Here is a 142197-nt window from a genome sequence, read left to right as displayed (position 1 = left end):
CTCTTGTTATCACGAAGTTAATTCATGATAGATTTGTTACAGATCAGAGGCTTCAATTACTAAGGAAAGTCAATGAAAATTCAGAAATGCAGAAACTCATCGGAACTATAGCTTCCTTAGTGGGTGAACCGACAAGTGTGATCAGAAACTGGCTATAACCAATATAACTCAAATAATGGATGTTGGGCATCCAATCCACCTAACCCAACCCAACCCTTGAATAAAGTCCAAGTCCAAATAGGACTCCAGGTTCAACTCTTAATACAATTTCGAGTGAATCCCAAACCCACGAATAAACTCAATTCTGACCTAGTTTAATTTTCAAGTCCATTTATGACTCAGTCCAATTCTTAGCTTCAGTCCATGGTAAAACACAAATGTATTAGCTTAACCTAATCCACCACGATGAACCCTACCCTTCTAATTTCATTTGATTCCCAATTTACTTACCAAATGCAAATTGTAACTTTTAATTTCACCTAATCACTATGACAAACTTTTGATAAAATATCATAGATATGGTAAAACATGATACACTTGAGCTCAAACAACTTACCACAGACTCCATTTTAATTGAGTCGGTAAGTAACTCAAATTGAAATTCAGCATATTGTCCAATACCAGCATTTTAAGCAAACAAGTGTCGACATCGTTGTACTGCAACCTGGGCGTCTTGAAAAACTCAAGATGAACGTTAATGTCCGCTGCAGAACCGATAAGGACACATCGTATTCAGTTGTGTGCCAGCTTTGTGAGACAACATCAGTCTTGACCATAACAGGAGAGCTCTATATACTGTCTTAGTTTTCACTAGAAGAGTCAGTACCAGATCTGATTTGTTCTTTATGGTTTGTGTTAACCTCCATATTATATAAATTTAATAGAATAACATATTCATCAATTTTAACCTTTACTTTCATTAAATTTTGAAAAAAGGCTACTTGAAGTTGAAGTTGTAACTACAGAAAATAACAGCTGATAAGGTAATTTCCAAAACCAGAGCAAATGAGGAGAATTAATTGATATGACATATCCATCTTAGCCTGCTCTGATTCTTGACTTGTATCTACTTAACTAATGCCTAGCCTCCAATTAACTTGACTTGTATCCACAAAAGTCAAAAAATCTCCTAATCATCTCTCAAGTAAATAAAATAAATTGAAACATCAGTACCATTGTTTATTGCCCTGGGTCTCTGTAAGACGAGTCTGACGCAACGTTAAGTTAGGAAATATAAAATATCTATAAAAGAACTTGCGTCACTGAGATGAGGATGCTGAGCAGATATTTCTGAGGTGAAAACCATTTAAAGGTGTACCAGGCAGGTTTTTAAGGAAACCCACAATGCACTAAAATTACCAAAACCAAAATCCCACGGGTTGAGCCAATGACTGACAACAAAATAAAATCCTAACTATATTTTACGCTAAGAAAGGTGACCATTTAATGTACACTGTGTGCTGAAGACAATAATAAAAAAGACAGGAGTGCAAAACATCCAAAATGACATTATGAAAATTACAAACGACAAGTTAGTTGTCAAACAAAACAGTCAAGTCATATTTTTAAGTGGGAACCCAGATATTCGCAAACTAAATCCCATAAAATATGTATACCTAAGTTTCCAAAGACGAAAACCAAAAAGAGATTAGAAGTGTTAGTCTTTGAGAACAACACATAGGAATTGTAAATATCCTTTCTGGAGAATGTGATTAAAGTTAAACCATAAAGGACAATGTCATAAAAAGTTGCAGATAGCATAATGCAAGACAGTGCGTAAGTCTGTCTTCACATCCATGATTTAATAGAACAGTATGCACAAACGAATCCAGCATCGAACTTAACGATGTGAATACAGAACTAAAATCATAATGCAAAACTTGACTAAAGCTCAGTCAATTGTTATCTAGGAATGCTTATCTAAATAAGCAGACAGATCGCTGTCTCGACCTTTGCTAACCATAGAACAACATTACAATAACATCAAACATACATAGAATTAAGTAATGCAAGTTTTAACGTTGTAAAGATCAAAGCAATAAGAACCATTTCAGTAAGCATGGTAAGGATAAACTTACGCTGCTTCAAATTCCTTGATTTCAACAAGTTCTTTACCCAACAAATCTGTCCATTTAACATTGGGCTTTCCAACCTGTCCTGAATCCGATACTCTTGGCTTCTTTAGGCAGCTCTTCAGAAAGATCTCAACCTTCACATCCTCTGCACTATTTTGCTCGATCACAACCTTCTCATCAGATGCCTTCTCCTCCAAAGCCATAGAAACTGGAGCCGGGCTCGAGAAAACATTTTGGGCGTCTCCCCACTCCGACTTGGGAGTGCAAGGCGGGTAACAGCGAACCGATGACTCGGAGCAGCAGTCAAGAGGAAAGTGGCAATTGCATGATAAAACCCTCATGTCAGATCACAACCCCTGAAGGCTCATTTTACGACCCAAAAAAGGGGATTTTTCGTGAAGAAACGCCCAAAAATCCCAAGCCTTCAATCAAATCCAAGAACAATTCGTTCAACCGAAGTCTCCGATAACACCCAGAACCAGAATAAAAGGATCGGAGAATCTTGGAACCCAATACAAGCACCAAAAAGGCGGAACCTTTCTTCTAGGAAATGAAATCCCACAACCCACCGCAGTAAGTCCAGGAATCAAGATTGGATTCTGCTGCAATTTTGGGATAGCTTTAAGCCACCCGAAGAGGAAAACTCCCAGGAAACGAAGAATAAAGATATAATAAAAAAAGATGAAAAGATCGAGCACAGGAAAGGAATTCCAGCAACAAACACGGTGCCTTTCAGGACATTCGAGACAGTGAGGCACAAAACCAGTGAGCCACGGTCTGAGAAGATAAACCACAACTGGAAGCTCTTTTATCCACCACTAGGAATAGGGAGAACAGAACACCTAAAAGCCTCCACTCTCACTGGCTATGGCTGATGGTATTCTGTGGTGTTTTGATCTGATAGACATGGCAGTGAAGCCCGTCTCTCCTCTCGTCATGCGTGCTTGGCGGTCATGTCGGGCCGCAGCCATTCCTTGTCCTTTTTACTCTGTTTGCGTTTGTAGGTTTCACTCACTTGCTAAGGTGTATATCTACGTGACATACTTAAAAAGGATAAAGTTGTTTAATAAATGGATATATTTATGGGCGAATTTTCAAAAAAAACTTCATCTTTGATAAATTGTGATTGAATGTTTAAAACTTTAAAAATATTTCACATGGTATTTCTTATTATTTAAAAAGATAAATTTATCCTTTTTTTTATCGAATCTGTTATCGCCTATGCTCTATATTGCCTAAATAGATATTGTCAAACTCATCTCGTCCTTGTCGCTCTTGCATGAGAAAGGAAGAAGAACGACGATGACGACTTTCGTCATTCTCTCTCACGACCCTTGTCAGTAAGAAAATGTCTAACAAGATCATTGTTATCATCCATTATATAGAAACGAAGATGATGACAAGTTTGACGGGACATAGAAAAGGAGAAGCAGGTTCGACATGGGCCAAAGGTAAAATTATTATTTAAAAAAATAATACTCTACGATAATTTTTTAAATTTTTTTACGAGAATTTTTTAAATTTTTTTTTTGAAATGTTACCCTATATTTATTTACTAAAGTTTTCTTATTTCATTTCATTTCAGACCTAAATTGATAAATACACTATCATTCCAACCCACACAAAATTTGACTATATATATTTCTAGATCATAATGTGAATAAATTATGAATGCATATATAATAATATTTGTATAATAATAATAATTTATCGAGAAGATTTTATGTCGATGAGAATAGGAATCATTGGTAACCTAATCTCTAGTAAGAAAAAGATAATCTTAAAATTTATATTATAATAAAAAATAATTATCTTTAACCGAATATATTTTTCTTTAAGAAGTATAACAACGAATAAATATGCATGTAATTAATCCTAAATATATAAAGTATTACCATACTTATTATAGATGATTTCTCATGCACTTAAAAGTGCAGCTATGAAGTAGCATTACAGAGCTTTTTCATCTGATGAACCAAACCTGACATAAGTAGTAATCATACATTTCTCAGTCCATGAGAGGTATAAAGAGATAAGAAAGCTTGGGCACATGTTGAAGTTACCAGACAAATCTACCCCACCAACACCACAAGATGGGGGAGATTCCAGTGAAGAGTGCAAGAATCTTACCTGCAGTCTCTGGGACAGCAGAAACAAGAAACACAGTGAAAACAAGAGAGAGGACAAAAGTATACACTCCAAAGAGACCATCCTGCCTCACACAGTACACATGTGATACACAAGCTTTGATGGTCATACAACATGTGCCTAATGTATCTGAATCCTTTGACTGATGCATCTTTGACTTTTACTCTGATTAATCTGATTTGACAGTTGCAAAATTTCCTCACTGCATCAGAAACATGCATTGGGGATTTATAGGGAGGTGGTGAAGGATAGCTGTGTAGTTCTCAGCAGCTTTATCTCAGCTTATACTAAGCATTTGGAATTTGTTTATATTAATATGAAATGGTAAGAAAGATAATGAGTATTTAAAGACAACTAGTTTTGGGGAATTATGTTCAATGAGACCTCGATAATGATATGCTGCCAAGTAATAGGTGAAGTGATGATGGCTTGAAAACAAAATGTTCCTGATAGGTCACTGTGAACTGCAATAAAGAATGATTAGCACATAATGATAAGGATATATCAAGCCACCTGACCAGAGAAATGAGACCTAAAAGGAAGAGCTTAACTTGTGTTTAAGAGTCAGCAATTTGAGAATTGAGTAAAGAATGCAAACACACATCCATAGTTTTATTTCAGTACCTCCTTTCTGTGGAAGATGAAAGAAAGGAAAAAAGTATATAAATTTGAGATTTATAATCCTATCTTCATCGAGTTTTCTTGCTTCTCAAGCATTAGCATGTGGGTGCACATCTCACACTTAAGAGTTAAAGTATATAAGATAGGATAAAGCACTAGTATTTTTCATTTTAGGATAAAAGGTTTGATAGAGATATGAAAAGGATTGAACATTCCTTTTACCCATAAAAATATATTTGAAGCACCCTAATTGAATGGCTGTTGCCAAACAAATCAGAAAGATCCTGCATCATGATCTGTGTAGCAGTATAGATAAGATCAGTCAGAAGTAAGCCAATCGGTGAGAAGTATCCAAACAATGATAGAAGAAAACCAGCAGTTGGCACATCACTCTCTTCTTAGGTATCACATCGGGTGCCAGCTTCACAAGAAGCTTGGATTAATGTATCTAATTATTGTGGTTTAGATTACATATCTATTCTGAGACTGTTGCAGAGTTGAAATCAGGAATCATAAGGTATAAATATTTTAGATTTAATTAATGGACCAAGAGAATGTTTATGGCAAGACGGAGGAGATTGACAGCTCTGTAAATAATTCAGTAATAAAAGTCAACTACAATGGATGGCCTGTTCAAACAAAAGACTCTCTGCAGAGAGTTCATATTTTATATGCATCATTTCATAGAGTCTTTACCATTTCCAAGTCATCTAAAATCAAGATATTAGATGGATTTCCAATCTATTTCAATCAATACTATAATATCTCAGAAATACACAAGTCTCGAGTGCTTAAATCTGACAGCACACATCAGACACATTCATTAAGATAAAGGTAAACATTTATCCTGCAGGTTGGAACCAACTACTGGAGGGGAGGACAACCATGCTTATACCTGAAGTTTTACCCTCGACAGGGCTCCATAGTAAGTAAGACTAGATCAAATTTGATCTGGAATTTTGTAGCTGATGCTGGATATCTTTTTCTTTTCTTTTCTTTCTTTTCAAAGAGAAATTTTACTTGACACAACAAATTCAAGACAAAATTTTTCCAGGCCACTGCTCACTGGGCTGATTCTGTAACCAAAACATATCAAATTCTCAAAGTCCTAGCAAAATTGGCAGCCTAATAGCTGCTAAATCTCCCTTCAGGTTAAAACTTTGCCATCTTATGCACCCGAAACCATCATATGTCAAAGTCAATGCAACTCGAATAGGATTTTGTGTTGCTTATCCTGGGACGATAGTGCATTATTTATTTTACAGAAAATTTCTTGAGACACTGGAAAATGTTCTTTTTTCTAAGTTCATGTTTTGCTAAAGAATACGTTAGAAATTATTCAGCCTGTATTTTAAGGGCGATTATGTATGCTCTTTGATCCTTACAAGTTGGCTTCCACAGTTGCAGGAGCCAATAGTGACTAAAGCACGAAGATAGCGGCTGTGAGAGCTAATGATCCATCTTTTGAGGATGGAAGAGCTACAAATTGCTCAAAGCATAATAATGACTAGCTTCAGATTTGATGAACACCAGTTTAATTAATCTTTTTTTTTCCAGTGACATTTCCAACTTATTTGGTGTTCAAACGTTTGTTATGTTGTCCAGGCATTCCTAGGATATTGGTGTCTATGACTAAGCAGAGATGATACATTTGTCATCCCTTGAGGATGGAAGACTCTCCCAAGTTGTATAAATATCAAACATTTCGTCTACCGGTTGTTGCAATATGCTCACTGTTGTGGGGATGACAGAGATTGACCTCAAATTCTGTAGTGCATTTGGATCCAGAGTCATTTAAAGAACTGAGGACTCTTTTAAAGGGTGGTAATAATCTTTACCATGGGACCTCCTATTTCAAAGCCATGCAATTCTGAGGAGCAAACTCAAAACTACAATATCCAGTTGTCAGAAAAAGGCATTGGAGAAATGACCGAGAGAAATAACTTTCATCAATGTTACGGTTCCGTTGACATTCAAAATTGTTACCTAAACATAACCAAACCATTAAAAAGAATTATTCTCCAACACAGATGAATAAAACTCTTAGGTGATGACTTCAAGATCGAAAGACAACATCAAAGAGGATTGTTAAGCTCATCGCTTCTTAGAGACACCAACAGTCTTTCCCCTCCTGCCAGTTGTCTTGGTGTGCTGACCACGAACTCGAAGACCCCAGAAGTGACGGAGACCACGGTGGTTCCTGCAAGAGAAAAGCTGATGTTTAAGTAAGTTCGTACAAGGAAGACTCACCATACAAAAGCAAATTATGCACATAAAAAACTAATATTTAAGCACATGATAAAGACACTTGACAATGACACCGTGGTTGCGATATGCATCATTAACACATCAATGTGGTTATGGTATTCTATTTTGGACACCAACAGCACACCTTGTGGTGAACCATGAGCATCAACACACTCATTGAAAAGGTGTGTGTGTGTGTATATATATATATATACATCATTTGTCGTCAAAGTATTGAATTCATATGAAAAAAATGACTGGTTAATGATTGAACATCAGGACTACCAAACCCTAACTCTTAATAAAAAACCACTAGAACTCTAATCATTAATAACAAGTCCAACTAAAACAAGCTTGAATAGCAAATTTGAATAAACACCTTGACATGCCACTTCAAGTATAGCAATTACCATGTAGAACATTTAGCTTATTAGTTCTCAATTTAAAAGGTCTATTTATTGACTGTAGCTCATCAAAATGCAATTACAACCCACGCCTGATCAACACATATCTTTTAGTCTATACTCCAATAACCAATCTATCAATCTCAAAACTGAACTCTATACAAAGAAAGGCATACAATAAATCATAAGGTTTAAATAGTTGATCCATTACAATTTCTAGAAACAACTACCCACTCATACAGACTCTGTTATGAAAAAGAAGAGGCATCGAAATCATACAAAAGGATAGCTGCATAGGTGGTGAAAAAGAATGTCAATTGCATTCCAGGTAATGTGCTTGGGGCACTCCAGGTACAACCTATGGGAAGACAGGTGCACAGGAAATAGCCAGTTTATGCATCAATATGTCCATGCATCATGTTGCATTGCTCAGACCAGACTGCTTATGGCTAATACATGATTGCACCTCTGATATCATTCTACCAAAATAACCAGAGAAAGGATTTTAGATCCTTTGAGACTTTTACTCCCTCCTCTTTCACCAACCAAGGAAGAACCATCCTCATTCCAATAAGATTAAAAGTCTTACTTTTAATTATTTACACCTTCAATACATTTGAGAAACATTCATATAATGTCCAACCTGTATACAGAAAACATGATTCATATTAACTTCCGATTTCTTATGTGTATCACCACCATTTTCTGCTGAAAATGCTCTTTTTCTTGAACTTGCAGTGCTTATTAACAGGTTATCTATAAATCAATAACTACATCACATGACTCTTGGTAAAGACTCTCAAAGCACCCAAATATCAAACTAACGAACAACAATAATAAGGCATTATAAAGCATCGGTATGCAGTAAAGGTAAACTAACAGGAGGTTGATGACAAAAAAGTACTAAATTGAAAATGGGATGTAGCAAAGAATGGCGAAGTCTGAATTTAATTGTACATAAACAAACAGCTGATCATCAAAATAGGATACACGTTCTACAATATGGAATTAGATGCATGCAGAAAAGCAAACACATTTAGATATCCTTTGAAACAACTTTCAAGAAGAAATATAAAATGAACCATGCAGCAAATCTTAAGAGTCAGGAACAGCCAACCTTATCTTCTTCAGTCTCTCAAGGTCATCCCTCAGCTTCATGTCTAAGGCATTTGAAACAACCTGAGAATATCGTCCATCCTTGTAGTCTTTCTTCCTGTTCAAGAACCAATCCGGGATCTTGAACTGGCGCGGATTGGCAACAATTGTCATCAAGTTCTCGAGTTCGGCAGCCGAGATCTCACCAGCCCTGGAAGAAGTTGAACATGTAATAAAGCAACCCAAAAATACAAAAAAACAGCTAACACAAAAATATTTGACCTAGATTTAAGAAAAAAAACGAGGCTCAATTCACAAATATATAGAAACAAAAATATCATATGCATCCAAGAGATTACGGGATAAATAATCTTCCACCAAAACCTATCAACAAATGTAGATACCAATTCTTCAAAACTCAATGCCACTACTATCTAGACATACACAATTACTTCCTCCCCAATCACAGAAGTGTTTTAAAACGAAGAAGCACATATAACCTACAAGAACAGTTCGTGATCAAAAAATTAACTACCAAATTCGAATTTCAGAAAGAAGATCGGATTCAACTAGGAAGAAACGAACAAATGGAGCTTCCATATCAACCCTCCAACAAAGCAGGAAAGATATTTCTGTACATAAACCAATATGTAACATGGATAGATAAAAAAAGAGGAACCTCTTGTTCATGTCGACGTCGGCCTTCTTGCAGACGATGTTGGCGAAGCGGCGGCCGATACCCTTGATAGAGGTGAGGGCGAACATGATCTTCTGCTTCCCATCGACGTTCGTGTTCAGAACACGAAGAATGTGCTGGAAATCCTCGTTCGCGACCAGCGACTGCCGGTCAAAGTCACCGCCAGAAACAAAAGATCTGATCAATCACTTGAGGAATTCACAAGAAGTAGAGAACAGGCAGGGGTCCGAGAAGCACAGCACATACCATGGCGGCGGCTAAGGTTTCGCTGTCCGCCCTTCGTCTGATCTCGCTTCTCTCCCTATGCGGCGGCGATTGGACGAGGAAGAAGGAACCCTAGGAAGCATGTTATTATAGGCTCCGCAGATAAGTTACCGTCTAATCGCACAGTAAAACATCGGTACCCGTTGAATATACCGTCTTTATGATTGGTGCACGCACGTGGGCGACCGGTAAATCACGACGGTAAACAGGCTTTGCTCTGATTTGATCCTCATATGTGATTTAAGATGCGGGACCTTATTGGATCGGATTCGCGTCCGATCGATTTAGGATCCGTATCTGAATACAATGAGCTAATGGATCCAACAAGAGAATCCACATCTAGCAGTATCGGTTCTAATCGGATCTGATCGAAAATAAATATTTGAATGTACCTTTTATTATTCTAAATGGCAACAAATTAACAATATTTTTTTTTTTCCAAATCATGAGAATAAAACCAATGATCAATCACTGATTTTTGAAGCTTTTATTTTACTTTCTTGAACCAATTTATCTTTGTTTTTCTTTTTATTTACCCCTCAAGCATGGACTATTTACCAAGTTTAGAAATCATAATGCATTATGATGGATTAAAATCTCAAACTGAACAACACAGAATATATTTCTCCATCTTCAATCTGAGACAAGTTTCAACTCCAACAACACATTATTCCTCATGCAGACATCAATACAAGGACGGGTATATTGCTCAAAGGACACATGAAATGGAAATGACACTCTCACAGCAACCAGATATTGTCCTCAAGGCTCAAAAACCATGCACTCGGCTTCTTTCTTGATTGATTGGAAGAGCACCGAGGATAGATAACGTTCTCCAAAGCTCGGGAAGACAACCTACACGCACCAGGGAATATACGTGAGCAGAGAGCATATTCTTATGACCAAAATGCTTAGAAAGATAGATATGATAAGCTGAAATGGTTTAGAACATAAAAGCATGAAGACAAAAACCCACTTCATCGATGAGACGTCTCTGAATAGTTCATACTAAGCATCAGTTTGTCGAACGCTCTAAATATGAAAGGGAGACACTTCTGGCACATACAGACTTGTTGAATGGCGCACATATGGTTTTCATCTTTCTCAATGAAGGTTAATTGGAAGGACAAAATTGAAACTATGAACATTTGAAAAAATGTGTAAGAAGTGGAGCATACACAAGTGCTTTCGGAGACCCCGACAAAACTAATCAAAGAGCCCCTGGGCTATGAGTGCGTTTTGACTTGAGAATTTAACCAGAGTAAAATGCTCTTTAACTCTAGAATTTGAATGCTGTGTGCACATTCATCAGTCCCTGTGCTCCCAATAACGGTGATTTAAATGTTCAATGGTTTTCTACATCAACTTACGAAAGGTTTCCAACAGCAAGATATAGCAAAGTCGAGAGTTTAGAGCTAAAGGTGAATTTAACTTACAACAATGAGCTTCCCCTCATTTTCTGGTCTTTGGGCAATCCTAATAGCTGCAGCAGCAGCAGCCCCAGATGAAATTCCAACCTGCAATGGTTCACCAACCGGCAGAAGTCCATTATCAAAACAAAAAAACTGCAACAAAAGAGCATAAAAATGAGAAATTTGTATTCTTTGCCACAAACTCACCAGCAGCCCTTCTTTCAAGGCCAGAAGCTTTGCAGTTTCTATAGCTTCATCACTCGAGACCTAATCAAAAAACCCAAGCAGAGGAAACAAGACGGTGAAAATTTAAAATGGCAGAAAAAAATAAAAAAATATAGTAATGTTCAAGAATCACAGATGCAACCAGGCCAATTAGGGCTAATTGATCATGCTTAGTTGTTCATCAACATGTAATGAGAAACTTCATTAAGCTGGAGTTTAGACAAACATTTTAAAACTTACTTGGACAACTTCATCAATTAGATTGACATCCAGAACACCAGGAATAAAGCCAGCTCCTATTCCTTGAATTTTATGTGGACCTAAGTCATATTTTAGAAGAAAGCAGATATCAGGCGCATGCTACTGATTATGTAAAGCTGCTCCTTCACAAAATGATCCAAAAGTTACACATTCCAATACAACACATTTTCTTAAGTGCATCAGGTGGTGTGATTCTGATTCCTATTAACATGATAGTTATGATAGGTATACACTGTGTCAGATTTAAAGAGGCAACCATAATATGCATACCAGCTAGTAGTGAAAAAGCATGCTCGCAATGAGTTTCCATAGTATATGCTATAATATGCTATTTTCAAATGACAGTTGTTGAATTGATGACAGAAGCATGAACAGTAAAGAGATATCAAATTAAGCATTGCCTGAAGAAGAAGAGCACGATGTGAGAAATGAGAAAAGCTACTATGTGTACTGTGCATTAGTGAAATACCATTTTAATTGAATGAATTTTATCATAATAGAAAAATGAACCAACTATAATTTTGGAATCAAAATATTGAGTGGTTAAGAAACCACATTGAATATTACATGGGACCAAAAATTGAAATCTCTAAATATCAGAGAACAACCACATCCCACATCAATCAAATTTAGTTAGAACAACCAACAATATTGAGTACAGCAAATCTCTAATGCCCAAAAACCAAGGGTCTTCAATTAGGTCAAACCAGGGCAATCCAATTAGAGAATGACAAAATAGAGCAAACCTTGCTGGACATGGAACAACCATCAGCAGATCAAGTCAATCCTGTTGTATCTAGGCCAATCCTATGTGTATTACAATTTTTACGGTCATTTCATTTCACACTTGATGCATGATGCTGTCAAACATGCACTTGTACCACTCATGTTCTGGTTATCATTATTTTACTTATGCTAGAGCTTCACTAATTTCTTTCCTTTAAGTTTCTATTAATTATCCTCTAGTTTTGAGAGACAATTGTCATTCTAGTGACAACTATCAGTTCCATATCTACCCCAGAACAAGGTGACAATGATGAGTTACAGAAGGATCTAGGCTGAAACATTCTTTATTGTTATTTAACAAGTATACATGAAAATTCACAGTAACAATAATATTCTTTATTGTTGGTTAACAAGTATACATGCGAGTTCACAATAACAATGACATTCTTCAAAGTTCTTTGCATGTATTCTTGTTATTTGACTAGTATACATGCAAATCTATAATAAATTAACAAGGATACATGAAAGTTCACTTATGTTCAAGTATTGATGTTACAGAACCAAGAAAGAAAAATTTATAAAGGAAAAAAACAAAACAAGACAAAATGTGATGCCGAACCTGGTTTTCCTCCAGACAATACTGCACTTTCAGATGGTTCAATACCATAGAGCTGAAAAAGAAAAACAACATATACAAATATAAAAATTAGCAGCCCATTAGAGCAGATGGTATTGTTTCTTATGTGTACTTAATCAAAAGCAGCAACATAGGACTGTTGTTGTTGTTGTATTGGTTATAGAACAGACCTTGATCTCAGGATTTTGCTCTTTCAGATACTTTCCTGTTCCAGTAATCGTACCACCAGTTCCAATGCCAGAGACCAGAGCATCAACCTTACCCTCTGTCCCTTTCCATATCTCTGGCCCAGTTGTCTCATAATGAATCTGCAACACAAGTTGAACTAAGAGTCTATCTCTATACAGAAAATTTTCTGGAAAGATTGATCTCCAAAATACCCGTGGGTTAGCCAGATTCTCAAACTGCTGAAGAATATAGGAATTGGGTGTCTTTGCTGCCAATTCTTCTGCCTTATGAACAGCTCCATTCATGCCCAAAATTGGATCGGTGAGCACAAGTTCAGCACCAAAAGCTTTAAGAATAATTCTTCTTTCTAGGCTCATCGAGGCTGGCATTGTGAGAATAAGCCTGTAACCCTTTGCAGCTGCCATGAAGGCCAGGCCTATCCCCGTGTTACCACTAGTAGGTTCAATCAAGACGCTCTGGAAAGTGTAACCATGCAATGAACAGAAGAAAATTGTCAGTCATATTTACTTTTAGCTCGAATTGAAATATGAGAAACATATATAGTTCTAAATTATTCTAACTACAATACCCCAAAATATCACTTGGATCAAATTTCAAACACTCCTCGGCCAATAAAACCTCAGAACAGATGAGATTAGAAGTGGACAAACCTTCCCAGGTTGAATAAGCCCTTTCTCCTCTGCATCAGCAATCATACTATATCCGATTCTGCTCAAGAAAATTAGCCAAACATGGAAAAATCAGAGAAAGGATTATGCATACTAGAGTGAGAACAAAACCACAAATTCCAACAAGAGAAAACTTATGATAGATGGGAAGTCATGTACCTGTCTTTGACGCTGGAACAGGGCTCCATCATCTCCAGTTTAGCAGCGACTCGGGCAACGCAGCCAGTCGTCAGATTGTTGAGATAAACCAGAGGTGTTTTACCAATCAACTGTACATGGCAAGGGAAAATGATAACAATTAAGGACAACCTACATCAAAAGCAGGTAAGAATCTGTGGTCATAAGATAGAATCAAGAAGATCTAAATATTACTTCAGCGACATTCTTCGCAATCGTAGGACAAGCTTCCGCCATTTTTCAGATCAACTGCGGGTAAAATAGAATCTTATTTTTATACCGCAAACGAAAACAGTATAAAGAATCAATCACGTTTAAGACAAAAGCTCGAAATGGAACCCATCAAATCAATAATATAGATACAATATACAGGTTGTACCAAAAGAAAAAAAAATTGGTATTTTTAGTCGCGCTGACAATTGAAAGATTTACTTTGCAATCTAATAACAAGATCGTCTTAAATCAAAGCGAGTTATTGGAGAATCTCGAACTGCTATATCACAACTTGACAGGAAACTTCAATTAGAACACCATAATTAGAAGATCAACCATATACGACCAAACGGACACGGAAATTACAACTCAATTTATCGAGATTAGCCGATACAACTAAGAAAAGATCAAGAACAACCCCGCTCCAGTCGCCAAGGAACCGAGCGTGGAGCTCAGGTACGCAGAAATGAAACGGAGCCGCAAGGGACGGCAATTTCAAGTCACGAGTCGCGACCTTTCGAAACCCCTAGGGCCAGAAACACTTACGAAGCATACAAACACCCATCCTTGCTCTGCCGGTCTCACCTAAAGGCGGGTCTGAGAGCCGCGATGTGGGACCCACAGGGCCATGTGGGGTAAGTAAAGTGGTCGGCGTAACAGGAAACCTGGAGCCGTCTCAAATAGCGGACTAACCGTCGAAGATTACGTTTCGTGCAATGAATGGCTGCCACTTCGGGACCCATTCACCACGAGGGTTGATGCCCGGGCGATCACCGTGGAGGACGGTATAGACCATCCCTTCTTTTCGTAGTTGCACGCCCGGTGCGAGACGGAGCGCGTGCAGCAGTCGGTGGGGAGGAGGTGAATAGAGACGTCCGGTCCATAATTGGCATTAAATTGTGGTACGAAGCTGTCGAGCGAATCCCATCGCTGACATCTGATGCGTCCATGTCCAAACTCATTTCGGGGCCGATTGATGTTGCCTCAACCTTCGTTATGCTTGATTGATCGTGTAGTTTTGTAAGCATGCAGAAATCGTCGATTGATTCTATACGCCGTGTCAAAGATAACATTTCCAATTGGTTACGCTTCCAAGGGAAGTGCTGTGGACGGAGCCAGCATTCTGTGAGTCCCGTTACCTCTCGTTTCTTATCTTTTTTATCTTATTATCTTCTATACTTCGAGTCCCGTTATCTCTATTTTTAGGGACGACTACTGGCAATTGAGCCACCAACGATCGTATATGTGATATATGTGATGGAGGATACTTTAGATAACATTTAATTGACAGTCACCTTATATCACATGTAACATCGCTCGAGTCAAAATAGTGCACACATCTAAAAACGGTGTGAAATGACATCGATTTTAGAACGACTGCATTCTAAAGCGACGTAGGTCGACTTAGAAGCGATGTTCTCCGACTCTGAAACGACGTATTGTAAATCCACATTGTTCGAAATCAAGTGATGCTTGCCAGTGAGGATATAATCCCGCAAGGCATGGGATCGGAAGGATGGCTTTGGAATAAACAAATTATTCGTCAAAAATTTCGATGGACGCCAGCAAGCATAGGGGGGGCGACTCCCTACGAAATGTATAAAAAATCACTCATGGGTAGATACCGAGGACAGGATTCACTATCCACAAAAACCGACTTAAGCTTCGGAGGGGTCAAGCCAGAACTCCTCTCTCCAGTGTCGACCTGTTGTGTAGGGACTCAGGACCAGAAGCCCCTCGTGGATTCGTCGGAGAACACCTTAGGAAACGGTGACCATGACTCTTCGTTCCTTCGCCATGAAACCTTCCTTCTGAGTAACCACATGGATGATCTTACGTGATTGGAACCAAACTAAGCTATGCCCCTTGCCGAGCCATGACATAAATAATCACAATATTTTCGGTGCTAGAAGGAGGGTCTTGATGTCGCAAAAGCATCCGCCAATGAACGACCTCATAAAGCACCCTTCCGAGGAGGTGCCCGCTGCCCATTCTATCTTCTGCCTCGGAGGCCAATCATTTGCTCCTCCGTATATAAATGGGAACACCTTCACCCAGACCTCCGTGCGTTATTAGCGTTTATTTAATGACCCCAAATTCCCACCTCCCAGGATCGGCACGAGATATATGGTGGTCCTCGCAGAGGCATTCCTTAGCCTCACTCATCAGGTGTAAGCATTGGTGGGAATTATGCAAACCATCGCACCCCATAAACATCAGCTCATTTAAGAAGTGGCTCTTCCCTGTCATCATCACCTATATCATAGCCAACCTTTGCTCTCTCGAAACGCGACACCCGACATACCATTTCTACATTTTTCGAAGTAGATACACTATTGTTTGACTTAGCAGAGGATTCATTACGAGCTCAACTATGGAGGATAAATCAACGCTTGGACAAGGTCTATAAAAGAAGTGTACAAAACCAAGGAGGATCACGGGCCCGAAAAGGGCCTACCATGACAAATCTCTAACACCTGAACACCGTGGATCTAACCGAAAAGCAAAGACCTCAATTGCCCACAATACAAAAGATGTACCCCGAGCCCCCCATGAGGAACCCGGGACATGCTTTTGTGGGGGGAGAGAATGATAGGGAATATTCTAATACTACCCACATGACAATGATCGACAGTTATTGATAAACTGTAAAGAGCATCACATGCACAGTAGAAAATAAAGATAAAAATTAATTTTTTAAAATAATCTTATCTAATCACCGTACGAAGATTGGGAGCGTAAAACTCGAAAGCGATGAAACTGCATAACTGCATAAAGTGGTTGAGATGTTCTCACATAAGGGAGATTGTATATCCCATAATATGCATATCTCGGTCCATGGACGAAGAAGCTCTCGCAAACTTCGCTCTAGCGGTGATCCACATAGCAGATGCAACAATGAGGCAGCTCTTCGTGCAGTATATTTTTTCCTTACGTATGCGCACCATCACACCGCAACAACCAATTTCCTCACGTATGCGCACCACCACACCGCAACAACCAAGGAGGGATCGGTCCCTCTTGCTGTCCTCTCACACCAGAGAAGGGGAAGGGAGGAGATGAATGAAATGGTGATAGCAGGGGTCTAGCCTATAGTCCTCTAAACCCCAACTCTTATACATAAAGAGTCATCTTTACTTACCCTAATGGATCTTGTCTTAATGGGTACTGGATCTTCATCATGCTAGTCATATGAAAAAAATAATATCCCCACACAAGCAGTTATGAGACTAGTTGCCTCTATTATATAGATGGGTATATAATATACCGGTCTGTTCGATTATATCGATGTCCATTTCGAATAACTTATGATTGAGAATATTTAGTTATCTTTATTTAAATACGATTTGGTCTCATTTATCAGATCTCATCATGATCCAATTCTTATTGTATAAATTAAAGGACATCACAAGATATATTCATCACATAATAAAAAATAAGAAAATATCATAATAATAATAACCGAAAGATATCGTGCAACAAATTATATATGTCATCACTCATATGTTTGACTTATAAGATACTTATAACTAACAACAGTCACCTAAGAGTTGGTGTGATATCTTGAAGTTGACGTGGTGCCTCAAAGCCAACGTGGCGCTTTGGAGTCGATAGCCTCACTTCAATACCAAAGAGGTGCATGCGCATGTATGAACTTGAAGGGACGCAACGTCCTCGTGGCAACATACAACTGTGCCCACGCCACTCAAGGTCATACAAGACGATGTCGCACGTCATGAAATAGTGCAAGTTGACTCGCATTGTCCGGAGAATATGTTCTGGTCGCTTGGAGTATCGACAGCCATTAACGACTTGAGTACGATCGACTCCCTATGATAAGTATAATATCGACCCCCCTAGTCAATGTTAGGGGATCAGGCCTCGGACACTCAAAACACCCTTAGACCCATCTAATTCTAATTTTAGCTTTAGAGGGGTCGAGTCGGGAATCCCATTGTAGTCATCGGTTAGTGTGTGGGAATCCCATGCGGAAGTGGCTCCCCAGCTCTACCTTGGGTCAATCCAAAAGGCGCCAATCTCGACCCGATCTCCTTGCTCTCACCTCAAGCATCCACGCAGACGATCTTATGCTTTCGAGATTGAACCGAACTGACTTCCCAGACATAATGTAAAATTATATAACAGATGTAAATATTAAATGATTTATGACTAAAATGAATATATTTAGATGGATATTTGGGAGTTACTAAGGAAACATAAAAGAATATATGAATAATTAATTACTTGTAAATCTAACAGAAATATAATTAAGAAAAATAATTCATAATAATATGAACATATGCTAACCAGACATATATATCATATTTAGAAATATGAAACAAAATTAGAATGGTAAAAGGCAATGAACAACTTAAAAAATATAAATTATAAATAAAAATGTAAATACCTTTAGATAATTTATTTGAAATTCAATGATGACGATAGATTAACATTACCGATTCCTCCAAATAGTAGGGATATTATGACTTATCGCTTTTGTCATAAAAACATCCTATTCCATCGAATATCTATTAATAAAAACTCACTTTAAGAAACCATGATTTTAATTCAAATATAAATTATATCAGAAGTTTAACATATTAATAATGATCATATTAATTAAAGGCACAAGGTAGGGCCTAACTGATAGAGATTAATTACAAAGGCGTTTAAAGATGTATAAGATCCTAGCAATTATGGAGGATATATGTGGAGAAAGGCTCAATTTGACCTTTCTAATTTATAATATTTCTTGTAATATCTCTTGTATAATAATAATAATAATAATAATAATAATAATACCCCAACCCCAATTCTACCAATTGTATACTTGAAGCCGATGGCAAATGATTAATGTACAAAGGAGATAATAATTTAATATTCGATTTTAACTTTTGTTTGAGGTTTGTAGAGTTGTCCAAAATCCGAATAATATTCTCTGAACATTCCAAATATATGTTTGGATGTTTATGATGACTTTTCCGTGTGGGTTAAACGATGATTTGATTTTATATGCACTTCACCGAATAATTCACAAGAAAAATAGGAAAGATACACATCATCTATCAAATCTCACTATCTCGGGAAGACAAAAACACCAGCATTACGCGTCCTATGTTAATCTTTATCTACCGACATTAAATATATTATGCAGATAAGAAATTAAATATATATTTTTGATATTTTAATTTGAATTAACTAATAATAATCATAGTTATAATTAGTTAACCCATTTTCGGGTGAATGTTAGCTGGAGATAAGCCCTTATTATTTTAATAACATAAGCACTTATTATTTTGGAGATAACATAAAAAAAACTTAAGAACCGAAAAAAAAAAAATCATAATATGTCTCTCTACCATAGACAAGTGATACATATTAACCACATAAGTTAAACTATATATATTGTAATAAATTATAAAATTAAAATATAAAAAAAACGTAAATGTGTATATGTTAAATTGGGTAACCCAATGAAAGTAAATTTAGGTCTAAAATTAATTTGATCATTTTTTTTTTGTTATTGGAGCTCAATATGTTTCTTCTCTTTCTATACATGTATAATATCAAATTCTAGTTAGTCGAATCCTAATCGAATGCTTCAATCGTCTACATAATTGATAAACAAAGTTTTAAATCTCAAATTAATTTCAACTCGATTTGTTTGCGAACAATATAATTCAAATATGAATCATAATTTATTGGCTATTTTTGTGGCCATAGGAAATCAGGGTTTATGGATACCGACAATAAATTAAGTACTGATTCAAATGACAAAAATTCATTGTATTATTTCATAAATAATTTCAACTATCCAAATTTGAGTTCCAAAGTTAGTTGTCAATCCAAATTACAAAGACAATTTGACTTTATCCTGTTTATAAATCTTGGTGTAAATCGAGAACCACCAATAAACTTGATCTTAAATCAAATTGATTGAATGAGTGCAAGTGATAGTTTATAGAGGAGAGAGAATATCTGATGTCGATATAAAAAATATTTTATTTACGAAGCATAGATACCTTAAATCATGAATAATATATATATATATATATTATAATTTATGCTTCTATTGATAGGTTAATTATAATTTAATATGTATGAAACTCGGACAGTACATACAAATTTTATATTGAATGAATGTTAAATTAAATACTGCCCGAAGTTTAAAATTTATATTTAATCATGGCAAATACTTATTTTGATTTAACGAACTTACAGATCGGAGCAAAATGGAGTTCGAACCACTAATTTTTCTGTGTATAGGCTTGTTGAAGGGTACAATGGCCTCGTCTTGCACGAACTGTATCGATCAATATTTATTGATCCAGATATAGACTTATACCCATACCTTCATTTTCAAATGTTCGATATTTATTTATCCATCTGTAAACTTAAATGTATACCAACCATTTTCAAGTTGTCAAGCTTATCATCCGATCCATCTATTATTATTATTATTATTATTATTATTATTATTATTATTATTATTATTATTATTTATCGACTTTCGTTATTTTTTTCTTAATTTTTTTAACGATTAATAGATAATCATATTTTTATTTTTAAATAAACTTGAGAAATGAAAGGTTTAAGATTTAAAATATCTTACCTCGTGTTCATGATAAAATCGATTAAAAAATAAATAAAAGAAAACATTACGACTTATCATTATTGAGCGAATATAAATTTCAAAGAGATATGATGGATGACAAAAGTTTCTGAGCTGGGTTAAATATGGAAACTTCATCTTCATTAAAAGAATAAGATGTTATTTATTAGGTCCCTTTGATTCTGATGGTAAGAAAATTATTATGATGGATGGTAAAGAAAGAGGAGAGAAAATAACTTGTGTAATTACAAGACATTTTAACTGGAGATATATCGGGACATGCATGCAATTATGACAATATTTTGTGAGTCATTTTGATTTAGAAAATATTTGAGTCATTTTGTTGTTTTTCTACGTGCACATATGCTAAATAGTATGGTGCACATTTTATTACAAACTCTTTATAACAAAAAAGATTTATGTATTCAAAATAACCTTAGATGTCCATTTTGAATAAATAAAAGTAATTTCATAAGAAACCCATGCTTTATATATAAATATACACATATGTATTCTCTTTGCTTTTTTGCAATTAAAACACAACGTGGAGAGAGATATGGGTGAAGTAAAAGAGTCGAAAGGAAAATAGAATAAAAAATACAAATGTATTTATTTATTTGCATTCCTCAAATTCAATTATAATGATGAAAATTAGGTCATTTAGGCTTGTGATGAGTATTAAAGGAAGGAGAATATATGCAAAGATATCCAACCTCGAATAGACTAAATTACCCCTAAGACGATCAGCTAAAGTTCATGGTGGCAGATACATACATTTAAGGATATCCGACCTCACATAGACTAAATTACCCCTGAGGCGATCGGCGATGACGGCCTCTCTCACCGACTTTTGGCCGAGGGTAATTTAGTTATTCAGCACAGGCATTAACAAATTATTTCCTCGGTTCGGTCCGGCGCTCTCATCCATTCGCTCTTTCCTTTTTCCTTCCTCTTCTCCCGTGCCCTCCAGTCGTCGAGACCGAGAACGCGATCGCGAGTTCTCGAGACGAGGGCGAGCCAGAGAGAAGAGGATGAGGTATGGGAGTTCCGGCCTTCTACCGATGGCTCGCCGATCGCTACCCGCTCTCGATCTCGGACGTGATCGAGCAGGAGCCCGCCGAGGGCATGGGCGGCACCCCCCTTCCCTTGGATCTCACCGAGCCTAACCCTAACGGCTTCGAATTCGACAATCTCTACTTGGACATGAACGGCATCATCCACCCCTGCTTCCACCCCGATGGAAGGGTGAGCATGCTCCTCTTCTGTTGGGTCATTTGCTTCTTGCCCTATATTTTTGCTTTCGCGTGAGGAATATATATGCAGATTTGATGATGCCATCGACGTAGATAAAGGATATCCGTGATTGTCTGTATGAAACATTTTGGTAGGTAGCTTTTAGATCTTGGGTAGATGAGGTAAAACAACAAATTTCTAGGTTACGAGTTATTTGAATCAGGAACGCATCCATAAATCTATATACTGCGGCGTGCTTAGAACGAATCAAGTTGATTTAATGTTTGTGCTCGGGCCGTGGTAGGTGGTTTTGTGATAGCACACGAAGTGAATACTAAGTCAACCGGCTATTTTGTGGTCTTTAATTATGTGTTTTTGCATGTTTGTTATGGTTCAGGTCCAAATGATTGCTCATCATGCCCACCTATGATAAGCTTAAAACCATTGTTTTCATTAGCATATGAACTTTCAAGAAATAGCACTGAAGATTTGGAATAGCAAGTTTCTTGATATTGTCTGAAGGCCTTTGATATAAGGTACCACAAATATGAGAAGGTTAATTGGATGTTTAGCATGTTGCACGAACCAGTTAGATGGTGATACAAAGAATTCAAGGTTCTTGTGACACATGGGCCAATAGTTCCTTTAAAAGAATGAGTCCTTAATTGAAATTTACAGAAATAAAATTTTCTCTCGGGGAATCTTCACAAAGGTTGACCAAAATGCAATGCTGTTGACTGGAAAATTTGCTGTGGTCAAGAAAGGAAAGCTTGACTAGTTAAATGAGTGACAATAGCCTACTTCTTTGGTGTCATGCATGGATTTAATTGCCTTAGCAATTCGATCTGGCACAAGCTGAATGCAAGTCAGAAAGAAGTGCTAGTACAATAATTAGTTGGTGAGGGAAGGAAATTTCTGTTCAAAGTATCGGTATGACAAAACTTTCCTCTACTGGAGGTAGTGATTTGGGATCAATATGCTAACCCATTGTCTAGGTGCTTAATTGAGATACTCACTAATTGGGAGTCAAGGAAGGATACTATTTTTTGCATAAAGTTTGAGTGGCCTACTACTGATAACTTGGGAATTAGCAATTTGGTCCATGTTGTTCGTGTCAGTGAAAGTTCCTAGACAGTGGGTTATTTGAATTACGACTGAACAACATGCCTAAAGTATCAATTATCATAATTAATATAGGAATTGCTTATGACTTGGAATCCTTCTCTTTAGGCAATCATTCTCCCTGTCTGAATGCTGTTTCCTATTTCAAGTATGATGCAGCCTTAATGTTTAGTACAAAACTTAAGACCTTGGGAAATGCAGCACTAGTTCATATTCTTCAGCTATCAATGCTATCATGTCCTTCCTTGTTGGCTGCTTGGTTCAATGTGTTTCTCCATAGAATCTGCAGCTGTTGCATCATCATCACTAGTTTCTTCAGGTGCCTTGTAAGGTATAGAAATGGGTTAAACAACAGTAATTACAGTAGTGGATTTGCATTTAAACTTACTTTACTTTTCATATCAAAAAGCAGTTATAACAATGATTAAGTAATTGCACAGACAGGTTTTTGCTACAAGTACAAGCAATATAAGTTATGAACATAGTCTAATAATTCATTCCACTATTCTATAGAAACCTAAAAATTGCTGATTATATGTATGTAAATTTTCACCTGGTGAAGCAGTGTACTGTTAAAATGAAAAAGCTTGCGTAAAGTCATGTATTATATTCTTCAAAACAAAGAGCTGAATATATCATTTGGTTATGAAAGCTACTGCCTTACATATTGTGAAATTGAGAACATCATATACCGTCTAATCAATTATTGCCTCATTGAGTGATTAACGTTCTTTGTACGTGCAGCCTTTGCCTGCTACTTATGATGATGTTTTCAAGTCCATCTTTGACTATATAGATCATCTCTTTGGACTCGTACGTCCCCGAAAGCTGTTGTATATGGCAATAGGTGAGCGACATAGATTCTTATGTGTTGTCTACATGGTTGGCTGTCTTTGCAGCATAATTTATCTGGATTATATACTTTTCTGAATTTCTTCAGATGGTGTCGCTCCAAGGGCTAAGATGAATCAGCAACGTTCCCGACGTTTTAGAGCTGCAAAAGATGCAGCTGAGGCAGTAAGTAGAATCTTATTGTTGTTGGCAAGAATTACTGTGGCTCTCTTTAACATGAAAATACCAACTCGGTGCATTCCCCAGGCGGCTGAAGAGGAAAGATTGAGAGAAGAGTTTGAGTCTGAAGGAAGAAAATTGTTTTCTACGGAGAAGCCTGAGACAGCAGATTCAAATGTTATAACTCCGGGGACTGAGTTCATGGCTGTCCTCTCCGTTGCACTCCAGTATTATGTGCATTTGAGATTGAATTGCACGCCTGGATGGCAGTCAATTAAGGTGTTAACCTGCTTGTATCAAGTACTTGATGCATGATTTAGGGTCATATAGTTTCCCTTGCTCAGCGATGTAATCATTGCTGGTTTTATTTCGTCAATCACTTGATTTCAGGAAACTATTCTGTAATTGTTTTCATGGAGATGTGCATTGGGTGATTATTTGAAGGTTATATTGTCTGATGCAAATGTGCCTGGAGAGGGTGAACACAAAATTATGTCATACATCCGCTTACAACGCAATCTTCCTGGTTTCAACCCGAACACACGCCATTGTTTATATGGCCTGGTGTGTATAATTGCTGACCTTTTTTGCAGTTTCCCTTTATGTATTTGTTTATCTGTTTTCTTAATATGGCTCTACTATTTTGCAGGATGCAGATCTGATCATGCTTTCTTTGGCAACTCATGAGGTCCATTTTTCGATCTTACGTGAGGTATGCAAAGTTTGTCCTGTGATTCTGACATGGATCAACATTTCATTAGTTAAGTATCTCTAATGACATGCTTTTGTATTCCTAGCCACAATATAGATACGGGATGCCGTTATGACAAGATGGTATGAACTATGAACAAGTTGATGAATGAATTTTTTAAAGAAATAGGATATTTTATAACAAAGATAGAGCAAGAGAAATGCTTTCAGACACATTATGTATGACAAAGTTTCACATATACTTGGGAGTGTTAGATTGTGCAGTTATGGATGATGATCAGTGATGAAAAATGATTGGCATCCATATTTATTCATTGTGAAATAAATTATTTTCTATGACATGATACTTAGAGAATGTAGAGAAGATATAAAATAAATAAGCACATTAATTTTATTAGTAATAATTTGACATCCAATATAACTGTTAGGAAAATAATCGATCTTGTCATATGGCCATCTCATGTAGAATAATTAAAACATCAGCATTCAAGAAAACAATGTATTCTAAAGAAGTACTTGTTAAATTTATCGCAGTCATCTGAGAAGTGTATAATTCTTTTAACAATTATTTCAAAAAGAATTGAATACTTTGAGGAAGTATCTGATGCATGTTAAAGAAGTATATGACAAGTATCTTATCCCGTACTTACCCAATATGAATATATGAAGCAATTTAAAGTATCCATGTTCTGCAGACTTTAAGATATGAATATGCATAGTATGTAAATTTTATGCATGTGTAACAATATAGGTATTTGCTTGTACATGCATTCATATCAGGTACTGCCCGGTACATGCATTTATGTACATGGACAAACATCTTTTATTGCTTCAGTCCACATTTGACTGAGCTATATGTTAACTAGAAGTTTTTGCAACTGACTTTACAGGTGATAACCATGCCAGGGCAACAGGAGAAATGCTTCAGTTGTGGTCAAATTGGACATCTTGCAGCTGACTGTAGAGAAGATAAGAAGTCTGCAGATGGTACACCTATTTACAAAAAGAAATATCAGGTAGCATACTAAACAATGAAATATGTCACGTGACCTGGTTATTCGATTCATCGGTCATAAATTATTGCATGTTATGATCAATATGCCCTCGTACACTAAGTTTTTTATCGTGTCCACAGTTTCTTAACATCTGGGTTTTGCGAGAGTACTTGGAGAATGACCTGGAAATATGTGATGCTCCATTTGCAATCAACTTTGAACGGCTTGTGGATGATTTTGTCTTTTTATGCTTTTTTGTTGGAAATGACTTTCTCCCACATATGCCCACTTTGGAGATTCGCGAGGTTGGTAGCCTACTGAGTCCTCTTCTCCTGTTTGGTCTTTGTTCCTTTTGGATTTTACTTTTTAGATCGTTGCACACATTTCAGATGATCTATCAGAATCTTTATAAAATTAGGAGACCTAGTGTCTATTCATATGCTAAAGATGACTTTGATGCTGCAGGGTGCAATAAATCTTCTTATGTTTGTTTATAAAAGGGAGTTTATAGCGATGGGTGGTTACCTCACAGATTCTGGTGAGGTAATTTCTCTCCAACTGCTGTTCTATTACCTGGATACATGGTTTCTTCAAGTGGTTATTATTCAAAATGTCAAGTATGCTAAATTACACAACTTTAAATATGATGTGCAAGATTTTTCCATTTATGAATTGAATGTTCACTTAGTTAAGAGTTGACTTTTTGCAGAATGCCTGTAAGGTATGTGTTTCGCTTCTGCTCCATTGATGGCAATCCTATATTGCTCATTTGGCTTAGATGGTTGGGTTCCACACTTCCTACTTCAGCATCTATTGCATAGATTTTTTATCCAGAATTAATCAATCCTAGATGAAGTATATAATGAAGGCAACACCTGATTTAACTGTTTTAATTCTTTGTGTCATCCAACAATCTTAATAGAGATGGTGAACACGATATCATCTCCAGTAGTTAGGCTACCAGGAGACATGGATGCAAGATGTGCTATATGGCAAAAAGGCACATCCACCAAAAACGATTCGAATGTTTGATATTCACATGGCATCCCTCAGCAGTTAAGTTTCTAGTACAGTTGGAGGAGGTAAAAATAATAAAAAAATTGTGTACAGCGGGGAAACATCTACCTGAAAATCTAACCATTCAATTTTCTTCATTCATATCTGCTGCCGCTAATGAAGTCTTAGCTTTTGGATGAATTCCCTTGGATTTGAGTCCTTTGCTGATACATGATCGTCAAACATCATACTTACTGCTTGTTCTACAAAATTTCTGTTTTAAATTTATGAAACATAAGCTTAAATAGCATGTTGAAAATTCTCAAGAATTTTTTGCCGTGGTGGAGACCAACTTTATTCTGGTCTTGTTTCCTTCTTTACATTAGACATTGTATTTTCGATTGGTCGCCAGACCTTGATTCGTCATGAGTGGTAACCCTGTTGCAAACAGCAGATCACTATATTTTGGATTATTGATATTGACCCTGTAGCAACAAAGATCCAGATAAGCAAAAACCTTGCAACTTAAGTTTTTAGGATGTCGTATTGGTCTGCGCACCATGAACCATTTGCTGTGCATACAATTCTTATCCTTTATGTACCACTATTGTCTTATTAAGTGCTAGGCTGTATTTTTCTTGTTTCTCTGGAATCTTGATTTGGAGGCATTTATATTCAGTTTAACTTTTGATCTCTCTTCTAGTTTTTGTTCAGTCACTCACATAACATAAAAAGTCTCAATTTTTCTAGTGTTTTTATTGATCTAGTGGCTCTGCTCAGCATGGTTTTTTGCTGGCAGATCAGTTGTACTTGCAGCATCAGCTGAACATATGTCAAAGTTCCAAACATTTTCTTCAGGACAAACAAGGATTTCTGTTATTCAATGTCTACCCACAGCCAGACATCTTATTCCTATAGTTATGAAACATCAGTTGTACCTCAACATATATCTAGGTGAAAGATGTTATTAATGAGAAATTAGGTGCAAGGATGACATGAATTAGTAAATAATATGCCTCAAAAGTGATGAAACTGGAGGTACTTCTCTTCCAACGATATTACCATTATAAAAAATTTAAATTTTACTACTGTACTGCTATTGATTTTTTGTACGTGTATTTTGAAAATTTTACTGCATGGTCCAATGGTCTTGCTCTTAGGACATTGGACGCTGAACCTGAGTTTAAATGTCAGTGGGCCCTAGTTTATTCAGTCTTCTGAATCTTCTTCAGAAGGTTGTCCAAAAACTAATTAGTAATAATATTTTTTATTATATAATTCTTCTTTTAGGGGCTTTGTTGTTGTATTTGAGAAATAAGATGATATTATTAATGTGCAGCAGAAATTTGCACTAACATCTGATACTTCCATGCATCTAGGTTTCATTGGATAGGGTGGAACACTTTATTCAGTCAGTTGCTGTTTATGAAGATCAAATATTTCAAAAGCGGGCTCGCATTCAACAGGTGAAATGTTATGTTTATGCCACCTTGAAAGCACAAATTGCCCATTGCTTGCTATTTACATAACATGTATTTACTCTTTAGCGCATGCATCTATTTGACCATTGCTTTTATTCTTTGAAAGAGGCTCATTTTATGCAGAATTCTTTGTTGATTTTAACACATTTCTACTATTGGATGTTATATTAGTATATAACGGTAACTTAGGACAATCTCAATTATCTAACTATGGTTTTTTTGCACATGGAGAAGATGCATGCTGAATAGAATAAGAAATTTTTATTACCTAACTATAAGAATAAGAGATTTTCTTTGACTGACATTTTTGGAAAGGCTGATTGAATGAAGAATATGATGCTACATAAGTATTCCCAAAGATCAGTTTCGTTTTATATCTGGATAATCAACCATAGATGTTTTTTATTTGTTGAGGCATTGGTATAGAGAGGAGAGGTTTGTATATAGTTTTATTTTACTTAGGGAAAGCTTATAATAAATTATCCATGAATCATTATCATGATCAACCAAAGAATGATATAAATCAGTAAAATAACTAGCTAGGGCCACTTGAATCACTATCAACTTTTGCATATAAATGTTTTATATCTAGATAATCAACCATAGATTTTTTTATTTATTGAGACAATGGTACAGACAGAAGAGAGATTTGCATATAGTTTTATTTTACTCAGGGAAAGCTTATAATAAAGTACCCATGAATCATTATCATGATGAACCAAAGAATGATATGAATCAGTAAAATAATTAGCTAGGGCTTCTTGAATCATTATCTACTTTTGCATATAATTGTTTTATATCTGGATAATTAACCATAGATGTTTTTTATTTATTGACAATGGTACAGAGAGGAGAGATTTGTATATAGTTTTATTTTACTCAGGGGAAAAAGCTTATAATAAAGCATCCATGAATCATTATCTTGATCAACCAAAGAATAATATAAATCAGTAAAATAACTCACTAGGGCCTCTTGAATCATTATCAACTTTTGCATATGAATGGTTATTTTTTTCTAATTTTGTTTTTGGGCCAAAGATTTTAGGGTTGTTTTGCTATTTGGTGTAACATTCTGCAGTTTATAGTTGTATCTCATGTGCACATTAAATTTGTTGAACTGGTCCAATATAGCATCTTGCTGATCATTGCTTGTTTCAAGCTCCAAAATTGAGTTTGATTGGGTTAACTAAGGGTGGAAAGTAGTACGATTATTAGGATTTATTTAGGATATGTTTAAAATTATTTTGTTCAGGAAATAAACAGTACTATTGGTATCTAGGGTTTGTTATTGATTTTTGACTATCAGCTTAAAATGCCTAAATGCAATTAAAGCAAGTATCTAGAAGTGTCGTGTGTTGGGTGTGTATGCTGGATGGTTTTGGGCTTCTGCCTTTTCTTTGGTCTACCAGTTTTTGTCATTAATTTATTGAAAATAAGACCTATGTTATTGTTAAACATGATGTTCTCTAATCAAGTTCTAGAACTGTTGAATGATTAATTGCCCACAGAGTTATACTGTGGTTTATTTTTTTGATTTATGACTTTTAGTCTGTGGCTTCTGGGAGATTACTGGAAATATTAAATAAAAATTCAATAATGCCATTTGTGGTAATTTTAACTAAAATTTGACTGCTTGCAGACTAGACATAATTTTATAATGCTTTGTACTCAACTATACCATTCAATTGACATGATGCAATAACTGTAACTTTCACTTAATATATTATTATCATATTACCTGTTAATTACTTGTCACTGTTGACGTAGCAAATTCTATCTTGAATTAAGAATATTTCTTTTGAATGGTATTATCACATTTTTGTTGATATATGTTAAGTTCTTTTAATTTCAATAAATCTTGTTATTAGTGCTTTCTATTGCAGATAATAACAGAAATTCTGATGATTGATGGCAGGCATATGAGAATAATGAAGAGATAAAGCTTAAAATGCAAAGAGAGGGTTCAGAGGATATTCAATCTGCATACACTGACAAGGTTTGCTTGGTTGTAAATATGGTTATGGCATGAGATATTCATGGACATGTTAGAGACAGTACTTAAGAGTTAAGACCATTACCCATGTATACACACATGTATATCATTCATTGATTTATGTACAAACATATATGGATATGAATACTTTGTGTTAACTGCTCTTTTCATTAGATTTTGGCTTGTCAATTTTGATCAGTTTGGTTCCTTTAATATATCTGAGACTAACGAGACACTGGAATAAGCAACAATATTAGAGTTAGTTTGTAAGTATTTGGGGCTGGCATATTAGCTCTTTATTTTAACTTGGAGTCTTCATCAGTTGACATCTTCTGGTTTGGGGGGCATCTTTGGATGGCTCACTTGGATGCTTTTGGTGTCTAGTAGACAGAAAATAAGTTCATATCTTTGGATGGCTCACTTGGATGCTTTTGGTGTCTAGTAGACAGAAAATAAGTTCATATCTAGATTCCTAAATTTAAAAGCCAAGGGTTAAAATCTAATCATTTTAAATTTAAAAAGTGATAAGCAGCAACCAATTAAGTCTCTAACTGGGTATGGATACATTTTTCTGTAAATAAGGGTCATGCACTGCAGAGGATTGAAAATTTGAAATCATTATAATTTGATGTCTTATTGATCATAATTGTTTTTGTGGCTGTAGTCCTTAGTGAATCATCATATTTCTATTTCTCTCTATATTCTTCTTTCACTGTTTTGCTTTAAAATGCTCTCAACTTTTTCCTTTGATCTTTATTCATGTGTGTGTGTCTCTCTCCCTCTCCCTCTCCCTCTCCCTCTCCCTCTCCCCCTCCCCCTCCCCCCCCTCCCCCCCTCTCTCTCTCTCTCTATATATATATATATTTTCCACTTCATAAACATGACATTCCTGTTATATCTTTTAACAGTATAGATAAACCTTTTTCTCCCTGGCTGTTTATGGTTGAAAACTTCCTTCAGACTACTATTTTTACATCTTTCTCCTTAACAAATACATCGTTTAGAGCTTTACTTTTTCAACTCTATTTGTTGCACAGGAAGACATTGCAAAGGTTGGTTCTTTGCAAGCTGGGTCATGGGTTTGAGGCAAAAAAATATCTTTATTTGCTGGGATAATGCAGCTTTATTTTCATACCAAGCATTGTTGTGCACTATGCTAGTGCTTGTGTTTGTGTGTTATGTGGACTCATGTCCACACCAACAAGCCATGTTGGATACATGTCCATGTGTTTACGAGTTAGATATATACTTGTTAGACTTGGTTATTATACTAGTCCAATGTTAAATGATATATAACATAAATGGATTGTTTATTAATTTTGAACATATTAAAAATGTCTTGGTATTTCACATCCTCACAACATTACAACATATAATTGTTTTTGGAAATTTATTTAGTACTGTGTGTCCACTTGTGTCCATTTTGTCTCCTTGCCAGATTAGACACTTGGATTCTTGTCCATTTTGGATTGTCATGGTGCCAAATTTTCCACCACATCGTTCAAGTTTGATGTATAACTTTTCTGTATGACCATTGTTTCTCTCCTTACGTTATGAACCTTTTCTCAGTTGAAGATCACTGCAATAATCGTAGGAATAATGGGAAAGGTATGGGGAGGGGTACATATTTTGCTAGTATTCAGCAGCACATAGCCTGATGTCCTTGAGTTTTATGGATTAAGAGGAAATAAAAATGGAAGTATTATGAGCAAAAAATGGTGATTAGAAATATGCACCAAAAAGCTCCATTGATGGGTTAACCAGAATAAATTTTTAATAGTGAAATGCATGAAGTGTAGTGGCATTAGGTATTGATATGCTTTGGTTGAAGATTAAAATTTTAATATCGTTAACAAAAAAAGTAAGAGTTATTAGCTAAAGAACACGTAAAAGTAACATGTTTTAAATGGGTTTCAGGAAAGATGATGAATAAGAAAGGTAAATGAGTTTTTTGGTCATATCATATCGAAGCATGGTTTTTAACCCATTCTACTCTTGTAATATGCCACTTAAACATGTTGACTTCATTTCAAGGAGCTCAATTATAATCCTCTGGATGGTTTGCTAAGCAAGCATTTATACCTTTAAGGTAGTAACATTTTATTGCACTTGGAGTTATTTTAATGGATAAATGTGATGTTGCATGCTTGCACCAGTACATGTAAAATAAACTTTTCTCATGTTTAGTTGACTTACTTTTACTGGCCTAAATATGATAGCTTATTCAAATCACTTAAACCATGTTCAATTATTGATGACTAGTAAATTTCAATGGAAATTGTTGCTAAGCTGGATTTTATTTGTGATGTACTGTTTTTCAGGTAAAATTAGGAGAACCTGGATACAAGGAGAGATACTATGCTGAGAAATTTGGAGTCAAAGAACCAAAGTTGATTGACGATGTTAAAAAAGATGTTGTGAGTCACTGGTTTGTACATTATAATTTTCCGTGATTCCATCTGATAATTTTCCATCATTAGTACATACTCTGTACACTGAAATGCCAAGAGGCAAAAGTTCTAAAACAGTTACAAAAGTTCAGGCTCCAAAAGTTGCAAAACAAACTTTGCTGCTGTTTTAGCAAACAGTATTCAGCCAACCATATTTTTTGAAGTCTAAATGAAGATGCAAATTAGAGAAATATAAATGATACACAAGCTGCATAGATAATAAAAAAGGATGTGCTTTGACAGTCGTTCGGTATTTTTTGAAGTATTCAGAATGGCTGCTTTCTAAAATTGTTTGAGGTTGTTATAATGGAAGGAAATATGATGTTTCGATGCTTCAGGCCATTGCTTCAAGGTTTTAATTGGAACATATGTTTGATACCTTCATGGATATCGTTATAAAAGCTGGGAACAATTTTTTATTTTTGTGTCTATTTTGCCTATTTGAAGAGCAACTGAGACAACATCAGTGCAATTTTTTTCTTATCTAATTGGTAGGTTAATGATACGTAGTTCTACATCTCAGGTCCAGAAATATGTTGAAGGCCTTTGCTGGATAATGAGATATTACTACCAAGGTGTCTGCTCTTGGCAGTGGTTGGTATTTGATTTTTGGAACTACTATATGTCTTCTGTACATTCTTTGGCATTATTGTAATGTTCATTTCATAATTTTGTGAGAATTGTGTGGTCATTGGTGTCGGAATTGTCTTAATATTTGGAATCTTGATTCTAGTTATCTTAAACTATATGTCCTGAGTTATAAATTATGAACCCGCTTTATCTTTAATAAATCTTACAGATTTTTCCAGAACGTTTACTTTCTATTGATGTATTTGATTGTAAATAACATCAGAAGAAATTAGCGCAGATAACAGATCACTTACCTTTTTGGCATTGTCTCTTAAGGCAATTGAAGTTGTTTCTGTTTAATAGAAGATACAAATGACCAATAGGGTAAGAGTAACTTTATAGTAATGAATAACACATACATGGTAAAGAAAGGGTACAGTAGCACAGATAAAATATATGCACTCGCCCTCTTCAGCAGTGATTTAAAAAGGGGCTCGGGCGCTCGCCTAGGTGCTCGGGCGAGACGAGGCGAGGCCCGAGCGCCTCGCTAATCTCCTAGGCGGCGCGCTTCAAACAAGCGCCGCCTGGTCGCTCGCCCGAGCCCAGGCGCTTGGTGCTTCGGGCGAGCACCTGGGTTAACCAAGGCGATCGAACCAGGATTTTAGGTCTGGTTCGGTCCTAGTTCGGTCTCTGATGGTTAGTTGGTTCAATCGAACCAAATAAAATCGATATAAGTGAGAACCCATCCCTAACCCTCGCCGCTCCCGATCCCGATCTCGCTGCTCGTCGTTGTCACTGCTCGCAAACGCTTCCGTTGTCGTCGCTCACCGCTATCGTTGCTCGCAAATGCTGCCTCTGTCGCCGCTCGCGCCTCCCGCTGCTCACCACTCCTGCTCCCGCTGCTCGCCACTATTGCTGCTCGCAAACGCTGCCTCTATCGCCGCTCGCGCCTCCCGCTGTCGCTGCTCGCAAACGCTGCTCGCGCCTCCCGCTGCTCGCCACTCTTGCTCCCGATGCCGCTGTCGCTATCGCTGTCGCCGCTCGCGCCTCCCACTGCTCTCCGCCGCTGTCGTCGCTCGCCACTGCCACTTTCTCTTTTCTCAGTCAGTAGGCTCAGCACCCCTTTACACTTCTTTTTAACAGTATACGTATACTGAATACTGTTAATATTATTAAGTTTATTTAAAATAATTAATTTTTAATACTGTTAATAGATTAATAATATATTATTTTGATTTTAATATTATTAATTTTTATTTATTTGAAATTATTGCTAGGTTTCTTAATACTGTTAATTTTATATCTTAGATTTTCTTAATTTAATAGCATATTTTTATTTAAAATTTTAAATAATTATATTTATTAATTATATTATATATTTTTATATTTTAGCGCTTCGTTTCGCTCGAGCGAGCGCCTAGCGCCTCGGGTGTTTTTGGACCTTGGCACCTTTTGGCGCCTAGCGCTTTTTAAATCACTGCTCTTCAGACACTTAGGGTACTTAAGTTGTAGTTGTTCTGGAATCATGCATTGGACGTGGCTTCTTTGATTAGAATTAAAGTGTATTGTTTGTTAATCAGGGTATCGGTTACCTTGCATATCGAAGTACAACTAAGAATACATTAGTGAACGATTATTCCCTAGCTATAGCATCTGTTTTTCACAAGAAAAATAACATCAAACTTTTATCTGACATAGGACTTCATTATCAATCTAATTGCATCTTGGTTACAACTTTACTGCACTCTAAACACATCAAAACTGGTAATTGTTCTCTCAGGTTTTACCCGTATCATTATGCCCCTTTCGCATCTGACATTAAAGGTTTGGCTGATTTGGAGATCACGTTTTTTCTGGGTCAACCATTTAAGCCATTTGATCAACTAATGGGAACACTACCAGCTTCTAGGTCAGTTAAAATCTGACTTTCTATGATATTTGCGTATTCTATTGAAGTGTAATGTCGGACTGCAAGTTATTTTGTCTTTAACACAATGTTTAATTGTAATCTTTCCATGATTTATGTAGCGCAAATGCATTGCCTAAGCATTATGGGGCATTGATGACTGATCCAACATCACCAATAAGTTCCTTCTATCCCAAAGGTAAAACTTTAGCACTTGGACCTTTTGCTTCTTGAATCCTTGTTGTTTTTTGAAAAATTCTATCTTAATAAAAAACACATTTTTTATGCTGTTTTTTAATTATGCAGACCTTGAAATAGACATGAATGGCAAACGCTTCGCATGGCAGGCAAGTCATTTCATCTGATTTGGTAGTTTATGTTATATATCGTCTTTGCTATAGTTCTTTCTAGTGAGTTTATCAGTTTATCTTATAGCAACCTTTTTAATTTAGGGTGTTGCAAAATTACCATTTATTGACGAGAGACGTTTGCTTGCTGAAACCAAGAAACTTGAAGACACTTTAACGGTGTGGAGACTTCCTCCTTATGGTCTTGATTTGTGTGAGCTTTAGCCACAGCATTTCTGTTGGAACACTGACTACTGGTAATACTTTCTCAGGAAGAAGAGAGGTCAAGGAATAAGATAATGTTTGATATAATATATGTTCACCATGGTCATCAATTGGCTGCACAAGTTGCTTTATTATATCGGATGTGCTCCCAGTTACCAGTTCAAGAGCCTTCATATTGTATTCCAATAGAAACGAGCTTTAGGTTTGTATGATATGCTTTCTGCATATAAGACATTGAAAAATTCTGGTCATGATTGCACTTTTAACTTCTATCATACATTCTTTTTTAAAATTATTTTTCAGTGATGGAATGAATGGGTTCCTATGTCTGTCTGAAAGAAATCGCTACAGTACATTAATACCTACTCCCATTAAAGGCCTAAGCAGCATTGGGAACAATAGAGTCCTGTAAGTAATTAAATTAATCTTAGACTGGTTTCGGTTTCATTGAAAGATATTCTCGATGTTCATGAAAACTGTATTTGGCATATTTATCTTTCTACCCTTTATTTTGCAGGAATGCCACATATATTAATCCCCAATACCACAAACACATTCCAGAACCTCCTGATGGCGTGAAAATGCCTATGAAGGTAATATCATACTACTATTGTGTTAATCCTTTTGTTTGTTTGGACTGATCAGCTGATCAACTGATCAGTCTTTTTATGGCTTGGTTTTCATGTACAATTATTCGTATTGGATTGGTTGAGGCATGAAAATGGGCAGTTTAGATGTCACAAGCATTGTTTTATACATTCTGCCTCGACCTGGTAAAATTAAACAATAAAGATAACTGAAGAGTTTAAGTTATTTGCAACGAATGCATATTTGGATAGCAATAAATAACTTGGAGCTCAAAAGCATGAACTTCCATGCTGGCTGGCATGCCTGATACAGACACTACCCACATTGATATACCTCCTTATTGGGGTTATCATGTTAGCCAGCTTAGCAACTGTAATATTAAGCCGTACGTTAGATGCTGCAGTGACCACGTTTTCAGATCTCCATAAAGGTTGTTTGAGTGTTCTGGAAGAATGAAATGACAATTATGATAATTTTGTATCACTGTTGAGGATATAGTTTCGTCAGCATGGAGTTCTGTCAAGCCACTACCAGAATGGAAGTATGCAGTATATATGCTGAAGAATTTTGATGAGATAGTTTGAGCGTGCTTGAAGATTGAGATGACAATCATGATAATTTCGTATCACTATCGAATATATAGTTTTGTCAACATGGAGTACTGTCAAAGTGTCAATCCACCACCAGAATGCAAGTATGCAGTATATATGGCGAAGAAACTTGATGAGATAGGGCTAGGAGGGTTTGGGAAACACAGGAAATGGGATTTGCATGGAGAAACATGGAGAGGAGTCATAAAACACATGGGTTTTAAAAATAGCCAAGTAAAAATGAAGTTTAACAACATCCTTCCGTTCTTATTTACTTATTATATCTTATTACCTTAGAAAGATGTAGGTTTCCTGTACACATTTATTAGTCACTTGCAGTACTGTTCACCAGAATGGTGCACGCCACCTTCTACAGCCAGCAAAAACCAAATTTTTATGCTTGCCATATGGCAAGGGTGCATTTTACTCGGGTTTTATATATGCCATATATGTAGAGCTATCTATTTGTTCAAAATGTTTCTATCAAACATATTTTCTGTTTGGTAGAGCTATCTATTTAGGTAGTAAGATATTTTCTGTTTATCAAACATAATTTATATATGCCATATATGTAGAGCTATCTATTTGGGTAGTGCCACTAGATACTTAAACAAGTCATTTGCAATGGTTATATTTACTTTCTCATTATATTTTCTGGACCAATTAATCTTACCTCTATAATGAGCTTGATTTCTTACCATGAAGTGAAAAATATTGATATGCGATGCCCCACTTTAATACTCATGTTAAACCTGCTTTGACAGATTTTGAGATATCAAGACATCAAACCTTTCCCCATGTTGTGGCACGAAGACAACAATGGACGGCGTCAAAGTAGGGAGAGGTGAATGAACACTTTATAGTTATTTATTCCCTGCATATTGATCATTTTATATATAGCTGTGCTATGAGATGGATTTTGGGCACCAAATAGGGATCAAGGCTTCAGCTTTAGAAAGAATATGGCTTGCTGATGATACAGATAAAAAACCTTCATTAGGAGGCTTAACAAAAACTTGTTATATAATGCTACCAATATAACTTTGTACAGTTGTGATATGGTGATGTGTTGGATCCTAGTTTCAGGCCTCAGGTGTCTGGAGCACTGTCTGGCCATCTCCTTGGAGAAGCAGCTCATCGTCTTGTTAAAAACTCTCTACAAATCAGATCAAACAATAATACTGGCTTGCTTGACACACCATACCGCAACGTTCCAAATTTTGGCAACAAATCCAGGCCAGCTGGACCATTGGGATATGAAAGAGGCTTCTTTGAGGATTCAAATTACCATCAGTATTCTAGCAGTAGTTTTCTGGGTTTCTCCAACTCCAGGCCTAAATTTCATGATGGTGGTCAATTTGGTAGACAAAACATAAGGATGCAGGGGATGTCAAATTCTCAGGGCCAGCATGATAGTATAAGAACAGAAATGTCGCGTCTGACAATGGGAGAGGGCCCAAAGGTGCAACCACACCCTCAGATGCCGAATGCTGGGGGCTCTTCGTATCATCAACAACAGCTGATCCAGAATGCTGGCCCGCCTCCACCATTCCCGCCCATGGACTGGATTGATAAGCAAATGATGAGGGGGTTTGGGGGTGGGTTTGTTAGTCGGCAAGAGCCCATGGAATGGCCAAGTAAACAGCCTCTGGTCAGAGGTAATCATGCTGGTGGATTTGGCAGACATGAGATATCCTCTAGGAGTCCAAACGACAAGCAGCAGCAGGCGAACAAGGTTTACCGGATAAAGCTACAAATGCCACAAGAGCCACCAGATTCAAGCACCCAGCAGTGAACGCCTGATACGTTAGCACCTTCACCTCGTTATGATGTACTAGTGTTGTAACCTATATGTCTCGGGGGTATGCTCCAGTGTTAACCTAGTATATGATAGCATGAACTCTGTCATTTGGCTTTCATTTTGTTGGCTCTGTATCCCCGTTCACGTTGTACGAATGCAAAGTGGTAGGACTTGCGCAATGATCTTGTTTTTTACATCTTCTACTATACTTATCCTTTGCGTTTATTTATCTTTGATATCGAATAAATATTTTAATGTATGATTTTAAATTATTTTGAATGAAACTAAGTGAAATCATTGAAGACATATATACCCGTTTTACGGATGCCGTTAATGGTTTAAAAGCTCTTAGCAAATTCGAAAGTAACTTGTTTCAAATGGAGGATAACTCAATTTTGTCTCTCATTCATTTAGCTTTGTTTTCGGTTCAAGTTGGATGCTTTCTTGGTTTCGGTACGGAATAAATCAGGCGCTGGCTAAATTCACATTTTATGTTTACAGAGCCGTTTGCTCCGAGCGGGTCTTCCCAATAGCACCACCCACCAGTCACTGTGGTCCCCATGCCGCTTGCTGAATGTCCCAACGTGGAAACGCGCCATCGGTCTAGTCCCCGCAATCTGCATGGACATTCTAGCAGTTAAGAAGGCATGGTGCGTGCGGTTAACGAAGTGAAGAGTTCGGGTCCTGCGGTTACCATCATCTCGGTGGAAGCAGCAGCGTGACAGCATATTGCAAAAAGAAAGAGAGAAAAAAAATAAAATAAAAACTGACCTGATAATTGGCTATGTCATGCTCAACATCCGAGCGGACGTCCTCCATAGAATCCCATTCAGCTATTCAGCTGGGTTGGGAAAGGCATCCGTTTGCTTCTCATGATGCCCCTGATAATTGTCGTCATGCCTAGGCTGTCAAAGCCCTCAGCCACATGGATGGATGGATAGGTCAATGTGTACCCGCGACCGAACCAAATGGATTATCCACGTACTCAAACTTGTCAGGAGGATCGATGATATTTGATCGATTGTTCCGTAACTTGGTCTTCTTACAAACCCACCCCAACAAAAGGGATAAAGGGAATAGAGGAACGATATCTTCTGTCCCGTCCAAACCATTGGCAACTACATCCGGAACAGCAGTTCCCACAAAACTATTTGACCGAGCTGTTCTGAATAAAAGAAAAAAAGGAAACCAACTTTGCAAAAAGCAGTCGTTGGTCCTCTATACAACAATTCGAATGACTCATCACCAGTACCCGTCTATCATAAAAGACAAAAAAAGAAAAACAAAGATCAATTTCTATATATATATATATATATATATGTACACAAAAAAAAGTACCACAAAGTAGCTGGTGGATAAAACTTTCCCAGTCAAGAACACTCGGTTATGGCCACAAAATAACAAAGCTATTAGCTATTTTTATGATTCTTGTCCCAATTCTGTACACTTGTGATGCTTCTAGCATTTCTATCCAAAAGGTCTAAAAAAATCTTCTGCAGATTGAATGCTTATCAAAAGTGGCAGTGTCAGAGCAAACACATGAAACTGCTTACCATTCCTATTGATGAGAGAGAGACTTTTCCAGATGGAACCCATGGAAGAACCAGTAACTTCAAATCCTGCAGTATGGGGACAAATGATCTTCCACCTGAATCCACTTTGTGCATTTGCTAGTAACTATCATAAATCCATCTGAAGAAAATTTGATGCGTCAGTCTCTTCCACCTGCTCAACCATATGAAGAATAAGCCCCAGATAAGTTACAAACAGTACATTGAATGTTCAAGTATGTTTTAGTGAAGATACAGAAAGATATTGCATCAGTTTGTAATGATTAGTTCATGCTTCAAACAATCAGTTAGTACTAATTGAACAGAAGCACTAGAAAGCTCGTTGTATTCTCCATCAGGAAAAGATTTTGGTGATAAAACAAATTCGCTTTAGTTTTAACAATATTACTCTTCAATCGATTCGTGTAGACTTAAAAGTTGATGCCAAAAGATTTGTATTGTAACAGTTGACAGTATGACACAACAAATTATTTCATAAATATCAACCTCCAATCTATAAACCCATTATATTTGACAAAACCTTATTTGCAAACCCATTTTGATGAGAGAGATAACTATAACACCTCAACTATACAAACAAAACACTGTAAACGAGGACAGAATTCAAAACCAACTAGCTTTAGTTTTTTCTTTTCTAACTAGCTTTTAGTTTCGGCCAAGCAAGTCAAGATCAATGTGCTGATCTATAAACTGAAACAGCATTAGTCAAGATCAAGTCACAGTCGGTTTCAGTTGAATGATACAGCTTCAAAGTTACAACAAAAATATGGGTCAATTCAACACAGCTTTGGTGATCTCAACAAATAACGACCAGCTCAAGTAAATTCTGTGTTGATATAATAAAAGAAGTGCACACGAGGAGATACATTTTGTTGTCTGCAACAATCATAAAACCAAGCTAGATGTTGCTATTTAATTTTAAGAAAAAGGATGACCAACTACACAATTCTCTCATTAATGTGGGATCTCGGTAAGACAATGCACACAGTCTTGCCAGTGCAAGTGGAGGATATCCCTATGACTCAAATCCTATCCAGCTAGACCACAAAGAAGCATTCCTACTCTGACATCAACAATTTAATATTATTACTTACAAACAAAACCTTGTGTTATTAGAAATAATGTATTGCACATCTCAATGAAATTACCAATTTTGTTAGAGCAATTACCTAAGCCCAAACCTTTGTAAACCAAGAAATAATTTGAACCTCACATTATATCTCAAAATGCCTAGAACACATATTTTCATCGATCATCTAACAACCATTAGCAAGTTCAGAACCAAATTTATGTATAGATAGATTAGAGTAGGTGTAGTGGAAGGGTTGGGCTAAAGGAAGAACAAAAGGATTGAAAGTTGACATTGCTGAGACTGTTTAATGCTGAACATTAAATTGTTTGACCACAAATGACAACTATGATGCAGAAAGAATTAATCATCTATGGTTGGTGGGGTAGTCAATCTATGACAATGAGAGCATAGTGGAATGTGGGAAGTTGTTTGGAAATTGAAAGCAAACTAGATAACAGATTTCCATTAATTGAAAAAAAACGCTTTTATCGACTAGCTAATGATTAAAATGGAATATTTTAGTTTTACTCCCTTCTGGCCAACACAATATAAACAAAGGGGTAAATTGAATTTAAGTTGGGTGACTCAGGGGACAAGATGTCATTTCAAATAATGAACGGTTCAAAATATAAAATTCTCATGATTTTTAAATATTACCCTGCAACATGTGCAGTATCTGGTGTCTCTTATAGTTACATGAATAGGTTACAGGACTATGCAACATCCTTGACCTTGAAATGGAACAATTATTTAAGCTAAAAACTATGTTAGGTTCTATTACGTAGGACAATATCCTCAAATTACAAATGCAATGTCCATACTTACATATGAGCTTTCAGATGACTTCTAGGATCAAGAATCATCGAGTTCCCTTGAATTTCTTGTTTCAAGCTTTTTATCTTAATCTTAAAGACATGATTGTCTTCCATGCACATGATAGTTTTTGTTCATCAAAGACGAAAATAACTACCTAGCACCTCATCAAAATGCCAAAGGACAAGACCAAGAAATGATCATGTAATATTAAAGACTATTAAGAGCAGATGCAGCCATTTCTACACTTTTTAAACTCATCTGTTTTAATAATTTCTGAATGGTCATGAAGAGGCAAAGAAATTCAACCCATATGACATCTAGGACAGACTTGACATTGCAATTACATGATGTAAGATGCTAGCATCAGTATTTATCTGCAGCGTATAAATGTATTCGCACGAACACAGAATTGTATAGCGAAATTACAAAAAGCTCACCAACTAGCAGCAAAAAAGAATGCTACCACAGTAAACGTAAGTTGCAAAACTTAAATGTCAATTCATATTGCAAGAAACAAAGTAATTTTCAAATAAGCATAGAGAAAAGCAATAAGTGAAGCCAGCATACTAACCAAAACGAGATTAGCTTGATTCATTTTGTGCTCCAAACAGTTGCATGTGCATGTCAAAAGAGTTAGCAGTATATGGCTGAACACAATGTTGATCAAAAGTGAGGAAACTATGCTATAGAACACCATATAATTTGTGAATTCAATAAACCACAAACGCACCAAGTTTGGATGACAAGACTCCTTTTGATCGGATATTTATCTCTATAGCATAGCAACTTGATTTAAAGGCCTTCACTAACAAATCCATTCTCCCGCCTGCAGCATCCACTAATAACCTTGTGCATCTTGCCTCAAAAACAACCTTGTGTATCACATCAAATTATTTCCAACAGGAAAGATGGCAACACCAGGTGAACAGATAATCTGTAGGAACTAATCCAGAGAATGCTTATCAGTAGCTACTGAGAAGATTCAGAACCAGTGTCAAACTTTTTTATATCCACAGAAGCATCATGAACAGCACATAAACCATAATCAATAGGCTCGGCAGAAACCTCAAAGGAGGTTGTTAAAACAGGTGGAATACCTTTGATACCTGGATCTAGCATCAGAGAACAAGTCATGTCAGAGTGCTCAATATCACCTTGTATTTTGCAACTTTTAACAACATGAGATAAGTTTGATTCACAAACAGTACCGTTTGTTATGGAAACCCTGTCTAAACTACTGTGTTGTATGGAAAGCCTAGTGCTTTTATCAGAAACAGTAACTGCACAACTTTTGTAAGAAGAACTATTTTCTTTTCCAGCAGCAGCATTGATAGGTCTACTAACAATCTCAAAAGCAAAAGGTTCAGAGTCCTCATCATTTAAAGAGGAATTAGGATCAAGAGCAGCGCCTTTAGCTTCTACTGCATGAATGCTATACATCATTTCTTTACTATCAACATGAATGCTCGGTTCTAAATGATCCAAAAGAGATTTTTCATGATGATTTGTTGCATCATGGGTAGATTCAGGAGATATTTGACCATTGCCCCTGGCTGAATTTGGAGAATGGGCTTTGGTTCTCACATGAGATTCATAATGAAGAGGAGTTGATGTAGACTCCAACGAGCATATTTGAAGTTCTGCAATACTCTCAATACCAGGTTTTGGAGTGACAGTAACAAATTCTGGCAGAGTACAATGATCCTCATATTTATGCTGCAACGAGTTACACTGAGTGGGAAGCATGTTAAGTGAAGAAGCTCCTGACTTTTGAATATCAGAGGCAAAACCTTTTGGAGACACATGCTTAGAAACAGCATTGCTTTCTTGCAGATCAGTGAGAGTATTAGCTTCTGTACTTTTCTCTCCATGATTATCAGACAAAGTTAGCTCTCTAGTTGAAAAATCAATTTGAGATTTATCTTCATCATGTGAATTTGTCAAACCACTCTCAGGAAAATTGTGTGTGTCCCTATCACCACCCATCACAAAAGACTTATATTCTTGAGATTTACATTCTGATCGAGGAGAATCAGAAGAACCAGGTGAAACTTTAAAAGACGACAAGCCAGATCCAGTATCTTGAGTTGCATTTACACAGTGGACAACAGCCTGACCAGAATTATAGAGGTTGGGCTCGACAGATGAAGACTCAGAAGATTCATAGGTTGACTTTGTCTGGTGCTGATGTTTGATGTCATACTCAACCATGTCAACTGCATATTCACAAATAAAAATTTTAAAAAGGAAAAGAAAAAATTATAGATTACCAATAGCATTCATCAGGCTCACCTCCATCAATAGGTGCACATTGTTCAGAAGAGTGCATCATTAGCAGCTGCTTCTGTAATAAACCAGTACCAGGAAAAACCAGCATATTTATGGACCTAACTTCTAGTTCTTGTGAAACCTCAAGAGGCTTGAAGCCAAAGACATTAGTCCAAGTGTCCTTCAATTCAGAAATAGCAGGTATAACCAGCTTTTGGACATTGAGAGAGAAGAGGGCCTGAAGATGAGAACAAATTATTGCAAAAGAAGTAAATAAATAGTTAAAAATGTTGAGAAATAAATAACTTATATAATCAGAGTACTGCAAGCATTATGAATTATAAACACATAGACAGCAACCTCTTCAAAAAAAAAATCCCTCAAATAAATCATTGGCAAAATTATGTTTACCACTGAAAATGACCTTGATATCACTTAGTACCCTGATAAAGTTGTTCCTTTGTGTCCTAGGTGAATAAAGTTTGAATTACGGAAACTGTCTTTCTACTTGTAGAGATTAGGCTGCTCACATTGATATACCCCAATCGCCACAAGCCTGATAGGAAAGAGATTCAGTTGTACAGACAATTCAAGAGAAACTTTTAATTGATTCATAATCTTGTAAAGCATATTATATATCATGTTTATTTCTTTTCCCTCATTTTTCTTGCTATTAATCACTCCTGTCTTGAATCTCTCTTTTGCCCTTAGGTGCATAAAGAGAGTACATTAGCTTTCAATTGAACAACGGTATTTTTACAATGTTGTTTCATGTTTTCTCCATAATCATTGAGATATAAAGCAACAGTAACCAATGGAAACTGACCATATTTCTGATTTACAAGCGTATATATGACATTCAGAAAGTTGCAGGCTGCACAAGAAATTTAGAAATTTGGCTGATGCACTTGCTTTGCCTATAAGACATACTTAATAGCTAAGAATCTGAAAAAATGAAAACTTGTAAGCAATCATTGAATTGACAATGCAACATAAAATGATCCTATGCAGTAGGGAAACTTCGAAGAAACAGTAAATTAGAAAGGACAGAAATGACATGAACAAAAACTAATTTAGTTTCAAGTAAAAAGACTGTTTGACGCATTCTTTGAATGTACTCCTGTGTGTAATGCATTATTGTTCATTGCTTGTATGCAGAGGGATGAATTATGAAGTATACCATATAAAAAAAAAGAACAAGCAATTAAAGTGGCCAACCTCAGATCATAAACATCTAGTGTGTCAATTTAATACAGAAGAACATGACTTGAATGAGAATTTTGATCTAGGTGAAAGATAAAACTAATATTACTTTGCCAACCAACATAGACAACTTTAGAATCTTGAGACTAAAAAATAATCAAAAACATTGACAAACAACTGACTTATCCCAATTAATGAAAATGAAAGTCTAATGATACAGACAACTCAAAATAATTGGTATCATAAGGACCCTTATATGATGCTATGACAAACTAGAGGAGAAATTGTGGTACATGAAAGGTGCACTTCCTAAATGGAATAGGTTCTTGATTCAGAATTCTTCAGCAACAGTTCTCTGCACATCCCAAACGGTTAGGCTCATAAAGGTTCTAACATAAGGATAAAAGAAGACAATTAAGGTTTCAAGTTTTGGTTTGAATCCATAGAGGTTCCTGGGTGGACTGGTATGGATCATGTAGTGACATACTCCGGCTTATCAAAACATGATACATTCTGGCGCAAGAAGATAAGGATAAAGGAGAGGAGGAGAAGAAAGAGAGGAGCAGAATAAGAGAGGAGAGCTTTTGTCTGTCAATCTTTGGTGACAACCATCAAAGATATCCAGATTTAAAAAAAAAAAAATAGTTTCTAATTGAGCCACATGCCCTGGTGTTTTCAAGCTCATTTTGACCACAAAATTGCATGGTTTGGTGCTGGTTTCTGGTTGAATTGGTAAATGTTAAACAGTACATATCAATCTGATCCATTTTTTTAGCCTTGCCTAAGAGAGTCTCTATACTTCTATGGATTTCACATCACCAAGAACTTCATTTATCAACCACATAAAAGCAACAATATCTTGTGTGTGGAATTAATTTTCCAAAAATACAGTACATAAACCTGAAGTACAATCAACTACGATATAGAAGTGGTGATATTTCTGCCATCTGAATTTTTTTCCCAGAATGCCTTATATTACGTTTGCTTAAACTATAAATAATGATTGGTATTTGATATAGTTGAAGTGTATAAGTATCAGAATTCAGAACTAAACAACTCAGAAGACTGTGCTAATAGCTATTGGTGCTTAATATAGTTCAAATATATAAGTATTTAAAATCTGTCTCAAAAAAATGATTGAACAAGACGTATCAAGATGTTCTGTGTGCTAATCATAATGTTCTGACTTTAACAAAAATAATGCTAGAGAATAAAGAAATCAAGAAACATACTGATTCAATTCCATCAAGAAGCCGACGGCACATCCCTTGACGTCTATACATGTTTCTTGTCCCAATGAAAGGCATTTCAGCTAGCCTGGTTCCATGGATTCTGTTTGACACAATCATATCACTATGGCATTCAGAAACAATAATTTAAACAATTAGACCAACAGATTAAGATGCTGAAAGGAAATCGCAACCTGACAAAAGATTCAAGTAACTAAAGAAAACTTAAGTTTTAGATCAAACTTCTTAACCATATTTTAAGAACTCTAGTCCAGTAGGTCTTAGTAGAACATAACAAGGTGCATCACCTAGAACATTAACACCAGTCCAGTGGGGTCAGAAGCAAGTTGTTTTCTAGTCAACCCCAATAGTAAGGTCCAATCTGCAAAACTAACCTGATACAAACTATCAAACATTAACAAGGTGCATCAATTAGGTAGAGTTGGGTCAGAAGCAAGTTGTTTTCTAGTCAACCCCAATAGTAAGATCCAATCTGCAAAACTAATCCGATACAAACTATCAGACAAAACAAGTTACTTGACACAAAATCGGTAATGTTGGATCAAACTGATTGACTCAAGACCAAGTTAGGCCATAGGAAGAAGAAAAATATTAGCAATGAAATTCTAGAGGAAAGAGAAAGAAGGATAGAGGGTGGCCTTGGTAGATCGGTAATGTTGCTCCTTTGTGACATAAGATATCAATGTTAGAGTTTCAAAAAGAGACTCTTACAGAGGTAAGATTGCTTACATTAACCCACCAGACCCCAAATTGGTGGGAGTCTCATGCAATGGGTTTATCCTTTTTTTAGAAAAGAGGAAGAAGGAAGTATTAGTCACGACCCTAATTTCATGGGCCAACAACAGTTGGTACTTAATTGATGCCATCTATGGAGGTGATGGATGTCCAAATATGTAATGGCACTCAACAAGGGAAGCAAGACGGTCGATAGTAAGAGCTAAGGCCAGCCAAGACAGCATTCACAGTAGTCAGTGTTCACGATATGGAAGCAAATAATTGAGAATGGAACTAAAGGTAATCGGATTCAGAATGGAGAAGAATACTGATAAGGTAATCAGGAAACGAGAAGAAAGGGAAAGGGAAAGATTGAGAATGGAAAAGTTGATAGGAGAAAGGGAAAAAGATATTGGGAGAAAAGAAAGATTCAGACATAAAATATAAGTATATAAGTGGTGTTAGGTGTTTCAACATAGTGCCAAGTGAATACTAAGCATGGTTTCTTGTGACCTTCAACTGAAACATGAAATGTCCTTCATACAGTTATGGATGAGATGGACTGAATTTGATTCATAAGACACTTGGAACAAAATAGACCAACTCACATCAGCCTGCAAGTGCGAATGAATCACCGTCATCCCACAAATAACTCTCATTTAGGAACTAGGATTTCAAGTTCTCATAACAAATGCAGAAACAAAGAAAATGTAACTTATTTCAACAGCCCACTTATATAAACGAATGTACTAATCCGAAATACAAAATCTATCCAATTACATCACGGGTCCCAAAGTTAAGTAGTCCTATATAGACATCTTCAAGTTAACAGACAACAAAGATATGTACCTGACAGATGCCACAGAAATAATTTCATCACCTCGCTCCAAAATAAAAGAGTAGAAACCCCTATAGTTCAGCCGATTGAAATTTGATCTATAAAAGCAAAATAAAATAAAGATACCAGGTCAATTTTAGAGAATGGATGGCTTCAAGTCTACAATAAATAAACATGGTAGACACTTACCCACAGTTATATATGACATTATGAATCAGGTTAACGCCACTTCTCTGGTCAACAATTGGAAGAAAACACTCGTCCATAACTGCAAGGGCAACAGCAATCTTTGAGTTGCATTCAACGTTCAGCTGTGACATCAATGGGAATTCGAAGGCATCTTCATCAAAACGCCTTATGACACTCCATGAGAATCCTGCTTCCAGTTCATTCTTGGTCCCGAGAATCTTCTGTAACCATTTGAAAACCTGCAGCAACAATAAGTAGCATAGGTTCATTATAAAGGCTAATAGAGATACAAGCCTGGTATTTAATATTAGATTAGAGAGAATTAAGTGGAATATTCACCAAAGTAATGTATATTCAATGTGATGGGCAATTTGAGTAAAAGCCTTAGCAATGATGCTTCTTTATAGCAAAAAGTGGTCCCAATTCATAATCATGATGTACAAGATTCATTATCTGTTTGCTTCAAGAGAAGTGAGAGTAAATTGCTTGCAATAATCTTGTACGAATGACGAAATAGGGCATAGCATATTGCCATCTGTAGGTGAACGACAATTTAGAACTTTGACTTTTGACAAGTTCAGAACTCTTGATGAGGTTTTCCTTATCTTTCTCGGAGTTCTTAATATCAACATCAACAAAGATCTAGAAATTGAAACCTTATACAAAGCAACCAGTCCTAGAACAAAGATCTAGAGTAATCAAACCTTATATAACACAAATGTTTAAAATAAAACTTTTTAAAGCAACCAGTCATACCTTACTGCAACTTTGGGAACAAAAAGAAATGCGTCGACTCTTGGAAGTTGCAGAAATAGATTCTGTCTCAGGAACACAGTCTTGGTGATCTGCAAAACCAAGATGTGAAGACAAAAAGTTCATCACCCTTTGGACCTTATTAAGGTTGAAACATGAGGTATGTATTCAAGAATAACTGAAAAATACATACATTTTGCCTCACAATGGTGGCAAGAGAGTAATGAAGAAACAGTTTCATCAGTCTCTGGAATAGTGTCAACAGAAATTCTCCCACAGTACCTGCAGCAGCAGTTTGTACAGTGCCAATCTCCAGGAGGAAGCTTCTACAAATGAGCCATATGAAACTTGAGTCAGACAAACAAAAAAAAAAAAACCAAAACACCTAGCTATTACAAAGAGGGCCGGGCTGACAATGAAACAAAAGAGCAAAAGAAGCATGAAGAAGAAATGTCCATGAACATGACGAACAGGAACACATTAGCATGACTTAACACTATTTTGCTGCAAAAAAATACTCTTTTCATGGTTTTACAAAAAGATGTAACAACCACCATATGTTCATCTATAGCCTCCACTAACCAAGTGGAATTGGAAAAATGATGCATAATTAAATGACTAACGAAAAGAAAAAGTCGGACATACATTCTCTAACAATGACCTTTTAGTTTTCCAAAACAAAGACAGATGACTAGAAGTTCCAGAAAACTAAGGCTATTGATTTTGCATACCTCAATGCCCAAGCAACTCAGATGGAATGTTGAAGGACAACCATCACAACAGATCAAGTCACCACCATCACCACAGATACCACAAGTATCATCATTAGGGTCATCACCACTTACATCAACAATGTAGAATCCTTGGCGTTCAGACTCATCCTGTTTTTTCCATGCATCTAGTTGACACTGCAATAGGGAAAGTCCTCCATCCTCCAGATATATGTTTTGCAATGGCTGGAGAAGTTTGCTTCCAGCATGAAGTTCGAACTTTGAAACAGTAAGAATTTTACTACAACAACTACAATAAATGCCATCTCTCGTTATCCAGCCTTCTAATTTTGTCTTTGTTCTTCTCTGGTTCATGTATTTAACTTTTCCATTAATATGCAGGACACCCATATCTATCATCCATGAGAGAACTGTTCTTGTCCAAACATATGGAACGTAATCATTTTCTTCATCTTCTGCCTCCTGGTTACTACCACGAACCAATAAAGCACATCCTCTCTGTTTGTTTCTTCCTTTTCGAAAATGCTTATGTGCTATGGAACCAACAGCAGTTTTAGTGTTTGATGCTAAGGCACAGTTTGACTTCTTTCTGCCTCTAATTTCATCAAGCTTATCCTGAGCATCCTGATCTCTAGGATGCCTAAGGTCAGAAGTTTTCTTTTCCTTCTTTTTGCTCCTCTGAGTTTCTTCAAGCTCTTGGTTCCTTCTCTTGTTGACAACTCTCTTCAGTATATTTAGGGACTCCATTGGTACAACATAGTCATTCCCAGCAGATGTCCTGGAGGACCTTTCAGAAGAATTCTTACGGCGCTCATTACATGATCTGTTTAGTTGTTCCTGGTACACGGCATAAGCCTTTGTAATTGACCAATAACCACCTTGTCCTTCAGGAGGTATGTAAACAGAATCTTCATAGTTTCTGCCTTTCCTTGGCCTCAGATCTATTGTCCAACCAGCATTAAGAAGTATGGCTTTTATCTGATCTCTGAGTTTCTGTTTCTCAGTGTTGCGAGTTACACTTGCTTTACTTAATTCTTGTTTTGCCATAAAAGCAGTTTTCATACTGGTGCCACCCTTTATTTTGAAACCAGCCCTTCCCCTTGGCATATCTGATCTTTTTTTTTCTCTTTTTGGAGAATCAGTTTGTGGTTTTTTATATGTGCTTTCCTCAGCAATATCAACTTTTGCCTTTTTCGATTCATGTTTATTCAAAGTAGCTCCTGAACTTGATTTTTCATGAACTCTTCTATCCGGAGAAAGGGATGATTTCTTCAATGTACTACGAGTAGCAATCCTGGGAGAGATGAAAGTGTTTGATTTTCCCTCGACTTTGCTCTTAGAATGGAGATTGCCAAACCCATCTACCTTTTTATTACTTGGTAAGACCCTCAAGACACCACCTTTCCCCTGCACCCTCAGAACACCGTCTTTACACAGAGAAATGCTAGTGTCTGCTCTTTTTTTGGAAGCAAAACTGCTGCTACCATCTTTCATCTGAAGTGCTTGATCACCTGAAGATTCTATGGACTTGACTTTTTCATCTTCCTTCTTGTGAATACTGTGTGAGTTTGACTGTATGTGATTCTCCACCCCATACCTCTCTCTACTTGCGGGGACTAGGGGTTTGATATCAAAGTCCACCTTCATCTCCTTTTTGTCATCACCATGTGAAGAATAGGTTTTTGATTTATTTCCACCATTTGGAGTTTTTGGAATTCGTCCTAGCTCCGAAAAATCCCTTTTTGGTCTTTTTGCAGAGCCCTCCACATCAGCAGGCTCCCTACTTCTCTTACTCTCCAAGACCGGCTCAATAACTTCGTTCTTGTCAGCAACTACGAACTCTTCACTTGGCTTCACGACATCTAACCTCAAAACCTTCTTTTTCTTCCTCTCCACCTCAACCTTCTCCTTCTCGTTCTCCTTCTCCTTCATCCCTTCCACGCCATTGTCCTCGCCGATGCTCAAGCTGTCTCCATTCTGGGCCGTCTCGCAATCTACCTCCTGAAGAGAAACCAAGCAATCGTCCGAATCCGTATCACTCAAAATCAGCCGCCTCCTCTTCTCCTTTTTTGATTCACGGACCTCCTTCGACGCAGACACCCCGTCTACTTCCCCCTTCATCGGAACGCCCCTCTTCTTCTCCACGGAAGACATCAGAACGAAACCCTAGTCGCTGCACCAATAGAAGTCACTCCCAATCCAGCGAAAGAACCCAAACCAATCGCGCCAGGAAATCCACGCGACGAACAAAAGATCCCGAGTGACCATCCATCACGCAGGATCTAGCAACAAAACCAACGCGGTTCGGATCAGAAACAAAGTACCAGAAACAGAACAAATGATTGCAAACAAAAGGGAAACAATGGATCAAGGAAGCGAATGCGGCACACCTCGTACCAGCGATGCAGACTTTGGAGAATTGGAGCTGGTGGCGGTGGGAATCGAGGGGGCGGCGAGCGGATCCGAGGGCGATCGATTAGGGTTGGGGATGCGTGATCGAACCCGAGACGAACAAGGAAGGGAGGGAGGCGATGGGGGTCGCGAGGGGAGTTTGGCTGTTTTGGGATCGTTTTAAACAAGCATTTTTCCCCTTTTTCTTTTATTTTTCCAGCTCACGTAAATGAAATATGACAAAATAATAAAAACAATAAAAAAAAAAACAAATTATTATTATTCCTCTCCGTTTCTACTTTCCCTCCAACTCCTTGCGGCATTGCGACTCCGAATAGCGGATTTAGATTCGAATAATTTTATTATTTTGTTTTTTAACCCGTACGGACACCTACTTAGTATTGGGTCTAAGTGAGACCGCTTGCGGGACCCATAGACGGAGCGTTCGATGTGTGGACGCCAAGGCGGGCAGATCAGAAGGTTACAAAAGAGACGAGTGGCATCTCTCAATGAGATTATATTATGTTACTTTAACTATTAGGATAATTATGTTTTCTCCCCCATATTTGCACCTGGTTTCTAGTTGGATGGAATAATGGCCCACATGGGACCCACAACAAAGCAATTATAGTGTCGATGACAAGTCGGGCAGATCAAAAGGGTAAAATGAAAACGAGTCGCACATCTAAACGGAATGAGAATAAGTTGGTTTGATTAGGTGATATAAGAGCGACGGCAAGTTAATTCTCGTTTACCCACACACATACCTGCCTTCTAATTGGATTTCTCTGAACCCCACCCGAAAATAAAAAAATCCAATCAGTGGAGAGAAGTTGGATTGTGGCCAACAACGCGGGTAGCGGAGCTGGTAACGACAAACGGGTAACACCTATTAATGGAATGGGATTGGGTTGGGCTAATCATCGGACGTCAACGGCTAGGTTTGATTAATGTAGGTTCATTTCTTTCGTAATTCAAGCCCAATATGGCTTGATGATCCAATCGCATAAACAAATCTTGCTTTAACAATGAATTAGGTTGATTGATGATCATATAGAAAATAATTTAAAATGATCAAAATAGTAGTAACTTTAGCTAGGTAAGACATACTAAACTATATATGTAAACACTTATTTTCAATTATGAGGAGTTTTTCTTCCAAAATTATAACTCATTTAAAACCAAATTTATGTGATTTTACTTATAAGGGATATATTTATATTGGCTCGAATGACGCTGGTACCTTCTTGCGAAGCTAAATCTTGTAACAATTAATGTAAGGCTCAAATAATATATTATTTATTTACTCATCTTTTTATGTCAATCATGCAAGATTAATAAGGATTTATAAGGATGAAATCTTTGATTTTATAAAGATTTGATCGACTTATTACTATTAATATAAGCTAATTAAATTGATTAACCATTGAAAATTTTTATGGAGGGCATGACAAAATTTGGACTCACCATTATGTCATAGAGTAATATAATCAAAGTGTTAGATATATGATTATAACCCTTTGTTGATCTTCTTTTTTATTGTTTATTGGTATCTATAGTACTAAAGTCTCATTTTGTTGTTGGTAATATTTTTGTTTTGTAAGGGGCACGTAAGAGTGATGTCATGCATAAGAGAAAATTATTGAAATAGTCCTACTATATGTCACTAGTTGATTTTCCACTGATGATTCATCAGATAAGACTTCAATTAGATATCCAAGGATAGGTTATCGATCCATCTTGTTATTAATATCACACGACCACTTATGTGGGATGACTTAATATATAATAAATTATATTCTATTTGTTATATGATCATTCATAATCATTTAGATCTTAGTGAAGACCATCTATACATTTTGTAGTGTGTAAATGTTTCTTTGTAGGATCTTGACTTTTGTTTTCACTACTCATCTTTTAGTTACAAGTCTCTATGGGACTAGACGTAGGTTAACCCTTTTATGAATAGATATTTTACGAGAATCACATAACATAGATAAAATTATTTAAGTCTATGACAATTAATAGTATAGTAGGACAAACACGTTAATGAACCATAGGCATGCAACAAAGTAAACCTAGCAACTTACATGCATAATTACTGAGGAAAAATGGATGCCAAAGGGAATCACCTATAAGAGGGGACATAGGCATTCAAATGATCTTTTCGTGCCTAATAAATGTAAGTGGTAGTATTATAGTTCTATCGTTTGACTAGGCTATAATGACTTAACTAAAGCTCCATTAATATAACCAAAGAATTAATAATTTTTGATAAGTCATCCTTTTACCGTATTATCTATTTTTATGATATATCATCCGATCTTTCAATGTATTATCTTATATTTATCAAATCCTTCAATATGATATTTGATCATTCTTTGTAATGTTTGATACTTTAGCACAACTTCAAATAGTATGACACAATATTTGATCTTCCAATTATCCACATCCTTGGATTGAATTTCACTCGTATCACTTGACTTATCATAGAGTTAATTCCTCAAATTTATTAATTAATTTCATCATCCAAAATATGAGATTCAACGAGTAGATAAAATCATATAAATGTATGATAATTGCATTAGGGTTCATATTTTATTTTAAGAGTACAGATACAACAAATTAAGTAGATCAGTTATCGATTAAATTAGATCATGACATATTATGTTATAAGTAGACATCTTAACTAAGATTCTTGCATAAAAAAATCTAAATTATTTATTATGTAACATAATCCATATAACATGTATCAATATATTATCACGATGCTCTACTAAATCGTAAGTAATTATTTAATTAATTATAGATACGTGTTAAATATTATATTTTATAATAGGTAGGATTTAATTTTAGGAAAAAATATTTACAAAATAAGCTACCATAACGTTTATCATTTAATCACTTACTACCTTTGTGTAAAAGATTAGCATTATTGTTCATAATTTTGGTCAGCAAACCTATTATTTCATTAATTGAAGGAGTAGTGTATGCCAACATTTATTTAGCATCCATTTCCCATGTTATGATTTATAAGGGTAAGATTTATCACATCTCAAGGTTACTTTTGTAAGCAAATTAATGATTTGAATCATGAGTAAACAACATCATCAATTGATCTAACTGTTATATTTGCTTTTCTGGTGGTTCTTACCCCTCGTCCTAACTTGTGCTTTATTGGGTAAGAGAGCGGTGCCCACCTGGGAGCCACAATTCCCTCCATTGGCAAGGAAGGTAGTTTCGAGCTGGCCGCCGCTACGTCCTATCCTTTAGCGCTTTGTATAGGAAAATAAAAGAAAAACCTTATCATTTACCTGCCTACAGCGTTACCCCGTTCTCCACTGGAGCTCCCAGAGGTTTCTGTGGACCCCGCTGTGGGTATACGTTTGTGGGTGGAAGAAGTACGAGCTTTCCCCGTCTTTAATTTTTTGGGAAGAGGTATTTGGATCCTTCGAGGGAACGACTTCCATAGGAGGACGAAACGGCTTTCCGTGCAAATGCCGTCTTCTACAATATCTTACCCCAAACGCACCTTCTTTCCATTTTTCTATGGGACCCACCACGAGTGGGACAAATGGAAATCAATTAATGCGGGTATAATACAGGGCTGTCGCTAGGCGGGTACGAGTTGTCGTTTGGATGGGTTTCCCAGCACGATAAGATGATACCCCCCTGCCGTTTCTTGCGACTGCTTGCGATCGTCTACCCACCGCCCGGCCCGATCGTCTTGTCCCCCGGATCTCCCGCGCGGTACCTCCTTCCATCCACCGATCGACCGATCGATTGATCCGAAAGATCCTCCTCTTGTTCGTTGAGCGATCGTGTGTGATTCTTGTTCTTGATCTTGATCGATGAGCTTTCGATCGTTTCCTTTTTCGTCTTCCTCTTCATTGTTTATGATCTGTGACACGGCAATGCCGGTTTGTGTCTTGAATCGCAGGACCAAGAGGGATCCATGGCGAAGAGTTACTTCAAGTTGGAGCATCCCCTCGGTTCGTGTACCCCCTTCCTTCCTCTTCATTTCCTGCTACAATAAAAGTAAATTTGGTGCTTAGATTAGGGTTTGTGCGGCCGAGTTGGACTCGTTGTTGTTGTAGCGTTTCTTCCACCCTTTCTTGTTTCATAAGAAAGGGTTTGGGATTTCTGGGTGGTTGTTCTTTTCTTTCGGTGTCCTTTGATCCTGTTCTTGACATATTCTAGGTTGCGGTAGTCCATGGTGAACAGAGATTGGTATTTACTTTTGCGGAGAATGCATTGCAATGCTAGATGATAATATCGGAGATATTTAGAGGATCCTGATCTGTTTATTTTTGTTTCCATGTAGCTAATCATCTTAGTTACTATATGACTTTGAAATTTGCTGTCACAAATTAAGTTTGTCCTTTTTCTTATATGTTTTATACAAATATTCATTATAAAACAAATGTATTACGAGAAATGAATTGCACAAGTTTATTATGTGGGTTTCATCGTGTTACTGGCTACCTGCTTTAGGATGTAGGGGAAATGTAGTTGATTTGTGTTTTAATATTAATACTTAACAGCCTAATTAAATTCCACTCGTAGGTAACGCATAGTGACATATATTTTCTCTCTTTTGAGGTTGAGGTTATTGAGCAATGAATTTGTTGCTATGCTTTCTTATGTTAATGATATAAGAATTATTGCCTTTTATTCAATTAGTCCAGCATTCTTTTTCTTTCAGAAGCTTCCATGCCATTCATGATCACAAATAACATTGTTCATCAATCATGTTGATTGGTTAATGTGTTAACATTTATTGTGCAAGATATAATCATTTATAGGGATACTTGTTCGATTGTGATATTGCTTGAAATGGAAACTCGTGATCCTGTCTGAGAGAAAATTGACCTCTTGAATGTAATGTTTAGTTTATTCATTGAATATTTTAACAAGCTTCTGATTTTGGAAAAATGTTTGAATATTATTGAGTCTGTTTTCCTCTTTTTTTGGCTTCTACAGGGTTTTAGTGGTTTCAGTCAGTACCTCACCTATAATATTTACCTCTGTATTTTCCTTTTTTTGTTGGAATGTACTAGTTAGTTTCTCATGATGAACTTCTGACTCTTTTATTCTATTTTTTCAATGGCAAATATTATTTAGATTCTTACTTTTGGTAACTTGGAAGGCATGAGAAGACATTAGCGTTACATGCTTCACATGATTAGGCTTGTTTGATGTTGTAACTGTTGTACAAGCATAATTTTAAAATGGTGTGGCATGCATTTGCATTTAAAAGAGTTGAGGAAATGCATTTTGATATGAGTTTAACTAACTATTTCTTTCTATTAAACCACACGTATTTTTTAACAGCAAATATGCTTTTGGTGTAATGCTTTAAATTTGATTGTGATAGCTTTCAATTTTTCTTCAATTCATTATCCGCTGAAGCATTTGTTCTGCACTACAGAAAGGAGGCAAGCAGAGGCTGCTCGTATCAGGGAGAAGTATCCTGATAGGATTCCTGTAAGTAACTGGTTGATTATACATGAAGTAGTAGGTCTCTGTTATATTTTGTCTAATTTTTCATCTGACGCAGGTAATTGTGGAGAAGGCTGAAAGAAGTGACATTCCAGATATTGACAAGAAGAAGTTAGTTTTTTTTCTTAAAATGTTATTTTTATTTGTTGAGCTATGTGTTATCTATGACTAAGATATGTTTTATCGATATAAATAATGCATAATGTTGCATTAAATGATTGTTATTTGGACTATACTTTTATTATTTTTCATTAATCATTAACACGTGGATTATTATCTTCCCCTTGCATTGTGCTTGTGGAACACGAGCAGGTCTTTCTATTATTTCCTATTCATGTAATTTCTTTTGCCACATCTGCAACATATAGACATTGCATTAGTGCGTTGTAGGAGCCTACATCTAATTTGTTTCTTTTAGTTGTTCAGAATTTTCTCTTTACTTTTTATCTTGTTGTCCTCTCCATGTGGTTTGAAATCTGTGTCAAGTGTATTTCATTATGAATTTATTTTTTAGTATTACATGGATAATGCACCTATATTTAACATGATGACATGAACTTACGGTGGACTAATTGTTATGATTAGCACCACCATTAGAAAGTGAAGAGACTAAACCACAGGTGGGTCTTTTATTCAGCTGTCTTCAAATAAGATTTAGGCTATTAAAGGTCTGAAACCTCTCATCAGTTCATTCATTGTTGAGGGATTAAATCCAAAGCCCTTGTCCGCTGGCTTGTCATCTTTGTATAATATTTGCTTAAACATAAAACAGTGGTTGAATGGTTAAATTTCTCTGGTCACTTTTCATTGACAAAAATGTATTTTACCTTCTTAAATAATTATGTTTACGAGTTTTTAATAATTTTTCCTCAATTATTTAGTCTATACTTGTGAAGTCTAGAAGTAATTCATAGATAAAGTAGTGATTGACAGAAACTAGGATTTAGCTTTACATCTATAAAATGGAGTAATTCTTTCATCGTATATTTGAAAGCAGAAAACTTCAGTTGGGCTTTTGCTTGATGATCACTCCAGTAGTTTTAGAGGTCTTCATAGGTGTACCTCTTGTTCCAAGTGGATGTGTTTCTCGGCAACAATTATGGACAAAGGCCATGTGCACTGTTTGCTTGGTAGCTTTAAATAATAACGTAATAATGCTTGAATCTTGGTCATATTTGGTCTATCACCATCAAACAATAGCATACATTGAAGTGCCTTGTCCACTTAGTGGTATGATGCTGTTCAGGTTGTGCTATGATATTGTCATTTCAACTCTGGTAAAAAAAAAAAAAACTGGATGCAGGTACCTGGTTCCTGCTGATCTGACAGTAGGACAATTTGTTTATGTGGTCCGCAAGAGGATTAAGCTCAGCGCCGAGAAGGCCATCTTCATCTTTGTGAAAAATTCTCTGCCACCCACAGGTCAGCTACATTGTTGAATTAGTTGCTGTTCCATTATATGTAGTCTGACGATATTTGTCTTGCAGCTGCTATGATGTCTGCAATCTACGAGGAGAACAAGGATGAGGATGGTTTTCTCTACATGACTTACAGCGGGGAGAACACATTTGGATCTGTTTAAGCAAAACATCCGAACCATAATTCTGTAAATAAGACCTGATAACCTGCACATTCTCCTCGCTCTCTCATGAAGCTTCACGGTACTGTTCATGCACCATTTCCATCATCATGAGTCTGGTCCAGTGTGTTTGAACTTGTGACGCTTACAGCACTGTCTAATGCCCCTAAACATTGGAAATAATAAATCTTAGAAGTCCTATATATTAATTATATGTTTTACATGTTTCCCACCTGTGCTTTGGGTATATATATTCACATGGATTGAGCAGCTTCCTTTTTTTTTAACCTTAGGGCCTCCTTAAATAGCTCCTGCGAGATAAGCACGCAGATGGCTGGTTAGTTTTAGCAATGAGAGCAGATGTTGCCTTTGTTCTTCAGATCGAGTATGAAACCTTTTTTCTTGGTTGCTGACTCATTTAGATGGGAATGTATGATTATTGGGTCAAACTGCATAGACGGCAACAGACCTTAGGATTAAAAATTTTCTTGAAGACAACATTGCTCTGCACGTAGTTTGTATATTATTATTATTATTATTGTCATTAATCTGTCATAATTACCAATAAGATATGCGTGTGCACATTTTGATTTTACAAAAATTAGGATGGAACACAACAATCTAGCTTTATTTTTTTTTTTAAACTATGATACCCGACTCTTAACACTTTTCTGTATTTTAATCCCCGCCAAGTCACATTTGCTAGATCGGAATTGTTTTCGTTTCGGTGATGGCTTTACGTAATTGATCACAACATGTGATAAGACATTTCGACTTATAGCAGAGTTTTACGGTACTCTGACAAAATGCAAAGCTATCGTATCCCGTTGCAATATTTTAAGCGTTCAGACGTGTTGACTACCCCTACCAATTCCTTGTATGCTGATTTTTCTTGAACCTTAAAGGGTAAATAGTTTAGTGTTATATGCTAACGGGTTCCACCGAAAATATTTATTATAGAAAAAGAAAAAAGACAATGCACAGCCAGAGAGAACTACATGGATTTCTGTTTAAAACAACAATCAAAAGAGTTACAAGATTAACGTGCACAAAAAAACGCCAATCCTTGATGGCAGGTAAAAGCAGCAGTGCATTGCTGAAAAGCATTGATCCTTGCAATAAAAAGTCAGACCAACCTCATTAGGTAGGTAGGTTTCATGCATCGGAGATCATGGTAAAGGGGAAATTGCACATACTTGGAATACATGACCGCATCAAAGAGCGGGGAACTAAAAGTCGATTACCATAGCATGGGATTGAAAAATGGGATTCTTGGCCTATAAAGGGATGTTACAACTGACTGCATCGCACGAGACACCTCACAAAGTTCATGGTATATTTGGACGATACCAAATATCTCCTCGCCATCCATGTCTACCATTACCAAGTGAACAAAGTTGCCGTCTTAAAAATACTCCCAAGGCAGGAAAGCCTATCCAGGCACTAGGAACAATAACGATCAAAAGGACGTATCACCATGAAGCTTTTAATTAAGCTTCGGCTGTGCAATTAATTGAACTAAGTTCTGTTAATCATCGACGACAATCACCCTTTCAGGTGATTTATCTTTGCTTGTTCCGGACGTTCCAATGCCGTTTTCTCGTTTGATGAAGCGATCTTGCACTCTGGCTCCTGTTGTGATGTGAGAACCGCTTCTGACGACTCCCTATTTATGTAACATTTGGTATCCGCTGCATTTACATTTGATCCTTCAGTAGCTGAAGGTTGACCTCGCTCTGCAAGAATTTGATGTACATCCTCGTGGATGATTTCTAGCTGATGGAGTCTCTTCTTTAACCTAGAGATAGCTGATGCATCATCCAAATGCGCCTGCATTGTGTCAACAGCATTTTCTTCTACTACCATGCACATCTGTCATAAAAAAAGGAACAATATAAGTTGGAAGAAGAAATATACATTGGCAAAATCTTAATAATTTCACATTATTTTACTTCATTATAGAGGCGCCCCAATTCGGTACGCCCATCTTTGTTGTCACAGGCAAGTTCTTCTGGACCTGCAATTCACAATATAGTCCATCATTCATGTATTGCAAAGCAAAAACAACAAGTAAACATATAGAGTAGCTAAGTTGTGAGAAAAGGCCCCTCGAGACTTCCAAATATCCATTTGATCTTTTGTCAAGACTCGTGACAGGTAACCAGGTAAAAAGCAAGGTTGAATGCACCTTAAAATCATGGCGGCATGCCCTCATGCTGCTAACCATTTCATTGTGAGAAAGCACAAGTAACATGTTGTCATGTACTTAGCTGGGATTGCTTAGGCTTGCGACACCCAAGCCTCCACAAGGGTCAGCCTATACCTTAACCTCGTGCGGTCCACAAGGGACCTGCACAGAGAAGAAAAGGTTAAAAGGGCAAATGTGCGGGTAATATGGCGCCATTGCACGAAAAGGGCAAGATAACCACAATCACAACTTTTATTAGGCACAAAAGGCTCTTGAAAATGAGCTGAACAGCCATAAACAAAGGGAATTTCGAAGGCAGGTGGACCAATGTTCATCTAGCACTTACGTCGATCGAAAAGCAGACACACTAAAGGCGTTGCACCACACCTCGGACATATAGCCAAGGCCTCATCCAACTCAGTGCCACCCAGGGTTCCAGGGTGTTGAGACACCTTACATTTCACACCGCAAGGCCGTCAGCCAGAAATCAGTCCATGGCACATGAGAATGGGGCTGTTTTAGCTATTTTCCCTTCCGCATGATGCCACACAACCAAAAACATTTCCGAGTTTTACAAGACAAAAATATAAGAAAAAATAAACTTCTGACAAAGCAAAATAGGATTGACAAAAGTACTTTCTGCCCCATACAATCTGCCTACAAAAAAACACTCGAAAAACAATAGGAAACAAGAACTGAAAAATGTTATGAACATGCGTTGAACACCTTGACTGCATTGTTCCATTCTCCCCCACTTATTTTTTCGACGCCCTCGTTGAAGCCTTATTGTACGCTGCAAATTTGATCATCCTTATCTGCAATGTGCTTCTTAGCTTCTATAGTTGAGTCATCAACTTCAATCTGCCCACTTTGCTGCAACTCGCTACTAAGCTAGTTCAGTCGGGGAAGTTGGCTGAGTTGGAAGACTTCTCGCTGAATCCTTCAGATATGTTAGCTGGTAAGAGGAACTGTCATACTTGGGTTCAAGCCCCTTTGAGGTGTCACCCTGCAAAAGCTTGATTGTTGCTGGTTGGAACTTCACCAATGCCATATCACAAATCTTGAAGTCTATGGCCTTCTCCGGCGAAGTTTACTCACATTACCAGATCCTTCACCGTCTCCTCCGAGTAGGTCCGTGATATCTGCCATTTTTTAGGCAACTCGATGAGGGGATAGTATGCGGACATACTAACTTCGACATAACCGATCACCTAAAGGTGGGGAGTCCATGGTTGCTAAGTTATGAGCACTTTAAAGGAACTTCCAATTGATGCAGAGCCCCAATGCATAGGTGAAAATTGGGTTACTCTGATTGGATTCACCCAAATTCCTGAGTTGTACTCCTTACTCCGAGTTGGTAACTTGATTTTGCCCACTCTTTGTCATAGCACTTCTAGAGTACCAGAAGTGTTGCTCGAACCTGAGCTGTGTTTCGTCCTTGTAAAGCGCTTATCTAATAGCTTTGGCTATGCCTTTCGGATCATCCATGCCTCATTTACGATTGGAATTGTGCCTCCCCTCTAGAGAACAAGTTTGGCTAAGAAGACACACCACTATGGTACCATGCCCCATCCTTCGATATTCATGGCCTTTAGTCTGACGCTTTCTCGACCAAGTTCTTCTTGGTAACTAAGTCGCTCCTAGACTCGAGGACATCCTAATACCTTGCCTCTATTGATCAATTGGTTCCACACATCTTGTGACTTAAGAAGCCCCTTCTGATCTTTGACTAATCAAACTTGAGTTGTACTCCTTGTTCCGAGTTGGTAACTTGATTTTGCCCACTCTTTGTTATAGCACTTCTAGAGTATTGGAAGTGTTGCTCGAACCTGAGCTGTGTTTCGTCCTTGTAGAGCGCTTATCTAATAGCTTTGGCTACGCCTTTCGGATCATTCATGCCCCATTTACGATTGGAATTGTGACTCACCTCTAGAGAACAAGTTTGGCTCAGAAGACACACCACCATGATACCATGCCCCATCCTCTGATATTCATGGCCTTTAGTCTGACGCTTTCTTGACCAAGTTCTTCTTGGTAACTAAGTCACTCCTAGACTCGAGGACATCCTAATACCTTGCCTCTATTGATCAATTGGTTCCGCACATCTTGTGACTTAAGAAGCCCCTTCTGATCTTTGACTAATCAAACTGCAACTTTTCAGTGTGGTCACCACCAACCACTTGTTGTAGGGTCCCTACCAAAGCTGATTCTTTAGCTATTTGCTTGGCATTGACGATCGCTCGCTCGATGTCACCCCTCGAATGCACTGGAGCATTCCATTGTCCAAAACCTTGTTTGAGAGGCCCCGAAGATTCTACAACTCAAGAAATGATGCCTAATGTGGATGGTCGATTGGAACTTCAACTTCTTCACTGAATTCGAATAGTCATACCACCTTGCATCCTCATAGAAAGGGCTTTGGCAACTAATTTGTTAACACACCAACATATTCTTCAAGTGTATCCACCTAGCCAAACTCTTGCCCCGTTGAGGCCTTCTGACTCCAACTATATCGTTGTAGGATAATTAGGTCATTCCGCTTTGATTCCTTCACTTGCATAGCTAAGAGTATATGTCCTTCGAAACTCATTTCGAAATTGCCACCATGCATAGAGTCACTATCCATCAGAAAGAGAATTGTTGGATGCAAAAACTCCATCCCAAGAATGACTTCAAAATCATCAAAGGGAAGCACATGAAGTTGGTACTCTCGCTTCAATCTCCAATTAGGATGTCGACTACCTTCATCAATTTGAAAATAGGCTCGACCTCTAACTGCCTTCGTGCAGCTCAGACTCTTCGCTAGCTTTAATCCGAGTTGCTTTGCCTCTCAATTTACTATGAAGTTGTGTGTGTATCCTATGTCCAATACATGAGTTACCTTGTTCAGTTTGATGTCCAAGAACATCAATAGGTTTCCATGAACCATTGTCTATTTCGATGTTGCCTTCGATTGCTCCCCCAATTGACCTCGTAATGCATTCAACAAATGCAAAGCTCCAATGTGAGATTGTGTCCCAATGGAAGATTGTTATGGCGATCCTTTGTCATTGCTTGGCTCCAACAAACTTGAAGAGTCGATCTTCTTCTTTGGCCTCCCCTCGGGCAAATTCCCCAAAAAAAACTTCACCTTGTAATGTGTTCAACATACGCACATCTCCCATACGAGGTCTTGGCGACGAGTTGTCGCTACTTATATGCGACTTGCACGAACAGGAAGATTTTGCCTTCTTCTTCCCTTCTCCGATTGGAAAGAAGTTGTAAGGGCATTTAGCGCCTCTTTTCATTACGAGCATTCCATCGTTGGATGTTGTCCACCGCATAAAAGACATTTGTTGGACTTCGAGACATTCCTTCTAGATCCATATCCCATCGAAGAACCTTTCTTCTTCGAGTCCTTCCATCTGGAAGCTTCCAGAGATCCCTACACTAACGAGTACTTCTTTTTCTCATCTTTATAGAGAAATATGTGTCCATCCGCCTCAACGATGGCCCTTGTTAGCTCGCGAACATTCTAACAATGCAACTTCTACTAAGCCTACGGTATCAGATCGTCAAAGAAGCAGAAACATTTATCTTTCTCCAACATCTCTTGGATGTCTAGCATTAGTGCAAAAAAATGCTTCACATAATCTTGAATTGTCAAAGTCTAGCGAAGTTGCTGCAACTTCAACCGCGTGACGAACTCTATGTTCTCTCGCATAAACTAAGTTTGCAATTCGCTCTTCAAGGCTTCCCTAGTGTCAGATGTCAGAGCGACTTTATTGCATTTCTTCTCAACATGTTCGTTACCACAGTTTTGTATCACCAATGAGATACACCTTAGAATCTTCTTATTCAGGTTGGGTCAGCTTTGAAGCATTGGTCCATATCGAAGAGAAAATTTTCTAACTCCTGAGCATCTCATAGTTCTACGGTTTGAGAGCCTTCATTCTCGATAAGAGATGGCCATGAGACATTCCTTCGCTTTTATGCATCACTTGCATGAGTTTCAATATATGAGCCATTAATTCCATTGCTCTTGTAAGTATTACACGGACTTTCTTGCATCATCCGCCAATCTTTCAACTCGGATCTCTACTTGATACAATCAGGATTCCAACCGTTCTTGCACAGACTCTGCTACCTCAAAGTGCTCCATGCTTCCTTAGAACTCTGCCAACTTTCGATTGACAATGACAAACTGTAGCTCCAACTTGACCAATCTTTCTTTAGTGCATCTTTGCCACTCAGCCTACCCTTCAATTTGTGCCTCTTCTATGTAAGAGAACTTTTGCTTTGTGAGAGCATCATTACAAATGTTATGCTCCTCTTGAGCAGCTTTACTAGTTTCCGCACGATTTCTCATCTGTTCTCTAAAACGGTCACGCATTGTTGTTGCCCTCTTGTATTGAGATACTAGTTTTGCCACACTTCCCTGCCATGGCAATTTGATTTTGCTCGACCTGGTCTAACACCATTGCCATGTTTTTAGTTAGGATTGCCTAAGATGTGCAGCACCCAAGCGATATTCATCCGCAAGAGTCAGACTAGACCTTAACCTCGTGCAATCCATAAAAGGACATGCATAGAGAAAAAAAGGTTAAAAAGACGAACGTGCAATAATATGATGTCATTGTGCATGAAAGTACAAGACAACCTGGATCACAAGCAACCAACTTTTATTAGGCATAAAAAGGCTCTCAAAAACGGGTTGAATGGTATTACAGTTCCTCTTACCAGGAACTGAACATTGGGCCTGGATCTTCAAAAGCTTCCAAATGGAAGGGCTTGAAGGAAAAAGGTGCTCCGACGAGACATGGATCCAGAGGGTACATCCTGAAGTCTGACAGATGTATTTTGTGCGGTGGAAAGAATCCGATGTTGGAATAACCACAACAAAAGGAGACACTTAATGCCCTCACGACTTCTTTCGAGTTAGAGACGGGCAAAGTGAAGCCAAAATCTTCCAGCTTGAGCAAGTCGCGTTCAAGTAGTGACAAATCATCGTCAAGGCCTCACATGGGAGCTATGTATTTATTGAATGCATTGTAAGTTAATATTCAAGAGAAAACTGAGTAGAGGCCAAAGAAGATCAACTCTTTAAGCTTGAGTTTGTTAGAGTCAAGTAGTGATGAAGAATCGCCACAACGAACTTGAACTTGCATTGGGGTGGTGCAATTGTTGAATGCACTGCGAGGTCAAGTGGGGGCGCAGCCTAAGGCAATGCCGAAAGAGGCAAAGGCATATGACAATCTACTGATGTTCGTGGACATTAAGTTAAACGGGAAGGCAACTCATGCATTAGTGGACACAAATGCCACACAATTTTATAACAGACCGAGAAGCAAAGTGACTTAGATTGAAGCTGGCAAAAAGTTCGAGCCGAATGAAAATAGTCATTTTTAAGGCGGAGCCTATTTCAGGATTGGCGAAGGGAGTCAACATTCAAATTAGAGATTGGAACAGGAGCACCAACTACATGGCACTTCCCTTGGACGATTTCCAAGTCGTTCTTGGGGTGGAGTTTATGTAGGAGGTGAAAGCAGTACCTATGCCATTCTTAAACTCTTTTTTTGATGGATGGTGACTCTCCATGCCTGGTGGCACTTTCAAAGAGAGCTTTGAAAGACATTCTCAGCTATGCAAGTGGCGAAGGAATCGAAACAGAAAGACTTGACTCATCCCATAACAGTGTCGCTGGAGTCAAAAGGCCTCAATACGGAGCAAGGGTCCGTTGAGATGTGCGCACTTGAAGAATATACCGGTGTGCCAACATCTAAGTTGCCTAAGCCCTTTCCACGAATGTGCAAGGTGGAATGGCAATTCGAACTCAGTGAGGGGGTCAAAAATTCCGTCAACCATCCACATTGGGCACCATTTCCAAAGTGGGAGAATCTCCAAGACCTCTCAAACAAGTTATTGGACGACAAACTGATCCAGAGCTTATCTTCCCTCATGGGTAACCTAGTGCTTTCGAGGGGCAAGACCGAGCAAGAGATCGTCAATGTCAAGCAAACGACCGAAGAATCGCAGTTGGTAGGGACCATGCAATAGTCTTATTGGCAAAAGATCAGAAGAGAAATGAGTCCTAAGTCACAAGGTGTGCAAAAGCAACTAATCAATAGAAGGCATTGCAATGATCTCGAGTCCAAAAGGGACTCGACTACCCAAGGAGAATATGGTCAAGAAAGCATCGGACTAAAGGCCATGAACGTCATTAGATGAGGCATGGTACTGCAATGGGGGGTCTTTTGAGCACTCACCAAACTTATGCTCAAGGAGGAAGAGCACAATTCCGACTACAAATATGGTGTGGACAATCCCAAAGGCATGGCCAAAGTTATCGCAAAAGCGCTCTACAAGAGTGAAACTTGGCTCAGGTTCGAGCAACACTTCCAGTGCTATAGAAGTGCAATGGCGAAGAGTGGGCGAAGTCAAGTAACCAACTTAGAGAAGGGAGTACAACCCATTGGGTAAATCCATTCCAAGTAACCCAATTCTCCTCACCTATGCAGTGGACCTCGGCATTAGTTGGAAGTCCCTTTAAACGAAAGTTCTATGACATGGCACTAGCAAAGCTCCAACTAGCAACAGTTAAAATTTTGCAAGGTGACACCTCCAAGGGACTTGAACGCAAACACGAATGCTCTTCTCTTAACCAACAAATCTGAAAAACTCGACGAGATGTGTTCCAACTCAGCCAACTTTCCTAGCTGAACCAGCTCAGTGGCGAGTTGCAACAAAGTGGATGGATGGAAGTTGATGACTCAAAAAAAGCTGAGAGACAAGTTGCAGTAGAGGATGAACAATCTTCAGCGTACAAGCAGGGTTCAACGAGGGCGTTGAAGGAATAAGTGGGGGAGAATGTCATGGAGCAAAGCAAACAAGGTGTTCGACGCACGAAGGAGCTCATGGTGTTATCAGTTTTTTTTGTTATCAGCCTCATTTTTGTTTGTTATCAATTTTTTTTTGTTTTGTGTTTTCGACATGTAAAACCCAGAAACATTTATGGTTGTGCAGCGCCGCACGAAGGAGAAAATGGCGCAAAAAAACACTGTTTCATGTGCCACGGGCTGATTTCTGGCTGACAGCCTAGTGGTGCGAAACGTTAGTCGTCTTAGCACCTTAGAACCCCCTAGGTGATACCGAGGCAAATGTGGCTTTGGGTATATGTCTTAGGGGGTGATACAACATCTTTGGTATGCCCACTTTATGTTTAACAAAAGTGCTCGGTGAACATTGGGCCTGCATTTACCTTTAAAACCCATTTTGTGTTCGCTTGTTCAACGCATTTTCTAGACCCTTTTCGTGCGCGACAAAGTTAAATTACCCACACATTCATCTTTCTGACCTTTTCTTTGTTGTGTAGGTCCTTTGTGGACTGCACGAGATTAGGGTCATCCTTTGTGGATGAGTATCGTTTGGGTGTCGCATGCCTTAGGCAAATCCTAGCTAAGGATGTGACAGTATACAACTATGTAAAGATGTAATGACTTCTTCAAATCACTTAGTTGAAGGAAAATACATCCTGAACACAAAATTGCATCTTATGAAATATAAATCACACATATTAACGTACATGTATATTTAAGGACTAATTTGTTTTTATAAAATACCATATTGTGATGAATATGTAGTAGTGTTAGTGGGCCTAAGTAACTTTATTAGAAAAGGTAGTGACTGTGTACATCTTGTTTTCACATTCTTTTTCCTATAACATGTTAGGTCTCTTAGAACATTGATTTTTATGTTCCAGATCACAAATGATCAGCCATGAGATCTTGCTTGCAGGTCTACTCTCCTCTAAGTATTTTTTTGTTTAGATGTAAACAAGCAAATGAAAACAAACAAATAATTAATTAAATATAAAAAAAAAAAGAACAACAATACAAGCAACAAAACTCCCAACTATATGAGGAAAGCTAAGTAAAAGCAGTTTCAGAAAACAGAGAGAATCAATAATATACTTACATATATGCTCCAACTGAGGCATTTGTCGCAACAATTCATCAACATCCAATAGCTCTGAATTATTCACTTCTGAAACCTTTGGATCAACTTGTGGATCTTGAGTTGCCTGCTCACTTGCATATTTTTTCTAATTGCAAAAGGATACGACACAAATGACTATCAGAAGTAAATATAGTAGCACCTAGAAACTATGCAGACTTACTCAGCATCAAGCAAAAAAAAATTATACATGATGTATGCATATGCTCCTTTAGGATTATAACTCAGAAGAGTTTGTCCTGGTTGTGCATATTAGTCAACTGCTAGAGTAAGATGTCAAGGAGAAAAAAGGTGCAATTGAACTTTTTCCACTTTTCTAGAGATTAATGATGTGATGGTACAATCTCCAACTGTAATATAGAGAAATTGGTGTAACATCAAAGAAAAGAACTACAGAAAGAACTCAAACTAAACAACTAACATTGAGTAAGCCAGACTTGTATGAACTCGGAAAGGCATAAATTACACAGTTCTGGTCCACATCATTTGCAAATGAACTCGAGATCCAAACCAAAGATAGTAACTTACTTGAGAACCAGCCAAGCATATATGATATCAAATAAAACATATTAGCTTAAGATTTAAGTTGCATAATGCGGTCAAGAAACTAATACAGTACAATAACTGCTTGGATGCCCAATAAACTTCTATAGGATGCACTATGTAACCATTTCCAAAAATTTATGTCTTCTCCAATTCATTTGGACATTCTAGCAGTATCTTATGTCAGCCATTACCATCAAAGCTACATGAATCTGACTGCAGATTTGCAAATCCTTGCTCAAAACATTGATCTAATTGGTCATCTGCACATTCTTGTGGAATGCAAAATTCTATTTTGAACCATTAAAGCATTGATCGTGTAACTGTTTCTAGTAAAAGGTTTGATTTACAGTATTAAAGAAGTCTAGCCGAAAAATGAAATTTAACAAGCCGCAAATAGAATAGAGAGGGACATCTGTGATTCTACAAGTGATAGAATTTGCAAGAATATACATCCATGGCATACACAGAATAATCAGAGAGGAGACATGAATTAGGGGGGAGTGTCTTAGGGAGTAGAATGACTATAGGTTTGTGCACTTTTCAATCTGATGCACCAATATCTAAGTACAAGTAAGGTGGCATTAACTTCATCATACACTAAGAAATCACAAACAAAATTTTCAATAAATTGAGAAAGAAAGGAAAACAATCTGGCAGAAAAAAGTGGAGCATCAGCAACTACAAAAGTATATCCACAGGAACAAGAACATTGCAAATTAATATGTTAAAGCAAACACAAATTAGCTTAATCTCATAGTTGAATAAATTGAAATGATACCTTATAGCATTCCAATTCCAGGGCTTTCTCCAAAAGAAAATATCTTTTCCTTATAGACTCAACCAGCCTTCTCTGTAATTCTCTTGACTGATATGAGTTGTATCCTGCTTTTGCAGCTTCTGTGCTTCCCTATAGAAGAGTAGCGAACAAAATATAAAAATTTCCAGTACAACTTTTTTCTTCAACTTTTAAATGTATAAATTTACGAACATTGGCATTGTGAGCAGTATTTGCAGGTTGTGCTGAATTGGCACTCTCATCTGTTTGCACACTTCCTGAAAATGATCTGGTAGGAAGGTTTAACTCCCTACGAACAATATCAATGATCCCTGCTTCTTCATCTTCTATAATATACTGCCATCTTGCATACCCATGCCTAGCACACAGAATGTAGTTCTATGTCATAAGATATAGAATAGTATAAGAGAAGCACAATTTACCTGATTTACAGAAGAGATGGTCTAAACAGGGGCAGACAGCCTATTAGTGCAATCAGGCAGGCATAAACCATGAAGATCAATGAAATCAATTGAAACCAGCTAATTTTAGGTATTGGATTAGTGAAATTGGTTGTACATGAATGAACACCAAAAAACAATTTCAAAGGATAAAAAGGTACCAGGTTGAAGCTATCAATGTAAATACAGGTAGCCTAGAGACACAAAAAACCAAGATTGATAAACTAATCATGGTATCCTTATATTTTTGGCATCTAGGATTGAGCCAAATATGCTCGTGTCAGGCCATGGCGAGGCCGTGAGCATACTTTAATTAGTTTCAGTAATGTCTATGGCCAAAGTTTTGAGTTATACAAAAATGCAAGTTAGGTGAAAACAACAGGTAGATAAACAAAATACATGCCATAGCTGAGTAGAAGTAATTTGCTTAGAGAAGCCGATTGTGGTTGTATCTGGAAGTTCCAAGTACATGTCTATGCACAAATATATTGGCTTGAGAAAACAAAAACATAGTCAATAAAATATTCGACACTGGACATATTATGAGGGATGTATAAAGAAATAAAGGAACAATAAACACCATCAGTCAAGTTACCATATTTTTAATGTTTTTCATATGTGTTCCCATGCATGGTACAAAAGAAGGCCTGTGCTACATAGCTGATGGCCAGAGTAAAATTGTTAGGTCTTATATGAACATGGATTTCTACCGTTTATATTATGACTAGTGACACGTGACCCACAATGGTGACATGCAATATAAAGTTAAACCCAACAAGTGTAAAGCTCGGCTGAAATACAAAAACTAGGGGCAATATGAAGAATAACCAGGTGGATTAGTCTAAAAAGATAATGGCTAATAAAGGTGATAGGTATAAAGTCACAAATATTCATAGCAGTAATCGATTATCTGAACAAATGAAAGCTTCCACGATGCTTGCTGCTTGTTTCACTGGATAATGTTGGTTAACGTATCTAGATTAGGAGAACTGGACAGGTTACCACACCAAAGAAGAGAGAACACGGAGAACAATCAATTACAAGGATAAATTATATTTATTTAATATAGCAAGAGAAAAATATTTAAAAGGATATTAAAAACATTCAAACAAAACCAAAACCGAACCAACCCGACGGTTTGCTGGTTCCAAACCAAACCGAAACTGGCCCTGGGCAATTCGATTTCAGTTCCTAGATTTGGGAAACCAGAACCGTGAGCTCTGATTGGTTCAAACCATCGGTTCTATGATTTCAAATTATTTCTAATTATTCAGAAATAAATTTATGAAATTTTTTTCATATTTTAAATTATTTCTAATTAAAAATAATAAAAAATGACGGTTTGAACCCGGTTCTAGAACCAACCTGCTGGTTTGGTTCCAGTTCCTGGTTTTGGAAAACAGGAAGGTTCAGAACCATCAATTCTGGAACCGAAACTGCCGATTACGTAATCGTGGTTTTGGCTACACAGATGCCACAAATGTTTATTTCCAATTCAGTTGCTTTAATCCGTGTTTTCAATTGTTTTCCCTATAAGTTGTGAGAAAACATTTTAGAATACTTCAACAAGTTACTTAGCTGTATTATGTAACATACACAAGCATTTGCAGTTTCACTCTTTAGGTACCCAAATTATACACACATTTTCAACTTTTGCTTTCGCTAACCCTTTTTCACCACACACATGCCACGTTTTCTAAAGTTAGTATTACCTACAAATAAAGAAGACTAATTTAACACTAAAAATCTTGATTTTGAAGCATCATACTCTGTGTAATGGAAACAAAGATCTTTATTTATTAATCAAAGTCTCCAGAAACAATTAAAATACAGCAAAAAGGATTACTAGATATATAAACACAAGTAGATCAAAGTTCAATGGTTGTTCCATACTTCAACTTAGCTTTTAGCAATAACAAATCATGTTCTTCCTTCCAGAACCTCCCAGCCAGGCCAGGAAAATGAAGCAATACATCTTCTGGAAAAAGGTTAGCTCCAGGATTCTCCCGCATAAATTTCATCTGTGGAAATCAAAACAAAAATCGTACAATTCCACATCATTACTAAACGACTATATACTACTAGATTTACTATAAATGAAATTAATGACCTCATAACAGAAGTGTCAAATACAAACACTAATTCACCATATTAAAGTGAAAAGTGACAGTATTGATGTAAACGTTTGTAAACCATAAGAATGCATTAGATATTCAATAAGAATGTCAGAGGAAAAATATAAATGGCACCACTTGGCAGACTCATTGGCACTTGTATTCAAAACAACCAGACAAAATACATACAAAGATGAATATATATATATATATATATATATATATATATATATATATATATTCTTTTCTTAATAGGTTGAATTAGACCACCCAAAATGGTGATGGTCTGCATCTCGGTTCAGGCTCGGACAGGTAAATACCCGAGCAAAACAACATACATTGCTGATAAACCCATGCATAGTCTAGGCATCATGCTAGTAGCCCTGATTAAACTCAAGGGAGAAGTTACATTATCATTTTATAAGTTAATATAACCCAGGAATAGTCCATGCATCTAGCCAGTAGCACAGGTTACTTGAGAAAAATTTTTACATTATCATCTACTTAGCTGATGCATATATGTCATGAGACATTGATGTAGGATGATCTCACAATGAGAGGAAGTTTTTTTGGTGAATACACAAGAAAGAGAGAAGCTAATAATAGAAAGATAATAGGAAAAAGATGATACCACCACACTTGCTCTAGCTCAAGGAAAATTCCTAGAGATGAACACTTTCGCACCTCTGCACACATGAACGATGGATTGATACTATTGAAAAAAATATAAATATATATATGATTTCACACCACTCACACAATAATACAGAAAAACATATTTTCATTCTTTCATTGTTTTTATTTATCTCAATTACAATCCAATTTTCCTTTTTGTAGACCCCCAAAGTACAAGAAAAAAGGAAAATACATTTATATGTAGTCAGATCAATCACTTGTTTTTTCTATGAAAAATATAACATTTCAAATATGATTTGGAAAAAGTCTTCGTTTTTTAAGACATGATTGATAAGCCTTCCATCTTTAATATAATCTTCAATCAAGAAGAAGTTTTCTTGTAGGGTGAAATCTTCAATCTATTTCCTTTAAAATATTCAATCAAACATATAATAGTCTCCTTCCTTTTATTTGACTTCCTTTTCTTTCTTCTTGTACGATATTATAAACTAAAATAGGATTGTGGCTAATGTAGTCATGTCATAACTTATGAAATTTGCAAAAGACATTAAACTAGCATGTCAGAACTGTCAGTTTCCTACTACTTTCTAAAATTAGCATTCAAATGTGCCTTTAACTTTATGGACGTTGGCAACGGCAAGGAAAAGGCAGAGAGAGAGAGAAGTAGAAAGAGAAGAACCAAAAAAAAGGAAAAATAAGTGTGTGACGGCCATCCTAAACAATAATACTGGATGGTAGACTATACCATTCGGTGTCATATAGTACTGATCTGCTCACCACCAAGTAAGCTTGGTACAATGAACTTACCAGGTAGCATAGCCTATAATGGATTGACCAGCTGAAATAATTTGGTCTGTGTCCTGATTGGCTGCTGGGCTGAAGTACACTGAGACAACAGTCGTTACAGGCAGTATTTTAAGTCTTACATTAAATATTCTTCATTGTGATACTAATACAAAGGATATTTACAACACCAATTAGGTTCAAGGAATTAGCGTAAATTGATATCTACATATTTTTCACAAGATACTTGACAAAAGTTTCACCTTCCAATCAATCCCTTCTATACCACTTAAAAATGTATTTCTACTACCCCAAGATACTCAAGAAAAATAAGAGCATTTATCTAAAGCAAAATCTTGTTATTAATGAAATGGGTTCCTTAAGATGACAAAACATGATGTTTAAATGGCAGATTAACAGAATCATGTAGATTTACCAAATAAGACAGTAATAGATAGTCTTGTAATTAGTTCAAACTTCAAAATCAACATTATAGCATGAACACTAAAGAAGGAAATTCTTAGTAGGTGGCCTCATAAGAGAACAATACATACCTTCTCCTCTATCAACTGAATATGTGCAATTCTAACCAGTATATCATCAACGCGTGCTCCTTCTTTTGGCACACCATCTGTCATAAAAAAGAGAAAAAAGTGAAATTATCATAATGAAACATATCTAGGAGAACCAATAGATGATGTTTAAACAATATGCACCTGAAAAGTTTGGCAAGTCTGTTATATCCTCTTGAAGATGTCTCATGAAGAGTTCGGCGTAGCTATTAGAAGTACAGATGAACCAGTAACATCATGAATATAGAAACTTTTAAAAGCAGATACATACAATTAAAATTCAGAAAGTCCATGCATCAGGACTAAAGATCAACAATAGGTAATGAAGAAAAGCTAGTATCTTCCTAACAGAATTCATTGATGCAGGACATGAGATGATCTAAAAAATCACCATTTAATGTGATAGGTAAGAGATATACTTAGTTTTCCTCGACTTCTAAACAACTCTTAGCTGATATCCAATCAGCTTATTGTTTTCATCACGTCTATGTTCCTACTCATTCCGCTAACTTATGTTTTTTTTAACTTTTTTTTAGCTACCTTGACCTACAATGGCTGCCTGGCACCTAGAAATGCATTTTGTTGATCCTTTCACCTAGGATTAATCTCTCTCTTAAAGTTACTATATCAGATAAGAACTTTAGTATCTTTCTTCAAACTAGAGATCCATGCAGTGGCACTTCCAGTGAGTCAACAGAGCTTCATGGACAAAAAAGATTTTAAAGTCACTAGACTTTCCCAAGTAAACACTGGCAATTCCACCAAGAGGGTAAATACCTTTGATTTCATTTAACAAAAAGATATACTTATTGAAAAAGATTACTCTTATTGACATCTTTGCCCCTAAATATGTAAAATTTGTTGCTTGTATATGCATATTCTTTCTCCAAAAAAATAAATTGGAAATTGGCATTGATAAGAGGCATGCTCAACACCTGGTAGGCTCTATACATGAGATTTTCATTTCCACAAAAGAGAAGAACTATACCTCGGCAAAAAAGAAAACATTATATATATATATATATATATATATATATATATATATATATATATATATATATATATATATATATATCAATGATTTAAAAAGCGCTAGGTGCCAAAAGGCGCCAAGGTCCAAAAACGCCCGAGGCGCTAGGCGCTTGCCCGAGCGAAGCGAGACGCTAAAATATAAAAATATATAATATAATTAATAAATATAATTATTTAAAATTTTAAATAAAAATATGCTATTAAATATGTCTGGCAGCGACAGCGGCGAGCAATGGCAGTGGCAGTAGCAGCAGGAAAGGGAGCGGGAGCGGCGAGCAGCGGGAGGCGCGAGAGGCGACAGAGGCAGCGTTTGCGAGTAGCGACAGCGGGAGCAGGAGCGGCGATAGAGGCAGCGTTTGCGAGCAGCGGGAGGCACGAGCGGCGACAGAGGCAGCGTTTGTGAGCAGCGACAGTGGTGAGCGGCGACAACGGCACCGTTTGCGAGCAGCGACAACGGCGAGCAGCAAGATCGGGATCGGGATCAGGAGTGGCAGCGGCAGCGGGTTAGGGTTGGGTAAGGGTTATATCGGTTTAGTTGGTTCGATTGAACCAACTAACCAACTGAACCAGGGCCGAACCAGACCTAAAATCCTGGTTCGGTCGCCTTGGTTTACCCAGGCGCTCGCCCGAAGCGCCCAGACGGCGACTGTTTGAAGAGCGTCGCCTGGGAGATTAGCGAGGCGCTCGGGCCTCGCCTCGCCTCGCCCAAGCGCCTTTTTCAATCACTGATATATATATATATATATATATATATATATATATATATATATATATATATATATATATATATATATATATATATATATATATATATTCTTGGTATCTATCTGTCATGTATATATAAGAATATTTGCTATACTTGTAATGATCAAAACCAAATTGATGTAGAAAAGTTCTAAAATTACACCAATCATATATGAATAGTGTTAAACATAAAAAAAAAAAAGACCACAAAGCTCGTACTGCCAGAGTCTGCACTCTGCAGTAGGGTAATTATTAAGCAAAAAGGCCAAGCACTGACTACGGACCCAGGGATGCTGATCTAAATTGCTTATTGAATTCTCAAGAAATGATTATTGACTTTAAAATCCTATGTAAACCACTTCACATATAAAGGAACAAAGACTGGTTTAACTTCAACCAAAACATGTGCAAATGGATTTTCATCATTAATTGGAGCTAATTTCTGGAACCTGGCTCATGGTATGTGCAAAATGATAAGTCATTTTAAATCCAACAAAAAAAAAAAGCTTCACAAAAGCTGCATATCGTTTTGAAGTAACTACATAAATTGACACTATCATGAAACGTAATTTCAAGTTAAGATAGCAAGCCAAAGATATGTAGCATACTCTTGAACTTCCTGCCAACTTTTCCCTTTTAGTCGAGGAAGATATTCCTTCCATGAATAATCATGAAAGCCAAACCTGTGAAGTTGCAGAAGAGAAAAATATTTAACTATGAAAGAAGGTTAGTTTTCAAAGGACTAACAAGTCCTAGATTTAGGAACACTAAAGTTGATAAAGAAGAACTAACTATTTAGCGAGCTATAGAAGAAGTCAATGACTCATAGTATCAAATGTAAAATAGTGAAGAAAGTCAAGAAAATAATGACTCATTGATCACCGAAGATACTGTATATATGCCCAAGAAATTGCATAACTTGGCTTAGTTATAACCACGATAAACAAAACCAGGACATAAAGTTGAACCATAGCTAAGTTTCATGGTGGAATTGCTTACAACTGACCAGAAGCAAAGAGACGCAGAAAGATGATAGTGCACAAAATGCAATTAATAAATTTCATGATAGAGTATTAAAACTATTAAAGGCAACATTACCTCATGACTAATTGCTGGAATAAAGACCTCTGGTTTTGATTGAATCCAAGAACCCTAAAAGACTTCCCCTCCCCCTCCATTAGAGGAATTGGCTCTAAATAACCTGCAGCAATTTTGTTACAGAAATTAGACTGGGGTTCCACTATAAGAACCTAGTGGTCCCCATATAATGATAAGGAGGTACTCCAGATAAAATACCACGTGTTTTCCTCTTTGAGAACTGACCCCTTCTGCCAGACACACTTCCAGGTATGCTAGCTTCAGTGTCTGTCAAGTCATCTTCATAACTGTAATCCTCATCTTCAGAGGTTACATCCCGCAAACCAGCAATATCTTCCTCAGCAGATGCCATCTAAATGGAATCCATGAATATTGCAAGATAAAAATAGACAAACAAATCTTAGCAACAAAAGATGATCTATTAATGACGGTAAAAATTTTAAAACTAATATGGTAATGATGACATATACTTTAAACCCTATAGAAGTACAAAAAAGGTTCCTCATTAGTTTCTGAATTTCCCATCTACCATAAACGAAATTACAGCAATTATTGCAAGTTTAAAATGCTCAAGAAGTGGTACGAAAATTGTTGATAAGATCACAAAAAGGCAGGTATGATGAATGGATTGAACTGCACTAAGAAGAACAATGTCAAAATCCAAAATCAGATATTATTTTTCATGGCACAGATTTCATTATCATTATTTTAGCCCATGTCGAGCAGAAAGACTTGTTTTGGACCATTTCTGAGATGTTAAACAAGTTGCAGGGCTGTATCATGCATGATGTTGATGATGATATAATGAATCTGATTTTCTATTGGTTTGTTATTTAAATATTAACTAATTTAATTATATTTTGTTGATTGAACATTTTATAGATAACTAGGCTTATGTAATATGGTGTTAAATTCTCATATAACGATAAAAGGTCATAGTTGAATTTAAGTTATTGTTTTAGGATTTTTCTTTTCATTAAATATATTTACAATTTTTTAAGTTAAGTGTCTTGTTTTACAGGGCAAGAGCCAAGATGAGCTCCTAAAGTCTTAGGCAATAATAGCACCTAGAAGTTTTGACAACAGTGATCTCCTACACTAAATGGAATTCAACAGCCAACAGCCAACAGCCAACTTTCCTTAATAAATAACTCATTGCAGATGAAAGCCTCGGCATTCACTTATGTCGAGACTCTAGAAGTCTTTGATTTATTTATCTACAAGACACTGCCAATTCCAATAATCATGACAGCTACAAAATCAATGATCTTATGGCAATGACAAGACACAAAACTTTCTCTTAATCATGTACCTTCTGAATTATGTTGTGTGAAAAGCAAAATGGTATACGACCATGACAACTACAAGTGGGTAATGACCAAAATAATCATTACAAAGCAAGTAGAATAATATAGGAAACATAGAAAAAGCATGAGAGCCAGAAGTTGGGTGCAATTCTACAGAATGATAATTGTAGAAGAAATAAACATATGAATAAGATAAAAAAGGAAATAACCATAAAGAAAACAAATGTGGAATTTTAGACAAGGAAAAGAGCAGACAAAACATGGTGTTAGATGTATTTCCAGGAAAAGATGACTAGAAAATGTAAAATATATAATTATTACAGATCACAACTTGAACATGTGACTAAGCTTGATAAGGATTGTCATACCTGTTTGCGACTGCGTTTTCCCTTGCCCATGGAGGTAAACTCTTCAATTTGCTGAACTTCATATCTGTCTTTCAGTAATTCATCCCAGTAGTTTGCCCTATCGGTGTTAGAATTAGAAGCTTTTTCATTGGGTAATTGTTTCTTCGATTCTTCTTCTTCAGCAGCTGCAGCTTCAACTTCATCTATGTACTCAAAATTTGCAACCTAAAATGTAAAAACAAGGAACATTTAAGGCATAAACTAGGAGCAAATAAGATCGGAAATGATATAATCACAGCAATATAAGTTGTCCTGCACAAGAGTGCATCACTCATACTGCTGACTAATCGTTGTGAAAAAAATGACCCAAGCCATATCCTGCTGACTGATATGCACAACAGTGTTGCGATGAAAATTAAAGCCTTGCCCATGATGCCTTGATTGCAACAGACCAACTAAGAGGATAGACCAACACTCACCCTCTTATTACATTATATTACTTTCAGAAGTTAGAACAGCTATGCAATTGCTTTATTGGTAATATAATTTCACCCTCCAACTTGTTAACAGTATTAAACATGCAAGGAACAGACAACTCAAAAACTGTCACGTGAAAGAATCTAAAGAAGACGACAATACTGCCAATATGAAGTTCATGATGCCACACAAGAGAAGTACCTTAAATGCTTTCAGGAAGTCATCCTCCTCTTCGTCAACTGAAGATTCTTCGCCACTAATATGATCACGATTGAGCAATCTACCAAAAATATATATATATATATATATTTATATATTATGTCACAATTAACTTTCTACCATTTTTATTAATAAGCTCATACTTTATTAAAATCTTGCCTGTCAATTGCAGAGTCATCATAATGTATTTGACGAGATTTAGCTTCATCACTTTCATCAACAAATAACTCCTTTGAACCATATCTTATTATGTCATCCAACTCTTCCTACATTCAAATAGAAGATATCATTCTCAATCACAAAACAATAACAAAAGTTTGTTGACTTGTGGCTGAAAAATGCTTCTAGCCTTCAATACTCGAGCTCCAAAAATAAATAAATCTTGTACATTGTGTAGAACTTAAACCAAGCATAAATGGCAAAATAAATATTTCTTGACAAAGAATTGATGCTTCAATGAGAATACATATCTCAAAAACTAGAGAAGGGAATGACAAAAGGTCGTTGGGCAAGCCTTGTGATAGATTCTCACGGAGACTTGAGAAACAAATAGAACAGATGAAATGCTAAACAAACAATTATTAGCTCGATGATATCAGCATAACTTGCATATATAGGTGTGTCCTGACTTTTGAAGACTGTGATACATGTACCGGTTAGTTGGCATACCGACTTACCAACAGTTCCAACATATCAAACAATTTTCTAGTCTGTTTTTAATAGTGTACGGTGGCACACCATGCAATAAAAAACCAATAAGCCCAGTATTGGTACTTATACCAGCATTTAAAACGTTGAAAGCAAGTATTATAGACATGCTTGACATCAAAGTTAAAATCAGAATTTTAAATAGAAAATAAAAACATCATATTATATCTGGTTAATAAACTTAAGCAGCTTAAGAGATAAACCTTCAAAATTAGAGTCAAACTAAAGAAGTGAAGGAACTTCATTAACAAAAATGTGAATGATATAATCATATAATAAATTTATATCATTCTGAAGCATACAGTTTTGTTTAACTTTAACCTAACGACTATGTCTTTAGATTCACCTCAAATATAATAAATTTATAACCATCATTACACCTGTAATGCTAGGACTGCTGACACCTAATCAGATTGACAAGGTGAAAGCATTTCTATGCAATTAACCCGCATAACAGTTTTACAAGGACACTATGAACTATTATATCATGTGCATTTGTCAAACCCTGAGCTGCTGTCGTTTGTGTGAAGTTTTGTTCTTATTGTTGAGACTTGTGGGACATCAGAACTATTTTCTTCAAAAGTTGACTCATAAAAAGCTTAAGATTTCATCCATATTCAAGTGAAACTCATTATGAAGCTTGGCATATATAGAAAAGGAAAACAAACCTTCTTGTAGTGGCAAACACTAAAAAATTTATACTATTTTTGTCTCAAAGTTACTTTCATTTTATTTACCAATAATTGAGGACAGTACTGATCCTACTGATTGTTACTTGTTGAAAATCAACTTAAATTAATTTAAAGAACTGACTGGTTGAAATTGTCAAGAGTAATGTATGAAAGATTTGAGAAGTTATGTTCTATTTCTGTATTGGTATTGCATGAGATCACAAAACGGTTCACTTATATGCTAACAGCTGAATGCTCCCACAAGAGCCCTATAACCACCAAGTAGCGTGTTGTTCACAATATTGTGCTTATCAAACATTGTTTGCATACACATTAAATTATATGAAAATAAATAAAATAAGCTAAGAAAGACAACCTTATTCAGTAACGTGTCTAAAATATTTTTTTTCCAATCATCACAATACTTGCAAGACAAATCTTTAAAAGTTGAAATGAAAAGATCTTAAGAGAAAATGAGGACTAGGTTTCATAAGTTCAATTTCAGTGTTGGCTTGAACTCATCAAAATTAACCTAAACAAGTCAGCTGCGATCGGAACTAGCCAACTCGGGGTAAGATCACCGAGGCAGGCATAGTCAACAAGATTTTTTACTGAAAACAGATAATTCTGCCAAAACCATTCAGAATCATATGAAATGAACATTAATGATAATGACTTTATAAATCTATATGGGTTCAAGACAATAGCTGGCGTTTCGTAGCACAAGGTTCTGCCAATACACTTCTAAATTGACAGTATAGCGGCATACAGATTGGCACACGCTTGTGTCAGGAAAGACAATTTGAACATTGGCTTTTCCAAGTGCCAGCATCTCTGTCACATTGATATGTTGTGCCAATATCTTCCTAGCATCCTATTTTGACACATGCCATTCATATCACTAGACGCATCTCTGAAAAACACAAGGATCAAAGTGCAATGTACCATTAGAGAATGACCTGATGCATCAATAACTTCAGTGATGAACAACAAGGTCCATCTACCACACCCATATGTATTGTCCTTAAGATCTATATTATTTTTTTAAAGTTAAAGAAGTGTTAAAACATAATACAAAACAGCTAGCTACATCTACAGGAGTATTGTAAAGCATTCTTTTATATGAAAGTGCAATATACTTTAGTTCCAACTGGCATGGTACAATAGTATTCATATACTGTACCAGAGACCACTTGCCACGAGAAGAATATGCAAACTTTAATCCTTAGGTAAACACGGTTTTAAATCTTAACATCGTCACTAATAAGGACAATCATTTTAACAAGAATACAAGGATATTACTTTTAAGCAATGATTGTAATTTCGTACCGTACCAACGTTTCGGTCTCAGCTCGGTATGGTACGAGCGTACCAAGTGGTATGCTTCAATGTACGAGCATACCATGCGGTATGTATATATAGACATACATATATACACACATATATATAATAAAAAGTTAAAAAAATAATAAAAGAGGCAACGTCTCCTCGTTTCTTCTCCCCACACGGGGAGAAGAAACCGAAGAGAAAAATCGGTATATATATATAAGAATCATAATAATAATAAAAGTTTAAAAAATAATTAAAAAAAGGGCAACGTCGTTGAGGCGACGTCGCCTCATTTCTTCTCCCCACACAGGGAGAAGAAACCGAGGAGAAGAGGTTTCTTCTTCGGTTTCTTCTCCCCACACGAGGAGAAGAAACCGAGCGTTCTCCCCACGAAGCTCCCCGCGCGGATGAGGAGAAGTCACCAACGACGTCGAGGCCTTGTCGCCTCAGACGAGTTGGAGGTGACATCTCATCTGCGGCGTCTGGCGAGGGAGGGCGGCGACGGATCGAGATTGTCGAGGGAGAGCGACGTCGAATCTTCAGGTTCTCTCTTCTTCCTTCTCCTTTGGCTAATACCGCCCGGTAGCGGGCGGCGACGGTCGAAATCGACCGTTACCAACCAATTTCGAGTGGTAACAGGTCGAAAACAACCCCAATCGGTGATATCGCCCGATAGCGGGCGGTCCACGTATCGGTCTACCGGCGGACCGGTATTGGCGATATCATTCGAAATTAAAATCCTCGCTTTTAAGTACATAACTGTACATGCTTCCAAAGGTAGTGCTGGCCACATGTATAAAGCTCTAAGAGAATGATAAATTTTATTGCATGAAAATGTAAGGTAAAATAATCTTTAATTTTGTCAAAAATAATGACACTCCAAAGGGGCTTTTATTATTCATGTATATATCTGAGCATATGTCTTCAAGATATCACCATCATGAGTGCACTAAAAGCAAAAATTGTATATGCTTTAACATTAAAAAGGAATGAACATCCATTTTAAAAATTATAAAGGTGTTCATAATAGTGATAACAACCCCAAAAGAACGAGATCTTAGGGCTTGTCAATTTTGTTGTACTCATGGTAGTAGTAAAGAAATGTACTACTAATCATATGTACATGGCATAATTTCATACAAAAATATTTGTATGAATATCAGTTGCAGTAGCAGTCAAAAAAAGTTCATAGGAAGAGAAGCATGCCTGATTAACATTTTGTGCCTTGAGTCGGCCAACAACAAGATGCTCTAGTATCATCTTCTTTTTTGTCATCTGCATCATCCGTTCTTCAATTGTTCCCCGAGTAATTAGCCTATATATCATAACCTACAACTCGAGAAACAGAAATAGGCATAACATTTACATGATAGAAGCAGAGAGAGAGAGAGAGAGAGAGAGAGAGAGAGAAATTTTCAGATCGTATCAAGAACACCAATCTATACAGGCCACATATGCGACCCAGAACCAGGATATTTAAGATTAAACCTAACCTTATTAGTCTGGCCTAATCTATGAGCCCTTGCCATTGCTTGTAGATCTGCATGCGGATTCCAATCACTGTAAATTGCAAAGCATGGACACCGTAAATAAATATCAAGTAGACATACCAAATGGAAAGACCTGAAACAGAAAACTGAGCATGGACAGGAAGTGCACAATATTACAATTACCTATCATATATGAAAACAGTATCAGCAGTTGCAAGGTTTATGCCCAATCCACCAGCTCTAGTGGAAAGAAGGAAACAAAATTTGGTGGAGTTCTTAGCATTGAAACGATCTATACGGATCTGTCTTTCAGCTCCGCTGACTTTGCCATCAATACGTTCATATGTCCATTTCTGAAAAAATAATAGTGCAATACCATATCAAGCACACAGTCTGCCATTTATCAATAAGAAGGAACATGCAATACGCCCTGTATAAGTATTTGCTCAAATACAAAAACATTAAAGACATTAGCATCATTTACCTTGTAGCTCAAGTAATCTTCCAACAAGTCTAGCATGTGTTGAAACTGTGAATATATAAGAACCCTGTGGCCTTGTTCCTTAAGCTTCACCATCATTTTATCCAACAACTGCATTTTCCCAGAAGCTTCTAAAAGTTGTCTGGAAATGCAAAGAAAGTGCACATTGTTTTATTTTCATGATTTACATAAGAAATATTGTCATTAATGCTTCAATATTTAAAAAAATGTTGTCCCAACCCAATAGGTCAAAAGAATTTGAGGCAAAGGCAGACCTAACCAAACTCATTTCATTAAGAAAATGAAAGAGTTCCAGACCAATGAGGACTTGAATCTTTAACCTAATGGTAAGTGGGTCTGATATATTACCAAACCGATGCTTTATGTGTAAACATTTGACAGATGAGGAGTTGAACACTCAATTTAAGGGTAAACGGGTCCGACACACCACCATCAGATTAATGCTTTGGGCATAAAAACTTGTTAAATAAGATTTCGCAACCTAAAGCAAATGAGTTAGGTACAACACCATACTACTATTCTATGTATAACATATTTGTTGGATGAGGATTTGAACATCAACAAAGGATAAATGGGTCTAATACACCACCACCGAACTAATGCTTTAGGTATAAAATCTGTCAGGTGAAAATTTACACACCAGCACCACCTAATTTGTTATGTACACTCCGATGTAATGATATGGCAGATATAAAAGAACAAGGTCTTCGAGTTGAAAGCAATTGATGGGAGGATCAAAAAGTAGTATCGAGAAGGAAAACTTATTAGAAAAGCATGCAAGAGTTCAAACTTGGAAGGTAAAGACTAAAGAGGATCTTTCAGAGACAGATGATAAATCAGACATGTAAGATTCAACGAAATGCATAAACAGTAGTACATGCACTCCAAAATAGCATCTAGGATATAAGAAAATTCATTTTCGAAATGCTTCTCTCCAACAAAATAGCATCTAGAACATAAAATAACAGCTCATTTTCGAAATGGATTAAATTTTGTAAAGCTTGCATTAGTACAACAGCAAGGTTGTCCTTCTGTAACCTAGGAAACTAGGGTTTGAATCACAGAAATAGTCTCTCCATAATTATAGAGGTACTCCAAAATATAATTGACCCTCACCAGATCCTGCATCAGCAAGAGCTTCATGCACTGGGCTCACCACTTTATTAAATTTTGTAAAGCTATAAATATAAACCAAATAAACCACATAGAGGGACTTGATAATTTTCATCGAAGTAAGTTATTTCTTGAAGGATTGAGAAAACACACAGTATTCTTTAAAACGGTGTAAATGTCTGAACCCAATTTGGTAACAACAAGTACATGGATGTTGACTTTAGAAAATAACTTGCACAGGATCAAACGCTTATCTTAGACCCTGTACAAATGTATTATAGATCTCGCAGGTTTGAAAAGGAAGAACAAACTAAGCAGAGAGAATGAATCATGAAACAAGAGGATGTAAACAATCAGGTAAACCCTGATCTTTAAAAAATTAAAATAAACCAGCAGGTGATTTATCAAATACCAAAAGAGTACCAATTCCTAACTCTTTAGACTCCAACTCTTCACATTCTACCTTTTCTCCATACCGTTGGAGTCATGAATGAGATAGCACTAAGCAAGAAACTCAACATCCAAATAGGGCTTTAGCTTCATAAAATCAATTCCTCCTTTTTCCAACATTGATATCAACAATATATGAAACATAATTTAAATTTCTTAAGCAATAGGTTCAGTGATATAAATATACCTCAAACCTTCAACAGAATCTGTTGGCTCAGTAGCAGGTTCTACACCTTCTAGCATATATGCATGACAACAGAGCTTACGAAGCTCCATAACAACATTGATAAGTGATATCTACAAGAGAAAAAGGGATCAGCAATCAATATAAAAAAGCAAGGCACTTAAATAATGTCAACTGGAAAATAATACCTGTGCACCACCACGACGAGCAAGTATTTGGTAGTTACGAGTAAGGATGGCTTTATAATATTCTTTTTGTTTACTGCTTAATTCAACCCTTAAAATTAATTCCTTTTTAGGCGGAAGATCCTTCATGACATCTTTCTTGACTCCTAGAACCATACACAAAAAGAATTATTTGTCTCAAAATATCAAGAGTTATCAATCTCTTTCAATTTGCTATTGTAAATTCAGCTGGACCATTAATTACGATTTCTGCATTGCTATATACTGTAAATGAAACAATAGTCACTGGATACAAGACTTTGTGCATTTTCTAAATCGAGAAAAAGAAATGAAGAAACTCGACTGATTGTTGTGTTTTTCCACATCATCACAATTATAGTTGATGCTGCATTTAAACAGATTAACATGCTTCTCTTTATACATGATACTATTTCAAACCTTGTGTGCTGGTTTATATTACGAAAAACTATCAAGTGTTAGATAAGTTAGAATTACCAAGGATCCAGACCTACATGCCAAGCATGTGCTAGACTCAGGTCCGCACAATTCAAAGAAATATCAAGCCCTGTTATAAAAACAGACCTATGCTTCTACCCAGTTTCACATCTGGCATGCTACATGGCACGCACAGAGGAATGTGCCAATGGATAATCTGTCTATCAGCAATGGGCAGCATGGTCAATTCTTGAAAGTTATATGACCTTTATCAAACAGCAGAGTCAAAAGGAAGGAACTACAAAACCAAAATTCTGCTTATTGCCTAATCATATTCTTGAAAGAATTCATGGGGTGTTTCTTTTAGTAAAAACAAATTCAGATATTCTTTTATACATTAACTTTCATTTTCAAGACAAAAGATAGATCCTTTCATCAGCTTACAATGCAACAATAGGTTTCTGAAGAAAGAAATAATAATAATAATTAAAGAAAAAGAGTGAAAAGCTATATGAATTTTATAGAAAAATATATCAACCAAGTAAAAAAATTTAAGATTCCATATCTTACATACCGAGTGAAACTAATTCCAGCTTAATTAATGTACTCTTTGTGTAATGCTTGAAATCAATGTCAACCGTAGAATAAAAAACCAAGTTTAAAACCAGGCTAATAATCTATCAGTGGAAGATCCAACCACTTTATTCATCCATATAGTACTTTAGAAATAGTAAAGAATACAAAATAGTAATAAAAATCAACAGTCACAATCAAGAAAGCTCAATGAATACAAACCAAGTAATTCCAGGTTAAAAATAATAATTAAAGAAAAAGAGTGAAAAGCTATATGAATTTATAGAAAAATATATCAACCAAGTAAAAGAATTTTAAGATTCCATATGTTACTGAGTGAAACTAACTCCAGCTTAATTAATGTACTCTTTGTGTAATGCTTGAAATCAATGTCAACCGTAGAATAAAAAACCAAATTTAAAACCTGGTTAATAATCTAGCGGTGGAAGATCCAACCACTTTATTCACTCATAGAGTACTTTAGAAATAGTAAATAATAAAAAATAGTAAAACAATTTGTCTACTTCACTGTGTTATCCCATCCCTTTGTTTCTCTCATCGTTCCGTTATCTCACCGTCACCACTCTGCCTCGCCGTCACCATCCCAGTGTCATGCCATTTCGCTATCACTGTCTACTTCACTGCCGCCTAGTATGTCACCACCCTACTGCATCGTGGTTCTGCAGCCACGCCAGAAGCAGGTTTATGCATTGTGGTTCTGGAGAAATTACTCCACTTAAAACAATTTGTCTACGTTAGCAGATACAGCATATCAAGAAACTCATTATCGCACATCAACGAGCATAGTTGTAAAACTCTCATATGCAGCCACCATAACATGAAAAATAATCAGATTATTTCCTCCAAAATACTGACAACCATTATATGTAAAGAGAAAAAGAAGTGTCTTACAACATAATAACATTCATTTAATTGGAAAAAAAGAACCTTATGTAATACAAGAAAAAACAGAAGCATACTTCGCAACAAGTGTGGAGCCAGCATTTTGTGAAGCCTATCAATTTGCTCTTCCTGGTTGATATCCTTGAACTCCTTCTGGAAATCCTCTATACTTGCAAACTAGAAACAGCAAAAAAAATAAACGTGTTTGCAATAGTACACATATTTGTACTCAATGTATCTAGCTTTTTCTAATAAAATTTAAATCCAGAATAACATAAAGCTAGAGACTTCAAAGCTTTTTAAATATCTGTATATTGTTTATTCCTTAAGATGAGCTCACAAGGTCAACTTAACCAAAAAACATCCATTATATCCAATAACATGATCATAAATCACTTTGACCACATTGTGAAGCTTTCATAAATCTGAGTTTGGATATTGGTGAGAGATATGAAAATAAAAAGTGTGAACAATTTAAAATTAAAAAAATAATGGATGATGATGCACATTATCAAGCTGGAAAAAGAACACTATGAGAGCAATCCAGGGAAAGAAAAGATGGGTACAACCAAAGTGAATTTGATAATAAAAGAAATAAGGAAAATATTCAAACTGTTCCACCATCCAAGAAAATATTTTGACAAACCAAATTAAAGTTTCACTCACCTTTCCAGCATCAAGGAAGTGCATAAGCATGAAGAGCTCATCCAGGTTGTTCTGAGAAGAATACACAAGGCATCTATAAATGATTTGAAAAGTTTGAAATGACAAGCCAACAAAAAACATGAACAAAGTGACATTCTTCAATAACACCAAAATGCTATGGCATTATGTGTTGCATTAACAGTTATCATGCAGCACTAACAAATCCAGATAGAATTTTTAAAAAAAAATCATCTTAAGGCAGAAGGTTGTAAAATCTACTTATAAAAAGGAGTATTTTAACTTTAAGCAATGAAATTCCACACGTAAAAGTTGCATTGGCCTAATGTCTTAAATACTTGGTAGCAAGAAAAAGGCATGATATCAAAGTCTTGATAAGCCTGACAGTCTAACATGACCAATAAATTTGATCTTTGATGTTAATCTTTAAAATAATAAATTATCACTATACAAAAAGTTAGCAGGCAAATGCACTTCCCATCATACAAACACACAGAAAACTACTACCATGTCGCTAGTGCTCGCTAGGCTGTAGTATAGCAGTCAGAAAATTAAAGTTGTCATTGTCAAGTCAATCTAGTTATATTCTAATCTAACAGGTTTAAGACTCAGTCTAAAAATCTTATCAACTAGAAGCCAGGATGATACTCCTCAGAAAGATGAAAAATAACTTTAAAAAGAATTGTAGAAAAAGATTAGTTCATAGTTTATCCACAGAAAGAAAAGCACAAGAAAAGCTTCATTAAAATGAATGACAAGCAGAGTAACCTGAAGAGGGGTTCCAGTTAAAAGCACACGGTGCTTTGTTGAGTAGAGCTTGAGTTGATGAAATAATTTGGAGTCCTTGTTTTTCAATCTATGGCCCTCATCTACAATCTATGAGAAGATAGAATTGTCAGAGAGGTGTTAGAATTGTCAGAGGTGCTAAACTATTTTTAATGGACTATTACAGCAGAATGAAAAAATACCATGCTCTCCCATTCTATTGACTTCAGAACTGCAGAATCCATGTTTATCATTTCATATGACGTTAAAAGTACATTGAACTTTATTATTGATTGTTTCTTTTGGTTGCTAGTCTGAATTGGTTTCCTCTTTTTTTGTTTCTTAACCTTTTCTTTGGGGTAGTAAAATTCATACTGCTTTATAACATCACGAGCCTGGGAAGATCCACCATACATTACCTACAACAAATAATCAGCCAGGGTCATGAAAAAAAAATCACAGAAAAATGATTTCTTTATATACTTAAGTTGTGGTTCCTCACTCACAACATTCATTTGTGGAGCCCAAGTTGCAAACTCACGTTCCCAGTTGCGCAAAGTTGATAATGGTGCCACGACTAAATGAGGAGAAATGTTCTCTTCAAACAAAGAAGCCAGAAAAGCAATACTCTGTATTGTTTTTCCTGAACACAGTCAAGGTGCCTCAGCCTTTTACATAGCAAAGAAACTTATCATAATTGACACTGTGATATGATGTTGAGATGAGGCATCTTACCAAGACCCATCTCATCAGCAAGAATTACATGTGTATTTTTGGACCATGAAAAGCGCAGGAAATTTAATCCTTCAAGCTGATATGCATGCAATGTACCTTCAGTGATGTAAAAAAAAAGAAAAATATTAAAATTAACAAAACCTAAACGAGAGAATTGAACACCTAAATGAGGAATATGATATCAACATTATATAGATACATAGCATCACCTGAAATAAATTCTGGACTGCAGTCACAATGTTGAAACTCTTTGTGTTTTTGCTTCAACTCCTTTGAATCACGAATGGCATTCCTACTTTTATTGCTGAATTTTTTAGAACGTCTGGATAGAATCATTTCATAACGTTCGATCTCAGGCCTGAAGGTAGAAATGTCTGTCTCTACCTCCCATGTACATTCATCATAAGAAAGGTCTTTCCACTTTACTAAAAACTCACGCTCATCATCTGTTTTTCTGTGAGAAGATCATGAAGAGCATGTTATACTCATATCTGATGACAGTAGCAAGTGTCCGTATTTTAAGCAAAACATCTGATAATTATAAGTTGCATAAATTCAGTTGTTCAATATTAGAACACAAAATACTGAAGAATAAAGGAAAAATGAAGTTATTAAATACAGAGACAAGTAAAATCTTTGATGCATACAACAATTAGCCTTTAGTGCCAAGCAGGGGCTGAGTAGACTGATCATCTCCTAACATTTAACTCCATAATTGGGACTATCCTACAAACACATCTCTTTCTTCTACTCCTACAAAATGGCACCTTCTTTAAACTTCATATTGCTTGTAGCATCTCTTGTTTGTATTAGCCATCCCTTCATAATCCTTGTAATTGTCATCTTTACACAGTTTGAGACAATATAAGGTAAAAAAAGCTTATAATGATTTTTACTAATTACACAAGGACATTTTGAAAAGCCAATCAGGCCTGACTTAAAGAGCCCTAGTCCAAACTAAACACAAAATGGCATGCAGTCCATTTTAAATCCTAAATAATGTTTTTTCCTACAGAATAACACCCAATATAACCAAGGCCCCAATTTTCATATCCCCTTGGAAAAAAGTTTCAGCCGAAATGGTTTCTAACTGTAGCATTAATCTTTAGTGCAAACATCAATTAAGTGCCTAGTTATAAGCTAAGTCAACTCTGAAACACAGATATCTTAACAAATCTCTCAACTATCTTAGTACTAAAAATTGGACTACTACAGTTGATTTTCAAAGGAAAAAAATAGGATATAATTTTGAACTATGCTAAATAGTGAAAACACCATTTACTTCAAAAAGCAAAAGGCGGCGTACCAACATACAATACGCTGGTACTGACCAGTCTGATCCAGGACCGATACCACCGGCCGATACAAGATGGCAGTCTTTGGTTTGACTTACCAGTAAATTCCTATTATGCTCTGTTTTGTTTTATCACTGCAAATAATTGGAATCAGCCAGTCTCTTAAACTATATAAAGCTAAAAAGGGCTTATAGGTAAAAATGAAGAAGTCAAGTGCAACTACTTATGCACATAAATTAACCTAACATGAGAGAATCAAAATATCCTAACATATGTCAAGAAAAAAACTAGGATAACCAATTTCTTCATCAGGGAGCTGATTTTATAGAAACTTAACCATTTTACTATCCATGTGAACATAAGAAATTAATCAAAAACAAGGGGAAGAAACCAATTTTGTCATCAAATTCCTTTATTGGGGCTTAAGCTCAGACATGCAGAACACAATGATCATAACCGACACTTGGTGCAACAACTGGTTTACTATGTTGGGAATAGCATATATGTCGAGAAAAAAACTAGGATAACCAATTTCTTCATCAGGGAGCTGATTTTATAGAAACTTAACCATTTTACTATTCCATGTGAACATAAGAAATTAATCAAAAACAAGGGGAAGAAACCAATTTTGTCATCAAATTCCTTTAGTGGGGCTTAAGCTCAGACATGCAGAACACACTGATCATAACCGACACTTGTGCAACCACTGGTTTACTATGTTGGGAATAGCATATAAGTTCAATTGAAACAAAAACTAATCAAGAACTAAATCCATTAACTTCCATAATTGCATAAATGAAACAAATCAATTTCACGGAAGTATCTACAAAAGATTGATTAAACAATAAAATGCAGAATTTTTATGATATTTGCCTATAAACCTGCTAGAGATAATTCTGTCAACGGTCGTCCATTCAGGTCGAATAGCAACCCAATCATCATCTGAGTTTTTCATTGATTCCAGTTGTTTGTGGAAATTATTCAATCTACTCTTCAATCGAGGATGAGTCTTTGAAGCTCTTAGAAATTCTTTCTCAGGAACCCTGATTGAAAGGCATAACTAAATTATTAAATATGTTCAGTTCCAGAATGAATGTAGCAAATAAATAGAGAGAGATAAATTTAGTTTGGAAATAAAATAATTAATTAATATTAAACCAATAATATTAATGAAGCAGGTTTCATCTAATTAAGTAAAAGACAATGGAAAAAGTTAATAGCTGATGTTGAGATACCAAATACAATGAAGGTAGGAAAATCCCTTCCATTTAACAAGATATTGTTTGGCATATGACTGATTTGAGCTAGACTTTGATGAATCATTCTCATCTACTGCCGTAGGGCGCATTTCACAATCTAAGATCTTCTCAATTTCTGTCAGAGGGCTCACCTGCAAATACAACAGCCTCGATGAGAGTAAAAAAATGAACCTCTGTTCAATAATAGATGATAGAGAGTAAGTGAATTTTCTAAAACATACACACTCAGGGCAGCTCCATTTATCACCTAAAACTGCTTTGGAAGTAGGGTACAAGCATCTCTTATGAAAAGCATAAGTACACGTAGCACAGGGAATGAGGCTCCCACTAGTTCCACACATTTGACATGAGTCTTCTTTCTGCCAACACAAAATGAGTGCATTAATGTAAAGAATATCCAAATCAAGAAGGTATCAGTTCAGTATTGATTTACGATTTTAAAGCAACCCAAACCAAACTGATGCAAGTATTCTGCAACACTACTATATACAGAAATACAAATATTATATATTCATTTTTATAAATTTAACATGCCAATATGACACACAACTCTTCTATATTTGTGCATGTGTAATATCTCTACCAGTAACTTCAATTGGTGAATATAAAGCAAAACAACAGTTTTGAGAGATCAGGCATCATTAAAAATAGGTGTCTGTGATTGATACTTTTAACCCTTAGAGAGTCTTGGAAGAAGAAGTTTCTTCAGTTCCCTTGACCATGCATGCCTCAGTTTTTGGCTGTTTATGAACATTTTCTTCTAAAATTCAATTGGCTATATATTGTGAATATGCAAATCAGAAGTATATCTTTTAGACAGAAGAATATTGGTATTAGATCCTCGTTCTTTTACCAGAAACATGAAGACAGCAGAAATAGGTTTAAAGTGCACGGGAATGGCCTTGACCATTGAGAATGAGATAATGGATGGCGCATGCCTATCTTCAGCATAAGCATACATACTTGTATATTAAATATCAAGAGTAGCATAATCAAGATTGGAAAAAAATAATTTTAAAAAAATTAAAATCAGAAAAATAAAATAAGATAATCTTATATAATTAAAAAACTTAACAAATACTTACCAAAATTTTAGTTCTTCATATGTATGTAATAGTTAAATTATTTTTAGCGCTGTTTATATGTTTATTTTAATGAATTTATATATTCCCCCCAGCATCAGCAACAACAAAGGCATGTCCAGCAAACAGCATAAGGTGGTTGTCAATACCAGTAAAGATCACCTAATGCTGGTGAATTTGCAGTTGTTCATGTACAAAACCTCGCATATTTATGCCAAATTTAACCCACCCACGAAACTCTAGTCAAGGATTTCTAAAGGATCGAGTGAACACAGATCCTTGACATTCATTTGTGCACGGTTACTCATCCCAAGTTTCAAGGAACAGAAACCTACGTAACCTCATTACAAAGGAAATGAGCAACCACAAACTTTCTAACCTAAGTCAAAAATTCAACAATGCACCAAAATTAATAGAGAACAAAGTGCATAAACCATTCCAGATTCAATCTCCCAAAGAGTAAGCCGCAAACTTATAATTAAGAACGCATGTCCTATTCCCCCGGAGAACATCAGCTCAATAACCATAATCGCCAAGAAACCAAACAAGAGAAAGGATCACAAGCCATACCGCGTCGTCCCTCTGGATCCTCTCCGCCGGCTTCTCCTCCTGCTTGCTCTTCGAGCCCTTACCGACAACGAAGTCGTCGTCGTCAGAATCATCGAGATTGTATAGAGGCCGCTTCTCGGACCTCACCCGCAGCCTCTCAACCAAGCTACTCATCCCCACTGACCCGCTGCAGAACCCACCTCAGTAAACGGGGGAGAAACCCTAGACCACCACCGGGCAACGAACGACAAGCTAGGGTTTCCGCCCTCCTCGCTCAGAAACCCTAGAACTCCATCGCACGGAAGAAGGAGCGGTTCGATGGAGAATGGGGACAACGAAGATTCGGAGTCGAGGAAGTTTATATGGGTGGAGGGAGGAGGGAGAGAGGAGAGGGAGGATCGCTGTGTCGAGGATCGCCTCCGTTCGCTCGGGGAGGAATCGCCGAAATTTGCAGGCGGTGCTGCTACTGCAAGCACCTCAAAACCGTCGAGCCGTTGTCTGGTTCTAACCCTGACGGCGGGACCCCCATGTGAGGCTTTCGAATAGCGCCACGTGGGATGAGGTAGCCTTGGGGAGGTAATGTTGGGGACAACCAAAGGTCATCCGGATGTCTTTTTTTTATCCCATATTATTAAGCAAAAACAAAAAGAAAGCATTCTATAAATCATATATATATATATGAGTATAATTATATATGAACATATATTGCATAACTATTTACGTTTTACACAATCTCATTTATATGATGGAATATATATATATATATACATATATATATACATATATATATATATACATATATATATATATACACATATATATATATATACACATATATATATATACATATATATATTCCCAGAATAATGTATATATGCACATATATTGCATATATATGATAGAACCTCACTAATTACACAATCTCATTTCTCTATGTACGGAAGTTATTTACTTGAACATTTTGAATTACAATTATATTGTAAATATTTTTAATCCTTGCTTTAAACTTTTGAAAGTGTCTTACTTTTATATATCTTCAATATTTAAGATGTTCATTGATGTTGTAATATATTCCTTCATTTTTAGTGTTTTAGATCCTAAATGTTTTTTTGTTACCAATATCAAATTGGTATTGAAAATGGAACGCTACTCACTCTTGCACATAGAAACAAGATCATAGAATAATGTGAATTATAGAGAAATTGTTATAATCCACTATAGTAAGAGGATTAAATGGATAGGTATTTCTTAAGTGAACAAAAGTAGAAGAGTAAGCAATAAAAAAAATTTGATGAATCATACAATTTTTTTATGTATTTATTGTTATAAATAATATTATAATCATAACAAATTATTGGTTATTGTTGGGCAAAAAATCGAATTAGAAACTATATAAGATTATTGATCGCAAAAATTATTTGTGACAAAGTAAATGCTATAACATTGTTTAAAAACCTCATATAAAATGTAATAGAAACAATCTATTACATGCATTTCTCTTTTTCATGTAAAATATAAAGCATAAATTGTTTTTTTTGTATTAATTAATTATGCAATTATTTTATTTTTTACTTTTTCTTAATATTTGAATGAGGAAAGACAAAGTGGCCTATACAAACCCATGGCAATTGATACAGTAAGATCATATGCATCAAAACCATCAAGGAAGGATATCAGTTCAAAGACTCCTATATCTTGCTTCATATTGTATTTCTACAAATATTTATAAGAAATTTTTGATATTATTTTTCTTATAGGATAAAATGCTATACCATTAAAATAAAGACAAAAGAAATTGAAGGTACCATTTTTTTTTTACAGTGTCATGCTTCTGTTGAGATGACACTGTAAAACAAAGGGTAATTGGGACAAGATTAAACTGATATTGCGTCTACTTGTTCCACATTTATTGGTTTAATCATACTCATATGCTTTCTGTATCTTTCTCAAAAGTTTCTGGAGTAATATGGGCTACTTGGATGGTGGTGTCTATGGTTTTGTCACATTGAGGATGTCCTTTCTCGTCTACGTTTCGATGGCTTGAGAGCACTGAAATGCAGCAAAATGTTTTCAGATCAGTTTTTCACATCATGATGTGTGTACTTTGGAATCAGTGCTACTTCCAATTATACTTATGAAATTATTATTATTTTCATTCGGATGCTTCACTTTAAAATTTATTTGCATTTGCAAGATACTATTGAGGAACTTATTACGAGGGACAAAAACTAGATGCAAGAAACTTTGTCTACGAGGTTGGTCTTCGTGAAGAGTTCCCTCATGTTCCACTGATAAAATCCTTCCTCGTAGATTCAGAGAAAGCAATTTCAACTTCTGAGGGTTGCGGCGATTGTTTCTGGATTTATTCTTTTAATCTCAATCCATTAAGCCTTGAATGGAAATATATATATTTATCTTCTATAGCTGTATCAATCATTCTAATTGATGTAGTATTTCTCTCATTATATAAACCATCTTATGATCCCATCGTGTAACTTTGTGTGGACATTTTGGGATACAAATACCTAAGCTTAGAAATGGTCTCAGATACCTTATGTGATTCTGTTGCCTGTGATTGATGTTCAAACTGGACGTGCTCATCGTGATCTATTGCAGATTAACATGTGTAGCAAGAGACCATTGTTCAGGCTGCTACTAATGTGTTTAAGAACGCAAGCTTGAAGCTGAGTCTCCAACCGAGAATCTGCAGAAGCAATTCAAATATTTAGAGAATCTGCTGGTTATGGTCCTGCCAACAAGCAGATCCAGGCCGATAGTGTGGAACCAATGCCTCCCAACTGTGGGGATTCTATCATGCAATTCTGGATATCATTATTTTGTATTTTGTATAGCAGAGCTGGTGGATACTCTGTTTAAGAATTGATAGTCAACTTAAACCTTCCAGTGAATACCTACTTGATCACTTTACTGCATTATGTTGTTCAGCGTTTGCTGCATGATTTGTGCTTCTCACAGCTCAAGTAACACTCAGTCTTATCTCTATCTGTTGCAGCACTACAGTCTCAATCTACTCTCTGCTCCTACAAAATATAGACAAAAATGTTTCCTAACTCCTCTTTTATCTTTCTTTGGCTTCTTCCTTCATGATACTTGTAAGTTAAAGCAGCCCAAGCTATCAAAAAATCTTAGCCTAATACACTGCACACCACATACCCAATGCTAAATAGGACACACAACACAACATTCCAATAGGCCATAAATGTGTTGTTTATAACAAGCAGCATGCTATTTCAGAGATCATTTCTTATGCAACGTTGATCCAAATAACTAAAAGAATATAGGAGAGACCAAAAGTGAAGGGGAAACAAAAAGAGAGCATCGAGAGTACCAAAAAGGAGACAAACTGCAGCTGTTTGTTACTGAGAAGTAAACATAAGGCAGGCAAGGAGGTGTAGAGTGGTGGGTGGTCAGTCGTTGGCGGTGGCGAGCTGGAGGGCGAGGAGCTCCTCCTCGGGGATGGTGCGGATGTGGCAGTCGGAGCGGGGGTAAGAAGCGCAGAGGAGGGCGTAGCCGCGCTCGACGACGTCGTCGCTGAGCATGCCCTCGCTCTGGTCCACGGCGCCGCTCACTAGCCGGGCGGGACACGTCATGCACACCCCTAGCTTGCAGTCGTGCGACACCTCCAGCCCCTCCTCCAGCGCCCGTTCCAGTATCGTCTCGTCCTCCGCCACCTCCAGCGTCCGCCGCTCCCCCTCGTGTTCTATCGTCACCTTGTACGCCGCCACCCGGAGGCGGAGGGAGGGGAAGCGGGCGAGCTTGACCTGGCGGTGGCGGATGCCGGGCTTCAGGATGAGGCGAGAGGTGGTGGTGGTGGGGAAGTGGAGGAGCGACGTCGCCATGTGCTGTGTGGAAGAGAACGCTTCGGACTGCGGCCTGCGGGGATCGAGGATAAGGTGGTCGCAAGCCTCTCCTTTCATTTTCAATGAAAGGCAGAGGCACAAGTTACTTCCCATCCACGTTTACCCGTCGCTGACGACAGGCCAATAGAGAGCCAAAGTCGCAGGTGAACCCCTTTGACCCAGCCAGTATGGCCTACTTGAACAATAGGATCCCAAGCACAAGCACAGTGGTCTGGGTAGGTTTTACAGCTGAAGAGAAGCTGTTAAGGTGGTGGTGCCAACGAAATTAGTGCCTCAAGAAGATGGATTTTCCCACCATGAAATAAGTAAGCAAAACATTCATGTCACCTTCTGCAGTTACACTATAAGGGGTTGATTCATTGAGGGTGCATTTGGAGAACACCACAAGATTGTATCTTGAGTTAAAGAAAGTTGGATTTATGGTTTAGACAAACCCAAAAAAGCTCAACAAGTTAGATCTTACATGTAGCATTATTCCTTATATAACCTCTTTCATATCATACAAAAAATTAAAAAATAAGCTTAATGATATGTACAGTATTTCAGACTAATTAATCAGTCTGACTTGCCATGCCAATATGAACAAGAGAGGAGATTATTGATATGTCCAGAAATATTCTCTTCTTCAATATTAGGAACAAGGGTTTTTCAAGTATGGTAGATGATAAGATGTTTCTCTCCTTGAACTTACATGTTGAATTTTTTGTTGAGTTGAGCATCTCAGACATATTCCAAACCTAATTTTATATGTCACATGAGGGACTAAGGGTTCAGCTGTAAGTCAACCACCTAACATCTATGGACAGTCAATTCTGACACTAACATTGAAGATAAAACAAAGTTGCATTTTTTACTCAGATATCATTGAAGTTGAGAACCCTAACAGCATTATCACTTTGAGCAATCAAACAACGGAAGTCCAGCTCAGTTGCAGTACCTAAGAGAGCCCCATGCATGGATTCGGTGAAGAAATTTGAGCTGAGAGGTTGGCCAACTCAAAATGTTCAAGCTTGTTTTGTATCACCTACTTCCATTTCATGTCATCAGAAACTGTGATCTTACTTACATACCTAAGCTGCAGCATTATTCATGTCTACTGTTGAAGCCTTACAAATCTCCATCTGGACTAGTAATGTAGGAGAAGTTGGCCACCATCACGGCCCAACTGCACCTCTATTTGAACCCATCCCACCCTGCCCATGATTTCCATCACACTAACGATTACCTCTTCGTCCTCCGAGAGATCGCTGGAAATGGCGAAGAGTTTGATGATGATGGGGTTCGTCATGGCGTTGGTGACCGTGCTCCCGGGCCTCGCGTCGGCACAGTCGGGCTGCACGGCCGTGATCCTCGGCCTCGCTCCGTGCCTGAGCTACATCACCGGCAACTCCTCCACCCCTTCCTCCTCGTGCTGCACGCAGCTCGCCCGCGTCGTGAAGTCGCGGCCGGCGTGCCTCTGCTCGGTGCTCAACGGCGGGGCGTCGTCGTTGGGGATCACCATTAACCAGACCCGGGCGTTGGCCATGCCCGGAGCCTGCAAGGTCCAGACTCCGCCGGTTAGCGCGTGCAGTGGTAGTGGTCGCTCTCAAGCCTGTTCATGCACTGCAGAACTTGTGGAAACGAAGGTGTGTTTATGGCATTGACTTGATTACTGCTTGATGGGTGGTGGCTGCAGCTGTGAGCAGTGGGCCAGCAGCTGCGCCAGAGGCTTCTCGCGCGACGACTCCGGAGACCCCATCGACGCCGTCTGTCCCTGCCAGCCCCAAAACGGAGACACCATCGCCGCCGTCGGTTCCCAGCAGCGCCACTGCCGCAAGACCTTCTACACCATCAACTCCAACCGCAGGTACAGTAACCTCTTGTTGTTGCTGCTACGTACATTTGTGCTGTGACAAAGAACTCATCTTTTACTCTCTCTCTCGCACGCCTGAGCAAGATATATATGGTGCAGGAAGCGGATCGAAGGCTACGCCCTCAACTACTGGAGCAACTTCGGATGGGAGTTCTTACAAGCCAAGCAGTTCTCTGATGACTTCAGTCCTCTATGTAGCTGGATGCATCTTGTTGATGGCCAATCTGTGAGTCTACTGCATGATCTGGACTGTGGCTACTACTGCATCATTGGCCTCTAAAAGCTCGTCTATGTCGACTTGTGTCACTTCTAATGCTGGCTCTGTTTTAATCGAATCATGGTTTTATTTGTTTATCTGTGTGATATAGAATGCAAATTTATTTGTTTCCTCAATGAAGAGATGGGTGTTTGTATCGTCTGAGGTGTAATATACAGTATGTATTACTTGTACTGCTGAAGTGGTGCCTCTCATAGTCCTCAGCAGAACTGCTCCTACTCAATGGTTGGTCAATATAAAAACTCTTTTTCTTATGATCCTTTTTCAACCCACAAATGAACATGAATGTCTTAAGAAATGATATTTGATGTCTTAAGAAATAATAAAATCCATTATAGAAGATGACAGCTTATCGCAATGTTTTGGATTTCAATTTTATATTTGTCATTTAGCCTTTGTAAAAAGAAAAAAAATGTTATACCAAGTAACTATCTTAACTAAAATCAGCAAATATCTTAACTAAAAGAACACTCTTCAGACTATTTTTCCCTTATTCAAATAATATTTTTCTAACTGCTGTGATTAGAGAGCTTCAGCTCTAAATTCTGAATATATATATATATATATATATATATGAAGAACAGTTCTTAATTATTAGAGTAATACTTTATACACCCATTTGGTCAAATATGTTGTCAAGCAAGCATAAGTTTAACAACATAATCAAATAATAATTATGCCATATTTGTGAAGTTGAAAATAATTTCTTTTGGATAGATCTTAAGACTTTTGTATTGTAAGATTATTTTAAAACAAGTTTTAAATTAGATCTTAAGAGTTTAAAATAAATATAATCTGTGGGAAGTCCCAATGGATTGTTTAAGGGTTGCAGTCCAGCACGCATCTGCAACAAGTCAATTAGTCCACCTTGGCGGCCAAAAGCCACTTGACAAGTGTTTGATAAAACAACACTTTAGCGACCGATCTCTTCTGCTCTCTCTCCTTCGATCCTCCTCGCATTTCAACAACATCTCTCTACGAAGCTTCTCTCGTCCCCAAAGAATGCAAACAGACTCCTCCGCCGTCCCACCCAACCACGATCACAGGAAGCAGGAACCAGAGATCACCTTGAGGCCCTTCGACCTCTCCGACGTCGGCGCCTTCATGACATGGGCGTCGGACCCCCGCGTCACCCGCTTCCAGCGCCGCGGCCCGTGCACAAGCGAGGAGGACGCGCGGCGGTACCTGGCGGACCACGTCCTGCCGCACCCATGGTACCGAGCCATCTGCGTCGACGGCCGCCCCGTGGGCTCCATCAACGCCAAGCCCGGCCAGGGCGAGGAGCGCTTCAAGGCCTCCATCGCCTACCGCCTGGCCTACCAACATTGGGGCCGCGGCATAGCCACGGCTGCGCTCAGGGCGGCCGTTTCCTCTCTCCTCGAGGAGTGGCCGCACTTGGAGAGGCTGGAGGCGATCGCCGAGGTGGAAAATCCGGCGTCGCAGCGGGTGCTGGAGAAGGCCGGGTTTCTGAGAGAAGGGCTGCTGAGAAAGTACGTCATGTTGCATGGGAAGAGCAGAGATGTGGTGATGTATAGTTTACTGGCTACCGGCCCAAACTCCGATGACATCTGACTGTGGAAATGCTGTGTGTGGCATTTGGTTTTTGTGCTTGCAGACGTATCCTAAATTTCTGGACTTTGGATTTGATCCCACAAGCTTTCTTAGAGAAGAAATCATCGTAAGAACATGTTTTAACACCAACAAATGTCTGTCTTGGATTTGATCCTACCAGCTTTCTTAGAGAAATCACTGTAAGAACATGTTTTAACATCAACAAATAACAAATATACGTCGAAATTATATCAGTTCTTCAAATAGATTTAATGGTCATTCATGATATCGGGACTTTGATAAGAAATTTCATATTGTTTTGGATCTGGCATAAAAATACTTTCTAAAAACTGGTTATATTTAGGAGCTAACGCATCAGAATTTGCATGAATTTATTAGCTTTTCTAATGACAATATATGGCATTGACCTTAACATGTCAATAGATCTCTACCTTCTCTGAAAGCAAAACTCATGGAGAACACCAACAAAGTGCATGAATGATTTGGTTCTTCAAGATCACTTCCATCCCCATTTGATTAGGATCCACAAACCACTAAAAAAAAGGCTTAATTGGAGATCAAATTTGCTGTGGTAATTAGAAGCATGGATCACATTGTGAGTGATGACTCCTCTGAGCACTTGTCTCTATCCCATACTCATCGAACATCCCTTTGATGCAGCATTCACTACTGCAAAATGCCTTCTCACCTCTGAAAGAAACATACAAGAAGCTCAGACTCAGTCCTACATATGTCAAGACACAAGTGAAATTAACATACTAAATCAGAGAAATCATAAGCATAATTCTACATCATAAAGTCTTGACATGAAGATGAAGATGTTCACTTTGTCATTCTAAGTGCAGTTCATATCTAAAATTTTCATTAAGCTGAATGGCACATTATTATTGACTAATTGAAGACAGATTAAGCTGAATTAAGTTTGATGCAAAGGGAATTATCATCAAACTTACTTATACATGAAGGTTTCCTTTCCTTGCTCAACATTCTTCTTGCATGCGTAGCAGAAGCTCAAGGAATCATTCAAAGGATACCCTCTGCTGTCAGCTGCAAAGCTGCGGCTTTTGGTTGATCGAGTGAAGCCATCTCCGCACTGCTCCACTGCGCAGCTGTCGAAGATGTGTGTAGTCCTCGGATTCGGGCCATGAAAGATCACGCAGGTGTAGTCCTCCGAGAGCTCCATCTCGCTCATGGAGAAGTTGCTTCCGGCGAAGACCCGAGGGGAGGAAGCTGGCATCTCCGAGCCGGGAGAGCTCCGGGCAGGAGAAAGGAGAGCCAACTGGGAGTCTCTGTTCTTGATGCCGAACTCGATCGGGGACCCAACCGGCGAGTTGGAGGTCGGACAAAGGGAAGGAACTTGGATCTTCTGCTTTGTTCCGAGCAGAACCATACTGCGCTGTGGCTTGGTGTCGAACTGTTCGTCACTGAGAGCGTCGATGATGCCGAGCCCAGTGGGTCTCGAGCCTCGATTTCTCCATGGATGCTGCTTGGTGTCTGAAACAGAGGCGCTGCTAGTGGTAATCGCATCAAAAGGGGGGATATGATTGCCAATGGAAGACAAGTTTCTGGTTTCTGGTGTGGAGGTTGGGCTCATGGCAGCCTCAGAGAGCCTTGCAGAGGGCAAAAGTGAGGAAGCTGGGGGCTTGCCACAGCTGCTGCCGCCATGGAAAGATGACATCAGGCCTTGTTTGCCACCGACTGCTCTGGATCTCTTCCAAAGAAAGATGTTTGGTTGGTGCATTGAGATCTCTGCGGAGGTGAAGAGCTTGAGAGTTCCAAGTAGTGAGTGAAAGCTCACAAAAGGAAAAGGAAAAAGGAAGAGGTTCTTCCATCTTTCCTTTCAAAAGAAGAGAGAACAAGTGCATGAACTGACCTGAGTTTGGCACTGGAATCTCTTCTTGTCCTCCTCCTCCTCCTCCTCAGTTGCAGAACTTTGAATGATGTAAAGATTGGATCTTTACAGAACCGAGAGGGAATACAAATTTGAGGTAAATTAGAACACAAAACCAATGCAAACAAAAAGAGACAGTGACTGATATCAGTTAATCGCAGGCATCAATTCCAACTAAAGGTCTCATCTTTTTTCGGTGTGTTTGTTTGAAGGCTTCTTCTTTACCCAGCCAAAATGCCCTCAGCACTCCCCATCGCTAAAGACCGGAAACCATCTACGGAACCTCCCATCTCATAAAAATCCGATTTTGGCAGTGAAGAACTCATCAAGGTGGCGCCTTTCCCTTCCCTTCCTCACTCTCTCCGCAACAACACATCAGAGAAGATGAATTAGACATGCACAGGCCACCCAGTGGAGGAGACACTGGCTCTCTGCCCAGGAAAACGGCTCCGGAAATGAGAGCTGCAAGGCAGCCGTTGTGGCATCGTGCGTGGGAATCGTATTAGAGAGAGAGAGAGATGTTTTGGATGTGAGCGTTTTCTTCCGTCAAAATCTTCTTTATAGACAAAAAGAGACGGTAGAAATGACAACGTAGTAACTTCCTTTTTCCCTTCTCTCCTCTCATTGCTCGCCTCTCTGAGCTGAAAAGGAACCCCTGCGACCATTGATCTCACTGTCGGTGACTGCGATCAGGGTGTTCATGAGAAAGAGATAGAGCGAGGGAGAGAGAGAGAGGCGTTGACATGCAGTGCGACTCTCAAGTGACGGCATGGGCTTCAATTTCCACTGAGAACTCTGCACTGCCTCTGCAGTTGGGTTTCAGGAAATGAGTCGGGATCGGACTTCGTCTTAGAGTTGGGGGGAATTTGTGCTTTAGATTACGAGTCTAACTGGCTTTGGCAATCTTATATTACATAAAACAGTAATGACAGCATAGAATGCGTCAATATTTAGATGATATGTAGATGGAATTTAATGTCACCTATCACATATTTTATTTGTTTACATAAAATAATTCATGTAGAGGAATCAAAGATAACGATTTAAATTCTAAGTGTAATACTTGTTGGCTCATAATATCCTTTTATTTATAATCTCTCATCCTTTCCACCTTTTGCATTTTAATAATACAACATGAAATATATTTTTGAATACTTATTTGATCCAAAATTTCACTAAGTTAACTTTTGTCATCAATATGAAAAAGGTAGAAGAAGTTTATCTAATGTAGGAGGTTCCTATCAATACAAATAGGATTTATAGAGGATCAACTTATATAATCTTATATCTTATATATAAAAGAACAAATATCAATATTTACTCTAAAAAATTATATCCTGTATATAAAACTTACACTAATATAATATTTGATAAGGTATATTCTTGCCTCTTAATATAAAGAGTTTATTATTTTGATATTTTCATATTGTAAAAAAGTAAATTTATCATAAGTCACCCTTGTAAATGTGAAAAAAATCATACTAGAAAGCTTTAATCTAATTAAAAATATCATATAAAACATGATCCTATTAAGTCGAGTTGAAATAATAATATGATTAGATCTTTTTCGGAGATGTTGATTAGACTTTAGGTCTAATGTTAAGAATATTCAGAAATAAAGTTATTTTCGTAACTACTCTTCAAACCCACAAATGAATAAATACCAAAACTCTTAAAAGAAGAAGTCAATATATACGGCTTATCTTTTTAATATAATAAAATTTATTTCCATGACTTAATCCTAATCTTTTTATATTGCAAAGGAACATATTTACCATTATATCTATCATAGTTGACTCCATCAATATAAAATAAATCCTAATTTAATTTAAAATATCATATAAAACATCATCCTATTAAAGTCAAATCTGAACAATAATTGGATCATAGCTACCAATCTCCCTCTCTTACATGGATGTTGACTTAGACATTGTCGTCTGGTGCCAAGGATGCCCAGAAACGGCCAACTTAGTAACAGTTAGGATCACCACTTAGTTGGGTGTTGGACTCTCTCACTTATGGACTGAGGAATGCATGGGTTTTGAAATCAAACTTATCCTGAGGATGATGTGTCATCATATGGCATCTTATTTATTTTGACAACTGAGTCCATCTCAATTGGATCTAAATTTTTTGCAGCTAGAGAGGATTTATGAGGCCATGATGATGATGACAATAGAGCTTCACCTATACTTCAATTTTTATTGGTCAACCATATGATAGGGGTGATCATAACTATTGATTATTCCTAGAAATTATAACCAAAATTGATTATTTCAAACTAGCTAAATATAAAAAATAAATAAGTACAATGATATAGTAGTTAATACTTTAGATTTAAGGCCTATTGGTTCTAGAACTAGAATCGATAGTTTTAGAATTGGAATCAGTTCGATTTCGATTGTAAATTTGGTAGAATCGAAACCAAAATCGATGATTGTGGATGATGATGATGATAATGATGCCACTATTAAGCTTGTTAGGATATGGTAGACATTAATGTCAACTTAGCAACTTCTGTAGCTATTCACTTGAAACCATGTATGCAACCTTGAAATCATGTTTCATGACCTCGTTCTTCTTTTCCATGGTTTACTGCATATAATGGTTGAAGAAAACCATGACTGATGAGTGGCACTGAGCTTTCTTTCATCAAGGAAAGCTTGACACTGTTTGCTCTAAGCTTTTGAAATGGTGTGATTCTGATAGACTGTAGAGAACTGCAGCTTCTGTTGATCACATCCATCTTTCATGGACTAGTGGTGATGGTCTACTAATTAGGGAAAGATAAGGATAAACCCTTCAACCTTACTTCAAAACTTTGTTGAGCAACAAAGCAGTGACCATGGCCACGAGGACCATAACCTCATCTCTCTGACATTGTTTCAGGAGGTGGTGGGCTTCCATTCCTTGGTTTGTTCTCTTCTTGTATCTTGAAGTGATTGGCTTCCTTCTTCAAGCAGGAATAGTGATGAGACATTGGAGGTTACCATCAAGCACAACAAGTCATCAACCAATAACGCCACAGACAAAGGGGAATTAGCTGAGAGGAATCACTCAAGAACAGCAATTAGTCCCTTGTGACATTGATCAGATGAGGATACAAACAACACACATTGAATAGCCCCTTTGTTGTTGCATGGGAAGTCTAGGCTTCAGAGGCAAATCCTCCGGTAGGTAAGAAGAACTTGTCCGGTAACAGCAGTAACAAAAGAAGTCCACCTTAATCATTCTTGTAGATGTAGTATTTGTGTGCTGGAGAAACATTCATGGAAAAAAGGATGTAAAACAACACATCCATCCTCCAATGAGGCATGCAATTGTTTAGATCAATGTATAATTAACTGAGATTGAGAAAAACAATATGCAGAATGATCTCTAGATGGAAGAGGACAAAAAAAAAAGGGGGGGATTACAATTTCATTGGTTTTTCTTTTGTAGTCTTTCCTGCTTGGACTTCCCATTGTTCTTATCATGATAATGATCAAGGAACACCTACCACTTTCATTGACTTGTATGAACACTGTTGCCTGGAGAAGTTGGAAGCTCAAATTTTTGGCCATTTCTCAACCTTGGCTCAGATATGGAGTACTTGAAGTTTCTGCATAATTCAAGCAAGAAAGCTAATCTAGAGGAGCTTTACTCCTTTTCCAACTGTATCATTCGAATGATGCCATCTGCAACTTTATGCTTTGCTTCTACAGTCGAGTAGATGCTACTCTGGCATTATATATTTTGGTGCATATCAACTTCAAACAACGAAGAGCTGTCTTCAAGAAGCTTACAAGAATTTCTTCGCCCATCACATTCATTGGAGTCATATTGATGACTTGATACAATCATGCCTGAGCTCCTTCGAACTCTCTGCATTATCTTCTTCAGCCAAGTCATTTTCAATGCTAGAAGACATGGTTTTCAAGCTTTTTGGTGCACAACTTCTTCCTTCTTGTTTTGGTCTTGCCAACTACAAAAGATCTTATAGATCAATCCACACCCTTAGTCTCCCAGTTGATGAGCAAGGAGATGATGAATTCCCGACATTTGTGTCGTTACTTCAAGTGGTTGTCGCTTTCAGTGTTATGTGGTGTGGGGATGCCACTGAAGGCAATGCATGCTGCCATGTCGTGTCATATGAGATGGCTACTTTGCTCACTCCAACAGTCTTTCTTCACACAATCAAACTCTTGGTTGACAAAGCCCAAATGAAGTATTCATTAAAATGTGTCATGGGTTTAGGTAGAGATGATAATTGATTGGCATTTCTTGAAAGACATTTGTTTTGATTCTTTTGGTTCTCATTCCATGGAAGGTCAAGGATTAAATCTTGAGCATTGGATCTCTCTTGTGCTTAAAGAGAACAATCCTTCCAGTGGGCTTGAGAAGTAAAAGTGGTTTTGTTCATGTGAAATCTACTGCCAAGAAGATCAAATGAGGAAGGAGAAATGCGCAGGGAATTATGCTGTCAAAGATGCCCCTCCTGTGATCTTGATATCTGGATTGGAACGCCTCAAGTTTGTTCCCAGAGTTTTAGAACTCTCGAAAGATTTCAGTTTCAGAAAAAGAAATGGTGGGTCCTTTGAGGATGACTGTCATGGCTAAGGGAAATTAATCTTATCATCAAAGTCCTTTTCAGAAAAGAAGTATGCGTTCATTGTGGACTTACACACGGTAACCTCAATGATTGGGCACCCAAAAACCTTCTTCGTACTCTGACAGGCTTATAGATTCTTACAGAAGTGGAAGAAGAAAAAGAGTGGTGAAGGTTTTTCGTATATGAATGGATGATCTTTGATCAATTTTTGTCGCAATGCGGCTGCAGGCACAAGAGACGGGGATGTTCTGGTCTGTGCCAGAAGCTTTCATTACCTAAAGATTTAGTCTTGAAATGTCAGAGACAGTGCCTCTTCTTCTCAAGCACAAAAGAAGGAAAAGAGCATAAGAATTAACTGCTTGAGTTGAGTCATCTTCTCTGGACCTTTTCTTTGGGTGTTTTCCTTTGTCAAAGTTGGAAAATTCAGATTGCAGAGTGTCTGGAAGGAAGAAATGGTCTCTTGCATTTGACCCTGTAATGGATGAGATTGTTTTCATGATAAGATGCTGATATGTGATCGATTCCATGCTTCCATTTCATCTATGGAGACTCCACTAGTTGTCTAAGAACATGACAGAGAACAGGAAACCATCTCTGTCTGCCTCTCTCTCTCTCTCTCTCTCCTTCCTACCTTGTTGAATCCAGTTGGCAGACATCTGAATGTGAAGCTGAAGGACAACACTGAAAATTACCTAGCAGCTTCTTATCAACTCTACTCTGGACTACTTTGATGCATTTGTGGTGGAGCAATGGTAACATCAAGTTGCTCATTTGCACAAGTTGAATGAGCTTCATGAATCTGTTCATTCTGATATCACTGAAACTGAGATTTTGAACCCACATAACCAAATTTATCCAAGGATAAAAGTGCAACAAACATCATAGCCTCGACGTCAAGATGAAATGCCTGTTCACCAAATGAACATGATGATACTCATCTGAAATGAAAGATGCATCTCTAGAGATCCACATTATGACACTGCTGCACACTTCTAAATTGCTTTACTATCATCACAGAAAAGGCTAATAATAAGTACTTGAATGAACCAAATACAATATGGAGACATTGATTCTATACTGAACACTTGTTGCCAGTAACTCGTGCCATAGCATGAGAAAGAGAGAGAAAGACCCATAAGCACTGAAATAAATTCCTCCCCTGAACTCATACAACAAACTTAAGCTTGTGCAGACTCATATTTTACTACAGAGAAACAAGAAATGGCATTGTTAACAAAGCCAAAGAAACAGCTACTCAAGCGTAAACAATGTCTTTAACTCAATAATCATCGCAATCGAAGAGGAAGAAATGAAAGATTCCATGCCAGTGTTTGTAGTGGCATGCCATTTATGTGTGACAAGGTCAATAGAAAACCTAAAAGAATTGTTCTGAATATACATTCAAAGGAAGATAAAAAATAACTGAGTAACCCCATATTATTATGAAGGAATTATCATTGGTCAATCACCATGCTGAATCTTTGTTCTATATCAGATATAATATGGTCTTTGTTTTCCTCTAGCTGAAGTCACAGTTCCAAATGCCAATATCAAACCATCCTTTAGATTTTTCTCATTCAATTAGAAAATGAATTACTTTCTGATACATAAAGTGCCTACAGCAACAATGAACCAGTAGAACTTACAAATCAGTGACCACTGATCAAAATAAATCTCTCACAGAAACAATATTAAAAATGAATCAAACAGTTCAATCTAGAGAATGAAAAGATGAAATTGGAAACCACTTCTTCAGTGATAACTTCTGCCTAAGAAATCGAACAAGTTAGCTAAAAATGCATTAGACCTTGGAAAAGGCAAAGATGTACTTGAAGAAGCTATTGGTAGCTTGTACAGGGAAAAATTATCAAACTTATGTACAATCATCTGATGCATTCCATAATAACCACAGCTTCATTAAAAAGATTGTTCTGCAGAAAGATAAACAAGCTCAAGACTACATAGTGTGAACATTTCCTCAGGAAGCCAAAGGATCGAAGGCAGCAGCTTAATCTCAACCTACTGCATCAATGGAAGCCTTACTGTTTGCGACACATCTCCATATTGCCTTTGTTTCTCATTCGACAACTTAGATCAGTGGAAGTAAGGGTCCTGAATTGCCACCAGGATCTGCAGCCTTGTTTGCAGAGCAGGTGAATGAACTCCAAAGATCAAATGACGGCCTAAACTCAATTTTTTTAGTAGTTGCCATCTGTACATAACTGGATTAATGCTCATTTCTTTTTTCCTTTCAGCAACTCTTGATTCTGCGGTACATGCTCAGAGCAAGATAGGTGTTGCATGCTTTGATCTGCCCAATGGCATCACCATGAGATGAGATTCATATGCTGCTAACCAAACCAAACCATGTCCTGTCACCACTTCCTAGCAAGCACAACCAAGTCCATGTCTTACTCCTCCATTTTCCTGATAACTGGAAATCCTCCGGTGCAACCACGTGCTGATCGTAGTAGATAATGAGCTTCGATATACTCTTCGATCTCCACATATCTGAGCTGCTTGCATGAGGAGATGAGGAAGATGTATCGACTTGTGCTTGATATAATGAGCTGAAAGAACCCTTCCCTTTGTTTGCGTACCAAAAAAAAATTACTGCGCCTGCACATGAATGACAGATCCACCGCATCATCTCGTGGAATGATTGATTGGGAGAAATCGAATGAGTTGGCTGATAAGGTCTTTTTTTAGTCCCCATATTTGGACAGTGCATGTGGTAGGCACATTGTCATCAGTGCCAAGACTGTCAATCCCACCAATCTCGTCGAGTGATGGGGATAATCCAAGCCAACTCCCATGTGGCCAATGATTGAGTAATGGACTATGGACATGGATTCACGTGATGCATGAAAAGAAAAGATAGAGAGAATACATATCCTTGGCTTCGTCCTTCATCAAGTAGGATGAGATGCCAATTCTTTCATCGTGTCTCGATCAGTTCAACAAGATAATCGATCTACTGATTGAATTCATTCTTGGAGGATGGGTCAAATTGAATACTGATGGAACTTTTGATACTAATTTGCAGCTTGGAGGGTCTGATTTCATGTTTAGAATTGAAGAGGGGTGATATCTTCGATTCTGGCCTGTTGTATATATTTGGAAGATGATGAATTCCTTATCATCTAAGAGGGGAATGAGATTGAGACAAATATCTTTATGGCAGCTAAATTTGGTTAATCAATCTTCTTAAATATAATGGGGTGACTACAATTAGTCTTCGTCTGATTCCTTTTTTGAGCTGTGATGAACAAGATATCAACTCAAATAAATAATAATATACTCATCAAGCTTTTATAATGTGAGACTAAATTTGGAGATGTTACGATGTTAAATTTAGAGGTATTAGGTACTCCCCCACTTAAGAGTCTACAAGGATCAACGTAGTTCATAATCAAATCCTAATATAGTGTACGTAAATACTCAATAATACTCTCACATCATGACTTGTCTTCTAATGATATCTATGAATAGTCATTTCTTGCTCGAATCACTCATCAGACTCAATATCAAGCTTTAATACTATTTATCACAATTAGATCCATTGTTACGACTGACTCATTAGCTTAAACTAATATAATTAAACTCAATTATAATGCAGGAGACCTAATCAAATGATCTTATAGTCTTATCTATAGATAGTTATTTCAAAGTTTAACCTAATGATGGCTCCAAGTTGTGATACAATCTTTTTTCGTTCTCGAGTCTCATCATGTCTGATATTAAATTCTACATGATATCATTCATGATGGTCTACCAAAGCATAATTGATCCATCAATTTATTAAGTCTAAACCATCGAACCATAATACCAAAATCTGAATTAATAATATTACATCCATCAAAATTTTACAAAGCAATGTCAAATTTCAAGCAGAGAAGTCACCTTTTGACTGATTTAGCGCGTCTGGTAAAGGCAGAAACTATCGACTATGGGAGACACTCTAATCTCATTCTGTCAGGAAAACACGCGCAGATCCAACATCAATGACGCCCACAGATTCTCTACATGGCGGATCAGATGATCCGAGTGCGAGAAGGGGCTCCACCGGATTCCAACCGTGTCGCTTTCCCAACATGCCTCGGACGACGACATAGCTGCCGAGTCGCAGTCTGCCGACAGCAGCAGCATCATCGACCGCCTTCTCTCGCTGACATCCCCGCAAGGACTCACATGGCGGTGCAAGTAGGAACAACTGGCGAATTGATGTGTGCCGGCCGGAGACAACAGCGCAGGGAGAAGGAAGCGATGGAGTCCACACGGCTTACCCACCCTGCGTGCCTCTGCCCGACACGGTAGAATTCAGGGGGAGGACAGCTTCATGTGGAGTTTGTCTGATGAGCCTCTCCTCCATCCGCCATTGGTTCCATGGAGAAGTGTTTGTGAGGTGTCAGAGTTACTGTGAGATTAGTGCTGTTCATCGGAAGAGAAAGGTCTCAGCATCGAGCACAACCACATCACCATTCCCAGCTCTCGACTCAACCCAGTCAAATCAAAATGAAATACTTCTATGAGTCTTTATCTCGGCATATATTTTACACTCATCCGGTTGGATAAGAATCTCATCTTAGCAATACAAACTCATCTTTTATTAGTATGTATGCATTTTAGCTATTAATTTACACTGAGTAAATCATCAAATGATTGATCGAGAAGAAAAGAAAGTGATGTTTAGGTAGTAATAAGCAGTCCAATTTGGCAAACTCAACTCCTCCAATCACTTCACATTCAGCATTAAATGCAAAGGAAACAGCCAAACCTTGAGACCCTCCAACTAACCAACCTTGTCTCATATCCCACCTCACAACATGGAGACAAGTCTGTGGCTTCATCCCCATTAATATGCAGCTCCCTCCTCCCTACGGCCATGACATCCTCCTCCAACTCCCCTTTCTCGCCTGATATCATCCGCTGAGCAATGGAGATCGAGCTGGTGAAGTGCGAGTGCTGCGGGCTACGTGAGGACTGCACCAGAGACTACATCAGCAGCGTGAAGGCCAACTTCGACGGCAAATGGTTCTGCGGGCTGTGCTCCGAAGCGGTGAAGGACGAGCGGAGCAGGCTGCGGAGGAAGGACGTCCAGGGGGTGGTGGAGGAGGCCATCAGAGCCCACATGTCCTTCTGCCGGCGAACCATGTCCAACCCTGCCGTCCGGGTGGCCGATGGCATGCGGCAGATGCTGCGTAGGAGATCCGGCGACTTGTCGAAGCCGTCGACGGTCACAGCATCTCCCAAGAGATTTGGAAGGGCGGCAGCGGGCACATCGCAGGTCTCGCTGTTCTGAGGCTAAGTCTGTCTTCTTCTTCTTCTCCTTGTCTGCTTGCTGTTACTATTACTTGTGGCCATGAACACAAGAGGTGGATATCAGTGGAGACTGCTGCTTTCCCAGTTGGACAGACTGATGAGGCTGTACAGGTAGACAATGGCAGTAGGTACTAAATAATCTGTGTGATTGGAGCTTTTGTGTCTTCATGGCATGATGAGGATTCTGTTCTTAGATCAACTGTGCCATGTCTCTTAAGGATATCTGATGCTGTATGTAGTATCTAAACTCACCTTTTGCTCCTGTAGTTGTCATTTGGAGACTTTGTTTCCTTGTAGTACCTTTTGGTTTGCTTAACATTTGGGTTCTGCCATAGCTAATCCTTCATTTTTCACTTCAATATTTTAATCCCTTCACACATAATAATGACATGGTAAAAATGATACATAGTTATGATGCAGGATAAATTAGTCAAGGTTATAAATATCAGTCTAATATTGATTCTAATAAATCAGTTCGATGCACCATCTTCTATGTTTAAAAAATAAAAAATAAAAAATATTTTTTTTTTATCAATTTATATAATTCGATATCGGTCTGTAGTCGAATCGATAAATTTTGATTGATAATATATATACATGTATATATATATATATATATATATATATATATATATATATATATATATATATATATATATATATATATATATATATATATATCTTTTAAGCACTTCTACTAAATTTTAATGCACTGAGAGATATACACACTTATATTGTTCAATGTTAAAAAAAATAAAAATGATGTTTTAATCAATTTATATTGTTCGACATTAGTATGTAATCGAATCAGTAAATCTTGATTGATACTTTCATATATGTCTTTTAAGCACTTGTACTAAAACTTGAAGCAAAAATCTCAGAGCTGTTGAATCATTACACAGGAAAATAAAAGAAGTGCATGCAGTCTCTATTTGGTTAAGCTTAAAAGGACATATAAGTGGCCACCACTTACTAAAAAACATATCATGATAGGATGCACCTCAATCAGCTGCTAACTTTTGTATTGGGGGTTTGAATTATGATTTCTGGGGTGAAAGAACTGTGCAATGACTTGTCATGGTATTGGCTACTTATGTATAAACAAACCTTAGTTTTGACTATTTAGATACTGATTTATTTGATTATTATTTAGGTCATTATTTTAAGTAGCTATCTATCATCTAACTCAATGTGATCCAAACATGTAGATTAATGCAAAGTTATGGGGAAACTCTCCTTGAACTACTACCATTATATTCTTATATGCTAAATTTCTTTGGGAAACTTAGAATCTCTCACATATATAGGGAAGAAGAAAGCTATATGCGCACTGGTCAGCAAATTTTGAAAGGTGTTTAATCATTATAATCACATAAAATGCAATGTTTTTTTTCCTTCTGGACTAGAGATTATGATTTGGAGAGGAATGTATGAGGTTTTTTTAGTAATAAAGTTTATAGTTTCTTTGGAGAAAAATAAATAAAACTCTTTTATGTATAGTTATGCAATTGGATTCATTTCTAGAGTTTTTTGTTTTATCATATTACTTATCTATTTTCTCATCCTTTAGGCTTAAAGAAACTTCCCCAAAGCTCTCCACCCAAAGAGTAGTGGCCATTTACAATAAATATATTGAATATTGAATTATTTTTAATTAATTAGTTGGATAAGTTACTAAGAAAAGTTACTATTTTCCTCTACCCCCCCCCCCCTTTTTTTTTTCTTCTGATGATACACTATGATGAATTTGTTGGGCCGATATTTGGGCCTACAATTAGTGATGTGAAGTGATCGTGTTCGTCTAATTTGGTGACAATTCAACATTAGATCTATACAATTCTGAATTAATCTAAACTATTTATTGATTGAATTATTCTTCAAAACGAGTAATATGTTGTTTTAAGGTCAAACATGTTCTTGCCACCGCTATTATGGAAAATCTTATCACTAATTGTATCCCACATGAGAAATACTTAAAAATTAATTTTAGTAATCAGGCATACATATTTAAATACATTGACACTATTGCATGGATCATCAAACTTTTCTTTATATATGTATAAAGACCTTCACTATCTCCTTGAGAATTCTGATGGATCGATTTAAGGACAAAAGGACAATAGGGTTCAGTCTTAAATACACATCATCAAAATTACTAGTCAATGAAAAATGTTACTTGTCATGTATTTATAGACCTTGCATGACTGTCTCTATAAAAACACTTAATATGCATGTATGACCAATAATGTTCGTGAGCCTTACAAAATCAACGATAATTATCTTATTCGATGTTCATCACATTCACTTATTTAATATATTATTGAATAAACCTGATTAAAGATCGTAAATTTCTTTTTAAGTGTCAATGGATAAAAGTCTCTCATTAGGACAAAATGATTACGAGACATAAGACATCCAACACAAGTCACACCTTGGGCTCGCTCTTGCCATAGGGCGGCAAATGACTTGGGTAAATGTCAAGTAAGTTGAGGACATCTGATGTTTGTGTATATGGCTTTATTGCGTTTGATATATATATATATATATATATATATATATATATATATATATATATATATATATATATATATATATATGCCAAATGCTACCAGTTTCCCAAAACCTCCGTTCCCATGAGCGGCACCGTAGGATCCCACCATCAAATCATGCCCACAAAGGAGACATCAACGCACGCCTGACAACTTGATACGCACGCCACATGACACGCTTCAGCTTCCTTCTCCGTTGGTGCAATCTTAATGAGGCCGTCCCTTCTCCAGCTGCTTCTCTTAGTGACCGTCCAGTAAATGCAGTGCGTGGTGGGAGTAGCACGCATGACGCGATGTTGGCTATGGATCGATCGTGTCACTCATCTTAATTATCACTTTGCCGATTTGATTTCTTGTGATGTTCAACGAATGAACACTCACATTTCTAAGCTTTATTCCATATGTTTTCATCGGATAAGAAACTTTCTGATATAATAGATCTAATTAATTAGGATTCAAATCTCTCTCTCTCTCTCTATATTTTGTGATGGTTGTAACGTTTCTACATTCGGAAGTGGCCGCGAAGCTTTCGTTGTCACTCGTCCAAAGGCATGAGACGGAGAAGTTGGCCTTGGCCACATCACCTCGTTCCCATCTCGTCCTGACACCAGCAAGTTGCTGTGAGACCTGTGAATGAACCAAGGAAAGCATCACATCACGTACGTGCCAAGGTCCCAGACAACAGATGCATGCATGCGTTCACGAGACGTACGCGCCATGCAACAGGGCGTCGTCACCAGCGCCGACGTGAAGTTCCACTGGCGCAGACGTACCTCGTAACGAGGAAAGGACACGTACGTACGTAAGGTGCACTGACGACGTACGTAAGCACGCGTGCCTCGTCGCTCGTGCCGGGACGCTCGGCACGTGGCTCGGCGTGCGTCGGGAGTCCGAGGTTGGCGACGCACGTAACGTGGAGGAGGAGGACGTACTACTGTTGGGTCGAGAAGGGTAAGCGGAGCAACCGCTATGCATGCATGAAAGGGTGGTCCATTTCGGTCAACCCTGTCAAAGACTTTGTTTTGTTTTGATTTTTTTTCTTTTTTGTATGTTGTAAATAAATAAATATATATATATATATATATATATTTGAAGTGTTTTTCTAAATATTAATTAAAAAATAAATACATTAATTTGATTTAATTGGACAATAAGTAAAAAAAAATATGAAATAATTGTTCAGATGGGTGTGATGAAGGTAAAAAGACGTTTTGAGAACTCATGACGTTTTCTATCTCGCTAGCATTAAGCAAAAAAAAAAGAGTATGAATTTATATATTTGAATGGTGGATGAAAAGATGTTGCTTGATCCGACAGTCCGTATTAACTGGTTCATTAATTTATTTTAATCTTATTATGTTAAGAATTAAGGTGATTTTTTTAATAAAATATTCACATTTAGTGTACTTCACAATCGATATTTTATTTTATTTTATTTCGAACAATATCCTTAATTTAAAAATACTCAAACTATCTCGTAAAAAATTACTCGCCTTTATAGTGTATTTGACATAATAAAATATTTTGATCATCGTAATAAAAACACTATGAGGTTTACTCTAATTAAACTAACTATAAGCCTACAAATATTATATTGTAATGATCTATGAGTAATGACAATCTAAAAGACATAATATAATATCACTTATAGTATTTATAATGTTTTCACTATCACAAAAAAACACTGTAAACATAATTTAAAAACATTATAAACGAACTAAATAAAAATAGTGTAATAGTTGAAAACCGATAAAAATGGTCGAAAAAATTTGATGAAATTTTTTTGAGGGATATTTTAAATATTTTGCAATAAAAATACTTTATGAATAAACGGATATATTTTGAGAAATATTTAAAATATAAATATTTTTTTAAGAAAATCACCCTAACAATTATGTGCAACCGATTTCTTGCCTTTTTTAGGAGGAATTATTATATTTTTCATATCTTGAGCAATCTAATTAAGACATGGCAAGTCACTCGTGAAGAACTTTTTTTTTTCATTTTTTTTATTTTTAGCAAAGTTGAAACTTAGTTTACATTTGATTAAGAATAATTAATCAGATGGCCACTTGTTTTAACCTTGCCAATTAGTCTTTGATAATTTGCGCGAATGGGAAGCCAACATATTTTTTTCATTAAGGAAATTAAACAAAAAAATTACAAATAAAAATAATCATTCAACTCAAAATGGTAGTTTGACTTTTTACTGCGTGTCCCCTCAAAGATTTCTCCTGTTGACCTACAAATCAATCAAAATCCCCGAACAATTTGGTGGCAAAATCTCTCACGGTTTACTATGTGGATTGTTGAAAAGGAAGCAGAACTCTCTCTCTCTCTCCATCTCTGCTTTCTCTGTTCAACTGAGCAGCCATCTAATCCAAAGAGGTCTCCTTCCAACTTCCCACAAAAACATGTGCATCGAAGGAAATGACAGTTTTCATAGTCTCGGCCATAAAGCTGATCCCCGTCTCTCTCTCTCTCTCTCTCTTTTTCTCAGTCCAACTGAGCTGTCATCTAATCAAAAGAATTCTCCTTACATCTTTCCAAAAAATTTGTGCATGAAATTGACAGTTTTCATCGTCTCCAGTCATAAAGCTGATCTCACATTTACTTGTTGCTGAATGTCTCTTCAATGCTTTCTTTCCTATTGTATTTATCAAGGCAGTGCTGCACGTACTACTGAGAACATCGACAGAATCCCTGTCGATAGAGGAGCTCAGCGTGACTACAGAAAAGCCTTCAGTGCAATGCAAGTAGCACTCTTTTTCTTTTTTTCATTTTTTTTGTCTGATTCATAGTTCTTGGTTTGGTCATACACTGGTTTTGTAAGGTGAATTTTTTTTGCTACTTCTAATGTTTTTGTAGCACTTTACTGAAACACAAATGATCTTATTAATTTCGATATTGATTATCAATCCAAATTATAATCGTGAAGAGAGTTTGAAAACCCCACGGATAATATGAACATTAGATCGTAACCAATGTGTTCCTAACGCATGAGCTCTTCAATACCCATATTAACCTATATCCTATAAAGAGGAATTCATGTCAAGAAGATGCTTTGTCATAGTAAAAAATTCCTTACTTACCGGAAAATATTATTTTTTATTCGAAGAATACTTTCTATTAGGATTTGTGATTAGTTTTTTTGGTCTGATAGGTAGTATTCACATGTCAAGACTTTCCAAGGTGGCGAATATTATCCTGATGAAAGATCATCAACTGTCCTCAAATATATATAGCTTTGAGGTTGAATTTATACCTTTGTTTCTGGTTGTTTTTTTGACTGTTTTCTTCCGAGTTTCGAATTCTGAAACAATGAACGTCCCACTATGATGTCACAAGAATGATAAAACATCACTAGATCTAATTCTTAACCAAAATCTAAGGTGTTGATTCTGATCTCATTACCTTGGAGAGCTGTGAACCCATGAATTGATTGAAGCACTGACCTCCCAGCATTTTATATTAAATAAAATTAAATTTTAGTATGTGATTTGCATCTTACTCCTTATTTTATTTTATTTTATTTGGGGGTCAAAGATGGATAATGTTTTGATTTTTGTTAAATGTCCATTAAAAGTATGACAAGAAAAAAATTGCACCTCAGTTCTTGATCAATCTTATATTGGTCACTCTTCCCCCATATAAGAAGCACAGACAGCAGTTTCAGTGGCCTTCCATCAGTAACCCCACTTGGATCTTTCAATCATCCGAAGGCCAGATCAAAAAGGCATCTCCAAAATAAATATGTACACACATCCTAATCCCTCGGGACTATTTTTTAGATCTCCGAAGTTCATGTCCCCAAGTCTGCCAACCATATCTGTCATGTTCATGCTTGTCTACAATCTCACAAAAAATAATAAAAAAAGTAATTTGTATAAACCAGATCAACAATGACAAGAACTTTTTTCAGTAACACAATATATTTCATGCCTACTGAACATATAGTAGCTACACTCCTTTATCAGTGTTGCATTTGGGTGCATTCTGAACTCAGCTTCCCTTTTTTCACCATATAAAACAGAAAGTACTGTTTACACAGTTGTTTGACTCAATCCTCTCACTCTACAAAAAAAAATTCCTTACACTCTGTGTCAGAACAATTACAAATCAAAATTTGAAGTATGCTAACACCCATTTGGCAGTTCTAGGGTGGTCCCAAGTTCCCCAGGAGTCCTTTGGTAGACTTAAATAGTTCCCTTTGTTTGGGCATCTTCCTTTGATCAACCTACTGAACTGTCAAACTGCTTGCTTTTCAAAGGTGAAGTAAGCTGGTTAGTTTGTAATGTTAGTTGCCAATTATTACAGAAAGAAGTTCTTGGACTTGTCTCTTGACTGGTTGTTCAGCCACAAAATACTTTTTTTCCCCTGGCAGACAGAAAAGCAGATAATGTAAACAGTAAATCCAAAAGTGGTACTAGTTTCAGAGAGGAGTTCAAATGGAAAGGAAAAGCAATTACCTTTAGGTAACTTCTATGATGTGATTGTTCCCTGGTGGTTGCTGGGAAGCCATGGATAACAACAATATAGATTTTAGCTAAAATTGTAGACTAAAATTCAAATACGAAAATGCCACAATCGAATTTAATTTTTTGTTCAAGAAAGGAATGAGTTCTTTTGAGCCATTCACAGAAAAAATTTATAGCTCCAAAGAATGCAGTTGCTTCAAGTATTGGAATGACTTAAATAAAGAATAAGCACCTCTTCCTTTGGTAGTTGCTGAGACTAAAAGATTTAGAAGCTAATTATTGGCAAAAGACATAGAACTACCTGCAGTGATGACAGGCAAAGTGATCAACAGTGCATAGAAAAGGCAAAAAAAAAAAAAAAAATCTAACATGACATGCATAGGTAACTACTCAATATAAAGAAATATGACCTTGATTCTGTTTGATTTTCTTCAGCCACCTCAGTAGAAACTGAACTCTGTGAAACCATGTGAGTAGGGCAAGAGTTCTTCCACCTCAATCCGAGAGCTAGAGCAACCCATGTTCGTAACTTGGTTGTGATTGGTAATTTCTACCTCTGCAGTGAAAATGCTGTATACAGGTCTGTGATCAGAGAATCTAGACTCTCCATGTAGATAAGCCAATTGAGTAAGGCCTCTTCCACACCATAAAATGCGGTCACACCTTTGACCAAAAAGAAAGATCCCAATTGGCTTAAAAAATATGAGGACATAAAAGAAAGGTAAAGAAGAAACTTTAAGAAACTAGGCCAATTTGGGGAGGTCATGTTAAGAGAAACCTATGCTAAGGAGAGATGATGCAAGATTCTACCATGCAGGTGTCCGCCGCTTCTCTTTTCGGTGTGTGTCATCCCCTGCGTATCTATCTGAGTTATTTGAATATTTATAGGTTGGAGGAAAAAATATTCTTCCTTCTTTCCATCCCTCGAAAACACGGCCACATCTGCGCTCTATTCGAAGCTGTTTTAACAAAAAGCAATGAGAGATTTGGACTAGCAGTTTGAGAATACATAAAGAGGAATAGAAGAATCATAGCTTTCCCCAGGGCACAAGAGGTCTTTATGCCCTTTTCAGAGGGAATCTAAAAAGCACTAGATTCTTAGTACTTCAAGAGATTTCCATACTTTTGAATGATATTTTAATATGCTAAAACTTCAAGCAACACAAAGAAACACTGGTAGCAATGATACTACTTATATAGCAGACTCTGAAAAGGATTAGTAAACCACCTGATCTTTTTCCAACAAAGCTCTCCAGTTGTGCATCTCAACTAAAGCCTTTGCTGACTGATAGGAAAGAGCGATGCGGTAGTTTAAATCACCAAGCCATATGATACGACTGACATAAGAAAGAAAAAAATGAGAGCATGCTTCTCACAAACGTTACCTCTTTCAGGTCTACCTGAGAGAAACATAAGTGGATAAAATAGAAAGTCATGACAAAGAGGCTTACTCATGATCAAGAATTGTTTCAGGAGACTTCTCATCACATACTCTGTGCACCCGAGGAAACCTAGTCTTTCTTAAAATTTCCATCACATCTGAGTTCCTCCGTAGTTCATCCCCCTCTTTCTGTCCCGAGGTCAAATGACTACAGATGAAACAGAAGCTTGTTCGGTGAAAAGACATGCTGATTGATATTGAACCCTGGAAGGAGAAAAGAAAAAAATCCACTGTTTGAACTTTGAAATAGGATACCATTCCATTGTTTGGAGTTTGAATTTGTTTGACGAGCACCTATCTCGGATTTAATTTGGCAGATTCAGTGTAATATTAGATAAATATGATTACCTTATTGCCAAGATAACCCATTAATCCTCTGCCAACACAGGAAACCTTCAAGTTCTTCACATCACCTCTTATTTCGCTTCTCACCCAAATTGTTAGAAATATGCCAACCATCTGCTTACTTGCAACCAAGCAATACCTGGAACTGTAATTGAGTAGCACCATTCAGAATCTATAGAATATGTAAGATTTTTATCACTGAGAACTGAATCAAATGGAATTAATGAAAGAAATCTTAAGGAGTAGTACTTAGAGCGGAGGGATGATCTCTCCCTTTCTTCCAAATATTGTGGAGCACCATAGACATAAGACATTGGTGAAAAAATATCTGTCGAAGGAGATTCTCCCCCAAGTTTCTCATCATCAGATGAACCTCCACATCTAAAACTGGGATCAAAATTACTTGGTCTGCTTGCAATGCTTGTCCGATCACAAACACTGAACCGGCGATCCAGCCTTGGTTGCATTGCCATGATATCACCATCAATTCTTAAACTGCGACTCATGGAATGGAATGAACGTCGGTGAAGCAATGATAAATTCTTTTGCCTCGTTGAGGAGCCCTCAAAATCAGCATCTAGCTCCACAAGCGGATCGGGAAGAGGGGACAGTATACTGTAGTTGCCGGAACTACAAGTGCCCGGAAGAGTGTTCAGTGTCTTTCTAATGAGTGACAACCATTTCTTTGCTGGAAGATTGTCTTCTGCACCAAGAACATTTCCAGCATTGAGAGGAACAATCTCTTGAAATCTGGAAAGAAAAAAGGTAAATGAGTTGAAATGAATTACTTCAATATCACTAATTTTGTACGACCACTATAGCATTTTTATGTGTTCCTCAAAAATCTTAAAATGTAGGAGAAAAGTAAAGAAACCAGACCCCAGAACGTAAATGTCTGCCGGCGGTGAAGCATGGATCCATTCTTCAAGATTCAAATTTTTTGGTGGAGATTTCCCACCTACATTCCATGTCGAGACAAAAATTCTAGAAACCAAAAGAGTAAAAAATTTATGGATCATATTGGAGGTCTCTGAACAATTGCAGAAATTTAGAAATCAAAGGATTGTAAGGACCAAAAAATGTGATTACTTATAGTCCTCAACATCTGCAACTTGATCCACATCAACATCAAATCTTCCTCGCTGAACTCGTTCTGAATTCTTTTTGTTCAATCGTTCTAATGATCAAGAAGAAAATTACCAAGGATTATGAAAACAGAAATCAAAGAAACGAAGAAAATAGCTACACGGTTGTGGTCCAAAGTTATAAGGCCTGAAACTTTATACCTGTTCTGCTTTTCTTAACTGTGCATGTCTCCCTCTCTGTGAAGTTGGTCCGCCATTCCCCATCACCTTCTGATGAACACACAGAATAGGTAATAAATGGAAAAAGAAAACAAAAAAGGATGTAGCTTGTGTGCTAATATTCTCATGACGTTTTATGAGTTTAAGCACGAGCAAAGAAACAATAAGTACTGCGCAATGCATCAAGAGAATGACATTTCAATTGGTCGGGTGAGTAAAAGCCTACAGAAGACCAGTCATATGGCATTGCAATCAAAGGAAAAAGAAAAGAAAAGAAAGAGATCTCATAAGACTAGATATCAAGTTCATGAAGCAGAGATTTCTAGACCAAAACACAAAATAAGAACTCAGCACAAATAGCTTAAGGTATATGTGAGTGAGTTAATTTTGTAGGCACACAAGCAATTAGACCTACCTCTTTCAACAACAACATCATCGTCTGCATGGAAGTCCTGAGGTTTGCTCTTGATGTTGAACCATTTTCTAACAAGCGTCTTGGACCATGATAGCTTCTCCAACAAAATGAGAGAACAAAACAGTGGAACAAATCAGCAATTTTTAAGACCTAACAGAGGAACGATGGTAAAAATCGAATCTTTCGACAGGAGAAACCTTGGTTTTTATCGAGTTCTCATCTCTCATTGTTTCAGCACTCCCTCATGCAGCCACAGGGAGATGGTTTCTCTCCCCACCTATACGCTTTCAGGAGTCTCGCCCTGATTTGGATCCCAACGACGGAGAACAGCAAATGCCGACCTTTTTCTCGAGTGCTATTCGACAAAAAGATCGATTCCAAACTTCTTCCCACAGAGATGGATCGGAAAACTAAGAAGCCGCAGAAACAAGAGAACCGGTTAGCACCCTCGAGGAAGGTACACCATTCCAGGGTTCATCGCAGAACACAACAAGTGAACAGGAGCTGACCATCCACTCCAAACCAAAGCTCAAAAGAAAGGAAAAACTTCTCCTTTCGCCAATGGGACTTCAATCTATAGCCTCGGAGCAATAAAGATCAGACTTTGGACACAGAAACACAAATCTCGGCACTAGACGGAAGAAGAAGAGAGCGATGGAGAATGGGGGAAGCAATGAAGCGGACATTCACAGACACCACTCTTTCTCCTCAACCTCCTTCTCGGAGTACAGCAAAGTATCCAATTTGAAGCGAAGGGAATAAAGTGAGAGCATTGCGCTTTTAGCTTACCTCCCTCTTTCTTTCTCTCTTCCCCCACTTCTCTCGAGGTTTTTTTTTTTTTTTTTGGGGGCTTACCCGAAAACCTGAGCCGAGAAGAAGGAAAAGGAAGTCGTAGGTTATTTTGCATATATACCCTTCTAATATTTGTAATGTCATATTTACTCTTTCAATTTTTAAGATTTGATACATGTAATTTCTTATAAATATCAACCCAAAAATTCAGATTGACCACTTCAAACATTGGTTTATATTTTTTTAATCTAAGCTAAAAGATATATAAAATATAAAAAATATTTTTACTATTGATAGGATATATCCTCAGAACCTATCATCACTCACGACCACGTTAGTACGTAAGACAGCACGCCTCAGTCAACGCTATTCCTACGAAGATAGGACAGCGCTGATAAAGCACAGCGTCATCTCGAAGAGGTCGGGACGACATCGAGCGAGTACCATGCCGACCTGTAAGGGTCGGGTCGACACAGTATCGACCCGGAAAGGTCGAGATGGCGCCGACCTAGCACAGTCCCCGCCAAGCATGACGTCGTCCCGTAAAGGCCAGGACGACACCGACCGTAAACGGCGCTGTCCCGCGAGGCCGGGACGACGTCGACCGTTCACAGCACTGTCCCGCGAGGTCGGGACGGTGCCGACCATATGCATCGCCATCCCACAAAGGCCAATATGGCATTGACCGTGCACATCATCATCCCTCGAAAATCAGGACAACGTCGATGGTAATAAACAGCCCAAGTACAATCGGTTTTCGAGAGGGGAAGATAAAAACCTCTCAAGGGGTCTTTCGGCGGGAGGTCTCTGAGCTAGCCACTCAATACTAACTAGATCTTCGGAGAGATCAAGATCGGGAGCTCCTTCTCGATCCCGACCTGTGTGCAGGAACAGGAGCCCGAGGAGTAGGCGATCAGTCATAGGGAGCGTCCGACTAGGAAGCCAAAGCTCAAACCTGTTCTATTGGAGGCGGACGATCTTACACATCCGGGACCGAATCAAATCGTGCCAGCTCGCTATGCCACGGTGTAAAGGATCAATATCAACTATCATTTAGTTTTAAAGTATATTGTCAAATGACAGTATGTCAAGAGAAATGTTTGTGTAGATATAAACATTACTGAGGATATAATTGAAATGTTTCCAAAGAACGACACTGCGCTGATCGGCAGCTGCCCGTTCGTCGCCAGTCTGCGGAGTCTTCGTCCTCACATCCTGCCCGCGGTCAGTTCTGTGTGCCCTCCTTCATGGGATAACAGACCACCAAAAGAAGAGAGAAGAAACTGTTGAAGGAACAGAGAGAGAGAGAGAGAGAGAGAGAGATGTTATATTTACGGGCTACTCTACTACTGCAGTCAGATTAGTACAAATCTTGGAGTATAGGGGAGTGGGAGTAATGTGTCTCATCTCCCTTTTGGTTCCATTTTGTCCTCCTCCTCCTTCCAATACAGTGAGACCATTGTATGCTTCGCTGCCACTCTCATTGACAGATGAGCAATGTCTCTGTTTCTTCCAACACAGTGAGACCACTGCAATTCTCAACTCACAGGGACAGTGATCTGAGGGGGGTTTTAGGCGGTTAGCTTGCGAGTGCCCTACAATCCTATTGGGCGTGTGTGTGTGGTTCCTTGAACTGTGGGCCACCAAAGCTTGGGTAATGGTGGATCAAAGAGCTCTCCCTACCTTGAGGTCGCTGTAGGGCTGCTTTGCCTCTCGACTGCTTGATATGGGGGTGTAGGTTGGCTGTTGATTGGATGGGGATGAGTGGTTTTGGGGACAAGGCAGGGTGTGCATTGTTTGGATTCAGGGACTTGCCTGGGCCACTCCAAGCAGGTAGGGGACACTATGGGTTTGATTGAGCTCCTCAAGGCCTCAGTTTAAGGTATGAGTTGCACTGGTGCAGGATCTTCCTTCCTTCTACCCTACTCCCTAGAAAAGCTCAAGGAGAAGATGTCTCAGAACTGTCAACCCCAAACTCTTGCTGTAGAGACATCTCTACTGTGAGCAATGGAGCTCATTCCTTGCTATCTCCGTCAGGCAACCATTTTGGACTCCAGCTATATGAGAATTTCAAGCTCCCATATCAAACTCATATTGTGCTCTTTGAGTGGGCAATGGCCTGCTTTGATTTGTACATTCCAATTGAGGTGTTGGTGTGGGGGCAAGGGAAGTGTCCTCTTGAGGCAGTGGAAGAAGACAAGAGGAATGGCACAATCACTAGTGCACTTGCGCCATGGCTGCCATTTGAGCTCCAATTCTGGATTCTCCACCCATGGAGTTGGAAGGGGATCTCAGACACAATCTAAGCTAGGATTCATTCAGGCAACTAGGGAGCATGAGTTGGATCTTATCTGTTACGTGGAATTCTCGACCGTCGATTTCGCTAAAGATGAATCTATCCTGTGAGCAGCAGCATCACACAGAGCTTGCGAATTGTTCAGGGTTGTCATCCGTGAAGGATCAGCATCAGAGATGACAACTCAGAGTCAATGGACAAGCAGTATCAACAGTGCTTAGATCTAAAAGCTTCATGCTAAAGTAATCCTTCCGATGGTTACAGCCACATTGTCACATGCATAACCAGCCACATTAAAGAGTAAACTAATGGCATTTTAAGATCATCACGTCACAAATCACTTTGGAATATGGAACTGTTTTCTATCATATAGTTTGTACTTTTACTGAGAAAGCAGCAAGGCAGCTCCATATTGAGGGACATAGTGCTCTCTCTAAAGTTCTTCGTCTCTCTTATGCATGTTTGAATGTAGAAAGTTCCACTGTTGCAAGAACCCTGAATCCAGCCACCAAAAGGTTGAGCTCACTGCACTCCATTTCTTTTGCTCCACCAAAGAGAGAAACTCTTCATTGTGAAGAGTAGATTGCAGAGACACAGCACTCAATCCCAGAATGCTTCTGGGAAGATCATGTGCATTTATTGCCAAATTTCCAAGGTCATTTAATGGAACTTGTGCATTGAGATCATGCAAGCTTCACTTGCAGATTTCAGTGTCGGAAGAGAAATCCTATTTCAGTGGATCAGCGGCACCTGAGTCTTGTCCTTGTATATCTTGGCAGTGGCCTGGATAAGAATTATATTACCATATGTACTGAGAGAGCTAAAGAAAGAGAGAGAGAAACTATAACACACGCTCTCAGCTTAGGATCCATCTGAGTCTCACCAACACTAATGCATCCTCCTCAGACTGGCCCATGTGGAATGTGCATGCATAGGGAAAGAGAAAGGACAGTCAAAGGGTGACTCTATCCACACTTTGAGCAAAGTATCTTCTTCCTTCTTCCCTTTTCTTTTTCAGCTTTAAGATCCTCCATGCCAATCCCACTGGCTTTACTTGATGGTTTTCTGCAAACATAGGTCTTGTGTCCTTGGCCTGGCCTTTTGTTCAAGTCATTTTCCTGGAGCTCTTCTCATCAAAAGGAGTAATCGATGATATGTGATCCAGATAAAGCACCTTTATCTCTCCAAATATTGGACTCATGCCCTCCAGGTGTAATGTAGGGAGAGACTATAGTTGACTAAAGCTGTAGATTAAAATGAATAATAAGTAGGATAAGAAGTTTATTGCATTTTAGTTGGATAAAGTCATGTTATCAGTTACATAGTATATAAGAAGTGAAAGCTTCAAACTAAACCCCAAATTTTGATTGTTCTAAAAACTCAACCTGTTAAAAAACTTAAAACTTTTAGCTACCAGTGTTTTTGTCATTTTAACTTTCAATATTAAATAAATAAATGGGTTGGATATGGATTGTTTATGCAGCACAATGATAAGTGCATAGTGAGTTGACTCAACCTGTCCAAGACAACAAAAAGATCTTTAATTCTTATCTTCCTATCTTTTCTATCTTTAAATGATGCTATGTGAGATGGATTCAATTGTCTCATTGACCCACCACCAATAGAAGAGAAAGGGATCTATTTGGTGAACCTGACCCATATATGAATAAGATATTTTGATTATTTATTATTATTATTACTTTGAATGGGCAAATGATAAAAGCCAAATTCAAATTTAGGATCTTATGATAAATTTCAAGGTCTTTATCAATTTGTCAACCTAATTATGGACCAGATTCGCAAAAGATAATTCCTCTCTCTCTCTCTCTCTCTCTCTCTCTCTCTCTCTCTCTCTCAGTTTCTGTCTCTTTGAGTGATGTCAAGATGAGATCAAAATGTCTTAGTGAACAACACTCAATTCAGTCATACATGAGATATTCTGAAATCAGTTGCTCCAAAGGGATCAAGACAAAGCCTAATGTCAAGTATTCCAAGCTCAACTTGCTGAAGTTTTCCTGGCATACAGTACTGCAATGGCCAATAAAATTTAGTACCTGGTTCACTGTAGAAGCATAAAAAGAGGTGAGGAAAAGATCAAGCAAACACAATCAGCCATTGCTGTCAATTATCCTGTAACATTAAGATGATTAAGACAATTCAATGAAAAAGTAGTACTTGTAGTTAACAGTAGTCATAAGTGCATGGGATTTTGAAACTCAACAGATAATGTCAATCTCTATTGGCATGCTCTTGTTTTTTTTTCCTTTCTTCTTAATATTGGATAACTTCTTATCTCTTATTTTGAGTCATGTCTTCTTCCTGACTCTGTTTCTTATCTATAGCACATACCAATAGTTTAGTACATAGTTTGATTATCATATGCACATTTCACATACAAATGCCTCTCTATTATATATTAGTTATGGAAATATGGGAATAAGACATTATGTAATTGAAAAGATGTGTGAATAACCATTCTTGTGGTTGAAAAGACCCTTCAATAGATGACAGTTCTATTCACTACTGCTGTTGCTTTCAAGCATAGGATGATCTACAATACACCCTTTCCTGATCTCAATCTTCTCCTCCCATCTAGGGTAAGAGTACTTCTAGTATGATACCTGAAGTAGCTCTCGAGAATGTCATCAAACTAATTTCCAGAGACCTTAGTACATGATGATGGACCAGACACTAGTTTTTTAGCTGAGTTCTCTGCTAATCAGAACAAACATGTTGAAGACTCCAATGACATATATGATTTCTTTTCGAATCAGAAATCCAAAGAGCAAACCACAAAGAAACACAAAACAAGAGAAAGATAACTAAAATAATACAGCCACAGCATTTTAACTTCCACTCTGTAGAGAAATGCTGTGTAAAGATTCAGACAATTGTTTATGCTTAATGAGACTTGTATTTTTCTGTTAAGAAGAATAGAATAGATTAGAGTAATACATCACTCAGCAGAGAGTTCAAAACCTTAGGCTGGCACGAAGTCTTCATCTGATCACTCACAAGCCAAAGAACATAACTTGAGCCAAATAAGAAGAGTTTCAAGTACTGAACATTATGAAAATCTATTCAAGGAATCACAGAAGGCTGCCCTTAAACTAAAAAATGTGATGCAGAATTCGACCACAGTATAAGCTTGCAGATAGGATAAGAGACCAAATAATATTTATCTTCAAGATTGATGAATAGGAGGAGTTACAAATAGATATCAGCATGAAAAATTATGTATGAATAGATTGAAGTCTCTCTTCAACCACTACAATCAAGTCAGACAAAACTCCTTTTAGGCTCTTACAAACTTGGATCATCATCTTTGACAGGAATTGCCGCAAATCTGTTTTAGCAAACATATGATGATGCAAGTTGTTATATAAATTAGTTCCATGTCGTGGAAAGAACAATGAAATTCCGATAAATTAAGCCAGAATGTAATGCTTCGATGAGGAAATTTAAGAAGAGCTATGAAACAATGAAGATAAATCTAAGCATATATAGAAAAGATACTCTCTGTTTTCACCAATGGATTCTCTGTGGTCCAATAGCCATATTCAAGTAGCATACTTCAAGGATACCCAACGCAAAATTCATATGTAAGTTCAGGTAATCATCAAGTTTGATTATACGAAGCAAATTTGCTGCATAAAATTCGAGCAACAATAAAGTATCGAGTGTTTGGCTCATTAGAAATTAGAGCAGTGCAGTAAATGCTACGCATCGTTGATATTGCTGGACAGGTTTGGCCTTTACAGGACCATTGGATATTGCTGGAAAGTGCCTACGGACCGCGTTTTGGGATTAAGCACCAGCAACCGTGTGCCGCATCTTCAGGTATCATCCCACCTCCTTTGCTCGTGTCCAGCGCCTCCAAAAGCCCTACAACCTCATCCATATCAGGTCTTTTATCTGGATTGGCATCCCAGCACTTGCGCATGATGCTTGCCATACCGCTCGGACAACACCGTGGGATCTCAGGTCTCAGATTCTGACACACAACGAAGAAAGTTTCAGCCTTTGTTGGGCCTATGAAGCACTAGATAACGAAAAGGCTTTTAAATATCTACACGTATATAGCACCTCAAAATGATGGCAAGACAGACCTGTCCAACGACAGCAGAAGAACCTTCAGCGAAGCTCAGATCACGATATGGCATGTCACAGCAGTAGATTTCCCATAAGCATATGCCGAAGCTGTATACGTCACATTTTCTATTGTAAGGCTTACCATCAAGGACCTGCGCAAAGTTATTATACCAAGTTTACTTGTGTTTACCATCCGACGAAATAATGCGATGTGGATGATCGATCCACTTATTTAGTTAGATGCGGAAATCTATGGAAAGCTGCAGCAGGCAGTCGAATGTTGGTAGAACTACAAGACCAGAAAGTACCTCCGGCGCCATGTACCAAAGAGTACCCGTTTGGCCAGTCATTTCTTTGGGATTCTGAGCCTCAACTCGAGCAACCCCAAAATCAGCAATTTTGAGGTTTCCACGGCCGTCCAATAGCATGTTCTCAGTTTTGACATCACGATGCGCGATCTTTTGTGAATGCAGATAGCTTAATCTGCAACAGGTGGATCATGATTTCACATGCTCATCCAAACATTTCCAGAACGAAGAAACATTTCTACCACCGCTCACCCTCTGGATAGATCCGACGCAAGCCGAACCACGTCTTTGTAGGCAAGCTTTCTTTCGCTGTTCCTGATCAAGTATCGCTTCAATGTTCCCCCGGCGAGATACTCGACGACGACGACACAACGTACTCGAGCCGGAAGAGAAGCGTGGCCACTGCTTGTGGAATCCTTTTGTGGAATCTTGAGATCTGTAGTTCCCATCGATGCCCCCACAAACTGCAACCAAGATGCAGAGGTTGACCATGGATTTGCATGAGAAGAATAAGAACCAACCAAGTAGAACAGCAAATTCATGAACCGGAAGATCATGATCTTTAACGAGGCAAAATATGAACAGCTGCGGAATTATTAGTTGGAAGGCGCCTGCTTACCTTTGTAACGTTTGGATGGTCAAGCTTATGCCAAACAGCAACTTCCTGACGAAACGATGCTCGAAGAGAAGCAGTTTCGGCATCTGTGGCCATGCCATCTTCTTCTCCCCAGTCCAACACTTTGACTGTCGCAACATGAGAATTATTATTACGAGTTCTAAGTTATAACACCACGAAAAGATTGCTTAAAATATCATAAGCAACCGTCTTAAACTGTTCTTGATTCATCATGTTCACGGGTGATTTTTGTTACTGTTCTTGACCAGTGATTTCAGGGTTTGGGATTACTACGTAAGAACCAAATCCAAATTCCAAAGAAATGGAAAGGTCAAATCCAGTGATTTAATAAATAAAGAGTTTTTTAGTATCTATTTATAAAATCATGGGATTCGGAAGGATGCCTAATGAATTAAGAAATAAGAATAACATACAAAATTATTTAAATTATAAAAAATTAAAATAATAAACTATAATATAAAATATTAAAAAAGAGTTATCAAAATTAGGATAAGATTTAAAATAAATATATCTGAAAATTAATTTGATTTTATGCTGGGATGATTAACTATAAAACCTATTTATTTATTAAGATAACTAATAAAAAAGTATAGAAAAAAATAATTTTATATAATTTTTATTGACTTAGAGAAAGCTTATGATAGAGTTCCTAGATATTTATTATAGTAGATTTTAGAAAAAAAAATATTTACTTATTATATTAATGTTATTAAGAATATATATGATATAATATAGCTACTAGTATTAGAATTATAGAGAGTGTACTTAGTGAATTTTCTATTAATATAGGATTATAGCAAGATTCTGTTTTAAGTTCATAATTTTCTACATCTAGAATTGATAAGCTTACTAGTCAATTGCATAATAGGCCTGCATGTTATTTATCGATAATATTATCTATAGTTTAAGTATAATTAATTATAAACTTGAGTTACGAAGGTAAGTCTTGAAATGGTTTTAGATTAAGTAGGATTAAAGCTAAATATATAAAATATAATTTTTATGATTCTAGAAATAAATAAGAGAATAAACTAAAGTGGATGAACAAAATGTTTATTTCAGTAAAACCTTAGGTATCTTAAATTAATTATTTAACAAGCTAGAAATATCAACAAAGATATTATTCATAGGATAAAAATATGATAATTAAAATGGCGAGGGGCGATAAAAGCTTTATGTGATCATCGAATTCTTTTGAGATTAAAAAAATAAGATAATTATGAGATCAATAATACTTTATGAATCTAAGTGTTGGATAGTTAAGAAAAAGTATATACCTAAAGTTTATGATGCTGAGATAAGAATATTAAGATAGATACGTAGAGTTATTAGAAAACATATATAAAAAAATATTCTTATTTATGAATAACTAGATTGTATAGATAAGATGAAAGAAAATCATTTAAGATTATATAGATATATACTAATGAGATATCCAGATGTAATAATTAGAAAATATAACATAATTTATATTAGTGATACGAGGAGAGATAAGGAAGACTTAAAAAGACTTTAATAAAAACTACAAATAAAGATTTAAGTATTATGAATTAAACTAAATATATGACATCTTTTAGATCTCAATAACCGTAGTAAAAGATCCCAAATAATTAGACCTTACAATTTTATTATTATTATTATTATTATTATTGTGTCTTATTTAGAAAAGAAAACTCTTAGTTTTTGTGCCTTCGTGTGTAGCACAGGTGATTGGTTTAGGGGCTCTTGTTTTTGTTCTGAAAAGAATCAAACACATGAACGAACGACCATGATGCCTGGCCTCGATGCACACACTCGTGAGGGCTTGATTTTGGAACGCTGATAAAAGAAGCTAAAGGTTCAAATAGTTGCAACACTGAAGTCACAATCAATCTTGCAAGAAAAGAAACATAAACTGCTATTTTTTTTACTGATGATCGATCAACTGCAACTGCAAATCAATATTCAGGTAATCAGAAAGTAGCATGACCGAATGGAACAATCAATTCTAACTATGATGATTGTACAAATGCTAAGGATCCATTTTAATTGATCTGCATAAAAAAAGCAAATAGAACCATCAACTTACTCAAAGTGCATAACCATAGATTTCTATAGAGTATACCATTTGAGATATGTACATACAAAAATTATAGCGAAACAGACTGGTACCTGCAACAGTCTTCCCATCGTAAGTTCCTCGATACACAGTACCGTATGTCCCCTGAGCTATAACACGATGAAGTTCCAGCTTAGATAGATCGATCTGCCATTCCTCCTTGGGCCCTTCGATGACGTCTGTGTCTTTTCTCTTTGTCTCACTCAGTTGCTTCTCCAATTCAGTATCTAAGCTCTTCAAATCAATCTGGTCTGCTCTGAGGAATATATCACTGCTCCCGAGGCCCTCATCTTTCTCTCCACTCTCCGAATCCATGCCGACGGACACAGCCCAACAACAGTCCCAATGTCCAGATGGCTGAAAACCTACACAAAATCAACAGCACGACTCCTTTATCCCTTTAACCTTAATTACAAGCTTCCCAAGGCAGACCTCCCCAATCAAATGCTACACTAATCGACTAAACCCCAGCAAGAAACTTATTCATCTAATACTTTAAAATCCCAACTTTACCGGCAACAACATCAGAACCAGAAAAAAAAAAGCCAATTGTTATAATCGAATTCCATTGAAAAACACAATAATATAAAAATTATAAACAGAATATTCGATATAATATTTATGTATATTCATGTATTTTATGTATGCTTTACAGTATATTTGATAATTTTATTTCGATTGACTTTTTTAATGCTTGTAAATATAGATTGTATGATCTATCACCCACGAAAAAAATTGCTCAGAAACAAATCATCTAGATAATTATTTTGGGAATATCTAACTTCGGTACGAATTGTCAATCAGTACAATATACAAGAGTTATCAAGGTGTCACGTGACTAGATGTATCTTTGACGTAGTATTTAGGGTTATCTTATTCCGTAGTAGTATTATATAGGCACTTGTGGGGATTTTTTATTGTGTTTGACCATTTTGGACCTTTTGTCACATGATCATTTTGAGCTTGCAAAGTCTATGTTTATAATTTACACTGAGGAGACAAATTGTAATAGCTAACTCAACATAAGGAGTGCAAACATTTTAAATGCTTCAGAAGTGTGAGCAAAGAGTAGGCGAATGCTGATAACTAACTCGATGTATGGAGTACAACCTTTTAGGAGATTGGTGAAATCGAGTAATATTTGTCTCTCAACTCTTAAGAGAATGAACAAAATTAAGTATCATAATTCTCTTAGTTATCTAGCAGAGGAGCTCTACATATGTTCAAAGACTCTTCGAAGAAACTTAATGGAAGATAACAATTGTTAAATCATCACCAATAATATGAACCTACTTAAACGTGACAACTAAGTAGAAGAGAAATTGATGAGCAAATTTTACGAAGAAAAGACCTCAAAATAACATCAAAGTCGGTGAGGCGATGCTCGTTAAGGCTCCAACGAGCATCAAACCAGTTTAAGTGGCGCAAGATATTTGAAAGATTAGCGTATAACAAGAAAGGTCTTTTCCTTTATCTAAATGATCTACATGAGGTAACAAATATTAGTACAACTTGATCGATCCTATACTAGAATCAAGAGTCATTGATGAGTTGAAGTAACGTAGTGGATCAAAGTTTGACTACTCAATAATAATGGTAGAAAATAGTTGAGAGACAAGAGGCATATTGTAATTGGAGCAAAAGATTAAAAATTTAGCAAAGATGAGAAAATATAACATTCACAAAGTGGGGGAGAATATCATACACAAAATTGTAAATAGGGTATTCAATATAATGTTTATGTATGTTCATGTCTTTTGGCATGTCTATTTTTGATTAGGTTTTGTGATGGTTTTAGGTTTATAAACATATGTTATGTGTAGTTATCATGTAAATATAAAACTATTTAGAAATATGCTATCTAGATAGTCATTTTCGGAGTTTTCTAAATTTGTAGAGTGGTACAAATTGTTAGCTAACATAACATATAAGAGCTACCCGAGTGACACATGATTGAATAAGCTTTGGGGTAGTGTCTCACGTCGGTTCATTATATTATTTTATAGCAATATCATGTGGGCACTTGTGAGGACTTTTGATCATGGTAGATTATCTTGGACTCTTTATTGTATGACTCTTTAGAGCTTATGAAACTTATGCTTATAATTTATATTATCTATCAAGTATTTATAATATGTCTTTTCTCTAATTTGGAATCCCGAGTTAAATTTTTCCTCTAATATGTATTTTCTTTTATTTGTTGGGATTATAAGAGATTTTAGCGAGATTGATTAAATAAAAATGTCATATTACTTAAATAAAATTAACTAAATTCATAATAAAAAATATAAACAATCTCGCCCGAACGATAATTCAATATTAAAATCAACACAACTAGAGAAACACTACTCCACGAACCTATAAGGAGGATGAGAAGGAATCAAACAACAGGCAAAAAGAGGGTGCCAAAATCGTTGACCATGGCTTTTCAACTGCCTCAAGACCCATCGAAGTCTCAACCATGAGTTAGCAATTGGGGGTAGAAGAAGCGTGACTTCCTGGGGTGTCACCAGCGATGCACAATAACGCGGGATTAGAGGCACAATTGGAAACAGAATCTACAATGACGATGACTGCTTACACACACACCAGCAGAGATAGAGACGGAGGGAAGAAATAGGAAAAATGAGTATATCAAAATAGAGCTAGTGGAAGAGGTAATGGATATGGACCCACTTCTTTCCTCACCCGCTAATTCCACCATTGTTTCATAACGGGTCGAATCTTTTTGAATTCTTTAAATCCATTTTAAATCGAAGTATATACTATTTGTTCTCTGGATGATATGGGATCACATTTTTTGGATACTCGTTTCCATTCAACCCGCTTTAAGTCAAATCAAGTACTCCAAGATCATTTGGTTGTTACCAAAAGCTCATTTATTTTCCTTTTAAGTCATTTGACCTACCAATAGTAGGATCTATCAAATGGCTATGACTTGGCAACCAAACATTGGTTGATGACAGACTACATGACGAATGAGAGATTCATATTTCTTGAGCATTTTGCTCTATATTTCTCTTTCTTCTTTCGTTGATAGGATTTGGCGACATCTAATTAACAGTACATTACTCTTGTGTGTGTACAATACATAACTATAAACTAAGTTTCATTATTTTATGTATGAAAAGTTGGATGTTGATGTATCATTAAAACTTGTAAAGCTAGATCAGCAATAATCTCAGTTCTCTCTTTCTCTCTCTTTCACACACACACACACAAACCATAAAAGATTTTTAATCATAACTATGATCTTCTTGTATTTTGAAATCTAATAGGGGAATTTTCAAATTTTAAAATGTTATATTGATACTATTTTCTATCTTCTTTTTTATAATTGGTAAGTGTCTTTGAGTGCTAATATGATTCAAATTATTTGTGACAAGGTTAATTCGACGACAAGAAATTCAACTAAAAATATATTTTGAACATTCATAGAACTTTCTCAAGTAAATATAGAGAGATTGATAAAAGATTTACTGGATTAATGGGAGAGAGTAGAAACATTCAAGGAATTGCATTTTGATTAACTCAAGAAAGAGGGTCTTATTTGATTGTTGATATTTAGATTGGTTCTTTTGGTATCAAGATTGTTACCTTGACATTCTCTAAAGTTGAATTTGTATAAAAAATAAAATGTAATATGTATATATATATATATATATATATATATGTATATGTGTATATGTTTATACATATATGTATATATATGTATATGTATACATATATGTATACATATACATATATAAGACAAAATTGCGTATGTATCCCTTAAAGGCCAATAAAGTCCTCATATGTAAGTCTATTACATATATGTCATAGTAATTAATCTCAGTAGACAGTAAATTAACTATTAGGCAAAACTTAAATGTATGCTAAAACCTTTAAATAATTATCATGATGCTAAAAAAAATAACTATTAGATATTTTATATATTTCTTTGACTCAAATAAATTAGTATAAACCATGATTAGAAGTGATTACCATGGTTAGAATTAAACTTATATTAATTAACTATTTTTTATTGTAATATCTGATTGTCTATCTAAATTAATCAGCTAAAGAATGTGTCACTAATAGTTTTAGATTTGTTTGAGCAGCTGAGTCAACCCTATTAGAGCTAGCCCCAGGAAATTTACCACAAGGTAATTTTAGCAACACAACAAAGACAATAAAGCGAAAAGATAAAAGCGACAAGAACACGAGATTTACATGGTTTGGTCAATAAACTTTGACCTACATCCACGAACGAAAGATGAGCAAATCATTACTATGAAAAAGGGACTATTACAAATGTCTTAGGAAGATGTTTCTAGGCCATAAAACACCCGAAAATACTAAACAAGAAAAACCCAAAATATAAGTCCAAACTATTTAACTGAGTGTGGACTTAAACCAAAGTAAATACTTAGGTTTTCTTGTGGTGCCTCTTGTGATGCCACTTGTGGTGCATCTGACTTCAAAGCCCAGGCCCTTATTTATAGTTTCAATAGGAGATAACAAGCCTGATTTTCCCGATGTGGGACTATGAGACTTGCCAAACTAACAAATCTCCACCTTGCATGTCCCAACAAAACTTGCTCCACCTTCTTCATAAAAGCCCCAACGGGCAATCACCAACAATGAACACCAACTAAGTCCAAGCACTGCTTGAACTTGTAAACTGGAAGAGGCTTCGTAAGTATATCAATTGGATTGTCCTTCGTATGAATTTTCTGAACAAGGACCTTTCTTTCAGCAATGGTATCTCATTTACATCCAACAATTTTCTTACCCGAAGACAGCTTCACAAGATCCCAAATTCTATTCCGATTGAGATATTCTATTTCTTCATTCATCGCAATCAACCACTTAGCGGAATTATCATAAGAAACTGCATCTGAGTAGGAAGTAGGCTCACCAACTTCACTTGTCTCTTCTGCAACAGACAAAACATATGCAACCAAATTTACATATCTTTGTGGTGGTCGAATATCTCTCCGTAGTCTATCCTTGGCTATGGAATATTGCTCTTCCTCTGGATCATCTACGTCAGTAGACTCAGGACCACCTACTGCCATTCTTTGAGTAGAAGAGTTCGACTTAAAAGAATCTGAACTATCAATCTCAAGCTCCACTTGCTTCTACCCACTATCATTTGTACAACTAGTAGAATCCTCTTTAGAAGATAACATAGATAATTCATCAAAAGTAACATCTCTACTGATTACAAATTTTGGGGATTTGGGATCAGAACACCATAATCTGTATCCTTTCACCCCAGAAGCATATCAAAGGAAAATGCACTTTTTAGCTCGAGGCTCTAATTTTCCTTCATTTACATGCATGTATGCTGGACACCAAAAATTTTTTAAATCAGAGTAATCAGCAGGAGTACCTGACCAAACTTCCTCCGGAGTTTTAAAGTTAAGTGCCGCAGAAGGAGCGTGGTTGACAACGTAACAGGCCATATTAATCGCCTCTGCCCAAAAGTCCTTTGTCAACCTTGCATTTGAGATCATACACCGTGCTCTCTCCAAGAGTGTTCTATTCATACGTTCGGCCATACCATTTTGCTAAGGTGTCATCCTAAAAGTGTGATGCTGAACGATTCCTTTATTTTTGCAAAATTCATCAAAGTCACATTCACAAAATTTCATGCCATTATCTGTTCAAAGCCGCTTAATATGTTTACTTGTTTGCTTCTCAATCAAAGCCTTCCATTGTTTAAAGGTTAGAAAAACATCATTTTTATGCTTCAAAAAATAAACCCAAACTTTCTTGGAATAATCGTCAATGAAAGTCAACATATACCTGACACCACCCTTAGACTGAACATGAGCTGGACCCTAAAGGTCTAAATGAATATAGTCAAGAGTAACTTTCGTTTTGTGAACTGCCGGAGAAGTGAAGCTGACTCTTTTCTGCTTTTCAAAAATGTAGTGTTCACAAAAGTCCAATGGCCTAGTACTATATCCGCAAAGTAGACCTCTTTTACTCAATATGCTCAAACATTTTTCGCTCATATGACCCAAACACATATGCCATAATTTGGTGATGTCAAAATCAGACAATGATGATGACGAGACTGCAACCGAGCCTGTGACAGTAGTTCCCTACAGAATATACAAGCTACCAGACCTACAAACTTTCATAATAATAAGAGCACTTTTAGAAACTTTCATAACTCCACATTCAGCTGTGTATTTACACCCAAGGGCCTCTAGGGTGCCTAAAGAGATGAGATTTTTTTTTAAATCAGGAACATGTCTAACATTAGTGAGCATCCTCACAATACCATCATGCATTTTAATTCGGATTGTGCCT

The 142197-nt window shown here is 37.1% G+C and overlaps 14 protein-coding genes across 25 annotated transcripts in view; 5 read left to right on the top strand and 9 right to left on the bottom strand.

The window, feature by feature from the left end:
- Positions 1-3059, bottom strand: part of LOC135635574 (uncharacterized) — a 3850-nt gene extending 791 nt beyond the window's left edge. The window contains exon 1 of the mRNA XM_065146743.1: positions 2079-3059. Within this exon, the coding sequence (XP_065002815.1) occupies positions 2079-2416 (338 nt within the window). The 5' untranslated portion in view covers positions 2417-3059. The remainder of the gene's footprint in view (positions 1-2078) is intronic.
- Positions 3060-6762: 3703 nt separating this feature from the next.
- LOC103983094 (small ribosomal subunit protein uS13z/uS13y/uS13x) lies at positions 6763-9662 on the bottom strand. Its single transcript, XM_009400254.3, has 4 exons — positions 9534-9662; positions 9270-9430; positions 8613-8801; positions 6763-7044 (listed from the first exon to the last, which is right to left on the bottom strand). The coding sequence occupies exons 1-4, from the start codon at positions 9534-9536 to the stop codon at positions 6939-6941; spliced, it is 459 nt and encodes a 152-aa protein (XP_009398529.1). The 5' UTR covers positions 9537-9662; the 3' UTR covers positions 6763-6938.
- Positions 9663-10149: 487 nt separating this feature from the next.
- Positions 10150-14581, bottom strand: LOC135637036 (cysteine synthase-like). 3 transcript variants are annotated; one of them, XM_065149373.1, is made up of 11 exons: positions 14478-14581; positions 14042-14095; positions 13829-13938; positions 13652-13709; positions 13193-13456; positions 12983-13120; positions 12795-12846; positions 11429-11508; positions 11171-11230; positions 10988-11068; positions 10150-10406 (listed from the first exon to the last, which is right to left on the bottom strand). In XM_065149373.1, exons 2-11 carry the CDS (start codon positions 14081-14083, stop codon positions 10314-10316), a joined length of 978 nt encoding a protein of 325 aa, XP_065005445.1. In that variant the 5' UTR covers positions 14084-14095; positions 14478-14581; the 3' UTR covers positions 10150-10313. The 3 variants fall into 3 exon arrangements, with proteins under 3 accessions (XP_065005445.1, XP_065005446.1, XP_065005447.1); XM_065149374.1 differs by having other exon boundaries at positions 14426-14506; XM_065149375.1 differs by lacking the exon at positions 14042-14095 and having other exon boundaries at positions 14478-14496.
- A 7006-nt stretch (positions 14582-21587) lies between these two features.
- Positions 21588-38885, top strand: LOC103983096 (5'-3' exoribonuclease 4). 2 transcript variants are annotated; one of them, XM_009400260.3, is made up of 22 exons: positions 21588-21917; positions 23772-23874; positions 23968-24044; positions 24126-24317; positions 24483-24602; positions 24688-24750; positions 25640-25765; positions 25885-26049; positions 26210-26287; positions 28120-28206; positions 30137-30217; positions 32536-32631; positions 33188-33258; positions 35015-35143; positions 35263-35339; positions 35447-35487; positions 35593-35667; positions 35760-35914; positions 36016-36120; positions 36230-36305; positions 37655-37734; positions 37977-38885. In XM_009400260.3, exons 1-22 carry the CDS (start codon positions 21711-21713, stop codon positions 38683-38685), a joined length of 2913 nt encoding a protein of 970 aa, XP_009398535.2. In that variant the 5' UTR covers positions 21588-21710; the 3' UTR covers positions 38686-38885. The 2 variants fall into 2 exon arrangements, with proteins under 2 accessions (XP_009398535.2, XP_009398534.2); XM_009400259.3 differs by having other exon boundaries at positions 37971-38885.
- A 1117-nt stretch (positions 38886-40002) lies between these two features.
- Positions 40003-52663, bottom strand: LOC135584828 (uncharacterized). Of its 3 annotated transcripts, XM_065149479.1 has the most exons (11): positions 52487-52663; positions 50097-52378; positions 49559-49691; positions 49369-49457; positions 48613-48851; positions 48435-48521; positions 46854-46953; positions 44443-44656; positions 42881-44366; positions 42722-42797; positions 40003-40416 (listed from the first exon to the last, which is right to left on the bottom strand). In XM_065149479.1, exons 2-9 carry the CDS (start codon positions 52248-52250, stop codon positions 43120-43122), a joined length of 4263 nt encoding a protein of 1420 aa, XP_065005551.1. In that variant the 5' UTR covers positions 52251-52378; positions 52487-52663; the 3' UTR covers positions 40003-40416; positions 42722-42797; positions 42881-43119. The 3 variants fall into 3 exon arrangements, with proteins under 3 accessions (XP_065005551.1, XP_065005550.1, XP_065005552.1); XM_065149478.1 differs by having other exon boundaries at positions 42722-44366; XM_065149480.1 differs by having other exon boundaries at positions 42722-44366; positions 52494-52663.
- Positions 52664-56144: 3481 nt separating this feature from the next.
- On the top strand, positions 56145-59782 carry LOC103983098 (autophagy-related protein 8C-like). Of its 3 annotated transcripts, none has more exons than XM_009400264.3 (6): positions 56145-56308; positions 56428-56479; positions 57919-57974; positions 58048-58100; positions 59293-59411; positions 59477-59782. In XM_009400264.3, exons 2-6 carry the CDS (start codon positions 56443-56445, stop codon positions 59569-59571), a joined length of 360 nt encoding a protein of 119 aa, XP_009398539.2. In that variant the 5' UTR covers positions 56145-56308; positions 56428-56442; the 3' UTR covers positions 59572-59782. The 3 variants fall into 3 exon arrangements, with proteins under 3 accessions (XP_009398539.2, XP_065001669.1, XP_065001670.1); XM_065145597.1 differs by having other exon boundaries at positions 56145-56312; XM_065145598.1 differs by having other exon boundaries at positions 56167-56237.
- Positions 59783-60794: 1012 nt separating this feature from the next.
- On the bottom strand, positions 60795-96249 carry LOC135636261 (CHD3-type chromatin-remodeling factor PICKLE-like). Its single transcript, XM_065147902.1, has 31 exons — positions 95772-96249; positions 94341-94478; positions 94096-94250; positions 93742-93903; positions 91775-92019; positions 91566-91661; positions 91337-91473; positions 91034-91249; positions 90834-90941; positions 90069-90119; positions 89480-89579; positions 87495-87637; positions 87310-87419; positions 85542-85680; positions 85241-85410; positions 85061-85127; positions 84774-84896; positions 81019-81125; positions 80842-80920; positions 80185-80388; positions 78708-78861; positions 78510-78612; positions 78020-78094; positions 75780-75841; positions 75618-75694; positions 73424-73551; positions 71283-71448; positions 71073-71201; positions 69710-69836; positions 61521-61585; positions 60795-61440 (listed from the first exon to the last, which is right to left on the bottom strand). Exons 1-31 carry the CDS (start codon positions 95922-95924, stop codon positions 61114-61116), a joined length of 4116 nt encoding a protein of 1371 aa, XP_065003974.1. The 5' UTR covers positions 95925-96249; the 3' UTR covers positions 60795-61113.
- A 2686-nt stretch (positions 96250-98935) lies between these two features.
- On the bottom strand, positions 98936-99739 carry LOC103983100 (ferredoxin C 1, chloroplastic). Its single transcript, XM_009400268.3, has one exon. It carries the CDS (start codon positions 99722-99724, stop codon positions 99179-99181), a length of 546 nt encoding a protein of 181 aa, XP_009398543.3. The 5' UTR covers positions 99725-99739; the 3' UTR covers positions 98936-99178.
- Positions 99740-100538: 799 nt separating this feature from the next.
- On the top strand, positions 100539-101941 carry LOC135635637 (non-specific lipid transfer protein GPI-anchored 5-like). The gene is made up of 3 exons (XM_065146858.1): positions 100539-101203; positions 101307-101477; positions 101583-101941. The coding sequence occupies exons 1-3, from the start codon at positions 100831-100833 to the stop codon at positions 101711-101713; spliced, it is 675 nt and encodes a 224-aa protein (XP_065002930.1). The 5' UTR covers positions 100539-100830; the 3' UTR covers positions 101714-101941.
- Positions 101942-102551: 610 nt separating this feature from the next.
- On the top strand, positions 102552-103395 carry LOC135634818 (uncharacterized). Its single transcript, XM_065145448.1, has one exon. It carries the CDS (start codon positions 102571-102573, stop codon positions 103330-103332), a length of 762 nt encoding a protein of 253 aa, XP_065001520.1. The 5' UTR covers positions 102552-102570; the 3' UTR covers positions 103333-103395.
- Positions 103396-103679: 284 nt separating this feature from the next.
- Positions 103680-106027, bottom strand: LOC135584817 (FCS-Like Zinc finger 8-like). Of its 2 annotated transcripts, none has more exons than XM_065145447.1 (3): positions 105206-106027; positions 104286-105081; positions 103680-104022 (listed from the first exon to the last, which is right to left on the bottom strand). In XM_065145447.1, the coding sequence occupies exons 2-3, from the start codon at positions 105071-105073 to the stop codon at positions 103908-103910; spliced, it is 903 nt and encodes a 300-aa protein (XP_065001519.1). In that variant the 5' UTR covers positions 105074-105081; positions 105206-106027; the 3' UTR covers positions 103680-103907. The 2 variants fall into 2 exon arrangements, with proteins under 2 accessions (XP_065001519.1, XP_065001518.1); XM_065145446.1 differs by having other exon boundaries at positions 104286-105097; positions 105206-106025.
- Positions 106028-114592: 8565 nt separating this feature from the next.
- Positions 114593-115452, top strand: LOC135635989 (uncharacterized). Its single transcript, XM_065147481.1, has one exon. The coding sequence runs from the start codon at positions 114751-114753 to the stop codon at positions 115114-115116; it is 366 nt and encodes a 121-aa protein (XP_065003553.1). The 5' UTR covers positions 114593-114750; the 3' UTR covers positions 115117-115452.
- A 6179-nt stretch (positions 115453-121631) lies between these two features.
- LOC103983106 (type IV inositol polyphosphate 5-phosphatase 7-like) lies at positions 121632-126675 on the bottom strand. 4 transcript variants are annotated; one of them, XM_009400274.3, is made up of 15 exons: positions 126178-126670; positions 125866-126078; positions 125669-125762; positions 125236-125304; positions 125039-125126; positions 124829-124933; positions 124199-124699; positions 123953-124094; positions 123615-123808; positions 123392-123500; positions 122974-123122; positions 122574-122826; positions 122396-122464; positions 122155-122195; positions 121633-122062 (listed from the first exon to the last, which is right to left on the bottom strand). In XM_009400274.3, the coding sequence occupies exons 2-12, from the start codon at positions 125893-125895 to the stop codon at positions 122604-122606; spliced, it is 1704 nt and encodes a 567-aa protein (XP_009398549.2). In that variant the 5' UTR covers positions 125896-126078; positions 126178-126670; the 3' UTR covers positions 121633-122062; positions 122155-122195; positions 122396-122464; positions 122574-122603. The 4 variants fall into 4 exon arrangements, with proteins under 4 accessions (XP_065003736.1, XP_009398549.2, XP_009398548.2 ...); XM_009400273.3 differs by having other exon boundaries at positions 125866-126670; XM_065147664.1 differs by having other exon boundaries at positions 121632-122062; positions 122155-122464; positions 125866-126671.
- A 5825-nt stretch (positions 126676-132500) lies between these two features.
- LOC103983492 (serine/threonine-protein kinase 52-like) lies at positions 132501-136251 on the bottom strand. Its single transcript, XM_009400705.3, has 6 exons — positions 135945-136251; positions 133776-133900; positions 133409-133620; positions 133157-133331; positions 132866-133000; positions 132501-132750 (listed from the first exon to the last, which is right to left on the bottom strand). Exons 1-6 carry the CDS (start codon positions 136204-136206, stop codon positions 132544-132546), a joined length of 1116 nt encoding a protein of 371 aa, XP_009398980.3. The 5' UTR covers positions 136207-136251; the 3' UTR covers positions 132501-132543.
- Between the last annotated feature and the right edge of the window lie 5946 nt (positions 136252-142197).

Source organism: Musa acuminata, chromosome BXJ3-4 (genome assembly GCF_036884655.1).
Source record: "Musa acuminata AAA Group cultivar baxijiao chromosome BXJ3-4, Cavendish_Baxijiao_AAA, whole genome shotgun sequence".
Taxonomy (NCBI): Eukaryota; Viridiplantae; Streptophyta; class Magnoliopsida; order Zingiberales; family Musaceae; genus Musa; species Musa acuminata.
The sequence above is the reverse complement of the archived record's forward strand: the minus strand, read 5'-3'. Positions and strand labels throughout refer to the sequence as shown.

Coding starts and splice junctions, on each gene's coding strand:
- LOC135636261 (XM_065147902.1), bottom strand. CDS start 95,924: ATGAGTAGCTTGGTTGAGAGGCTGCGGGTGAGGTCCGAGAAGCGGCCT. Junction 91,250..91,336: donor GGGCTCCACAAATGAATGTT/GTGAGTGAGGAA, acceptor TATTTGTTGTAG/GTAATGTATGGTGGATCTTC. Junction 87,638..89,479: donor GGCTCCACACTTGTTGCGAA/GTATGCTTCTGT, acceptor GTATGGTTCTAG/GAGTCAAGAAAGATGTCATG.
- LOC103983100 (XM_009400268.3), bottom strand. CDS start 99,724: ATGGGAAGTAACTTGTGCCTCTGCCTTTCATTGAAAATGAAAGGAGAG.
- LOC103983492 (XM_009400705.3), bottom strand. CDS start 136,206: ATGGATTCGGAGAGTGGAGAGAAAGATGAGGGCCTCGGGAGCAGTGAT. Junction 133,001..133,156: donor TTTGGTACATGGCGCCGGAG/GTACTTTCTGGT, acceptor AACTTTGCGCAG/GTCCTTGATGGTAAGCCTTA. Junction 132,751..132,865: donor CTTCTGCTGTCGTTGGACAG/GTCTGTCTTGCC, acceptor GTTGTGTGTCAG/AATCTGAGACCTGAGATCCC.
- LOC135637036 (XM_065149373.1), bottom strand. CDS start 14,083: ATGGCGGAAGCTTGTCCTACGATTGCGAAGAATGTCGCTGAA. Junction 13,710..13,828: donor TGTTCCAGCGTCAAAGACAG/GTACATGACTTC, acceptor TTTCTTGAGCAG/AATCGGATATAGTATGATTG. Junction 13,457..13,651: donor GGCTTATTCAACCTGGGAAG/GTTTGTCCACTT, acceptor TACACTTTCCAG/AGCGTCTTGATTGAACCTAC.
- LOC135634818 (XM_065145448.1), top strand. CDS start 102,571: ATGGATTGTTTAAGGGTTGCAGTCCAGCACGCATCTGCAACAAGTCAA.
- LOC135584817 (XM_065145447.1), bottom strand. CDS start 105,073: ATGCACCAACCAAACATCTTTCTTTGGAAGAGATCCAGAGCAGTCGGT. Junction 104,023..104,285: donor AAGGAAACCTTCATGTATAA/GTAAGTTTGATG, acceptor TGTTTCTTTCAG/AGGTGAGAAGGCATTTTGCA.
- LOC103983096 (XM_009400259.3), top strand. CDS start 21,711: ATGGGAGTTCCGGCCTTCTACCGATGGCTCGCCGATCGCTACCCGCTC. Junction 28,207..30,136: donor AGCGGGCTCGCATTCAACAG/GTGAAATGTTAT, acceptor GATTGATGGCAG/GCATATGAGAATAATGAAGA. Junction 37,735..37,970: donor CGGCGTCAAAGTAGGGAGAG/GTGAATGAACAC, acceptor GTTGGATCCTAG/TTTCAGGCCTCAGGTGTCTG.
- LOC135635637 (XM_065146858.1), top strand. CDS start 100,831: ATGATTTCCATCACACTAACGATTACCTCTTCGTCCTCCGAGAGATCG. Junction 101,204..101,306: donor GCCGGTTAGCGCGTGCAGTG/GTAGTGGTCGCT, acceptor TGGTGGCTGCAG/CTGTGAGCAGTGGGCCAGCA. Junction 101,478..101,582: donor ACCATCAACTCCAACCGCAG/GTACAGTAACCT, acceptor TATATGGTGCAG/GAAGCGGATCGAAGGCTACG.
- LOC103983098 (XM_009400264.3), top strand. CDS start 56,443: ATGGCGAAGAGTTACTTCAAGTTGGAGCATCCCCTCG. Junction 57,975..58,047: donor AGTATCCTGATAGGATTCCT/GTAAGTAACTGG, acceptor CATCTGACGCAG/GTAATTGTGGAGAAGGCTGA. Junction 58,101..59,292: donor CCAGATATTGACAAGAAGAA/GTTAGTTTTTTT, acceptor AACTGGATGCAG/GTACCTGGTTCCTGCTGATC.
- LOC135584828 (XM_065149478.1), bottom strand. CDS start 52,250: ATGTCTTCCGTGGAGAAGAAGAGGGGCGTTCCGATGAAGGGGGAAGTA. Junction 49,692..50,096: donor TGAGTTGCTTGGGCATTGAG/GTATGCAAAATC, acceptor GCTCATTTGTAG/AAGCTTCCTCCTGGAGATTG. Junction 44,657..46,853: donor TTCTTGATGGAATTGAATCA/GTATGTTTCTTG, acceptor TCTCATCTTCAG/GCCCTCTTCTCTCTCAATGT.
- LOC103983094 (XM_009400254.3), bottom strand. Junction 8,802..9,269: donor GACGTCGACATGAACAAGAG/GTTCCTCTTTTT, acceptor AACTTCTTCCAG/GGCTGGTGAGATCTCGGCTG. Junction 7,045..8,612: donor GAGAGACTGAAGAAGATAAG/GTTGGCTGTTCC, acceptor TTTCTCTTGCAG/GAACCACCGTGGTCTCCGTC.
- LOC103983106 (XM_065147665.1), bottom strand. CDS start 125,895: ATGAGAGATGAGAACTCGATAAAAACCAAG. Junction 124,934..125,038: donor GCAGATGTTGAGGACTATAA/GTAATCACATTT, acceptor TTTGGTTTCTAG/AATTTTTGTCTCGACATGGA. Junction 123,809..123,952: donor TGGGTTATCTTGGCAATAAG/GTAATCATATTT, acceptor TTCTCCTTCCAG/GGTTCAATATCAATCAGCAT.
- LOC135635989 (XM_065147481.1), top strand. CDS start 114,751: ATGGAGATCGAGCTGGTGAAGTGCGAGTGCTGCGGGCTACGTGAGGAC.